The 144,179-nt window shown below is 42.8% G+C and overlaps 1 protein-coding gene across 2 annotated transcripts; it reads left to right on the top strand.

The window, feature by feature from the left end:
* The first annotated feature begins 68,033 nt into the window (after nt 1-68,033).
* LOC139557679 (protein FAM107B-like) lies at nt 68,034-120,865 on the top strand. 2 transcript variants are annotated; one of them, XM_071372773.1, is made up of 5 exons: nt 68,034-68,163; nt 86,521-86,596; nt 108,495-108,723; nt 118,171-118,333; nt 118,441-120,865. In XM_071372773.1, exons 1-5 carry the CDS (start codon nt 68,140-68,142, stop codon nt 118,552-118,554), a joined length of 606 nt encoding a protein of 201 aa, XP_071228874.1. In that variant the 5' UTR covers nt 68,034-68,139; the 3' UTR covers nt 118,555-120,865. The 2 variants fall into 2 exon arrangements, with proteins under 2 accessions (XP_071228874.1, XP_071228881.1); XM_071372780.1 differs by lacking the exons at nt 68,034-68,163; nt 86,521-86,596 and adding an exon at nt 87,954-88,114.
* The last annotated feature ends 23,314 nt before the right edge of the window (nt 120,866-144,179 follow it).

Genomic DNA, 144,179 nt, shown 5'->3' on the forward strand with positions numbered 1-144,179 from the left:
CGGCTCGGGACAGACGGGCGGCTCTGACGGCTCGGGACAGACGGGCGGCTCTGACGGCTCGGGACAGACGGGCGGCTCAGATGGCGCTGGGCAGACGGATGGCTCAGATGGCGCTGGGAAGACGGATGGCTCAGATGGCGCTGGGCAGGCAGGCAGCTCAGATGGCGCTGGGCAGGCAGGCAGCTCAGACGGCGCTGGGCAGGCAGGCAGCTCAGACCTGCTGAGGCGCACAGTAGGCCTGGTGCGTGTTGCCGGAACCGGTGGTACCGGTTTGTAGACACGCACCTCAAGGCTAGTGCGGGGAGCAGGAACAGGGCACACTGGACTCTCGAGGCGCACTATACACCTGGTGCGTGGTACCGGCACTGGTGGTACCGGGCTGAGGGCACGCACCTCAGGGCGAGTGCGGGGAGAAGGAACAGTGCGTACAGGGCTCTGGATACGCACAGTAAGCTTGGTGCGTGGTGCCGGAACTGGTGGTACCGGGCTGGAGACACGCACCACAGGGAGAGTGCGTGGAGGAGGAACAGAGTTCTGGAGACGCACAGGAAGCCTGGTGCGTGGTGTAGGCACTGGTGTTACTGGGCTGGGGCGAGGAGGTGGCGCCGGATATACCGGACCGTGAAGGCGTACAGGAGCTCTTAAGCACCGAGCCTGCCCAACCTTACCTGGTTTAATGCTCCCCGTAGCCAGGCCAGTGCGGCGAGGTGGAATAGCCCGCACTGGGCTGTGCTGGCGAACCGGGGACACCATGCGTAAGGCCGGTGCCATGTACACCGGCCCGAGTAGACGTACTGGAGACCAGATATGTTGAGCCGGCTTCATGGCCCCTGGCTTGATGCCCACTCTAGCCCGGCCGATACGTGGAGCTGGGATGTACCGCACCGGGCTATACACACGTACAGGAGACACCGTGCACCTTTCCGCACAACACGGTGTCTGCCCGTACTCTCGCTCTCCACGGCAAGCCCGGGAAGTTGGCGCAGGTCTCCTACCTGACTACGCCACACTCCCCTTTATCCCCCCCCCCCAAGACATTTTTGGGGTTTCTTCTCGGGCTTCCTGGCCAGCCGTGTTCCCTCATAACACCGGTTCTCCTTCGCGGCTGCTTCCGCTCTCCTAGCTGCCTCCACCTGTTCCCATGGAAGGCGATCCTTACCAGCCAGGATCTCCTCCCATGTGTAACAACCCTTTCCGTCCAACACCTCTTCCCAAGTCCATTCCTCCTGGTACCGCTGCTGCTGCCGCTGCTGCCCGTTGCTACGGTGCTTGGTCCGAGATTGGTGGGTGGTTCTGTAATGGCAGCCTTCCCTCTCTTCACGAGAAGAGAGGGTGTAACAGGGATCAGACCAACACGCAGCGTAGCCAGTGCTCAACATGTTTAATAAAACGATAAACAGTGAACACGATACAAAATAACAAATGTGGCAAACCGATACAGCCCTATCTGGTGCAGAGAAAACACAAAGACAGGAAACAACCACCCACAAACCACAACACAAAACAAGCCACCTATATGATTCCCAATCAGAGACAACACAAAACACCTGCCTCTGATTGAGAACCATATTAGGCCAAACATAGAAACAGACAAACTAGACACACAACATAGAATGCCCACCCAGCTCACGTCCTGACCAACACTAAAACAAGCAAAACACACAAGAACTATGGTCAGAACGTGACAAAAACATTTTTAAAAACTATTTTTTACATGACATAGACTGACCAGGTGAATCCAGGTGAAAGCTATGATTCCTTATTGATGTCACTTGTTAAATCTACTTCAATCAGTGTAGATGAAGGGGAGGAGACAGGATATAGGAGGATTTTTAAGTCTTGAGACAATTGAGACATCTATTGTGTGTGTGTGCCATTCAGAGGGTGAATGGGCAAGACGAAGGATTTAAGTGGTAGTAGGTGCCAGACGCACCGGTTTGTGTCAAGAACTGCAACGCTGCTGGGTTTTTCACACTCAACAGTTTCCCATGTGTATCAAGAATGGTCCACCACCCAAAAGACTTACAGCCAACTTGACACAACTGTGGGAAGCATTGGAGTCAACATGGGCCAGCATCCCTGTGGAACACTTTCAACATCTTGTACAGTCCATACCCCGATGAATTGAGGCTGTTCTGAGGGCAAAACGGGTGTTCAACTCAATATTAGGAAGGTGTTCCTAATGTTTGGTATACTCAGTGTATGTATTAGTACATTGAAACCACCTCTTTGCAGTGGTTATTTTATTCTGTTTTAAATACTGTAACTGTTTAAGAACTTAAGTATCACGGTCATCTTTTGCTTTCCCAGATCCTCTGTAAGTTTTCATGTCCTTGAGTGTATTTTCATCTCAGTTGTAGGAGATCACCAAGGTCATTGTGTAAGAACGGAAAGAACAGAACTTGTACTGTTCATATATGAATGATTCTTTGTGGGTATGTTCAGCTATGTGTGAGTTCTCATCAAACATTGAGAGCATTCTGTCGAGCTGCATGTCTCACCGCCTGGTACGGCAACTGCACCGCCCGCAACCGCAGGGATCTCCAAAGTATGGTGGGTGTTCACCCCACTACCATCTAGAAGGCAGAGACAGTACAGGTGCATCAAAGCTGGGACTGAGAGACTGAAAAACACTTAAATAGTCATCACTTGTCGGCCTCGGCCCGGTACCCTGCCCTGGTCCTTAGAGACTGCTGCCCTATGTACATAGAGTCATTGAACACTGTTCACTTTAATAATGTTTACATACTGTTTTACGTTTTAGGTGAGAAGTAGGCACTTTTAAAAATCTGGTATGTGGTTCTTGGTAGTAGCTTGACGGCTCATGGCGAGAGCCGTCATGTGTTGTGTACCTCCAATCAAGTTGATTTGCGAATTGATTCGCCCCCACAATAATACTGTATTCTAGTCATGGCTCATCCTATATAACTACTGCTGTACACACCTTTTCTATTAATATACTGTCTATACACACCATTTATATATTCCAGACTCTGACATTGCTCATGTCTTTCTTTATTATTTTTATTTTTTGGTTATTGTGTTGCTAGATATTACTGCACTGTTGGAGATAGAACCATATGCATTTTGCTGCACCTGCGATAACATCTGCAAATCTGTATACACGACCAATAAACTTTGATTTGATCAGCACTGGCCCATCTCTGCTAATGATGTCATTGGTGTCTCCACAGGTGTCCCATAACACCCCCTTCACCAGTGGGGTCTTCTCTTCCTATATCTGACTGCTGCTGAGAGGGAAACTAATGTGTATTGTATTCACTTTTGTCGTGTTTATTTATGTAGTGGTGAGATGCTCATTAAAGTGATAGGCTGTAATTAAAGGAGCCAGAGTAAATCTATCTGTGAGGGGATGTTGATTAGGGGCCTCAGTGATCATTCATGGATTTATCTTATCCTACAATAATGTGATTGTGTGGCCATTTGCATATTTCGGTGCTAAGGAAGTGAAGTGAAAGGACGACTCTGCAATTAGCCCTAAACTGCTCCGGAACTCTCTTCTGGGATCGGCTTAGAATAAAGCCTCACCATGAACTTGAGAGAATTGAGTTATCTAACTTTATTGAATGACATTGACTCATGTGAAGTCACATGAAACTCTGTAATTGACGTTGTGGCAAAGTTGTGCCAATTTGTTTTATGCAGTACCAACCTCTTAATTTCCATCCAATAAGGAAAATGAGGAGGGGCATGTTTATTTTTGTGGTTGATTGTATATTGGCATAACTGAATGCACTGATTTACAATCAAAGCTCTGTGGGAAAAGACAAGCCCTTAGATAAATCGCATCCCTCTGATTTGTCATTTGATGGTGCAAGTCTTATACAACTGCAAAGTACCAAGATGCATTCACTAGCCCTCATCTCCAGAAAGTCCTTTTCTTCTCCTCAGCCGCTTGAACTCATCTGGTATTTTTTATGTGGGAGCCTTTTGAGTTTGTATCCCTGGGCAAGCAGCCATAAATAACCCCACAGAGTGATACTTCACAAGATTACAAGCCTAAGAGATGTGAGTCTCAACAAGCCTCTCATCCCCACACGCCAAATAAAAAAGACAGCTGTCCCTAATGATGGCTTTACCACCGTAATCAAGCACTAATAAACGCTGCCTGAAACAGCTACCCAGAGCATTCATATCACATTGGATGCATGTACTCTATCTATTCATTCATTCTCAAATACGTTTACTCATCTTGCCTTGTTTATCTCTCTAATTATTTGTATTCAAGTTTACCAAATTGCGTATCTATCGTGGGAAGCTGATGTGTCATGGGAATTTTGTTGAGGAGGATCCTCCACCTTGCTGACACTTATATCTGTGTTGCGGATATCTCTTTCAAACACAAAAGAAAGAAAATAATAGTCGTTAGATGGTGCCATTTACTCCATGCCCCAGCTCCAAACATGGTTATTTTCCTCTGTCCTTGTTGTCTTCTGCAGAGGTGAGTAAACATGGCTATTTTCTGTCTAGGCCCAGATCTGAGAGGTAGGACAGACTCAGCTCCTTCTGTCTGGACCTAAGCTCTGTTTTTCTCCCTCTACAACCCTTCACTATATAACTTCACTATATAAAGTAAATATTTTATTATACCCACAATGTGTGAGACTTGCAATCCTGTTCAATGAATATTTTCATTGAATTAAAAAATTGCTCTGTTTTATTTATTTCATTAACTTAGTCTGGGTACCAGTCTATTTAGCTCACTCCCCACCTTGCCACTCCTGTCATGCTAAACATATGACATGGAATAAGGAGTGGAAATTTAGCTAAACAGACTGGTACCCAGGCTGTCATTAACTCCCTTTCAAGCATAAGAATGTCATTTTAAGTTGTTTTTGTCATATATAAAATATAATGTGATGACCACTAAGGAGTAAATGTAGAATAGTGTTTATTTTGTGTGGAGTGACAGCCTGTTTGCTTTGCTGCAGGTGTGTCTCTGTGACCACTGGCCCATGTCCAATCAGAAGTGTTTGTTGACTTAAAAAGCATTGAAACACATTAGACGTTCTGGGCAAACAACTGAAGGGGAACTTAGCAGGCACCAGTGAAACAGGACAACAAATTAGATCTTGAAATGCATCTCCAGTTAGGGTTATGAGATACACAATATCCACATACTATACAACATACCACAATACACTTATCACATCCACAGTACAGGACTAGCTCTACCCATGTGGTACAACTACGACAAGGTGAGGGTATACTCTACTGAAGTAGAATATGCATTATGTCTAGGTAGGAATAAGATTGTGTTGTTTCTTCCAAGGAAACTCTGGTGTGATGTTTGCTAGTTGTCTCAAATTGTGGTTAGCCGTTCATAGAGAACAGCATTTAAAAAAATTATTATTCTTGTTTTTTGCACCAATGAAATGTGTTAAAGGGTTTCCTTTTCTCTGCACATTGTTTAAATTTGACTGCTTTAGCTTACACATCAGTGCTCACAGAAGGTTAGAACTGAAAAAGGGATACTTACAGGTGATTATTCACTCGTAAACATCTGCTAAATACAATTACATAAAAACAGTTTTCGGGGAGACCCTCATGCATTAAGATTCATTTAAAAAAAGGTAAAGTACGAAACACAATTTCTCAACTGGCTCTAATATTAACCAGTGAATACATTATTCAGATGTACGATTTTCAGTAGTTTGCTTAGAAGGATGAAAATATCTGAACCATAAAATCATTTCGCTTTTACTTTTCCATTTGAAGACCTTTAATGTGCCCTGCCCGTCACTTTACATACAAATTACTATGACGGGTTCAGATTGCTCTTTCGAATTGCAACATTCTAGTGCCACAATGCAACCCTCTGAATGGTGAAGCTGTATGCCTAGATGTCATTCACAGCAGAAATTCATTAATAAGTGCTCTGATATTTTTCTGATTTAATCAAGTATTACTTTTTTCACAGACACTTAAACTCTGAAGTGCCAAAGCACTTGTGTGGCTTACCTGGGCAGAGTTTACACATTTGAAAATTGTTTTTTAATATTTACAAACAGTTTCCTCCTTTTATAGCACAATCCGTTGCATTAGTACACATTGGGCTTGTCATACCATCGTACCAGATGAGATGTTGTGCCTGCGGATAGTGTTGTTTCTCTTAGTCTTTAGCATCCTGTTACTCTGTATGTTTGCAGGTCTGTGTTCTCTGTAGACTTCACCTCAAAAAGCCTTTACATGGAATCGCTCAACTGCTCCTCACACTATGCTAGACAGATGTAGTGATGCCCCTTGACTCCACAGTTTGGACTAGATCTCTCTCTCTCTCTCTCTCTCTCTCTCTCTCTCTCTCTCTCTCTCTCTCTCTCTCTCTCTCTCTCTCTCTCTCTCTCTCTCTCTCTCTCTCTCTCTCTCTCTCTCTCTCTCTCTCTCTCTCTCTCTCTCTCTCTCTCTCTCTCTCTCTCTCTCTCTCTCTCTCTCTCTCTCTCTCTCTCTCTCTCTCTCTCTCTCTCTCTCTCTCTCTCTCTCTCTCTCTCTCTCTCTCTCTCTCTCTCTCTCTCTCTCTCTCTCTCTCTCTCTCTCTCTCTCTCTCTCTCTCTCTCTCTCTCTGGGCAATGTCACCTCTTTTCCGTCCTCTGGGGTGGAATCCTCAGTCCCAACGCGTCTCTCCTGTCCTACAGTCTAACCAGCTGTTCCAATCAGCCTGATTAACCAAAGGAGGGATCTCAGGGGCACTGAGGGGGACAGGGCACCTTTACATCCCCTATATGCAATGGCTGCTGACGAGTGCAAAAGCTATTCACCGCTCTGTCTGTCTCTACTCAACAAAAACTCCAGCCATCTGATCTGTCAGTGTACCTTCTACACCTTCCATGTGCACATACAAACTCCTCCTACTCTACCTTTAATTTATGTAGCACCTTCTAACAACAAAAATAAATGCTGATAGTGAAGTCATGCTTCAGACAACTGGTCCGGGTTGTCTTTTAGGTACGATCACATTACTCATATTAAACTACTTTGAAAAATACTACAGGACAAGGTTATTATAGTAAATGAAAACTGAAAAAAAACTACATTTGGAAAAATATTTTAAACAATTTTCTTTGAGTGCAAAACTAAAACAAATAGCATAAATTCGGTTTAGTTTGCGTTTTTCTTCTAAACTTTGGGCAAAAATCAAATGGGGTTTTCAAGCTTTTATTCTAATGATTTTTGGAACTTCTGAATCTGGCGGGTATATGCTGCCAGTAGATAGGCCTAGCTTGTGCATCACTATCACTAGCTATCACTAGGTAACAGGAAATAAATCAGAGGGCGAGCACGGAGTGTGACTGGGCCAAGCTAGAAGAGCTTGTGAAGTTGCTGGAGCTGATCGCAATCCACACCGACCAACTTCAAACTGACAGCCAGTCGCTGTCTGATGTGGTGCCGTGCCTTCTCAACCTTGAGGCACACTTGCAGTCAACTACTGTTGCAAAACAGTTGGTTCAGGTCTTCCAGAAGCCACTGTCTGAGCGCGTTTGCATGCGTACTGAATCCTCTGGGAGCCAACTTTGATTCAACCCCTGCAGCATCTTTTCTGATGGACCCAAGTGTGTCTCTGGCAATTTGCTCAATAGAGGTGGAGCAACTGTTCTTCAGCAAATCAGAGAGTACAGCCGTGGAATAGCAGGACCCCAGGAAGATGCACGATGAATCCAGCAAGCATCTCGACCACAGTGCTTCAGAAATATATCTTCCTCGCATCAAAGATTGTGTTTAAGGTCACTGTCCAGCAGCAGGGTCAACCTGGTAGGGCATTAAGTGCCCCGTGTGAGCTGTGGAAATATCTGGAAGCGGTAAAGGGGGGAGTCACCTCTCTAGTTCTGGGAGGCAAGGATGGCTGTTGATCCAAAGCTGTGCTCTATGGCACTGGATTTGTTTTCTACCCCTGCATCCCAAGCATTCATGGAGAAAATATTCTATGTCTGTGGACAACTGTCATTGGGCTTGAGAAACCATCTCGTTGTCATCTCGTCATCTTGTTGTTGCAGCTGTTTTTATTAACCCTATTTGAAGGGGTTAGTCAGTGATACATGATTAATATTACATGACTCTCTTTCTGTCGTTAAAGGCACTTAAAGCATTGGATTGGTGCAGTGTGCTGGGGGGGGTAACATCACTAGGGAGGATGCATCTGGGCTTAACAAAATCATCAAGAAGGCTGGATCTACTATCGGCACCCACCAGTTTTTTTTATATTCATTGATGATGTGCTGCTTTTAGTGTCTGTGTGTCCTTGTTGTGTTTTTATGGCATATTTATTGGTAATGTACTGTATGTATTGGCTGGTGCAATCAATTTTCCCCTCTGTGGGATCAATAAAATACTATCTTATCTTATCTAAACATGGGCAAGAAAGTTTCCTTCCACCATGTGTGACCGACCGCCTCAATTCGCTCTTATGTAGCAAAATTAGTAAAAGTAGAGTCCCAGATCTAGATAATGGTATGTCATACACTGCAATTGAGGAACAATGGGAAAGTAAATCTGCTTTGATAGTTGATAAACTTGTAACCCCACTTTTGAGGAAATGGTCCTTGTATGTTTTGGTACCGCCTACTGGAGAGCTCTTCTTTGTCTACACCCATTCAGTCCCATCCATCTCTTTATGGATTCACCATGTGAGGCCATGTGGTAAACACACGCTATATCATATCAAATCTAAGTTTATTTGTCACATGCAAAGGATACAGAAGGTGTAAACAGTACAGTGATAGTACTTGCATATGTAATGGGTTGAAAACAAAGTCACTAAAAACAGACACCCCTTTATTAGAATTTTTTAAAACCAATTTGTTTATGTATTTTTCTTAATTAATCAAAATTGTACTTTCTACATTAGCATTAGTAGTCCATCAAGCCAATTGATGGCGATGTTGCACTGTGGTAGTAGGAGAAACAGCATGTTCTGACCAAGTGCGTCCACCATTCTTCAGAATAAAGAAAGCACCAGAACTTTGCAGATATAAACCTCTGTCCATTCTTTTTACTATTACAGGTTAGTAACAGAACTTACAAACTTTGTAATATCGAAAGAATATGTAATGACATGTTATTTAACAACTTTGTCAAGGTATTATGTTAGGAAAGGTTTGGTGTTGTTTTTGTGTCTTTTTTATTTCTATTTAACCTTTCTTTAACCTTTATTGTTTTTGTGTTTTTGTAGCCATGAAGTGCTTTGAAAGGTTGGTAATGGCTCACATCAACACCATTATCCCAGAAGCCCTAGACCCACTCCAATTTGCATACCGCCCAAACAGATCCACAGATGATGCAATCTCTATTGCACTCCACACTGCCCTTTCCCACCTGGACAAAAGGAAAACTTACGTGAGAATGATATTCATTGACTACAGATCAGCGTTCAACACCATAGTACCCTCAAAGCTCATCACTAATCTAAGGATCCTGGGACTAAACACCTGCCTCTGCAACTGGATCCTGGACTTCCTGGCGGGCCGCACCCAGGTGGTGAGGGTAGGCAGCAACACATCTGCAATGCTGATCCTCAACACTGGAGCTCCCCAGGGGTGCGTGCTCAGTCCCCTCCTGTACTCCCAGTTCACCCACGACTGCATGGCCAGGCACGACTCCAACACCATCATTAAGTTTGCAGACGACACAACAGTGGTAGGCCTGATCACCGACAACGATGAGACAGCCTATAGGGAGGAAGTCAGAGACCTGGCCGGGTGGTGCCAGAATAACAACCTATCCCTCAACGTAACCAAGACTAAGGAGATCATTGTGGACTACAGGAAAAGGAGGACCGAGCACGCCCCCTTTCTCATCGACGGGGCTGTAGTGGAGCAGGTTGAGAGCTTCAAGTTCCTTGGTGTCCACATCACCAACAAACTAGAATGTTCCAAACACACCAAGACAGTCGTGAAGAGGGCACGACAAAGCCTATTCCCCCTCAGGAAACTAAAAAGATTTGGCATGGGTCCTGAGATCCTCAAAAGGTTCTACAGCTGCAACATTGAGAGCATCCTGACTGGTTGCATCATTGCCTGGTACGGCAACTGCTCAGCCTCCGACCGCAAGGCACTACAGAGGGTAGTGCGTACGGCCCAGTACATCACTGGGGCTAAGCTGCCTGCCATCCAGGACCTCTACTCCAGGCGGTGTCAGAGGAAGGCCCTAAAAATTGTCAAAGACCCCAGCCACCCCAGTCATAGACTGTTATCTCTACTACCGCATGGCAAGCGGTACCGGAGTGCCAAGTCTAGGACAAAAAGGCTTCTCAACAACAACAAAAAAGGCTACCCGGACTATTAGCATTGTGTTCCCCCCCCACCCAACCCCTCCTTTTACGCTGCTGCTACTCTCTGTTTATCATATATGCATAGTCACTTTAACTATACATTCATGTACATTCTACCTCAATTGGGCCGATCAACCAGTACTCCCGCACAGTGGCTAACCGGGCTATCTGCATTGTGTCCCACCCACCACCCACCACCCACCAACCACTCTTTCACGCTACTGCTACTCTCTGTTCATCATATATGCATAATCACTTTAACCATATCTACATGTACATACTACCTCAATCAGCCTGACTAACCGGTGTCTGTGTGTAGCCTCGCTACTTTTATGGCCTCGCTACTGTATATAGCCTGTCTTTTTACTGTTGTTTTATTTCTTTACCTACCTATTGTTCACCTAATACCTTTTTTGCACTATTGGTTAGAGCCTGTAAGTAAGCATTTCACTGTAAGGTCTACACCTGTTGTATTCAGCGCACGTGACAAATAAACTTTGATTTGATTTGAAATGCTAACTAGCTAATATTAGGCTATAACTAGCAATGCAAAATGATTTCTGATTCTAATAATATTACTACATATATCATGCATGTAACGTTAGCTAGCGAGCTAGCGAGCTAACGTTTGCCAGTTAACTAACAGTATGCTTTGACTTACAATAAAAATGACTTTCTGACAAATTTAGAAACATATATCTGGAAAATGTAGCTAGACTCTAACCTGTATACGTGGATGAACACTTGACAGTAGACTGGAACCATTTAACTTTGTTTTATTTTGTAGCCACATCTTGTTTGGCCAGCTTTGTGTCACGTCACTCCGGTTCACACTGACCATGGCGTGTGCAGAAAGTAGCCCATCACATTTTTCCTACTGATCTGTCGATAGTCCCTGCTAAATTCAGGGCATCAATGTAGTTGAGACAAGTAGCAAACTTCTGTAGTTCTCGATGGCTAACGTTATATCTTTCAAAATTGCGTGGTAGAAAGGGTTGTCAACACATACTGAACAGCTCATGTTATAGGCAGAAGCCTGCTACATGGCAGACCAATCGAAACTCATCTCCCGGCATGTACAGCCCATACATTATCTCAGCCAATCATGGCTAGTGGGAAAATTCCTGTTTCATTTGTTGGCTAAACCAACTAGGCTCGTAATTTACATGTTTTATTCATATTTATGGATGGAATACAAGTTTGTTATTAAGGCACATGAAAGTTCACATGTTCCAGAAGGCATTTGCCAAAAAAATGCATTTTGATAAAACATTTGTTTATGTTCAAATGCTGATCCTGTGGTATGCTCCAGCAACATCTTCTCAGGCAATTTACCTGGTAAAAAAAAAAAAATTGTGATGTATGACATACGCCTAGTTTCTTGAAAAAAGTTACATATTTCTTGCACCAGTCTAGGAGCTCATCCTTTAAATCTAAGTCATAGGGTTGATTTATAATTTAAACCTAACCAAACCTGGCCATGGAGTTGTATAGAGTCCTCTAGTGGCCAAAAGCCTGTCTTAGCATAGGCAGCTCTATTGAGGACTTTCACCATTTTGATATAGTCAACTGGGCGGAACTTCCAACTTAATTTGCTGATCCCTCCTGATGACCCGGTTGGAGTCATGACAGCCAGGTCTTCAGGAGTGATCAGCCAATGAATTATACTTGTGAAGAAGAAAATGTACTATTTCAAGATGTAGAAGGCCTCAATGGTGTTGCCCATGCTCTCACAGATGCCATCATGACACAGATACAGAGATGCCTATGGTCCTCATCCATCACCGTATGTACTACTGCCTAGTGGAAAGAAGTGACATCCCCCAAAAAACTGTAGGCTTACAACACATAAATGGCTCCTAGCCTCCCACGTATAGGCTACTTTCTGTCACTAACACTAACACTAAAACTAAAACTAAATCATCTACAAACCAAATAGAAATGTTTTTATCAAACTGAAACTAAATAAAAACTAGTAAATCAAGTCTTAAAACTAACAAACTAAACTGAATTTCAAATAAATTTCTAAAAACTAATAGAAAACCCCCAGGAATATTAGAGGTAGGTGCCCCAAGGCCCCAAATGCGGTAGTCCGGCCCTGTCTAAAATAGGGGTGTCAAACATATGGCTCCAAGAGCCTATTCAATGTACCCCACAGGTGGTTTGAGTAAAACAAATTCTTGATATAGACTGTTATTCTGCTAACAATATGCTTATCCAAATCAATGTGACATCACAGAAGCTACGGAAAAAAACAATGTTAATGCTGTTTTCACTACCTCATTGACTCCAGCTCTCTCCAACCAAAATGCCACGATATTGACCTTGGAGGCCCACGTTGGGATCAGACGGGCTGCAATCGGCTGTAAAAAAACGTTGGCCGACATAGTAGTTCAAGAGAGCCTCACATTTTAACCGCATTTCAATTCCGTAACCTTTTGTTCAAGTGGCCACAGATTGGATCAGTTTCTGGAAGAGATTGCTTCCTGAATTGGAAATGTTGTGCCCGTGTCAAGGGCACATGGCTGCTACTCTCCACTCCTATCGAAGCCTCAAGGTCAACGTTGTTGACACAGCTCTCCATCCTGGACCCAGCACAACAGTTACTGGTTAAAATATGCAAAGTGTTTGTCACAAGTCCCCAAAAACCTCCAATATCTCAAGAGGGGTCATGCTGAGAGCTCAGTCTCAAGTGACACTACTACTGTGTGTTTAATCACAGCAGTTTGGAATCATTATAAAGTGACAAAAGCATAATTGCTTGGATGTGACATTTCATATATCGTGTTATATAACAGCCTGAAACAGTAATCCATCTCCTTAAAGTTCTCATTAGCACCCTTGTGATCTTACAGAGAGCAGAGGTTAAACACCTCTAACACTCATTGATTTCTATCACAAGACAAGTTTTTGAAAAATGTTTCTTGGTGCATCTGTGTCTCTTTCCCAAGTATGCTGCAATCCCATTGTTCAACACTTTGAACTGTGAAAGTGTCACATGCTCAAGTAGGGAAATACTTCATGATTGTGGCCATTATTTGATAACTTGCTGTGTGATATTGTCTTTGTAATCTTACCACATGAAATGAAATGATGGCCATCAATACATGAACCAGAAGGAAGATGGGCCTGTGTATTTGAACCATAAGAAATATGCATACTGTAAATGTGACCAAGCTGACAAACATCAGTTTCATGCATTTCTTTTGGTTGCCTTCAAAGTTTGTAGGCTTTGTATATTCTAAAAATGTTTACTTTGAAGGTTAAAAGCACGTTAACAATGTGGTTGTAATTTCCCCCAAAATTGGGGGAAAAGATCAAAGTTTGCCTAACAACTATCCCTGACCAATATGATACCATCTCCAGAATATTATTCATTTTTCAGTTAGTTTGGTTCAGTCCAAAAAGCACTTTGATTTACAACTTTGGTTCCATCAGTGTCTCTAATGAATGCCATATATCTGTGTCTCTCAGTGCATAGTGGCTTTGATGATTTGAGGGCACCTTTTACTTTGAGCTGTATTCATCCAGCATCAATGGAGTTTAAATCTACCGCTAGCATGCTGTATGTCTCACATGTTAGCTTGATCCAACAATCTATCTCATCTAGGGAAAGTTGTAGAGTGTGCTTTGATCTAACACTGTTCTAAGAAGATAAATAATGGGGATGATGTAAGTGGATGCAGGGGAGCAGTCCGTCAAATGAATACATTCTTTGCAACCATTTTGATATCCATCATGTGCAGGTCTACAGGGCTGACTGTTCATACTGGAGAACCCCAAAGATTATGAACACACTATAGATATAGACTTCCTAAGACTACATAGGATTATAGAGGAAGCTGGCAGACCATTATTATGTGGTGGAGAATGAGGCAACACTGAATAATGAGGTATTCAGTACGGCCTCTCTTCTTTGTGAGGAGAGCAACTTCACTCTGACCCTACAAACAGTGCTGATACAGTAATTAACAGCAGACAGACAGAGCCACTGAGACCCCTTTTCACAGAGAGAGCGGAGCAGCCAGAAAAAGGTTCCCCTGACAAAGTGCAAGTACACTACGGTACAGAAGACAAGCCCTGTGCTCTGCAAATGTAATCGCAAAACGATGCCAACACGCCTCTGAATGAGCCAAAGAGAGGAGGAAGCTTCTAAAACGCTGGCAAGGTACTCAGGAGCTGATGACATCGTGCATATTTTTTCTCCTTTCTCCCTCTATCCGTTGGTGCATGAGAGAAGTATTTGATGTATGAGGGAGGAGGGAGGAAGTGGGAGATGAAAGGGATGTATCAAAAGTGTCAGGGGATGAACTGTGTTTATGCCAAAATCACTGAACTCCACCTGAAACGATCAAACAAGTCAGGGTCTAACCTAACGTAGCAGGCGTAAAATAAATGCTGTCGGGGAGCGGGGGGGGGGGGGGGGGTTCTCACCTGCACTGTTGAACCAATCCAATAAATATGGAGGAGGAGTTAAAATGGAGTGTCGCCTTGTTAACGTACCAAAGCGAAAGTTGCATCAAATGCTCTCTTTCCATTTTCCCTGAAAACCAGATGCATCTGGTTGTTTCCGCCCCGCAGACAGGGGTCAGGGTCAGACCCTGAGAGGGAGGAAGGAATATAGAGAGAAGGGAAGAGAAAGAGAGTGTAAGCTTCTGCATGTGTACACACAAAAATGCAATCCTGTATTTTAAAAAGAACACACAAATAAAGCAAAAGAGAACTGTATTTCATGAGGTGGTTTGATGTCATACTCCTTTATACTTCATTATTAATGGAAATCCAATATTGTGTTTGTTTGCATATCACCTCTACAGTTACCTTTCGTGCTACATTTCATGTAAAAAAACAAGCCAGCAGCCTTCCCAGAGTTATTCTGGCCATCTGTATCTTTACATAAGCTCCAATAACTTTGAAAAAGGTTCAACTACAGGCACTTGAAGACAATCTCTGGATTTGTTGTTTAATATGTGTTGTGTAACAATTTGTTACACAATACATATGGAACAACAAATCTGCATTCTGCAAGATGTAGAAATAGATAACAGACTTAAGGTCATCCAGAAAATGTTTTTGTTGTCATTGTGGATGTATTGTTGCATAAATCAACTATAAAGAAATTATTATTCTGGTGTGTGTGCGTGTGCATGTGTGTGGTTGCAGTATCTGGCCAAGACCCTCATAGCTTTTTAATCTGTGCTGGGATGCTGAGCAGCCCCATGGCATGGGCAGTAATACTCTCATAGGACCTAGACAGAGTGGGGCACTGATGGGATCATCAGATAGCTTTATGTCCCCTTCCCTCCAGGACAGTAGCACTAAGTTTAGGGAGGAGGGAGAGCATTAGAGATACACAACAAGAGTGAGAGATGGAGGTAGGGAGAGAGGGAGAAAGAAAGAAAGAGTGTATCCTGTAAAAAGAAGTGAAAGGGGGAATTGAAAGAAAGTAAAATGTTCTGCTGTATGAGCAATGTCACTATAGTTCGATTGCTTTAATTGCAGAGGCACAGAACTATACTTATTGTAGGTATTTACAATCAAAGAAGATATCAACAGCTTTTCAAAAATTGCTCTACTGTGTAACCAAGATACACAATGAATAAATAATTATTATCAAGTTGTTATCATCTTGTCCTGTTAAGTATTTTTCAAATTCTAGGCTCAGTCCCCTAACTATAATCAACACAGGCTTGTATACAGTGCAAGGACAGTATCTCTTCTTTGTTATTGTGAAATTGAACACTGAGTAGCAAATGAGTAATAATAAGATTGGATTATCACATGCACAGGTTCGCAGATGTAGTTGCAGTTTTATATTTTACCCTCATTTTACCAGGTAAGTTGACTGAGAACACATTCTCATTTACAGCAATGACCTGTGGAATAGTTACAGGGGAGAGGAAGGGGGATAAATGAGCCAATTGGAAACGGGATGATTAGGTGGCCATGACAGTATGAGGGCCAGATTGGGAATTTAGCCAGGACACCAGGGTTAACACCCCTACTCTTACAATAAGTGCCATGGGATCTTTAGTGACCACAGAGAGTCAAGACACCCGTTTAACGTCCAATCCGAAAGACAGAACCCTACACAGGGCAATGTCCCCAATTACTGCCCTGGGGCATTGGGATTTTTTTTTCTCGATCAGAGGAAGGAGTGTGTCCTACTGGCCCTCCAAAACCACTTCCAGCAGTATCTGATATTCCATCTAGGGACCGAACAGGACCAACCCTGCTTAGCTTCAGAGGCAAGCCAGCAGCGGGATGCAGGCTGGTATGCTGCTGGCGTACAGTGAAATACTTCATCGCAGAGCACCAACAGTGCAGGTGTGAATGAAACAATGAAAAATAACAATGATAAAATATATTTACAACTGTAACAATAAATCTAAATGAATGTTTATTGGGGTGCATGCAGGGCAAATGTTGGCCCAAATTTTGCTCCAACTTGATTACATTGTGCATGTTCATTTATAATTATTATTATGTCCTCATTCACACCCTCTTGGTTGATGGCATTCCAACATTCCAATCGTCCTACTACGCCACCATGTCAGTGTCAACTGTTAGTTAAATTGACTATTCTCTCCTCATTAATTTGACTTACATATTTCAGCAATTTTATTTTTTTCTCTATATTTGCCTAATGTTGGTAAGGCATATTACTTTGTTTTAATGTTATCCTTAATCACTCTGATGAATAAAATAGTTTTTCTTTAGTGTACTTTTAACAGAGCTGAGACTGTTGGTTATCAAAACGTCATGACAGGGTAATCCTACACAAAAACACAGCCCTCATTTTAGGTGTTTCTAAAATCACCTATGGGAAATATGTATGGTGGAAAAACAATTTGAACCATTTCCTTGTTTGACCGCTAGGTTTTATGGGTATTATGACACCTCCACTGTGGGGCTTTATAAACTTAGTTTTGATTTTATGTCAACGTGTGTAAAATATGTAAGTTGAGCTACGTTTGGGCCAACACTTCTTTTTTTAGTTCAGGTAACACTTGAAATGATAAGTTGAGTTAACAAAAAAAAAGTCTGTGGAACCAGTTACTTAATAAAAATTACTTGAAACTCAATTTTGTTTAGTGTATATGCTCACACACACACACATGCACGGGCACGCGCAAGCACACACACACACACACACAAAGAAACACACATGGCCTATTCACAGAGCTTTTAACTTTTTCAATTCAAACAGGCTCTTTGCATCACTAAGCATGCAGATATTCATATGAATGTAATAGCAACAGACGATGATGATAACATAAACACTGAAAAACAAACGCAATAAACTGGACTACATTAACCATATCTTGCAATCATGGATCTCTTACTATAAACAATCAGTGTCCATTCTCTCTCCAATGTATTCTCCTCGTCCTGATAAACCCATTAGCTGTTGTCCTTCAGTTTCTGTCCGTTAGACGCTGGGTCTACATCATAGACTGGCAACGTGTGGAAACACATCGCTCTGTGGTGTCTAAGGTGTACCAACAGTGCCACCATTAGACAGGCAGATGTATTTATTCAAAGGGTTTTGAAATTGCAGATTCATTTATCACAGTGAACATAAAGGCAGATTTAATGAGTCTGAATACTAGTTGTGATTTTTTTAAATAGCAAAGACATTTTTGTAAATCAAACATACCTCAACAAACTTTAGGCCTCTGAGCTGTCAGCCTGCGTCTCTTCTCACAGTAATGTGTGTAGCCTACCTCTGACTTAGATTAAAGGAACAATCTCCGATGATTGTGTTATTCTGAGTGGAATTCATTGTCATCCATCTTTCCTCCATCTCCTTATCTTGTAAGTGGAGCATCAGTCAGATTTCATGATTTATTAAATCACGTATTAATTAAATAAATATTCAGTGTGCTAACAAACAGAGATAAGCTTTTGGTGGAGTGTGTTGAAGATGATTTTCTTTATTGATGATGGCAGAAAGACCATGTTGTTGTTGGTTTATACACACCACCCTCCTCCATTGTTTTGCTTTGAGGTGCTGGGATGTGATGGAATTGCTCCAGTGGTGTGCTGAAATGGAACCTCTTCCACCACCCAAGATTAGACGTGGTCACAAAGAAATAATTAAAAATATTGATTGTGCGTACAGTGCGAGGAAGCGATCTCGGACGGGAGAGATAGAGTTCAGCCTTCCAGCCCGAATTGGTTTCTGGGGCTGTGGCAGAGTGAATTACACTGTTGGACTGTGCCTAATGCTGTGCCCCTCAGTTCCACGACAGGGAGGGAGCAGGACCTTGTACAGAAGAGAAGGGGAGAGAGAGAGGGAGAGAGAGAATGAGGGAGGGGGAAAGAGAGCGAAAGGGAGAGAGAGAGAGAGAGAAAGAGGGGGAGAGAGAGAGAGTACATAGTTGTTGTAGGGTGACCTCTGCATTACATTAGAGGGTATTTTCTGTGTGTGTGTGTGTGTGTGTGTGTGTGTGTGTGTGTGTGTGTGTGTGTGTGTGTGTGTGTGTGTGTGTGTGTGTGTGTGTGTGTGTGTGTGTGTGTGTGTGTGTGTGTATGTGTGTGTGTGTGTGTGTGTGTGGTGAGGAAGGGAGGTGGTATAATGTTGTGGTTTATTATGACCATTATGTATGACATGGCAGGAACCAAGACACTCACAGAGCATTCGGAACATCCTAGTCTTTCTACGGAACCAAATGATGTATTAGCTGCATAGAGAATTAGCTTTTACACTTTTGACGTGCAAACCTCGGGACTCCCTCAAATCAAATCAAAATCAAAAATAATTGTATTGGTCACATACACATGTTTAGCAGGTGTTATTGCGGGTGTAGCGAAATGCTTGTGTTTCTAGCTCCAACAGTGCATTAATATCGAACAAGTAATATCTAACAATTTCACAACAGTACACACAATACACACAAATCTAAAGTAAAGGAATGGAATTAAGAGTATATAAATATTTGAACGAGCAATGTCAGAGCAGCATAGACTAAGATACAGTAGAACAGAATAGAATACAGTATATACATACAGTATGAGATGAGTAATGAAAAATATGTAAACATTATTAAAGTGACTAGTGTTCCATTATTAAAGTGGCCAGTGATTTCAAGTCTATGTAAATAGGGCAGCAGCCTCGAATGTGCTAATGATGGCTATTTAACAGTCTGATGGTCTTGAGATAGAAGCTGGTTTTCAGCGTCTCGGTCCAAGCTTTGATGCATCTATACTGACCTCATCTTCTGGATGATAGCGGAGTGAACAGGCAGTGGCTTGGGTGGTTGTTGTCCTTGATGATCTTTTTGTCCTTTCTCTGACATCGGGTGTTGTAGGTGTCCTGGAGGGCAGCTAGTTTGCCCCCGATGATGCTTTGGGCAGACCGCACCACCCTCTGGAGGGCCCTAAGGTTGTGGGTGGTGCAGTTGCCGTACCAGGCGGTGATACAGCCTGACAGGATGCTCTCAATTGTGCATCTGTAAAAGTTTGTGAGGGTTTTAGGTGCCCTTTGTCCATATTGCAGTAATGTCTAATGCTTGCAAATGGCAATACAAGGTCAATATGTGTTCCACAAAGACTACCAATTCAATTGCTTTTTATGTTTATGCCTTAAAAAATATGTTTTCATGCCTTACAATTCTATAGACTACACAGACAGACAGACAGACAGACAGACACACGCACACACAAAGCCGCAGCACTTTTCTATTGCTCGATGGTTTCGTCTGGGTGAACGGCGGGATAGGAGTTGTCCTTCATCTGCAAGGTTTATTTAAAGCAGATTCTACATCTCAGTACCTGTCTGTGTCTGAACAGAATCCCATTGTGATGCGTGAAAATATAAGTAACCTTATATTTCTCCCAAGATCATAGTCTGAAAACTTTATTAACCTGAAATATTGAGGCACAGTTGTTGTTTGTAACATATTGTCGTTATCTGTCTTTATGGTTGTTGTCTGTCTGGCTTTATAAATAAATATGTTTGCCCCTGAAAAATGTGGTGAATTTTCTCAGATGAACACGCCATTGGGGTGGCAGGGTAGCCTAGTGGTTAGAGCGTTGGACTAGTAACTGCAAGTTCAAATCCCTGAGCTGACAAGGTACAAATCTGTCGTTCTGCACCTGAACAGGCAGTTAACCCACTGTTCCTAGGCCGTCATTGAAAACAAGAATTTGTTCTTAACTGACTTGCCTAGTTAAATAAAGGTAAAATAAATTGCAAGCTGTGCTCTCCAGAGGAGGACAATGAAAATGTATACATGCATTGATCCAGATGAAACTCCAAGTGAAAGGACTCTCAGTAGCTAGAAACATGAAGAGGATATAAGTAGCTAAAATAAAAACCAACAAAGTATGGATAAATGTCACACAGACATGCTATTGTCTCGCTCCCCAGACTGCCTCTCAGATGTAATGAAGGCTTCACATTGCTTCTCTCAAACAAAGGCTTTAGGGTCTGCCCCACTGTAGCAGATTCTCTTGATGTCATAGAAAGTGTAAGGACAGAGGACACTCAACTATCAATCTCTTATTACTTCTCTTTATTACTCTTAGTCGGTCTGTATCTCTGTCATTGTCCCAATGTCTCTCGCTCTCTCTATTCATTTCAATTCAATTTCAATGTAAGGGCTTTATTGGCATGGGAAACATATGTTTACATTGTCAAAGCAAGTGAAATAGATAATAAACAAAAGTGAAATAAACAATAAAAAAATGAACAGTAAACATTACACTCACAAAAGTTCCAAATGAATAAAGATATGTCCCACGTCATATTATGTGCAAATAGTTAACTTCTTGCCGCACGGATCCCTTTAGCGGGATAATTTTTTCGTAAACAACCGCTGAATTGCAGAGCGCCAAATTAAAAAATAATATTAAAAATATTTATAATCATGAAATCACAAGTGAAATATACCAAAACACAGCTTAGCTTGTTGTTAACCTCTAATTCCTCCCAAACCCGGATCCGGGAGCACCCCCCACAGTAAAAAAGCTGACTAGCATAGCCTAGCATAGCGTCACAAGTAAATACTAGCATCTAAATATCATTAAATCACAAGTCCAAGACACCAGATGAAAGATACACATCTTGTGAATCCAGCCATCATTTCTGATTTTTAAAATGTTTTTACAGGGAAGACACAATATGTAAATCTATTAGCTAACCACGTTAGCAAAAGACACCACTTTTTTTACTCCACCAGTTTTTTACTCCATCAGTAGCCATCACTAATTCGACCAAATAAAGATATAAATAGCCACTAACCAAGAAACAACTTCATACGATGACAGTCTGATAACATATTTATTGTATAGCATATGTTTTTTTTAGAAAAATTTGCATATTTCAGGTATAAATCACAGTTCTACATTGCAGCTGCAATCTGAAATAGTGCCGAAGCTGCCAGAATAATTACAGAGACCAACGTCAAATACCTAATTACTCATCTTAAAACATTTCTGAAAAATACACAGCGTACAGCAAATGAAAGCCCAACATCTTGTGAATCCAGCCAATATGTCAGATTTTTTAAGTGTTTTACAGCGAAAACACAATATAGCATTATATTAGCTTAGCACAATAGCCAGAAACACAAGCAATTTACCAGCAGCACAGGTTAGCGATCGTAACAATACAGCAAAAGATATATAATTTTTGACTAACCTTGATATACTTCGTCAGATGACAGTCCTGTAACATCATATTACACAATGCATATAGGTTTTGTTCGAAAATGTGCATATTTAGCAGCACAAATTGTTGTTATACAATGTGATCAGTGGCAACAGGTCATGCATTCTGGCCGGCGCCATCTTGGAAAGGCACCTAAGTTTACGATTATTTATCGATTAGATTGACAAAAAAATACAGGTTGGACAGCAAATGAAAGATGGATTAGTTATTAATGCAACCGCTGAGTTAGATTTTTAAAATTAACGTTACTAGACATACAGTGTGCGTTACAGCCAGACTAGTGCCGCAATAATGGCGGACAAATGCGTTTACATTTTTCCACATAAATACGGAATAACATCATAAATAGCTCTTACTTTTGGACGAGCTTCCATCAGAATCTTGGGCAAGGTGTCCTTTGTCCAAAAGAATCGTTGCTTGGTTGTAAAACGTCGTCTTCAACTTCGAATTAGCAGCTAACAATAGCTATGTGGCCACAACATGCCCAAATGTTCAAAAGGCAATACTAAGGAAATTCCGAAAATAGCAATATACTCGCATAAACTGATATAACTCGGTTTAAAATAACTTCGTTATGATGTTTCTAACACCTATATCGAATTAAATTACAGACGGATATAGCTAAGGCCGATAACTGAGCGTTTCAAAATGCCATCTTGAGGTCTTGCTTTGCGCAATGACGAACGACGAAAAGAGAGCTCACTTCGTTCCTTGGCCTTTTATAAGCTCTGAGAACTACGTAGACACTCCATTCCACTTCTCATTGGTTACTGACATCCAGGGGAAGGCGGGTGCAGTTCATGTCGACCCATAGGATACATACAGAGCTTTAAACTGATCTGAGAACAGAGCCTCGTTTTCAGACCTTCGCAGTTCCTGTCATGGATTTCGCTGCAGAAAGAGTTCTGGTTCACCCACAGACATAATTCAAACGGTTTTAGAAACTAGAGATTGTTTTCTATCCAATAGTAATAATAATATGCATATTGTACGAGCAAGAATTGAGTACGAGGCAGTTTAATTTGGGAACGCTAAATGTCCAAGTTGAAACAGCACCCCCTGTAGTGTCAAGAGGTTATTAATCCACCTATCGTGTCAGATTTTGAAAATATGCTTTACAGTGAAAGCAATCCAAGCGTTTGTGAGTTTATCAATCACTAGACAAAACAGTAAGAACAGCTAGCCCCAAATTAGCTTGGTCACGAAAGTCAGAAAAGCAATAAAATTAATCACTTACCTTTGATAATCTTCAGATGTTTGCACTCACGAGACTCCCAGTTACACAATAAATGTTATTATTGTTCGATAAAGATTAGTTTTATAACCAAAAAACGCCATTTGGTTTGCGCGTTATGTTCAGAAAACCACAGGCTCGTTCCGGTCCTGAAAGGCAGACGAAAATTCCAAAAAGTATCCGTAATGTTCGTCGAAACATGTCAAACGTTTTTTTATAATCAATCCTCAGGTTGTTTTTAACATACATAATCGATAATATTTCAACCCGGACGGTAACCTATTCAATACTACAGAGAAAGAAAATGTCGAGCTACATCTCTCGCGCGCTGGAACTAATCAAAGGACACCTGACGCGTTTTGAAAATTCTCACAAATTTTTCAAAATAAAAGCTTGAAACTATGTCTAAAGCCTGGTCACAGCCTGAGGAAGCCATTGGAAAATGAATCTGGTTGATACCCCTTTAAATGGAGGAGGGGCAGGCAACGGAACAGGGATTTTTCCAAATAAAAAGGCACTTCCGGGTTGGATTTCCTCAGGTTTTCGCCTGCAAAATCAGTTCTGTTATACTCACAGACAATATTTTGACAGTTTTGGAAACGCTAGAGTGTTTTCTATCCTAATCTGTCAATTATATTAAGTACAAAAGGGAAAATAAATAAACATAAATATGGGTTGCATTTACAATGGTGTTTGTTCTTTACTGGTTGCCCTTCTCTTGTGGCAACAGGTCACAAATATTGCTGCTGTGATGGCACCCTGTGGTATTTCACCCAACAGATATGGGAGTTTATCAAAATTGTGTTTGTTTTCGAACTCTTTGTGGGTCTGTGTAATCTGAGGGAAATATGTGTCAGACATTTGGCAGGAGGTTAGGAAGTGCATCTCAGTTTCCACCTTATTTTGTGTGCAGTGTGCACATAACCTGTCTTCTCTTGAGAGCCAGGTCTGCCTACGGGGGCCTTTCTCAATAGCAAGGCTATGCACACTGAGTCTGTACATAGTCAAACCTTTCCTTAAATTTCGGTCACTTTTACTCACAGCTTTGTGGAAGTTACCTGTGGCGCTGATGTTTAGGCCGAGGTATGTATAGTTGTTTGTGTGCTCTAGGGCAACGGTGTCTAGATGTAATTTGTATTTGTGGTCCTATCAACTGGACCTTTTTAAGAACACCATTATTTTTGTCATACTGAGATTTACTGTCAGGGCCCAGGTCTGACTGAATCTGTGCAGAATATTTATGTGCTGCTGTAGGCCCTCCTTCGTTGGGTACAGAAGTACCAGATCATCAGCAAATAGTAGACATTTGACTTCAGATTCTAGTAGGGTGAGGCCGGGTGCTACAGACTGTTCTAGTGCCCTTGCCAATTTGTTGATATATATGTTGAAGAGGGTGGGGCTTAACCTGTCTAGGACTGGGGTTCCGCCCCACATTCCACTGAAAAGGCAGCGCGCGAAATTCAAATTTTTTTTGTTGAAATATTTAACTTTCACACATTAACAGGTCCAACACAGCAAATGTGAATCCAGCCAACATGTCCAATTTTTTAAATGTTTTACAGCGAAAACACCACGTATATTTATATTAGCTCACCACCAAATCCAAAAAAGCACAGACATTTCTTTCACAGCACAGGTAGCTTATACAAAACCCACAAATAGAGATAGAATTATTCACTAACTTTGGAAAATCTTCATCAGATGAGTCATATAACATCATGTTACACAATACATTTATGTTTTGTTCGATAATGTGCATATATATATATATAAAAGAAATCTGTTTACATTGGCGCGTTATGTGCAGTAATGTTTTGATTCCAAAACATCTGGTGATTTTGCAGAAATACTCATAATAAACATTGATAAAAGATGCAAGTGTTATTCACATAATTAAAGATAAACTTATCCTCTATGCAACCGATGTGTCAGATTTCAAAATAAACTTTACGGAAAAAGATTAATCTGAGAACGGCGCCCAGAGCCCCAACCAGCCAAAGAAATAGTCACTATTTTGGCGTCAACAAAAGCTACAAAAACACTATAAATATGCACTTACCTTCGAATAACTTCATCAGAAGGCACTCCCAGGATTCCCAAATCGACAATAAATGACTGAAAAGTTCCATAAAGCCCATCATTTAGCCACTTGTTGTTAGCATGTTCAGCCCAGGAATCCATTTTCATGACGCACGAGCAAACCTCCAGGCAAAAACTCAAAAAGTTCCGTTACAGGTCGTAGAAACAGGTCAAATGATGTTTGCAATCCATATTTAGTATGTGTTTTACATTAACCTGTCTAGCCCCGGGGTTCCGCTAGTGGAACTCCTCCCACATTCCACTGAAAAGGCAGAGCGCGAAATTCAAAAAATATTTTTGAGAAATATTTAACTTTCACACATTAACAAGTCCAATACAGCAAATGAAAGATAAACATCTTGTGAATCCAGTCAACATGTCCGATTTTTAAAATGTTTTACAGCGAAAACACCACGTACATTTATGTTAGCTCACCACCAAATACAAAAAAGCACAGACATTTCTTTCACAGCACAGGTAGCTTGCACAAAACCAACCAAACTAACCAAGAACCAACCAAACTAACCAAGAAACAACTTCATCAGATGACAGTCTTATAACATGTTATACAATAAATCTATGTTTTGTTCGAAAAATGTGCATATTTGAGGTATAAATCAGTTTTACATTGCAACTACCATCACAGCTACCATCACAAATAGCACCGAAGCAGCCAGAGTAATTATAGAGACCAACGTGAAATACCTAAATACTCATCATAAAACATTTATGAAAAATACATGGTGTACAGCAAATGAAAGACAAACATCTTGTGAATCCAGCCAATATTTCAGATTTTTTAAGTGTTTTACAGCGAAAACACAATATAGCATTATATTAGCTTACTACAATAGCCTACCACACAACAGCATTGATTCAAGGCAACAGTAGCGATAGCGACAAAACCAGCAAAATATATTAATTATTTCACTAACCTTCATAAACTTCATCCGATGACAGTCCTATAACATCATATTACACAATACATATATGGTTTGTTCGAAAATGTGCATATTTAGAGCTGAAATCCGTGGTTATACATTGTGAAAACGTAGCAAATATTTTCCAGAATCTCCGGATATATTTCTGACACTCACCTATTCTGACCAAATAACTAATCATAAACGTTACTAAAAAATACTTGTTGTACAGCAAATGATAGATACACTAGTTCTTAATGCAATCGCCGTGTTAGAATTCTAAAAATAACTTTAGTACGACATGCAGCTTACGTTATAGCGAGAGAGCGCCCAAAATCTGGGCGGAAACTAATAGTAAACATTTTCAACAGAAATATGAAATAACATCATAAATGGGTCCTACTTTTGTTGAGCTTCCATCAGAATCTTGCACAAGGGGTCCTTTGTCCAGAACAATCGTTGTTTGGTTTTAGAATGTCCTTTTTCCCTCTCGAATTAGCAAGCAAAACTTGCCAAGTGGCGCGAAGCTGTCCATCGTGAACAAACGCAGAGAACGGAACACGCCAAAACTCCCGAAAAAAATTCAATAATCTGATAAAACCATATTGAAAAAACATACTTTACGATGATATTGTCACATTTATCAAATAAAATCAAAGCCGGAGATATTAGCCGTCTATAAGGAAAGCTTTTCAGAAGCAAAAGCTGATGTCCATCCCGCGTCTTCCTGAACAAAGGAAATTGGGGTCCTGTCATTCCAAGACCTCTCTTTTGACCATAGATATGGCTATACACTCCATTTCACCTCTCACAGCCTATTGACATCTAGTGGAAGGCGTATGAAGTGCATGTATAGTCATAAATTTCAAGCAAATTGATAGGGAGGCCCTGGAACAGAGCCTCGATTTCAGATTTTTCACTTTCTGACAGGAAGTTTGCTGCAAAATGAGTTCTGTTTTACTCACAGATATAATTCAAACAGTTTTAGAAACTTCAGAGTGTTTTCTATACAATAGTAATAATAATATGCATGTATTACCTTCTGGGACAGAGTCGGAGGAAATTTCGTTTGGGAACGCAATTTGTTCAAAGTCAAAATGCTGCCCCCTATCCCTATAAGCTGCATCCTTGTCTCACCCCACGGCCCTGTGGAAAGAAATGTGTGTGATTTTTGCCCATTTTAACCACACACTTGTTGTTTGTGTTCATAGATTTTATAATGTTGTATGTTTTTCCCACAACACCACTTTCCATCAATTTGTATAGCAGACCCTCATGCCAAATTGAATCAAAAGCTTTTTTGAAATCAACGAAGCATGAGAAGACTTTTCCTTTGTTTTGGTTTGTTTCTTTGTCAATTAGGATGTGCAGGGTGAATACGTGGTCTGTACGGTAATTTGGTAAAAAGCCAATTTGACATTTGCTCAGTACATTGTTTTCACTGAGGAAATGTACGAGTCTGCGGTAAATGATAATGCAGAGGATTTTCCCAAGATTGCCGTTGACGCATATCCCACAGTATTTATTGGGGTCAAATTTGTCTCCACTTTTGTGGATTGGGGTGATCAGTCCTTGGTTCCAAATATTGGTGAAGATTCCAGAGATAAGGCTTATGTTAAAGAGTTTAAGTATAGCCAATTGGCAACAAACATTTTTTTGTTTTTGAGCTACACTAAACTATATATTCTTAACTGTGATATATTTGGAGCTATGCACACTAATCTGTTTCAAAGTTATGTTTGTGAGTGATACGCACAGCCTATATCTTTTCCTTCACAATGATGTTTTGGAGCTGCTACGCACACACTATATCTGTTTCACGCTGATGTTCTCTGGGCTCACATTGTGCACGGCTCCACTGACCTGAACTCCCATGGCTCGTTTGGCAACGGACAGGTCCATCTGTATTTTATTCTCCCGGCCGTGCACATGCATCTGATTACATCACTGATTCTGCCCCGGTCCTTCCCTCCTCTGTGGCAGAGCACGTCATCGAGGTCTTTAGCTCTGGTAATTACCCAGTGCTCATTGGGTTTGATTAATACATTGTGGCTGCTGGCTGGCCCTAAAATGAGTCACCCTCTGTTCATTATCTCAGTGGCGGCTTCACCCTACCAGGGCACCAGCGGCCATCTTTCACTGGCCTGGTGTCACCTTACTGACAGGCTAGCTAAAGCAGCTGTTATCACAGCCAGTCAAATCAAAGTCCAGGGTAAAACAACTCCATACACTCACTCTAATATGGATATTACATAGGGTTTTCTCCTAGTTGTGTGTTTGAATATTTTCAGATTTCAAACTCCTTTTGGATTCAAGAGCCATTCCACTTCTTACCCTTAATTGATCTGTAGATTAATATATGTTTCCAGAAGAAGTCACTGGTGCCGTATAAGTTTTGTACTACCATGGTTTTGTATGGCAGTTTTCTGTGGTATCGTAATAGTATTGGTACTGTTTTACATTTCAGTACTGTTTCAGTACTGAGCTCTAGTAGTACACTGTCTCCTAAGCCTTGTTTGGTGGCTCTCTAAGCCAAGCAAACACACACACACACACACACACACACACACACACACACACACACACACACACACACACACACACACACACACACACACACACACACACACACACACACACACACACACACACACACACACACACACACACACACACACACACACACACACACACACACACAGACACACACACACACAGAGTTCTTAAATGATCTCTCTGCCCATATCAGCACTCGCTATCTTAATAATGTAACACTTCCTATTTTCCCAATGACACTCGCTCCCATTATTCTCCAGTAAATGTTGGTGCAGGGGAGGGTTTAGGGATGAAAGCTATCTGATGGAAACAATCTCCAGCTATCTCTTTCTGTTGTTGTTATCAGCATGAAATAATATTACGATATTAATCATGGAACAGGATGTGGGGATGAGGATGTTTGGGTTAGTTTGGTCTCTCTCTTCTTGGAAAATGTGACGCGTTTGTACTGATGAGTCTGACATCAGAAAAACCATTAGCAAAAATATGTGTTTTTTTTAGGTGATTTTCCCCTTTCTCTATTCTGTCTTTTATCCTGCAGTATTTGCAATTACTTTTGAGCGCTGTGATTCTCCCATTGTAATTGCTCACTGCATCACTGCACTGCAGAGTATTACTAAGGATACAGGTCGCATATTAAACTGTCTCTTTCCAGTTAATCTAGAGGGTTAAACCCAGTCTGGCCCCATCAAAAGACAATGTATCATATTTATCCACAGCAAAGTGGAAGTGGCAGTGCTACTGTACACCAAGCACAATTGTAATATTAAAAGGCAGTAGTGCTATAATGTACTGATCATTCATTGATGGTATACTGCAATGTAGTTGTCAATTAAAAAGGTAGTAGTACAAGTAGTAATAGTGTAGTAGTAGCATAGTATAGTAGGAGTAATAGAAGTAGTAGTATAGTAGTAGTAATAGTAGTAGAAGTAGTAGTAGTAGTAGTAGTAGTCATTGTCGTAGTAGTAGAAGGAGTAGTACTGTAGTAGTTGTAGTAAGTGTTAATAGTTCAATAACTACAGCAGTAGTGGAGGTAGTATAGTGGTAAAATACATATAATATTGCCCTACTGATAATATCACATAGAGTATTTCTAGAAATAGATGTGTGTCCTCTGAGGTTGCTGGCAATGTGGAATGAATTGAGTGCACTGTGGGGTAGGCAGAAAGGCTCTGGGAGCTTGACCAGTGTCAGCAGGTTAAATCTCAGAGGCCCAAACCACTCTCCCTGTGCCCTTGACCAAGGTTCCCTACCAGGGAGGATATTTGGGAAACTAGGCCGAACAGCGGAGTGGAAGATTTGTTTAGAAATGTCAGATGAAGCCTCTTCCAACCACTTGCAGGGTGATTTTGGTACTTGCTCCAAGAGACGAGTCGAGATGAGAGATGGTTGCAATGTATTTTTGTTTGTCGTGCATTACCAACAACTAGATTTAATTTTCACAGTCAGCAACTGGAGTCACCAATGCCTTCGACCTTCTAATCAGTACAACACTAGATCTGGGCCTGTACATGGCTGCACTCACTAGTTGGTTGACATTTTTTTTCTTTTCTTTTTCTGGTAATGTCTGCTTATCCCACTTTCAGTCCCATCTGAGTAACAAGCAACCCACTGGTGTCACGACTTCCACCGAAGTCGGTTCCTCTCCTTGCTCGGGCAGCGTTCGGCGGTCGGCGTCACCGGTCTTCTAGCCATTGTCGATCCACTTTTCATTTTCCATTTGTTTTGTCTTGTTTTCCTACACACCTGGTTTTCATTTCCCTCATTAATTGTTGTGTATTTAACCCTCTGTTCCCCCCCATGTCTTTGTGTGGAATTGTTTGTTGTAAGTGCTTGTGCACATGTTTACTGGTGAGCGTCGAGTTTTGTACCCATGTTGGTTATTTCTTTATGTCGTTGGTTTTGCAAATAAACTGCTCCGGCTATTACCTAGTTCTGCTCTCCTGCGTCTGACTTCCCTGCCACCAGTTACGCACCCCTTACAACTGGGCACAAACTGAATGAATCAATGTAGTTTCAACCTAATTTACCAACACATTGTGACGTGGATTTTTTTTTGAAAATGGAGACGTAAACTGTTGTTTTGAGGGTGAAATTTCAACCACAGGATTATGTCATCCTGGTAACTAAATTTCAACATAAACAACCTCAGATCTTCAACTTTATATATATTATCAGAAAAACTATAGGCTGTGCAGCACCTTCAAATGTAACGATATGTAGTGATATTGAATTGTGTTTGGTTGTCAACCAAATATAAACATTTGAAGGAGATCAAATGTTTGAAGGAAATCAACCAGAACTTGAAACCCTAGGCCTATTGTATGTCTATATTTAGTTGAATTCTGGGTTGATTTGAAACAATAACTGTTGATTACTTTGAAAATGCTATGTAGGCCTAAACAGCATCCTTGATGACATATGAGTGATAAATTATGGTCACATTAAATTTGCTCTGTTAAGCCTATCCTCTGGACTGACATTTGGGTGACAACTAAACCAAAAATTCAGACATATTTTTTTAATTGGAATTTGGTTATGCTTTTAGATGGCATAGTGGTTGGCTGTCTTTTTGAGTGGGTGAATATAGGTTGTAATCTCATTGACCAACATCTCAACCAAATATTACCCAATTATCCACTTTGAAAAGACATGGTGTGCCTAGTGGGTAGTTCATCCCTCTGGAAGGCACAACACAGCGCTGTTGCCTGATATGTTAATATCTAACAAACATTTTTTCCAGCAACTTCCTCTCTCCCTCTCCAACTCATTAAATGCATCTCTTCTCTCTTTGAGTGCAGGATGATTTCAGCCATGTGTCGCCTATCTCCTCTGCCTCTAGTTTGTAGGCCTTAACATGCTTTGAAATCCCCTAAAGACAGTGGTCATGTCCAAATACCCATACTAGCGTACTACATACTTAAACTGCATACTATGTACTCATCGTTGCATACTATTTAGCATATACCGTTTAGTAAAAAGTAGTATGCCATGGCCGAACGCAGTAGCGGCTCCTGACTGGCTGAGTAGGTCGGGCAGGGCCGAGTGTGGGTGGATTTTTCCAAATTCAACAGACATACATCGATTAACTTCTTATGGCTGCAATCCCATTAACGGGGTGATATGACAACAGCCAGTGAAAGTGCAGGGCGCCAAATTCAAACAACAGAAATCTCATAATAAAAATGCCTCAAACATACATGTATCTTATACCATTTTAAAGGTAATCTTGTTGTTAATCCCACCAAAGTGTCCGATTTCAAACAGGCTTTATAGCGAAAGCACCACAAACAATTATGTTAGGTCACCGCAAAATCACAGAAATACACAACCATTTTTCCAGCCAAAGACAGGAGTCACAAAAAGCAGAAATAGAGATAAAATGAATCATTAACCTTTGATGATCTTCATCAGATGACACTCATAGGACTTCATGTTACACAATACATATATGTTTTGTTCGATAAAGTTCATATTTATATCCAAAAACCTCAGTTTACATTGGCACCATGTTCAGAAATGCCTCCAAAATATCTGGAGAAATTGCAGAGAGCCACGTCAAATAACATAAATACTCATCATAAACTTTGATGAAAGATACATGTTTTACATAGGATTAAAGAAACACTTGTTCTTAACATTGCGTCCCACTTGGCCAATAGCCAGGGAAAATGTAGAGCGCCAAATTAAAAAAATTGATATAAAATCAAACTTTCATTAACCTCTTTGGGCTGCAGGGGCAGTATTGAGTAGCCTGGATAAAAGGTGCCCATTTCAAACGGCCTCGTACTCAATTCTTGCTCGTACAATATGCATATTATTATTACTATTGGATAGAAAACACTCTCTAGTTTCTAAAACCGTTTGAATTATATACATAAAATGGGTCCTACTTTTGATGATCTTCCATCAGAATGTTGTACAAGGGCTCCTTTGTCGGGAACAATCGTTGTTTGGTTTTAGAATGCCCTCTTCTCCAGTCAATTAGCACGGAAAGCTAGCAAAGTGGCGCGAAGCTCTCCTTCGTGAACAAACGCAGACAAAGCAACACGCCTAACGTCCCGAAAAATTTAAATAATCTAATAAAACTATATTGAAAAAACATACTTTACGATGATATTGTCACATTTATCAAATAAAATCAAAGCCGGAGATATTAGTCGTCTATAACGACAGCTTTTCAGAAGGCAATACCAGGTCCCTTCTCGCGCGTTCCAGAAAACAGGAAATTGGGGTCACGTCATGCCAAGAGCTTTTATTCGACCTCAGATCATGTTATACACTCCATTTCTTCTCTCACTGCCTGTTGACATCTAGTGGAAGGCGTATGAAGTGCATGTATACTAATACATATCAAGCACATTTATAGGCAGGCCCTAGAACAGAGCATCGATTTCAGATTTTCCACTTCCTGTCAGGAAGTTTGATGCAAAATGAGTTCTGTTTTACTCACAGATATAATTCAAACGGTTTTAGAAACTAGAGATTGTTTTCTATCCAATAGTAATAATAATATGCATATTGTACGAGCAAGAATTGAGTACGAGGCAGTTTAATTTGGGAACGCTAAATGTCGAAGAAACAGCACCCCCTGTAGTGACAAAAGGTTAAAAATCGGACCTGTTGGCTGGATTCACAAGATGTTTATCTTTCATTTGCTGTATTGGACTTGTTAATGTGTGAAAGTTAAATATTTCTAAAAAATATCTTTTGAATTTCGCGCCCTGCACTTGAAGTGGCTGTTGTCATATTGTGCCCGGCTTCGGGCTTGCAGCCCAAAGAAGTTCATTAAATCACACATATAACACACATACCAAATTAAAGCTACACTCGTTGTGAATCCAGCCAACATGTCAGATTTCAAAAAGGCTTTTCGGCGAAAGCATAAGATGCTATTATCTGATGATAGCACAACAGTAAACAAAGAGAGTGTAGCATATTTCAACCCTGCAGGCGCAACACAAAACGCAGAAATAAAATATAAATCATGCCTTTATGTCCCATAAACATCACAAATGGTCCTTTTGTTCGATTCATTCCGTCCATATATGTCCAAAATGTCCGTTTATTTGGCGCGTTTGATCCAGAAAAAAACAGTTTTCAATTTGCGCAACGTCACTACAAAATATCTAAAAAATTACCTCTAAACTTTGCCAAAACATTTCAAACTACTTTTGTAATACAACTTAAGGTATTTGTAAACGTTAGTAATCGATCAAATTGAAGACGGGTCTATCTGTTTTCAATACAGGATGACAACAAACTAACGATACTTTTCTAGTCTTGCGCAACTCTCAAACAGTACACATAACGTTACACTGATTCCAGATGGCCGTTCTTCTTCATTGCACAAAGGAATAACCTCAACCTATTTCCAAAGACTGGTGACATCCAGTGGAAGCGGTAGGAACTGCAAACAGGTTGATTAGAAATCTAGTATCCCAATGAAAAATCATTGAACAGACGGTGACCTCAATAAAAAATCTGAATGATTAGTCCTCTGGGTTTTGCCTGCTACATAAGTTCTGTGATACTCACAGACATGATTCAAACCGTTTTAGAAACTTCAGAGTGTTTTCTATCCAAATCTAATAAATACTAATAATATGCATATCTTATATTCTGGGGATGAGTAGAAGGAAGTTGAAATTGGGCATGCTATTTATCCAAAAGTGAAAATGCTGCCCCCTATCCTAGAGAAGTTAATGCAACCGCTGTGTCAGATTTCAAAAAGCTTTACGGCAAAAGCACAATATTCAATAATCTGAGAACAGCGTTCAGCCACAAAAGGAAGCCATACAGTTACCCGCCAAATTGTGCAGTCAACAAAACTCATAAATAGTATTATAAATCTTCACTTACCTTTGCTGATCTTCGTCGGAATGCACTCCCAGGACTCCCACTTCCACAAGAAATGTTTGTTTTGTTCGGTAATATCCATCATTTATGTCCAAATAGCTATTTTTGATAGCGTGTTTGGTAAACAAATCCAAAGTCAGGAAGCGCGTTCACTAAAAGCATGTTTATGTTTTTAACATAAATCTTGAATAACGTTCCAACCGGAGAATACCATTGACTTCAGATGTGCGATGGAACAGAGCTCCCTCTCATGTGAACGCGCATGGTCACCTCATGGCAGACCTGATTAATTCATGTCTTCTTCGGCCCCACTTCACAGTCGAGGCATCAGACAAGGTTCTACAGACTGTTGACATCTAGTGGAAGCCGTAGGAAGTGCAAACAGATCCATATCCCACTGTGTATTGAATAGGGGCTGGGTTGAAAATCAACCAACCTCAGATTTCCCATTTCCTGTTTGGATTTCTACTCAGGTTTTTGCCTGCCATATGAGTTCTGTTATACTCACAGACATCATTCAAACAGTTTTAGAAACTTCAGAGTGTTTTCTATCCAATACTAATAATAATATGCATATATTAGCAACTGGGACTGAGGAGCAGGCAGTTTACTATGGGCACCTCTGGGCACCTTTCATCCAAGCTACTCAATACTGCCCCTGCAGCCATAAGAAGTTTTAACCAGCCTGATAATAGCTCATTTCCAATACGATTGATTTCTCTAAACTCTGAATAGAATAGGAATGGAGTTATAGGCCTACTCAGACTGGTTATAGGCAGACTATCACATTCGACCTATACCTGTAGCCCATACAGCCCATCTACCCTATTTAAAAAGGACTTGGTTCCATTTCATCATATTTATTAGTGGAACCAAAGTGCTTTAACATATACTGAACAAAATTATAAAAGCAACATGCAACAATTTCAATGATTTTACTGAGTTCCAGTTCATATAAGTCAATCAGCCAATTCAAATCAATTCATTAGGCCCTAGTCTATGGATTTCGCATGACTGGGAATACAGATATGTTGGTCACAGATACCTTAAAAAAAGGTAGGGGCATGGATCAGAAAACCAGTCAGTATCGGGTGTGACCACCATTTGCCTCACGCATTGCGACACATCTCCTTCGCATAGAGTTGATCAGGCTGTTGATTGTGGCCTGTGGAATGTTGTCCCACTCCTCTTCAATGGCTGTGCGAAGTTGCTGGATATTGGCGGGAACAGATATAGGATCTGAACACGCTGTCGTATACATCAATCCAGAGCATCACAACATGCTCAATGGGTGACATGTCTGGTGAGTATGCAGACCATAGAAGAACAGGGACATTTTAAGGTTCTATGAATTGTGTACAGATCCTTGTGACATGGGATTGTGCATTATTATGGTGAAACATGAGTTGATGGCGGCGGATGAATGGCACGACAATGGGCCTCAGGATCTTGTCATGGTTTCTCTGTGCATTCAAATTGCCATTGGTAAAATACAACTGTGTTCGTTGTTCGTAGCTTATGCTTGGCCATACCATAACCCTACCACCACCATGGGGCACTCTGTTCACAACGTTGACATCAGCAAACCGCTCGCCCACACAACACCACACATGTGGTCTGCAGTTGTGAGGCCGGTTGGACATACTGTCAAATTCATTGTGTTGTGTGACAAAACTGCACATTGTAATTGCGTTTTATTGTACCCAGATCAAGGTGTACCTGTGTCATGCTGTTGAATCAGCTTCTTGATATGACACACCTGTCAGGTGGATGGATTACCTTGGCATATGAGAAATGCTCACTAACAGGGATGTAAACAAATTTGTGCATAACATTTGAGAGAAATAAGCTTTTTGTGCATGTGGAACATTTCTGGGATCTTTAATTTCAGCTCATGAAACATGGGACCAACACTTTACATGTTGTGTTTATATTTTTGTTCAGTGTGTATAAATGAAATCAAATAGCCTAGTACACACCAAAACTTTTCAAATGTTCAAATCAAAAGGCTATTGCACAGAAAAACATGGACAGTTGGGTGCATCGCAAATTCAGAACCGCTGGACAGCAACATAATAAACTAAAGAACTGATCATTGGCAACGAGATCAGAATGACTGCTAAGGCTTCATCCATAAATTAAATAATTAAATTAGGTAGCCTAGCCTACAAAACTAAAACAATCCTTATGTTTAAATCAAAAGCCCTGATTAACATGACATCCGTAACGCAGCCACATCCCGAGTCCCCTGTGCCAGCACATTCAGAAATCAAAAGAGGGTTTAGATTTCATTTAAAAGCTCTGACGAAGGCCAAGAGAACAAGACATTTTCAATGAGAAAACAGAAATTCACTCAGGACAAAAATATATATTTTTATCTGTTTAAAAATAAATGCAGCATACAATGCAATACTCGTGATCATATTAAGTAGCCTAGTTTTGTTGTTTGGCTTCTTGAATAGAACTAGGGCCTATCACTCGCAGTCCACCTTTTCAGTGCATTGTGGTAAAGTGTGCATCAAATTCTACTTCATTCAGAGCCGAAATGAGTATAACATCCTGGCATTTAAACCATACTCGGATTTCGAAAATTCACATAGGCCTACTATAAAACATTATATTTTTGCATACTGAGAACGATAATGCGCGATTGCTTCGTTTCCCGCTATTTGTTGATTTCAGTAGCGCATCCCCATATCTAATTCATCAGCTGTTGTCAAAGCCAAAATGTGTATGACATCCGGGCTTTTAAAGTATGCTAGAATTTCAAAATGTTGCATACTATTAAACTGTATTTTTTTGCATAATCAAACGCCCTACTATTTAGGACGCAAGTATGGGTATTCAAGTATCGTTATTCGGACAAGGCCACTGTCATAAAAAGGTTGTGTTGTCTCAGTACTCCACTTAATTCAAAGAAGCACCCAAAATCTATAGTACAACAATTTGTTCAATGTTTCTTCCTCTCTCGTTCTCTTTATCTCTGTATGTTTGTGTGTGCCTTCCGGTATGACTGTCATCTTGTACCAATTCCACACTTGTCAGTATACTGCTAACTTACACTACTTATATATATGTTAATTTGCCCCTATTCACAAATGTTCAACATCTAAAGAAGCTTGGTGCCATTGTGGGGGAGTTATATCAAAGTCTATAAAACTCTAAATAAAGCATTGAGGATTTATCAAGCCTCTCTAATTGCTGTTTATTCAGTTTCTGGCTGATCTGTTGATCTTGATGATGTCGTTGTTGTTTTGTTATAACTGAGGCGTGGGCAGTGACGGTCCCTGTTCTGGAAGACATGCTGACAGGTCAGGAGCAGCCATATGCTGCATCTTCATTTCCCTGTTGTAAATCAGCAATAGTAGAGAGAGTAATGTGCTTACACCTTGATCACACCAACAGCGGCAATGCACAAAATGGTATGCTACATCATCTGGATATGTGTGCAACAAAAGTTCAACATTCACCATCTACCATTTCTATCAAGCCGTCTACGCAATTTGATAGATCCAACATATGCACCACACAGAACGCACTGCAACTGCCTCTGCAATGCAATGCTGCAAGGCTAACGCAGCGTACCATTGGAAATGAATGTACTTACGGTGTATCAAAACGCAATGTCGCTGTTAATGTGATCGAGGCGTTAGGTTGAAACAAAGGCATGATTGTCTACATTGTATAGGTTGTGTTCTGTGAGCTACAGAAACAGCAGGATGGCTCATCATCTCCTCCTACTGGAGAGTTGATAAACTTCTTATAACAGACCTAATGCGTTACATTTTCACAGAACAGCCTTGAAATAACCCTTCAACTCTTAATCTTCCCCAACCTCGCTCTCCTCATTCAAATCCTCAACCGGAAAATGTTATTTAGAAGAAAAAAGAGGGAACCTTGGTGCAAATGAAGATAATGTCTGAAGATGCGGAGGGAGAACATCTGACAAATCGCACAGCGAGAAAGAAATTAATAGATTACCCAAAGTCAGACTGTGACTATGTGTGAAAAATGTGCTGCCACTGATAAGTATTAATCTTCACTGATTAAGTGGTACTTTTGTTAAAGAAATCGAGCAGCTATGGTAAGAAACTATTGTGTCACATTCAGGAATCATGTCAACAACCGGTCAGGAAACAAATGTCCTGTTTGTGTTTACTTTTTGATATCATTAAGAGCATGTTGATATGACAGAGGTTGTGAGGGGTGTGCTTATGTTGTTATTTTGACTTTCAGGGATAGTAAAAAATATAGATAACTGATTTATCATGTCCAAAGATTTGAAGCTGGAGCAAACAACCAAAGCTCAGCACCTGAACCTAAAAGCTCCTATAAATGTCCAGCACTCGTTGTACAAAAGGATCTCTTCTTCTTCAGTCGCTGGAAAATCACCCAAATGTTTTTACAGTCCAAATATTGGCTGTAAAACTCTGTAAAAGTCGCTCTTTTAGGGCTTTAGAAACTAAAGTGACCTTGAGATCAGAATGCAGTCTTCACTCTAGTAACATGTCACAAGTTGTTAACATCAGCAGGACTCTGGTATTTCCCCAGTAAGCAGAGTAGTATTGATTGGCGGAGCACTCCTTTCACACCGCTGAGTGGGAGAATGGCTGGATGAAGTTGTTTCACAAATGGCTGTGGCTATGTTTGGAAAAAGCTAATGCACACTGGCTGTGCACCTAGCCAGACCACAGCAAAATTGTTTTTCTATGAGCTCAAAAGAGACAATCTACCTGCTGTAGCTCAGAATCAAATCACCTCCAGGCTACCATATCACACACATGTACACATACACAAACCCAGAGAAATAGGAGAGAGAGTAATCAATCCATACTATAATTCCACTACTATTAAGTCATGGTCAGTGTGTCTCTGGCTGTAAGCAGTGGCCTGAGTAGAACATTGAGTGGACTCAACCAACCCAGTATCACAGATTATTGTGAAATAGACACAAATTGCTTATTGGAAATTTGCAACAGGCACACAAAAAATCTTTTTTTCATGTGCAGTACACAATTTTGTATACAGTGCATTTCAATCACAGATATCAACCGTAGGTTACATAAATGATAGGAGGGAGATTGGTCAGGGACGATGAGTGGGTGTATAACGGAAATGTCTATTAACCCAAAGGTTGCGTGATATAATCTCATCATGGACAATTTTAGTATTTTAGCTAAAGGCAACTTTGTAACTACTTACTACTGTTTAGCTACTTTGCAACTACTTAGCATGTTAGCTAACCCTTCCCCTTTAACCTAACCTTAACCATTCAACTACTTAGCTAGCATGTTACCTAAGCCTAACCTTAACACTAATCCCTAAACCTAACCATAACTTTAACCCCTAACCCTAATTCCTGGCCTAGCTAAAGTTAGCCACCTAGCTACCCTAGCTAATGGAATTTGTGTAATATACACAAATGCGTTATGACGAAAGGAAATCGTGTAATACACACAAAAAAAGTGTGCCTGTCATGAATTTTTAATAAGTAATTTATGTCTATTTCAAAATAAGCCGTTATAGTGTGTTTACTCAACAGGGAACCATCCTCAACTCCCCTGCACTTCCTCACAAATAATACAAAATAAAAATAACTCGAAACTGTGTGTCACGACTTCCGCCGAAGTCGGTCCCTCTCCTTGTTCGGGTGGCGTTCGGCAATCGACATCCCCGGCCTTCTAGCCATAGCCGATCCACTTTTCATTTTCCATTTGCTTTGTCTTTGTTTTTCACATCTGGTTTCAATCCCCCAATTACTTGTTCATTATTTAACCCTTTGTTCCCCCATGGGTTTTTGTGAGTGATTGTTTTGTATGTAGTAAGGTCTGTTTATGTGGGCTCTCTTTTGTATTGCATTTGATTTATGTTGAGTAAAGTATGTTTATTTACTCATATCTGCTGTCCTGCGCCTGACTCCTAACCAGCTACACACAGACCTCATTACAGAATCACTCACCCGAAGAATGGAGTCAGCAGGAGCAGACGCCCTCCCGGTTGCAGTGGAGGAGCGCGTTCAGCATCACGCGACCATGTTGCAACGTCTGGGCACCGCTATGGATCGTGTGCTACAGACGATGTATCGTTTGGAGAGAGAAGGAGGTTTCACAGCGCCTCCACCAGCCCCACTACAGCAGGTCCCACTGTCCACCCCTCCTTCACCCGGTCCCAGCGGGATTCGACTCTCGCTCCCGAGGGAGTATGATGGGACGGCTGCCGGATGCCAGGAGTTTCTACTACAGCTGGAGCTCTACCTGGCGACCGTCCATCCGGCTCCTTCGGGGCGTGAAAGAGTGTCCGCCCTCGTCTCCTGCCTCTCAGGCAAAGCCCTGGAGTGGACCAACGCCGTATGGTGTGAAGGAGACGCGGCGTTGGACCATTACACAGAGTTCACCTGCCGCTTTCGGGCAGTGTTCGACCACCCGCCTGAGTCTCTTCCACCTGAGGCCGGGGACGAGGAGCGCGCAGGATTTCGCCTTGGACTTCTGGGACCCTGGCCGCCAGCACGGGATGGAACGGCAGGGCCCTGATCGATCACTAACAGTGCAGTCTGAGCGAGGAAGTCCGTCGGGAGTTAGCCTGCCAAGACACCACCCTCACATTGGACCAGCTGGTGGACCTGTTCATCCGGCTGGACAACCTGCTGACTGCCTGCGGACATCCGGATCGGGGTCTGTCAGTTCCATCCCCCAGCACCTCCGCTCCGACGCCCATGGAACTGGGAGGTGCTGCTCTTAGGGTGACCGGAGGAGGTGCCATTCCCTGCACCATCTGTGGCCGCAGAGGGCACACTGCTGGTCAGTGCTGGGGGGGTTCCTCAGGGAGTCGAGGCAGCAGGCAGGGCACTATCGTGTCACCCCAGGTGAGTCGGCACCAGGCTCACCCAGAGCCCCCTGTTGCTCACATGTATGTGTTTATTTCATTTCCTGAGTTTTCCCCGCATTCCCAGCATAAGGCGCTAGTAGATTCAGGCGCAGCTGGGAATTTTATTGACCGTTCATTTGCCCATAGTTTAGGGATCCCCCTTGTTCCTGTGGATATGCCCTTCCCTGTGCACGCCCTAGATAGTCGACCATTAGGGTCAGGGCTGATTAGGGAGGCCACTGCTCCACTAGACATGGTTACGCAGGAGGGTTACAAGGAGAGAATCAGTCTCTTCCTTATTGATTCTCCTGCGTTTCCCGTGGTGCTGGGCTTACCCTGGTTGGCCTGTCATGACCCCACTATTTTGTGGCAACAGAGGGCTCTCAAGGGGTGGTCACGAAAGTGCTCAAGGAGGTGTGTGAGGGTTTCCAACGTGCACATCCCCTCAGAATATACCGATTTGGCTCTCTCCTTCTGTAAGAAGAGGGCGACTAAATTACCACCTCATCGACATGGGGATTGTGCAATAAAACTCCTGGTGGACGCAGCACTTCCCAGGAGTCACGTGTATCCTCTGTCACAGGAGGAGACGGTGGCTATGGAAACATATGTCTCCGAATCCCTGGGGCAGGGATACATTCGGCCCTCCACTTCACCTGCCTCCTCGAGTTTATTTTTTGTGAAGAAGAAGGATGGGGGACTTCGCCCGTGTATTGACCATCGAGGTATCAATCAGATCACTGTGAGGAACAGCTACCCGCTGCCTCTCATAGCCAGTGCGATCGAGTCAATGCATGGGGCGCGCTTCTTCACAAAATTGGATCTTAGGAGCACTTACAACCTGGTGCGGATCCGGGAGGGGGACGAGTGGAAGACGGCATTTATTACCCCCTCAGGGCACTATGAGTACCTCGTCATGCCGTATGGGTTGATGAATGCTCCATAAGTCTTCCAGGCCTTTGTAGACGAGATTCTCCGGGACCTGCACGGGCAGGGTGTAGTGGTGTATATTGACGACATTCTGATATACTCCGCTACATGCGCCGAGCATGTGTCCCTGGTGCGGAGGGTGCTTGGTCGACTTTTGGAGCATGACCTGTACGTCGAGGCTGAGAAATGTCTGTTCTTCCAACAGTCCGTCTTCTTCCTAGGGTACCGCATTTCCACGTCAGGGGTGGAGATGGAGAGTGACCGCATTTCAGCTGTGCGTAATTGGCCGACTCCCACCACGGTAAAGGAAGTGCCAACTACTACCGGAGGTTTATCCGGGGTTTTGGTCAGGTAGCAGCTCCCATTACCTCACTGCTGAAGGGAGGACCGGTGCGGCTGCAGTGGTCGGCTGAGGCGGACAGGGCTTTTGGTCACCTGAAGGCTCTGTTTACCTCGGGTCCTGTGCTGGCTCATCCGGAACCCTCTTGGCGTTCATAGTGGAAGGGGACGCCTCCGAAGCTGGAATAGGAGCTGTGCTCTCTCAGCGCTCGGGCACGCCACCAAAGCTCGGCCCCTGTGCTTTCTTTTCGAAGAAGCTCAGCCCGGCGGAGCGGAACTATGATGTGGGGGACCGGGAGCTGTTGGCTGTTGTCAAGGCTCTGAAGGCGTGGAGACATTGGCTTGAGGGGGCTAAACACTATTTTCTCATCTGGACTGACCACCGCAATCTGGAGTACATCCGGGCAGCGAGGAGACTGAACCCTCGCCAGGCAAGGTGGGCCATGTTCTTTACCCGTTCTGTTTTCACTCTGTCCTACAGACCAGATTCCCAGAACGCTAAGGCAGACGCACTGTCCCGGATGTATGACACAGAGGAGCGATCCATGGATCACACTCCTATACTTCCGGCCTCTTGCCTGGTGGCACCGGTGGTGTGGGAGATGGACGCGGACATCGAGTGGGCGTTACGCACAGAGCCCACTCCCCCCCAGTGTCCAGCTGGGCGCCTGTACGTTCCGTCTGCTGTCTGCGACCGTTTGATCTATTGGGCCCACACATCACCCTCCTCTGGTCATCCTGGCATCGGGCGGATGGTGCGTTGCCTTAGTGGGAAGTACTGGTGGTCCACCTTGGCCAAGGACATGAGGGTTTATGTTTCCTCCTGCTCGGTGTGCGCCCAGTGCAAGGCTCCCAGGCACTTGCTCAGAGAGACGTTGCAACCCCTACCCGTTCCACAACGGCCGTGGTCGCACCTGTCGGTGAACTTCCTAACAGATCTTCCTCCCTCACAGGGCAACACCACGATCCTGGTCGTTGTGGATCGGTTTTCTAAGTCCTGCCGTCTCCTCCCTTTCCCCGGTCTCTCTACGGCCCTACAGACTGTGGAGGCCCTGTTCACTCACGTCTTCCGGCACTACGGGGTGCTGAGGATATAGTCTCTGATCGGGTCCCCAGTTCATGTCCAGGGTCTGGAGAGCGTTCATGGAGCGTCTGGGGGTCTCGGTCAGCCTCACCTCAGGTTTTCACCCCAAGAGTAACGGGCAGGTGGAGAGAGTAAACCGGGATGTGGGTAAGTTTCTGCGGTCATATTGCCAGGACCGGCCAGGGGAGTGGGCAGAGATGGCCCAAAACTCACTCCGCCACTCCTCCACTAACCTCTCTCCCTTCCAGTGTGTGTTGGGGTATCAGCCGGTTCTGGCACCTTTGCATCAGAGCCAGATCGAAGCGCCTGCGGTGGACGAATGGTTTAAGCACTCGGGGGAGACCTGGGACGCAGCCCATGTGCACCTGCAACGGGCCGTGAGGCGGCAGAAGGCGAGTGCCGACCGTCACCGCAGTGAGGCGGATCGGGTCTGGCTCTCGACCCGAAACCTGCCCCTCCGCCTGCCCTGCCGGAAGCTGGGTCCACGGGATGTGGGGCCATTCAAAGTCCTGAGGAGACTGAACAAGGTATGCTACAGGTTACAGCTTCCCCCAGATTACCGTATTAATACATCATTCCATGTGTCTCTCCTTAGGCCGGTGGTGGCTGGTCCACTCCAGGAATCTGAGGTGCGGGAGGTTCCTCCGACCCCTCTGGACATCGAGGGGGCCCGGGCGTGTGCTGTTCGAGCCATCCTGGACTCGAGGCGTTGGGCGAGGGACCTTCAGTACCTCGTGGAGTGGGAGGGGTACAGTCCGGAGGAGAGATGCTTGGTGCCGGTGGAGGACGTCCTGGACCCTTCGTTGCTGCGGGTCTTCCACCGTCTCCACCCGGATCGCCCTGCGCTTCGTCCTCCGGGTTGTCCCCGAGGTCGAGGTCGGTGCGCTGATGGAGCCGCGCGTCAAGGGGGGGGGTACTGTCACGACTTCCGCCGAAGTTGTTCCCTTTGGTTGTTCGGGCGGCGTTCGGCGGTCGCCGTCACCGGCCTTCTAGCCATCGCCGATCCACTTTTCATTTTCCTTTGCTTTGTCTTTGTTTTTCACACTTGGTTTCAATCCCCCAATTACTTGCTCATTATTTAACCGTCTGTTCCCCGATGGATTTTTGTGAGTGATTGTTTTCTATGTAGTAAGGTCCATTTATGTGGGCTCTCTTTTGTATTGCATTTGATTTATGTTGAGTAAAGTACGTTTATTTACTCATATCTGCTGTCCTGCGCCTGACTCCTAACCAGCTACACACAGACCTCATTACACTGTGAAATATCCTGCAGTTGGAGTTACTTCAGATGAGAAACATTTGCATTTTGGTTGGGACAAAATACTGTTCACATCCACATCCTTCCAAATATTCACAAAGTTTCACAGTATCCTAAAAACACATTGTTGTCTCCCACAGTGTTTCACTTTCACAATAACTAATGAACACATACTGCTTATGGAATCTCAAAGCTAGATAATACATTTCTACTGCTGGTCATTGTGAAAACTAAGACTCTCACACAGTACAGCAGGCAACATTGGATGCTTCATAATGGAGTACTGATTCATACTCTGTACCTGTATACACTCAGTTAAAATCTCTATTTATAAAGCCATCCCAACTTTTCACATAAGCTGCTTTCCTCACCCGCAGTAACCTGATTATGCTGTTTGGTAGGTTTAAGACATAGTGAACATGAGGGGAGAGGTGGAGAAGAAGAGAGGTAGTTGAGACGCAATAAGATGGTGCCACAGTCATGACAAAGTTACAATTCATAGCAAATTACATCATCAACATGTGATAATTGTGGTAAACCAGCATGTGTACAATACAATTGACATTACTGTATAGTTGTGTTCTTAACTCTCTGCCTCAGATCACAGTTATGACTATGAACATAACTCTGGATCAGCATTATAATAATTGTTTTTTATTGAGGAACATAGGATTCTCTAACAAGAGACCTGATTTGAGGAGAGTTTAGTTAAACCCAGTTTAGTTAAACCCCACACCATGCTGGAGGGCTTGTAAAGGTGCATTTAATCAAGGGTTAAAAAGACAGGATGTAGACCTGGTCAACCATTAAAATGTTATACTTGGTGGGCTGAAACATTCCCTAGTCTCCTTTCTAAAGGCCCTTTTTTCACTCTGTACATCTCCACAGCCGTCAGCTAGGTTAATTAGTCCTTCACCCCTGCACTTCAGAAAGGCTGTGTTTTTAACCTTTGGTCTTATATCTATAAATGATACAGTATACATAGTATGGAGACTAATGTGTCCATGCACAAAGGTGTGTGCACGTTCACTATGCATGTCTGTTCTCCATCCATATACACAAACCGAATCTATTTGAAGCCTTTTTCATTTAAAAACATAGTACTGTCTGGTCTCATAGACCTTCTCTCCTACAGAGAGCTCATTTGAGGAGTGAATAGCCAGCCAGAGTTGCAGTGGGTGTTTGACATCCAATGCCCAGAGGGACTCTATTAACTCAACAAATCGTTATGTAGGCCAAGAGCACAGCCCAAATATCCCTGGATCTATCTAGGTCTGCTGAGACCTGCTTTAACATACAACGTCTATAGACTTTTTGTCTTTTAAGACTAAAAACCTTTCCTTGTGTAACTGTTATCCGCTCTGTGTTTTAGCACCTTTTGTGTGTGTGCCATTTAAGGTTCCATCCCTGAAATGAAAAACCCTTTTTTCAGTGTCTTACCAGAGTCATCATGGCAAATCATGGAAAAATATCTGCCATAGTTTTCCCATGTGAATGGTGAGCCTAAACATGTTGTGTTGACTGTGACTATACTGAAATATGCTTCTCGCAGTGTGGTCTTAAAGGCAAATAAACTAAAGGCAAATGAACTTTTAGGCAAATTAAGTTCAAGGCGAGAATCATGCCCTGAGTAACCTTACCTGGGATTTGGAGACATACAGTGGGGAGAACAAGTATTTGATACACTGCCGATTTTGCAGGTTTTCCTACTTACAAAGCATGTAGAGGTCTGTCATTTTTACACAGCCAGGGCAACTAAGGAGTGGCTCCGTAAGAAGCATCTCAAGGTCCTGGAGTGGCCTAGCCAGTCTCCAGACCTGAACCCAATAGAAAATCTTTGGAGGGAGCTGAAAGTCCGTATTGCCCAGCGACAGCCCCGAAACCTGAAGGATCTGGAGAAGGTCTGTATGGAGGAGTGGGCCAAAATCCCTGCTGCAGTGTATGCAAACCAGGTCAAGAACTACAGGAAATGTATGATCTCTGTAATTGCAAACAAAGGTTTCTGTACCAAATATTAAGTTCTGCTTTTCTGATGTATCAAATACTTATGTCATGCAATAAAATGCAAATTAATTACTTAAAAATCATACAATGTGATTTTCTGGATTTTTGTTTTAGATTCCGTCTCACAGTTGAAGTGTACCTATGATAAAAGTTACATGCTTTGTAAGTAGGAAAACCTGCAAAATCGGCAGTGTATCAAATACTTGTTCTCCCCACTGTAAGTGTCAGAGTAATATGTAAATAAATGAGACTATTATAATAACACTGTTTTGAGAGCATGGAACTTTGTTCCGCACAATGAACTAAATCCTTTGAGATGAATAACTGTTTCTGTCATGAGACAGACTTGTGTATTCGGTGACATCACATTTCTTTGAACATGAAATGAGAATTCTAATATATCTGGTCTTGGCAATTAGGAGCTGTTCTTCGGGGTGCTTTCCAAAAGAGGAAGTGCTGAAGTATTTAACCTGATCAAGCTAAGCTATAGATAGACAGACGAGCAGAACCAAAGCAGGTGGAGGGTGTGGTGGTGGTAGGGAAAAGGCTCAGCAGCAACAATGTTTGCCCAAACACTGCTGAAGATCCGATTGAATGGACAAAAAAATACAGTTGAAGACGTAAGTTTACATACACTTAGGTTGAAACTTTTTCAACCACTTCACAAATTTCTTGTTAAACCTCTCTAGGGTACGTGGGGCGGTAGTGTCCCACCTCGTCAACAGTCAGTGAAACTGCAGGGCGCCAAATTCAAAACAACAAAAATCCCATTATTAAAATTCCTCAAACATACATGTATTTTACACCATTTTAAAGATACACTTGTTGTAAATCCAGCCACAGTATCCGATTTCAAAAAGGCTTTACGACGAAAGCAAACCAAACGATTATGTTAGGTGAGTGCCTATTCACAGAATAACACAACCATTTTTCCTGCCAAAGAGACGATTCACAAAGAGCAGAAATATAGATAAAATTAATCCCTAACCTTTGATGATCTTCATCAGATGACACTCGTAGGACTTCATGTTACACAATACATGTTCGGTAAAGTTACAAACAATACATGTTTTGTTCGGTAAAGTTCATATTTATATAAAAAAATGTGAGTTTACATTGGCGCATTACGTTCAGTAGTTCCAAAACATCCGGTGATTTTGCAGAGAGCCAATCAATTTGGATCAATTTACAGAAATACTCATTATAAATGTTGATGAAAATACAAGTGTTATGCATGGAATTTTAGATGCACTTCTCCTTAATGCAACCGCTGTGTCAGATTTTAAAAAAGCTTTACGGAAAAAGCAAACCATGCAATAATCTGAGGTCGGCGCTCAGAGCCCAATCAAGACAAAAATATATCCGCCATATTGTGCAGTCAACAAAAGTCAGAAACAACATTATAAACATTCACTTACCTTTGATGATCTTCATCAGAATGCCCTCCCAGGAATCATAGTTCCACAATAAATGTTTGTTTTGTTCGATAATGTCCATAATTTATGTCCAAATTCCTCCTTGTTGTTCTAGCGTTCAGTACACTTTCCAAACTCACGACAAGTCCAGCGGAAAGGGCAAGTCCAGCGGAAAGTACGGACGAAAAGTTAAAAAAGTTATATTACAGTCCGTAAAAACATGACAAACGAAGTATTGAATCAATCTTTTGGATGTTTTTCACATAATTCTTCAATAATGTTCCAACCAGAGAATTCCTTTGTCTTCAGAAGTGCAATGGAACAGAGCTCGCTCTCACATGAAAGCGTATGGTCAGCGCATGCTCAGCTCATGGTAGACTTTACTCAATCCCCTCTCATTCGGCCCCACATCACAGTAGAAGCATCAGACAAGGCTCTAAAGACTGTTGACATCTAGTGGAAGCCTTAGGAAGTGCAACATGACCAATATCCCACTGTATCTTCAATAGGAGCTGAGTTGAAAATCGACCAACCTCAGATTTCCCACTTCCTGGTTGGATTTTTTCTCAGGTTTTTGCCTGCCATATGAGTTCTGTTATACTCACAGACACCATTCAAACAGTTTTAGAAACTTCAGAGTGTTTTCTACCCAAATCACTAATAATATGCATATTCTAGCTTTTATGGCTGATTAGCAGGCCGTTTACTCTGGGCACGCTTTTCAACCGGACGTGAAAATACTGCCCCCTACCCCAAAGAAGTTATTAACTATAGTTTTGGCAAGTCGGTTAGGACATCTACTTTGTGCATGACAAGTAATTTTTCCAACAATTGTTTACAGACAGATTATTTCACTTATAGTTCATTGTATCACAATTCCAGTGGGTCAGAAGTTTACATACAATAAGTTGATTGGGCCTTTAACTTATCTGCTCTACGGATCCCTTTTACGGGATCATTGTCCTAAACAACTGCTGAATTGCAGGGCGCAAAATATTACAAAAAATATTTATAATCATGCAATCACAAGTGAAATATACCAAAACACAGCTTAGCTTATTGTTAATCCACCTATCATGTCAGATTTTGAAAATATGCTTTACAGAGAAAGAAATCCAAGCTTTTGTGAGTGTATCAATCAATGCTAGAACAGCTAGCCCCAAATTAGCATGGTCATGAAAGTCAGAAAAGCAATACAATTAAACAGCTTGGAAAATTCCAGAAAATTATGTCATGGCTTTAGAAGCTTCTGATAGGCTAATTGACATCATTTTTGTGAATTGGAAGTGTGCCTGTGGATGTATTTCAAGCCTACCTTCAAACTCAGTGCCTCTTTGCTTGACATCATGGGAAAATCAAAAGACATCAGCCAAGACCTCAGAAAAAAATTTGTAGATCTCCACAAGTCTGGTTCATCCTTGGGAGACATTTCCAAATGCCTGAAGCTACCACGCTCATCTGTACAAACAATAGTACTCAAGTATAAACACCATGGGACCACGCAGCTGTCATACCGCTCATGGAAGGAGACACTTTCTGTCTCCTAGAGATGAACGTACTTTGGTGCGAAAAGTGCAAATCAATCCAAGAACAGCAGCAAAGGACATTGTGAAGATGCTGGAGGAAACAGGTACAAAAGTATCTATATCCACAGTAAAACGAGTCCTATATCGACATAACCTGAAAGGCTGCTCAGCAAGGAAGAAGCCACTGCTCCAAAACAACCATAAAAAAAGCCAGACTAGGTTTGCAACTGCACATGGGGACAAAGATTGCACTTTTTGGAGAAATGTCCTCTGGTCTGATGAAACAAAAATAGAACTGTTTGGCCATATTTACCATCGTTATGTTTGGAGGAGAAAGGGCGAGGCTTGCAAGCCGAAGAACACCATCCCAACTGTGAAGCACTTGGGTGGCAGCATCATGTTGTGGGGGTGCTTTGCTGCAGGAGGGACTTGTGCACTTCACAAAACAGATGATATGAGGGACGAAAATGATGTGGATGTATTTTAGCAACATCTCAAGACATCAGTCAGGAAGTTAAAGCTTGGTCACAAATGGGTCTTCCAAATGGACAATGACCCGAAGCATACAGTCATGGCCAAAAAGTTGAGAATGACACAAATATTAATTTCCACAAAGTTTGCTGCTTCAGTGTCTTTAGATATTTTTGTCAGATGTTACTATGGAATAATGAAGTATAATTACAAGCATTTCAAAAGTGTGAAAGGCTTTTATTGACAATTACATTAAGTTGATGCAAAGAGTCAATATTTGAAGTGTTGACCCTTCTTTTTCAAGACCTCAGCAATCCGCCCTGGCATGCTGACAATTAACTTCTGGGCCACATCCTGACTGATGGCAGACCATTCTTGCATAATCAATGCTTGGAGTTTGTCGGAATTATTATTATTTTTTTTTTCAACCGCATTTCTGGATGCCCCAAACAATCGGAAAGGTCATTCATCAGAGAAAATGACTTTACCCCAGTCCTCAGCAGTCCAATCCCTGTACCTTTTGCAGAATATCAGTCTGTCCCTGATGTTTTTCCTAGAGAGAAGTGGCTTCTTTACTGCCCTTCTTGACACCAGGCCATCCTCCAAATGTCTTCGCCTCACTGTGCATGCAGATGCACTCACACCTGTCTGCTGCCATTCCTGAGCAAGCGCTGTACTGGTGGTGCCCCAATCCCGCAGCTGAATCAACTTTAGGAGACGGTCCTGGCGCTTGCTGGACTTTCTTGTGCGCCCTGAAGCCTTCTTCACAACAATTGAACCACTCTCCTTGAAGTTCTTGATGATCCGATAAATGGTTGATTTAGGTGCAATCTTACTGGCAGCAATATCCTTGCCTGTGAAGCCCTTTTTGTGCAAAGCAATGATGACGGCACGTGTTTCCTTGCAGTTAACCATGATTGACAGAGGAAGAACAATGATTCCACGCACCACCCTCCTTTTGAAGCTTCCAGTCTGTTATTCGAACTCAATCAGCATGACAGAGTGATCTCCAGCCTTGTCCTCGTCAACACTCACACCTGTGTTAATGAGAGAATCACTGACATGATGTCAGCTGGTCCTTTTGTGACAGAGCTGAAATGCAGTGGAAATGTTTTGGGGGGATTCAGTTCATTTGCATGGCAAAGAGGGACTTTGCAATTAATTGCAATTGATCTGATCACTCTTCATAACATTCTGGAGTATATGCAAATTTCCATCATACAAACTGAGGCAGCAGACTTTGTGAAAATTAATATTTGTGTCATTCTCAAAACCTTTGGCCACGACTGTACTTCCAAAGTTGTGGCAAAATGGCTTAAGGACAACAACGTCAAGGTATTGGCCATCGCAAAGCCCTGACCTCAATCCCATGGAAAATTTGTGGGTAGAACTGAAAAAGCGTGTGCGAGCAAGGGGGCCTACAAACCTGACTAAGTTACGCCAGCTCTGTCAGGTGGAATGGGCCAAAATTCACCCAACTTATTGTGGGAAGCTTGTGGAAGGCTACCCAAAACGTTTAACTCAAGTTAAACAATTTAAAGGTATTGCTACCAAATACTAATTGAGTGTATTTAAACTTCTGAACCACTGGGAATGTGATGAAAGAAATAAAAGCTGAAATAAATCATTCTCTCTACTATTATTCTGACATTTCACATTCTGAAAATAAACTGGTGATCCTAACTGACCTAAGACAGGGAATTTTTTTACTAGGATTAAATGTCAGGAATTGTGAAAAACTGAGTTTAAATGTATTTGGCTAAGGTGTATGTAAACTTCTGACTTCAACTGTATATTTGTTGTCAAAATGATTGGATGTGAAGCTCAGCTGGAGCTGTCAGCTGACTAATCACGTGACAAGAACCCAGAACCTGTTCCATGCCAGAATCAGTTTACTTCCATTTTTGGCCTCCACAATCACCCGACCTCAACCCAATTGTGATGGTTTGGGATGAGTTGGACCGCAGAGTAAAGGAAAAGCAGCCAACAAGTGCTTAGCATATGTGGGAACTCCTTCAAGACTGTTGGAAAAGCATTCCAAGTGAAGCTGGTTGAGAGAATGCCAAGAGTGTGCAAATCTGTCATCAAGGCAAAGGGTGGCTACTTTAAAGAATCTAAAGTAAAAAAATATTTTGATTTTTTTAACACTTTTTTGGTTACTACATGATTCCATATGTGTTATTTCATAATGTTGATGTCTACACTATTATTCTACAATGATGTAGAAAATAGTAAAAACAAAGAAAACCCTTTGAATGAGTAGGTGTGTCCAAACGTTTGACTGGTACTGTACATGTAGGTATGGGTAAAACATCTGGATAAATAATAAACAGAGGAGCAGCAATGTCTGTGTGTGGCGTCTATATGCATGTGTGTGTTTTTGTGTGTGTGTGTGTGTGTGTGTGTGTTGGAGTGGCAGTGTAGTATGTGTGAGTGTCTGGGTAGAATCTAGTGAGTGTGTATAGAGCCAGTGCAAGAACGTCAGTGCAAAAAATGTATGATAAAAAAAGGGGGTCAATGCAAATAGACTGGATAGCCATTTGATTAACTGTTCAGCAGTCTTATGGCTTGGAGGAAGAAGCTGTTGAGAAGCCTTTTGGTCCCAGACTTGGCTCTCCGGTAGTGTTTGCCGTGTGGTTGCAGAGAGAACAGTCTATGACTTGGATGGATGGAGACTTTGACGATTTTTTAATCTATTAACAACATATAAGGGCTTATTAAATATGAAACGTGTTATTTTAACATGCAATGCCATTAATGTCTAAGCTATAGGCGGAAGCTTTTTAACTGGATAGCCCTGCCATACGTGTTTGGACTTTTCCTGAATCTACCGGTAAGAAGACATTAGACTTTTTCCCCCACAGATACAACAGTAATGTGCCGTTATGAGACTCAAATGTTTTTTCATGTCACCTTGAAGTATTGATGTACAGTGGGGTCAAATTATTGACACCCTTGACAAAGATGAGCAATAATGACTGTATAAAATACATTTTTGGGGGAAACTATATTATACTAATACAATTATTCAGAGAAAGAGATTTTGTTGAACAAGTCATCATTGTTTTCTCAAAAAGGTAGTTGTCAACATTATTGACACAACTAAAGATTGTTATAAATAAAATAGTCAGAAGTGTAGTATTTGGTGTGATATTCCAAGCACACAATGACTGCATAAAGCTTGTGATTCTACAAACTTGTTGGATGCATTTGCAGTTTGTTTTGGTTGTTTTTCAGATAATTTTTCAGATTATAAATAAGCAATGATTATGAGTTTAGGTGAATTTCAATTGTGAGGGAATTACTGTGCTCATTAGTGACAGATTAGGACAGCTGCTTGACACATTGCCGTTACATTCATTTAATTGTTTAATTAAATGTTAATTAAATAACATATTATTGCTGTGATTAATGTGAGTTACTTTCAGCGATGGGAGAGCATCAAAGCACTGAGTATATTGACAAGAAAGAGGATGCCATTTAGTAATGGTTGTGCTATAAACCCCACTGCGTCCCTGAGGGTATGATGATAGGTTGCATGTCACGTTCTGACCTTTATTTCCTTTGTTTTGTCTTTATTTAGTATGGTCAGGGTGTGAGTTGGGGTGGGCAGTCTATGTGTGTTTTTCTATGTTGGGGTTTTGAGTTCGGCCTGGTATGGTTCTCAATCAGAGGCAGCTGTCAATCGTTGTCCCTGATTGAGAATCATACTTAGGTAGCCTGGGTTTCACTTTTGAGGTGTGGGTGTTTGTCTTCCGTGTCAGTGTTTGTTGCCACACGGTACTGTTTCGGTTTCGTTCGTTTCACGTTTATTGTTTTGTATTTTGTAGTGTTCAGTTTATGTCTTTAAATAAACATTATGGACACTTACCACGCTGCATATTGGTCCTCCGATCCTTCTCGCTTCTCCTCGTCAGAAGAGGAGGACGACAGCCGTTACAGAAACACCCACCAAAACCGGACCAAGCAGCGTGGTAAAGGACAGCAGCATCAGCGGCAAAGAACACAGGACTCCTGGACATGGGAGGAGATTTTAAACGGAGAAGGAACCTGGGCACAGGCTGGGGAATATCGCCGCCCCAAAGCAGAACTGGAGGCAGCGAAAGCTGAGTGGCGGCGATATGAGGAGGCAGCGCGGCAGCGCGACAGGTACGAGAGGCAGCCCCCCCCAAAATTGGGGGGGGGGGGGCACACGGGGTGTGTGGCTAAGCCAGGTAGCAGACCTGAGCTCACTCCTCGTGCTTATTATAAGCAGCGCGTTACTGGTCAGGCACCGTGTTATGCGGTTAAGCGCACGGTGTCGCCAGTTCGTGCGCTATAGGGCAGCCCCCCGAAAGTGTCATGCGAGTGTGGGCATCCAGCCAGGGCGTATGGTGCCTGCTCAGCGTGTCTGGTCTCCGGTACGCAGATTCGGTCCAGGGTATCCTGCGCCGGCTCTGCGTGCTGTGTCTCCGGGGCGCTGGGAGGGTGCAGTGCGTCCTATGCCTGCGCTCCGCTCGTGCCGGGCAAATGTGGGAGTGGAGCCTAAGGGAGAGGTGCGCGTAGTAGGCACTAGATCTCCAGTGCTTACCCACAGCCTGGTTCAACCTGTGCCTGCACTCTGGAGGGTCCGAGCTAGAGTAGTTATCCAGCCTGGGGGAGTGGTGCCAAGGCTGCGCACCAGAGCTCCAGTGCTCCCCCACAGCCCGGTCCTTCAGGTGCCTCCTCCTAACACCAAGCCTCCTGTAGGTCTCCCCAGCCTGGTGGGTCCTGTGGCAGCCCCACGCACCAGGCTGTCTCTCCGTCTCCTCCATACAGGTGCGCCCGTCTGTCCAGCGCCGCCTGAGCTGCCCGTCTGTCCAGCGCCGCCTGAGCTGCCCTTCTGTCCAACGCCGCCTGAGCTGCCCGTCTGTCCAGCGCCGCCTGAGCCGCCCGTCTGTCCAGCGCCGCCTGAGCCGCCCGTCTGTCCAGCGCCGCCTGAGCCGCCCGTCTGTCCAGCGCCGCCTGAGCCGCCCTTCTGTCCAGCGCCGCCTGAGCCGCCCGCCTGTCCAGCGTCGCCTGAGCCGCCCGCCAGCCCGGAGCCGCCAGAGCCGTCAGTCAGCCAGGAGCCGCCAGGAGCCGCCAGAGCCGTCAGTCACCCAGGAGCCGTCAGAGCCGTCAGTCACTCAGGAGCCGCCAGAGCCGTCAGTCAGCCAGGAGCCACCAGAGCCGTCAGTCAGCCAGGAGCCGCCAGAGCTGCCTGTCACGCCGGCGATGCCGGAGTCGCCCTTCACTCCAGAGCTGCCGGAGTCTCCCGCCTGTCCGGCGCTGCCGGAATCTCCCGTCCATTCGGGACCCATGGCTAGGGTCCCCAGTCGGAGGTCGGCGGTGAGAGGCCACAGGGGGCGGTTAAAGAGGCGGACAAAAACTATGGTGAAGTGGGGTCCACGTCCCGCGCCAGATCCGCCACCGCGGACAGACGCCCACCCAGACCCTCCCCTATAGGTTCAGGTTTTGCGGCCGGAGTCCGCACCTTTGGGTTAATTGTTAATTAAATAACAAATTATTGCTGTGATTAATGTGAGTTACTTTCAGCGATGGGAGGGCATCAAAGCACTGAGTATATTGACAAGAAAGAGGATGCCATTTAGTAATGGTTGTGCTATCGACCTCCGACTGGGGACCCTAGCCATGGTTTTTGCATTACTGGAAAACCAGTGAAAAATGGTAAATAAAGGACAACTTAAAGCAACAATCTCAGTTTAATTAACTATTTGAATCATTAATTAAAAGTGAAATTGTTCCAGTAGTATATCATTAGAAGGTTTTAATCTCATCATTCTAATTTCTTTCCGAAAATGTCTGGTTAATCAAATTCATTAGTGTCTGTATTGTAGGTGTCGTACTTCCTTGCGTTTGATTGAGTTTGTTCACTCTTCAATAAGCCTAAATTTTTTTAATACAGCAGACAAGAAGAAACATATTGTTGACCATGCTATGTTCCTCTAAATTTGCATTTGAAACTAAAATGAGTCTAATAAAATAATCCTGTACCCAAAAACTTTGGAATGGCTTTGGTCTATGGCTGTACAATGGAGGGCTTGGACCAGATGAAGCACAGAAAAAGGAGTGTGGCCAGCAGCACCCTAACATACACAGCTTCTGTCAACACTGGGAGACATCAGGAATGATCAACACATAGATGAAACAATATCTGGCTGCATGTCAGGGGTTAAAATGGGATTTTGTTGATGGTAGATTCTGGGCATTCAATGCAGATTCCTTATATGTGGAGTAAAACTCTTCCATTCACCCTGTCTGCTGAATGGCTAAATACATTATGTACAGGTGTGTAGCCACATACCACAGACATTAGTACTGGTGCATCTCACCTTTTAACCTCATCTTGACTGTTTGGTCGCTTGCGAATGTTCTGTTCTGACCGAGGGATCGAAAGAACACATTAGGATGAATGTACGATAGATAGATAAACTACAGGCTGTCAAAATATGCCCTAACTTCTTTAACACACCAGAAAATACCACAATTCTGAAACTGCCCTCTTAAACTGCCATCATGCACAGCCTAATCCTAATCACAGTTAAAAGCGCTCTGCAGCAATTCATGAATCTAAATTTCCCATATGACGTATAGTAACTCTCATTACTTTGCTTATCAATTACACAGCTGTACAGTAAGTGAATGGATTGTAATGCAATGATTACATTTTAGACAACTGGACAAAGGCTTATTTACCTGGCCAGAGGGGATGGTTTTCCAGTGCAGTCTGCCTGAAACTGAAGCCTTATCCACAGTCCTATCCAAGCTCAATTATGGTAAGTGAAACAGGATGTATACTACTGTGCCCACATGCCACACCCCAATAACAGAGAGTCAGCTAAGCTATGTCCACAACTCATACTGCCCCAAAGGACTTTTGATGGAGATATGGCAGTTGTTGTTTCACTAGGAGTTTATGCATATTAAGAGAGTTGCTTCAACTCCATACATAGCTTCCCCGAGACCGTCTTTGAATATACTACCTCTAGAGGTGTGATACTGCTACCTGTTGAACTTGTACTACCTGTATGAGCTGGTGGTCAAAGGGACAGTAGGTGACCGGTATATCATGGTACCAGTGAGATGTGTGTATACATCTAACAGCACCCTCGTTTTTTATGGGCAAAATGGAAGTAAACTGATTCTGGCATGGAACAGGTTCTGGGTTCTTGTCACGTGATTAGTCAGCTGACAGCTCCAGCTGAGCTTCACATCCAATCATTTTGACAACAAATATACAGTTGAAGTCAGAAGTTTACATACACCTTAGCCAAATATATTTAAACTCAGTTTTTCACAATTCCTGACATTTAATCCTAGTAAAAAAATTCCCTGTCTTAGGTCAGTTAGGATCACCAGTTTATTTTCAGAATGTGAAATGTCAGAATAATAGTAGAGAGAATGATTTATTTCAGCTTTTATTTCTTTCATCACATTCCCAGTGGTTCAGAAGTTTAAATACACTCAATTAGTATTTGGTAGCAATACCTTTAAATTGTTTAACTTGAGTTAAACGTTTTGGGTAGCCTTCCACAAGCTTCCCACAATAAGTTGGGTGAATTTTGGCCCATTCCACCTGACAGAGCTGGCGTAACTTAGTCAGGTTTGTAGGCCCCCTTGCTCGCACACGCTTTTTCAGTTCTACCCACAAATTTTCCATGGGATTGAGGTCAGGGCTTTGCGATGGCCAATACCTTGACGTTGTTGTCCTTAAGCCATTTTGCCACCACTTTGGAAGTACAGTCGTGGCCAAAGGTTTTGAGAATGACACAAATATTAATTTTCACAAAGTCTGCTGCCTCAGTTTGTATGATGGAAATTTGCATATACTCCAGAATGTTATGAAGAGTGATCAGATCAATTGCAATTAATTGCAAAGTCCCTCTTTGCCATGCAAATGAACTGAATCCCCCCAAAACATTTCCACTGCATTTCAGCTCTGTCACAAAAGGACCTGCTGACATCATGTCAGTGATTATCTCATTAACACAGGTGTGAGTGTTGACGAGGACAAGGCTGGAGATCACTCTGTCATGCTGATTGAGTTCGAATAACAGACTGGAAGCTTCAAAAGGAGGGTGGTGCGTGGAATCATTGTTCTTCCTCTGTCAATCATGGTTAACTGCAAGGAAACACGTGCCGTCATCATTGCTTTGCACAAAAAGGGCTTCACAGGCAAGGATATTACTGCCAGTAAGATTGCACCTAAATCAACCATTTATCGGATCATCAAGAACTTCAAGGAGAGTAGTTCAATTGTTGTGAAGAAGGCTTCAGGGCGCACAAGAAAGTCCAGCAAGCGCCAGGACCGTCTCCTAAAGTTGATTCAGCTGCGGGATCGGGGCACCACCAGTACAGAGCTTGCTCAGGAATGGCAGCAGGCAGGTGTGAGTGCATCTGCATGCACAGTGAGGCAAAGACATTTGGAGGATGGCCTGGTGTCAAGAAGGGCAGTAAAGAAGCCACTTCTCTCTAGGAAAAACATCAGGGACAGACTGATATTCTGCAAAAGGTACAGGGATTGGACTGCTGAGGATTGGGTAAAGTAATTTTCTCTGATGAATGACCTTTCCGATTGTTTGGGGCATCCAGAAAAAAGCTTGTCCGGAGAAGACAAGGTGAGCGCTACCATACACAACCTGGAGGTGTGTTGGGTCATTGTCCTGTTGAAAAACAAATTATAGTTCCACTAAGCTCAAACCATAAGGAATGGTGTATCGCTGCAGAAGCCATGCTGGTTAAGTGTGCCTTGAATTCTAAATAAATCACAGATAGCATCACCAGCAAAGCACCCCCACACCATCACACCATCTCCTCCATGCTTCATGGTGGGAACCACACATGCAGAGATCATCCGTTCCTCTACTCTGCGTCTCACAAAGACACAGCGGTTGGAACCAAAAATCGCAAATTTGGGCTCATCAGTCTAAAGGACAGATTTCCACCTGTCTAATGTCCATTGCTCATGTTTTTTGGTTCAAGCAAGTCTCTTCTTATTGGTGTCCTTTAGTAATGGTTTCTTTGCAGCAATTCGACCATGAAGGCCTGATTCACGCAATCTCCTCTGTACAGTTGATGTTGAGATGTGTCTGTTACTTGAACTCTGTGAAGCATTTATTTGGGCTGCAATCTGAGGTGCAGTTAACTATAATGAATTGATCCTCTGCAGCAGAGGTAACTCTGGGTCTTCCTTTCCTGTGGCGGTCCTCATGGGAGCCAGTTTCATCATAGTGCTTGATGGTTTTTGCGACTGCACTTGAAGAAACTTTAAAAGTTCTTGAAATTTTCCGGATTGACTGACCTTCATGTCTTAAAGTAATGATGGATTATTGTTTCTCTTTACTTATTTGAGTTGTTCTTGCCATAATATGGACTTGGTCTTTTACCAAATAGGGCTATCTTCTGTATACCACCCCTACCTTGTCACAACACAACTGATTGGCTCAAATGCATTAAGAAGGAAATACATTTCACAAATGAACTTTTAACAAGGAACACCTGTTAATTGAAATGCATTCCAGGTAAATACCTCATGAATCTGTTTTCCAAGATGGCGTAGCAGTCAGACGTGTGTTTGTCTTTGTCTTATCCTGTGTAAATAGCTTGTTTTTTTCATATATATTTTAATCTCACTTTCTATCTACGAACTAAATATACTTTCCTGCAATGTATCTGCTATTTTTATTCCTTATAACCGGAACCTCCACCAGGAGCTAGCCAGCTAACTAGCTACTAGTCTTTGTTAGACACGGCTAGCGGTCTTCACCTTTAGCTCGGACCAGCCAGCCTTAGTCCGGACAATACCTGCCAGTCTGCACAGCGCGATATCAACCCAGATATTCTCTCTACCACATCACCGGATTCTTGCCGCTCTGGATCACTACACCGGATCATCGCAGCTAGCTAGCTGCAAATGTTAGCTAACACCTCTGTTGCGAAGCAAGCACCAGTTAGCCTTGAGCTAGCCTCGAGCTAGGCCCATATACCAGCTAATTCTAGGGCTACAATACCTCTTTTGCCAATTGGCCTGGACCCTTTATTGTTGACACGGAGCCCCGCCGTCTGCCGACGTAATCGCCCGATGTGGTCTCACAAGACTATTCCTTTACGATGTCGCCGAAGAACAATCTGTTAGCCCCGGCACGCTAGCTTTCTGAATGCCGTGTCCCCCGCTCGCCTAGCGTAGTAGTGACTACCGAACGGCCCCCTGACTCACCTATTGCTGTTCATTGAACCCTATGATCACTCGGCTACACAGCTGATGCCCCCTGGACTGCTTCAATAACACGGTACCTAATTTTGTTTATCTGTCAGCCCCAGCCTTGAACTCAGGCCTTGTATGTACCTAACTGACCCAATCTGCCCATTCACCCATTGTTGTCTTAGCTCTCCCGATCAACACCTGTGATTGTTTTATGCCTCTCTAATGTCAATATGCCTTGTCTACTGCTGTCTCGGCTAGTTCTTATTGTTTTATTTCACTTTAGAGCCCTCAGACCCGCTCAACATGCTTTAGATAGCTCTTTTGTCCCACCCCACACACATGCGTAGACTTCAACTGGTGCCGCCAAAGACGAAAACTCTCTCATTGTCACTCAACACCTAGGTTTAATTCCATTGTACACACATCCTACCATACCCTTGTCTGTACATTATGCCCTGAATCTATTCTACCACACCCAGAAATCTGCTCCATTTATTCTCTGTTCCCAAAGCACTAGACAACCAGTTCTTATAGCCTTTAGCCATACTCTTATCCTACTCCTCCTCTGTTCCTCTGTTCCTCATTTTCCGCCAAGATAGAACTGCCAAAGGGGGCAAAGTTGCAATCTACTGGAGAGATAGTCTGCAGAGTTCTGTCATGCTATCCAGGTCTGTGTCCAAACAGTTTGAGTTTCTACTTCTAAAAATCCACCTTTCCAGAAATAAGTCTCTCACTGTTGCCGCTCGTTATAGACCCCCCTCAGCCCCCAGCTGTGCCCTGGACACCATATGTGAATTGATTGCCCCCCATCTATCTTCAGAGTTTGTACTGTTAGGTGACCTAAACTGGGATATGCTTAACACCCCGGCCATCCTACAATCTAAGCTAGATGCCCTCAATTTCACACAAATTATCAAGGAGCCTACCAGGTACAACCCTAAATCCGTGGACACGTGCACCCTCATAGATATTATCCTGAACAACCTGCCCTCTAAATACACTTCTGCTGTCTTCCACCAGGATCTCAGCGATCACTGCCTCATTGCCTGCGTCAGTAATTGGTCCGTGGTCAAACGACCACCCCTCATGACTGTCAAACGCTCCTTAAAACACTTCAGGCGAGCAGGCCTTTCTAATCAACCTGGCCCGGGTATCCTGGAAGGATATTGAACTCATCCCGTCAGTAGAGGATGCCTGGTTATTATTTAAAAGTGCTTTCCTCAAAATCTTAAATAAGCATGCCCCATACAAAAAAATGTAGAACTAAGAACAGATATAGCCCTTGGTTCACTCCAGACTTGACTGCCCTTGACCAGCACAAAAACATATTGTGGCATACTGCATTAGCCACGAATAGCCCCCGCAATATGCAACTTTTCAGGGAAGTTAGGAACCAACATACACAGTCAGTTAGGAAAGCAAAGGCTAGCTTTTTCAAACAGAAATTTGCCTCCTGTAGCACAAACTCCCAAAAGTTGTGGGACACTGTAAAGTCCATGGAGAATAAGAGCACCTCCTCCCAGCTGCCCACTGCACTGAGGCTAGGAAACACTGTCACCACCAATAAATCTACGATAATTTCAATAAGCATTTCTCTACGGCTGGACATGCTTTCCTCCTGGCTACCCCAACCCCAACCCACAGCAACTTGCCCAAGCCTGTCCCTCTTCTCCTTCACCCAAATCCAGATAGCTGATGTTCTGAAAGAGCTGAAAAATCTGGACCCCTATAAAATCAGCTGGGCTAGACAAGCTGGACCCTCTCTTTCTAAAATTATCCGCCGCAATTGTTGCAACCCCTATTACTAGCCTATTCAACCTCTCTTTCTTTTGTCTGAGATCCCTAAAGATTGGAAAGCTGCAGCAGTCATCCCCCTATTCAAAGGGGGAGACACTCTAGACCCAAACTCTTACAGACCTATATCTATCCTGCCCTGCCTTTCTAAAGTCTTCTTAAGCAAAGTTAACAAACATCACTGACCATTTCGAATCCCACCGTACCTTCTCCGCTATGCAATCTGGTTTCCGAGCTTGTCATGGGTGCACCTTAGCCATGCTCAGGGTCCTAAACAATATCAAAACCGCCATTGATAAAAGACAGTAGTGTGCAGCTGTCTTCATCGACCTGGCCAAGGCTTTCGACTCTGTCAATCACAGCATTCTTATCGGCAGACTCAACAGCCTTGGTTTCTCAAATGACTGCCTCGCCTGATTCACCAACTACTTATCAGAGTTCAGTGTGTCAAATCGGAGGGCCTGTTGTCCGGACCTCTGGCAGTCTCTATTGGGGTGCCACAGGGTTCAATCCTCGGGACGACTCTGTTCTCTGTATATATCAATGTCGTTCTTGCTGCTGGTGATTTTCTGATCCACCTCTATGCAGACGACATCATTCTGTATACATCTGGCCCTTCTTTGGACACTGTGTTAACCAACCTCAAAACAAGCTTTGATGCCATCAACACTCCTTCCGTGGCCTCCAACTGCTCTTAAATGCAAGTAAAACTAAATGCATGCTCTTCAAACGATCGCTGCTCACACCCGCCCGCCTGACTAGCATCACTACTCTGGACGGTTGTGACTTAGAATATGTGGACAACTACAAATACCTGGGTGTCTGGTTAGACTGTGAACTCTCCTTCTAGACTCACATTAAGCATCTCCAATCCAAAATTAAATCTAGAATAGGCCTCCTATTTCGCAACAACGCCTCCTTCACTTACGCTGCTAAACCCTCGTAAAACTGACTATCCTATCGATCCTTGACTTCGGCAATGTCATTTAAATATTGCCTCCAACACTCTACTCAGCAAATTGGATGTAGTCTATCACAGTGCCATCCGTTTTGTCACCAAAGACCCACCACTGTGACCTGTATGCTCTTGTTGGCTGACCCTCGCTTTATATTCGTCAACAAACCCACTGGCTCCAGGTCATTTATAAATCTTTGCTAGGTAAAGCTGGGCCTTATCTCAGCTCACTGGCCACCATAGCAACACCCACCCGTAGCACGCGCGCAAGCAGGTACAGTTGAAGTCGGAAGTTGACATACACCTTAGACAAAAAAAATTAAACTCAGTTTTTCACAATTCCTGACATTTAATCCATGTAAAAATTCCCTGTCTTAGGTTAGTTAGGATCACCACTTTATTTTCAGAATGTGAAATGTCAGAATAATAGAGAGAATGATTTATTTCAGCTTTTATTTATTTCATCACATTACCAGTGGGTCAGAAGTTTACATACACTCAATTAGTACTTGGTAGCATTGCCTTTAAATTGTTTAACTTGGGTCAAATGTTTCGGGTAGCCTTCCACAAGCTTCCCACAATAAGTTGGGTGAATTTTGGCCCATTCCTCCCGACAGAGCTGGTGTAACTGAGTCAGGTTTGTAGCCCTCCTTGCTCGCACACGCTTTTTCAGGTCTGTCCACAAATTTTCTATGGGATTGAGGTCAGGGCTTTGTGATGGCCACTTTGTTGTCCTTAAGCCATTTTGCCACAACTTTGAAAGTATGCTTGGGGTCATTGTGCATTTGGAAGACCCATTTGCGACCAAGCTTTAACTTCCTGACTGATGTCTTGAGATGTTGCTTCAATATATCCACATCATTTTCCTCCCTCATGATGACATCTATTTTGTGAAGTGCACCAGTCCCTCCTGCAGCAAAGCACCCCCACAACATGATGCTGCCACCCCCATGCTTCACAGTTGGGAAGGTGTTCTTCGACTTGCAAGCCTCCCCCTTTCTCCTCCAAACATAACGATGGTCATTATGGCCAAACAGTTCTATTTTTGTTTCATCAGACCAGAGGACAATTCTCCAAAAAGTATGATCTTTGTCCCCATGTGCAGTTGCAAACCGTAGTCTGGCTTTTTATGGCGGTTTTGGAGCAGTGGCTTCTTCCTTGCTGAGCGGCCTTTCAGGTTATGTCGATATAGGACTCGTTTTACTGTGGATTTGCACCTGTTTCCTCCATCTCTTTAAGGATTCACATTTGAGGCCATGTGGTAAACACACCATATATCAAATAAAATCTATGTTTATTTGTGACATGCACAGGATACAGAAGGTGTAAACTGTACAGTGAAGTGGTTACTTGCATAGTAGCAATATCAAAAAAAGAAAATGTCCAGATAAAAATATTATAAACATTTTTTTCATTATTAGATGATAGTGCCTGCTAAATTCAGGGCATCAATGTTGTTGAGAAAAATAGCAAAAAGTTTGTAGTTCTCGATGGCTAATGTTATATCTTTCAAAAACGGCGCGGTAGAAAGGACTGTCAACACATACTGAATAGCTCACATTATAGACAAAAGCATGCTACATGGCAGACCAATCCAAACCCATCTCCCGGCATGTCCAGCCCATCCATTATCACAGCCAATCAAGGCTAGCGGGAAGGTTCCTGCCTTTGCTTTGTCTTTATGGACGGGATACAAGTTTGTTATTAAGGCACTTGAAAGTTCACATGTTCCAGAAGGCATTTCTGCCCTAAAGAAATTGATTAAAAAATGTATGTTTACGTTCAAATGCCACTCCTGTGAAGTATTTGACGTACGACATACGCCTAGTTTCCTGAAACGACTCACAATTTAACTGCAGTGTCTGTGAAAGAGCTGAATTGAGCACACAGCCTACAGATGGCAGTAGAAACTCACTATGTGACATTGTTGCCCAGTCTGTTGCACTGAGATAGCAGAGATTACTACAATTGAATAGAAAGTCTAAATGTGTATAAGTGGCTGTGCCCTAACAGTCTTAACAGTCTTAACTAGCTGACTTTTCTTGCCTCTCATTCTGCATGACTTCTAATCTGAAAATGAATGAAACAATCAAATATAATTCAAGGTCAAGGCCACTCACCCATTCCATAAGGGAGCAGCACAGGGAAAGAATATTACAGTATTCCAAAGTATTGGGACACAGTCTGGAAATGTATACTGTACAGTTTGAAACAGTGTGTAATAGTGCAATGTGACACATTTTATTCATTTTAGCAGCACGAGTAGCGTTTACAACAATATCATGGTCGAGCTGAATATTGTCCTTGTGAATGGTGGGTTTCATTATAGAAGCCCTTCTGTGTAATAGAAAAGGCATACACTTTGAAGACACTTAAAGGCACTTTGACAACTTTTGAATAGTTTTTCAGTAAGTTAATTCAAATTGTTTGTATCTTTCAAGGTGAAAGTGGGGAGATTGAAAAGATTGATTCCGTCAACATGTATTCTGAAAGTAAGTGCCTCTGGTCTCTGCATATAAACAGGAATTCAACATAATAAAAAATACAATGTAACTTCCTGGTACTATTTTGGTGCATCCTAAAGAAATAAGCTTTAGGTAATTAACATTTTACATTGCAATTCGTAGGTACCTGGTAAATAGTGTACTGTAAAACCATGCATAAAAAATGCTTCCTGCATTTAGGTGAGGACTCATTGGTGTTTCCTGAGGAAGATCAAACTCCAAACAATTGTTCTGGTGGCCTCAGATGATCCAGCGAATTGACTTAATTGATAAGAAATTGATCCCAACCCTGCACAGTAACTCCAACTCTGGATTGGGAAAGACTAAAATGACTTTTCTGACCAGCATCACATTAACAACCCAATTAGACAAAATCTAAAACTGTCTGATGCTGTCTCTCAGGATGACTGATGCGATCAGGGAGACGTTTGTCAGTTTGGGGAGCACTGGGGCGATGTCACTGGAGACCAGGGATGGCTGGGTCTTTGTCGGAGCAGGTGATATGAATGGACAGAGCCCCTTTGAGAAGGTACAGTAAGAATGTACTTTTCATTTCTAGGTTATAAAGTTGAAAAAAAGCAAATTGTATGCACCTTGTGTAAGTTAATCATACATTTTCTTATTCGTTGGTGTACATCCTCCATATAGGTTGTGAAGAACAATGTTGAGACAAATGTGTATGATGGATGGCCAGGTGTGGTGGAGGTGGGAGGCTGCATGCCGAGGAGGAGCAGAGAGTAAGGAATATGATGGTTGCACGGAAGAGTTCCTTTACAGAGCTGTTCTCATTATTCGATATGTAAAATATTACTTGTTGATGTCTAGTTCTAGCATATCAACTCTATCAGTTTATTTATCCTTTCAGAATTGATGTATGATTTTAGAATACTTGTGTAGAATAAATCTATTGATTGATCTATAATCTTTGATAGATAATGTACAAAGGGACTTCTCTTTCTCCACTTGTCTTACCCTAGAGGCTGTTAAGCAAATGGTAGAAGCAAAGTTGGGAGTTAAAGTTTCAGAGCTACATGTAAACTTAGGAACGCAAGTAAGATGGAGCGAGAGAATGAGAACAAGAACAAAGACATTGTGTGTACAGTAGGAGTGAACCAAACCAAAGGTGGCCTTTGAACTCTGTGGGCTGCCTTAGCTGTGCCTCCAGAGCTAGCCCTCTGTGATGTCATAAGCTTGCCCGATCTGTGGCATCTGCTTCTAGTGGCCAAATTCCCAAACAGGGAAAGGGAAGACACTCAGAACCCAGGGCTGTATTTCATTCAGTGAACAAGGGACAAGGGAGTTAACAAGAGCATAAGCGATGGAGCAACTTTCTGGAATGAAATGCAGCCCTAGCAGAGCCTGAGAAGGTGAGAAGACAAAAAGACCATAACAAACAGCTAGAAACTCACACACACACACACCTAGGCATAGTCCGTCCAGCCCAGTGCTGTCCAGCGCCTGGAAGTAGCCAGGGTGGTGACTGGTGACAGTGACAGCCATGACACAGTGTGCTCTCTTCCTGGCTTCCTGCTCTGTCAGGCCCAATTACCATAATCCCCCCTTCTGTCCTTAAGTCCGCTAAGAGTGGGGAGTCAGCCAGCAACAGGTGGCTGAGAAGGGTCAGCTCTTCTACACTGGCCATGCTCAGAAGTCCTTCCCCTCACTCAGACACATACAGTACACACACTCCTCTCTCTCTCTCTCTCTCTCTCTCTCTCTCTCTCTCTCTCTCTCTCTCTCTCTCTCTCTCTCTCTCTCTCTCTCACACACACACACACTACCCAGCCTTCTTTCTCTCCCTCTCTTTATACAATCTGACTCATATGACCTTGCAATAGTTGAGGTTTGATTTGTGGCGTTATGGATCCCTCCTCAACCAGCCAGGACAGCCAGTCTAGTCTTAAGGAACACCTTGTAAACTAGTATTGTCTGGAGTACAGTACAGCACCCCTGTCTGTTGTTGTCACGGTGCCAGAGGGAGAGCTAGGAGGCTCCTCTTCGCCCCCGTCCGTTTGCCCCCTCCCTGGAGCATGCAGGAAGGGTGGACAGAGCAGAGCTGAGCTGAGGGAGAGCCTGGAGCCTGGCCCTGCCTAGAGGAGTGGAGGGACTTAGAGGAGCTACACCTGACCAGGCATACGGAGTAGAGCGAACTGCACATCCAGCAGTATGGGGGCATCTTATTCAAAGAAGGTAAGTCGGCTTCCTATTCTAAGACGGGTTGTTGCTGTTCAACACTGTTCATTTGTCATACTATACTGCCCCAATACATCTTGTTAACCATATATATGTTTGTTTGCTTATTTATTTAATTACCTGTTGGTGGTGTAGTTTAGGTATAAGGGGGAGTCACATGAGTGGGCCTTTGTGCTAGACTGCAACATATAACTAAGCTGTTATCTAATTTGCTGAATACTTAGGATTTATTTGAAGACTCATAAAGAATCAAGAACACCTTTTGGCTTAAAATAGACAGAGACACCTGTGTCTGTTTACAATAATACTATATTCAGTGTATGGTAACTGTGGACATTACAGACTAACAACATAACTTAATCACTTGGTTAAACTTCACACAGAACATAACAACTTGTATTACTCTGTCTTGACACTTGTCATATTAGCGGTTTGAATGGCAGGATTACCAACCTTGACCTTCCCATTGTTTCCCATCACGCAGCCATGCATGAATGTAACTGCATAATGCTGGGTATGAAGGCATTTATAGAGAATGTAAATTCTGCAAATACTCCAGAGGTTTCTCATGATCCAGGGAACCTCATTGTTGGCTGTTGAGCAGGCAGATCATGTCCAATAGAGTATGCACACTGTTGCATTCACAAATATTTGAGCTATGGGGTGGGACACGCCTGTTTAAGGGTGTGGATCGGGGTGTGTTGACACCATGGAGCCACCGAATGTGAGCTGACAGCTGGGGTTCCCAGAGGGTTACTAGGGCATTATGGGATGCATGCATGTTTATTCTCATCAGGGGTCTTGTGTCATATCTGAGGGGAATTTATGACAGTCAGATTAATGGGAGTATATCTATCTCTGATTCATACAATATATATTTCTGTGCTATGGTGAAGCCAGCCTGGAGTCAACAAGTGTTCATTTGAATGAGCTGTGAAGTTAGGAATTTTGTTAAAAGAGAACACATTACAATATCACCTACCTGCAGGTGCTTTTCCCTCATTGATATAGATTCACTGCAGTTTGCTGCAGATTTCTTTGCATTGCTTTGTTTACAATGCCATTGTCGCCAAGTAAGGGAGAACGGTGCACACACAACACATAAAAATCTTATACTGTTATGAAATACAACCATCATGACACTCACGGATCTCAACACAGTGTGACTGTATCTTCAGGTATCTCTTGTCATTTTCACCAATGAAATGACTCAACCTTTCCCAACACCACCACCACCATTTCAACTCCAAAGTCCAAACCAGAATTACCCCCATGGGTAAATATGAGGAGGAGGCATATGCTTGATCTCTTTTTGCCCCACACATCCATTAGTTGAGGGGAGGATGGAGAGATAGAGGGAAAGAGCACTGAGTGATCAAGGGAGAGGGGGAAAGAGCACTAGGCTCTCAGAACAGTGAAAATGTCACTGCACGACCAGGCTGTAATTTCATCCCCTCTGCCAGTTTCCGGGCCCCGCTTGGCACCATGTGAATACCCGGTCGGCCTGGACCTCACAAAACAGCGCCGGTACCAGCCATCAGCCCTACCAGCACAACACAACACTCCCTTTCACTGCGACTAGCACAGAGACCGGAGGGGAATGGAGGAGGAAACTATTTGGCTGGTGCTTCCCGTCTTCTTGTGTTGCTGGGATGGGTGGGTGTTTGGGTGGTATGGCATAAATGTAGCAAGCATAAACAACGTAAGAAGTGAGGCGTTAAGAATCATTCTCACATGCTTCGCTACACCAGCTAAAGGAGGCTGTAATTATAATGAGGAAATTTTGCTCTGATTAATTTTCAAAACAATTTCTGGTTATTTAATGTAATAGAATATTATGTAATAGAAAACAGTTCATTAGACAACTAGCTGTAACATGAGAAAGTATTTTGTTTTCATCTCTCCCATTGGATGGCTGGCTTAGTTTTATAAATCTATAACCTATAAGAAAACCTGTCTCAGGTACCATAACAAATTCCTCTTAATCACAGAGGGGAAGAGATGGATGGAACACCATGGGGAAGAGATTGATGTAACACCAGGATATTTGATTTGGCTGCACCCATGATGAGAGAGCAGCATAGTTATGGCGCTCTGTCTGCACTGATAATACTGTGATTGCTCTACTGCTATCTGGGACATCAAGTAGAGTTAAATCCGTCTTGTGCCAAAGACCCACTGAGGCAGATTAAGGCAATCAGAGAAAATCCCTGTCTACATTACCCAACGGACAGGCTAAAAATACTGGTTACCTCTTGGAAAGAGTTTTACTGTGAAGTACCTGGTGTTATGGTCTCAGGCATGCAGAGAAACAATACAGTATCAGTGATTTGTTTCCTCAAGGATCTAAAGTTATCCTAAATCTTGCCATCTTCTTTTCAGACTTAATTGCAAAGTAATGTATGTGATATAACAGCACTATAAAAATGCTGAATAACAACCATTCCTCTGTTACATTTCCGACTACACAACCAGAAGAATAGGTAATGTGTAGGTATTTGTTACATAACTGTTTAATTAGACTTCCAGACATAAGAACAGACCCATGCAGCTATTTGGAATGCTTTTCTATTCAACTGTCTGGCTCATCAAAGGGGTTATTTAGTCACTATTGTCTGTGGCCACCAACACTGTCTAAATCATTGAGGGAGAGAGATGTTTGAGGGAGATGCGACTAGAAGGTGGTTAGTAGCCTACAGGTCCTTAAAGTGCTGGGTCATGGCTAAGTACATGTGTGTATGTGCTAAGAGTGTTTTTTAAAAAGGTTAGTGTAGTGTCATAGCTCTTATTAGTTATTTATACAATAAGAAAGACTCTGAATACAAGGAATTGAAATGGAGCTTCACATTTACTAAAACGAGTTAGTACCAGAATAACATAGAACAACACTGCGCATGACCAAGGGTGCTCCATTCTTAAAGGGGACATCAGTAATTAACAGAACATAACAGAAAGTATTCTGAATCCCCAAACAGTTGACAGTCAATGAACAATTGAACTGGAGTACACAGGGTACAAAAGAAAACATTAACAGTTAACATTAACACTATTTTGAAATGTACTCACTACTCTTAATGTTTTTTTCCATAAGTACCATCAGATCAGTTGAGGAGTTTATGTAAATAGTCACACCCTTCTGATTGAGAGCTTTGGGAGTAAATCAGGGTATGGTTGAGGTGAGGCACGGTATGTTTAATATCTGTATTGATCTGGCTGTAGTGAGAAAGCGAGGGGTAGGTTATCGTATGCAGATGGCTACACCGACTTAGGAAACATCCATTAGTTAAGTTTGGCAAACCAGATGTACTGCTTACGTATTACTCACACAGAGATGGTAATGACGCTAGGACTAAACCCCTCAAGACCAACAATAACCTCAGAATCTGTAATACAGGGGTTTATTGTAACACCATTCAATGTTCAAGACGCTCAGAAGACCAAGCTCTGGGCAGGACAAATTCCATGCTTGAAAACCAACATTGTCACATGAGCTATATGTTGAAAACTGAGACAGGAGACTAGTACTTACTACTTCAACTGAACACAAGCAATTCTCAAGATGAAGGTTAAAGAGTAAGCCACACACTAACCTTTCCCTGAACCATGACCCTTTGTTATACAGTGAGAAAGAAACATGAGAAGGCATGTGTGTGTTCAGCCCTCTTTAGGGCATGTAAAATACACAGCCCCCTTGAGGGATTTGCACATGGTGTTGAGTGTGTCCTGTTGGATGTGTTGTGGTGAGGGAGGAAAGGGTTGAGAGCACCTCAGACACAGCTTGCCCTGGCAGTGTCCGTAAGACTTCATTAAACAGGAGGAATTTAGGATCAGTCTCAGTGAGCTACAGAGATATCTGTGGATAATGGGTTTAAATATCTCCAAAACAGTAGGTTGTGTCCCTGTGAATTTCCTTATAAGGCAACTTGGAAAATATAATAATACACAGAAGTAGACACTTGTCAAAAGTGAATGAGGAGAATTGGGGGTATCTGTATCTGTTGTTGTTGTTAGGGGTCACTGAATGTTTAAAAAGGAAGAGTTGATCTTTGCCCTCTGGGTCCTGAAGTTTGACCAAATGCTTTTGATCCATGTTGAGTTCTAACCAACCCAGGGCACCCAATCACCAGTCACTCCCTCAACCCTGACGCCAACAGTGTCTGGTATTGTATAAGACTCAAAGCAGGAGACTCATAGCCTTCATAATATTTATCACAGGGAGAGACAACAGAGAGAACCATACAATGTAGCTGAGAGTGACTGGACTGAACTGGGCTGAACAGCTTGTGCCCTATCTGTGCTTTGCCTTTATATCTTGTAAAGCTGCAGAGGGTAATGGAACAAAATCTCATCTAACTACTTCTTCAATAAACTATAATTACTGTTATTGTTATCAAGCAGACTGAAATCGTCCATTTCAGTCTGTTTTTGCAACAAACTAAATGGCACTCTGCCTTATGTTATGGTAACAGTAATCATTACTGTGCTGACTAAACTTTTTTTTTCACCTTTATTTAACCAGGTAGGCTATTTGAGAACAAGTTCTCATTTACAACTGCGACCTGGCCAAGATAAAGCAAAGCAGTGTGACACAGACAACAACACAGAGTTACACATGGAATAAACAATAAACAATAAACAAGCCAATAACACAATAAACAAGTCAATGACACAGTAGAAAAAAATATAGTCTATATACAGTGTGTGCAAAAGGCATGAGGTAGGCAATACATAGGTTAGAGTGGCGAATAATTACAATTTAGCAGATTAACACTGGAATGATAAATGAGCAGATGATGATGTGCAAGTAGAGATACTGGTGTGCAAAAGAGCAGAAAAGTAAATAAAAACAGTATGGGGATGAGGTAGGTAGATTGGGTGGGCTATTTACAGATGGACTATGTACAGCTGCAGCGATCGGTTAGCTGCTCAGAAAGCTGATGTTTAAAGTTGGTGAGGGAAATAAAAGTCTCCAACTTCAGCGATTTTTGCAACTCGTTCCAGTAACTGGCAGCAGAAAACTGGAAGGAAAGGCGGCCAAATGAGGTGGTGGCTTTGGGGATGATCAGTGAGATATACCTGCTGGAACGTGTGCTACGGGTGGGTGTTGTTATCGTGACCAGTGAGCTGAGATAATGCGGAGTTTAACCTAGTATAGATTTATAGATAACCTGGAGCCAGTGGGTCTGGCGACGAATATGTAGCGAGGGCCAGCCGACTAGAGCATACAGGTCGCAGTGGTGGGTGGTATAAGGTGATTTGGTAACAAAACGGATGGCACTGTGATAGACTGCATCCAGTTTGCTGAGTAGAGTATTGGAAGCTATTTTGTAGATGACATCGCCGAAGTCGAGGATCGGTAGGATAGTCAGTTTTACTAGGGTAAGTTTGGCGGCGTGAGTGGAGGAGGCTTTCACATGACATGAGAACATTACAATGACTGTCTGTCCTTGAGATCATTGGAGTCGTCTAGAATAGGCACCAACAACCGGGGAGAATGATGTCTGTATCATGGCAATAGTGAAAAGATATAAAACGTGGAGTACCCACAAATTCCAATAGATGCGGTAAAGAGGTCAATGGAATACAGACCGTGGGGGATAGAAGGACGCCGGATTGGTGCACATTCAACAAATCTGATCTAACAAAGTAGATAATTATCAAATCCGTCATGATTAATGTATTGTAACAGGCCTACAATGTGGTTACTAAGTCCAATTTGGATATATTTGTCTGTTTTCTCTACATAACATTTACAAGTGAGTGCTAAATGCTAACTCTCGTTAGTATAAGCTGGTAGCATCGCTGGCATACAGAAATCGGTGGTGGTAGTCAAAGTCGTTTTTTAATTGATTGGTGACGATGACATGTGTTTAGGTTGACATTCATACAAGCATTATGCTCAGATTTTACCTCAACATAGTGTGAAATACACATATAAACAATAGCCTAAATGTGGGTTAGTTTTGCTGGGGGGCAATGAGAAGATTTAGGATCTTTCTCCCATGGCATATTCCCCCCACACGTTTCCATGGCATTTCTATTGTTTGGGTCGAGTTCCATTGACCTATTTACCACATTGAGCCCAACCCTGATGGACAGGCAATTGATAAGAGGCTGACAGAGCAGCAAACCCAGACCTGGCCTGACAGCAAGGACGGATGACACAGGACAGGTTGTAGTTCCATCACAGGCTGCACTGACACCAGCTTTAGCCTGGCATGGTCTGGGATCAAAGTGAGTGACCTGGCCTGTACCAGCCAGGCCAGGTCACTCACCTTTCACCTGTGGGTCACACTTTGATCCCAGACCATGCCATGCTGAGGCTGGTGTCAGTGCAGCCTGTGATGGAACTACAACCTGTCCTGTGTCATCCGTCCTTGCTGTCACACATCTGTCCCTGGCATGTGACCCAGTGTTGTAGTACTCGAGACCGGTCTCACTGAGACACTCAATACGGAGGCTGGGAATGTAAATACAATCAAACTTGGATGGGCAATGATCACAAGCCAGTCATAATGTGGCTAATAGGCTATCCTATCTATTTATGTAGCAAGCTAAAAACACAGAGACTAACATTAGCTAGCTAGCTAGCTGTTAGAAGGATTTCATACCATTGGAGGAGTGGGTAAGTGACTGACTTTTTCCCCTCATATCGTTTTCAGTGTCTGGGGTTCTATGTTGTCCTTGTTTTGTATTTCTGTGTGTTTGGCCTGGTATGGTTCTCAATCAGAGGCAGCTGTCTATCGTTGTCTCTGATTGAGAATCATACTTAGGTAGCCTGTTCCCACCTGTGTTTGTGGGTGGTTGTTTTCTGTTTAGTGTGTCACCTTGCAGAACTGTTCGTTTATCGTTTTTGTTGTTTTGTTCTGGTATTCATATTCATGAAAAGGAATTATGAATACTTACCACGCTGCACCTTGGTCTTCTCCTTCTCCTCTATACGACGATCGTTACACTCTGGTTATCTACTCCAATCTCAGAGCACTTTCGTCGGAGTGTGCCAGAGAGCAGAGGAGCTGATGAATTTACAAACGTGCAAAACCCAGTTGAATATGACCGGTGTCAGTAAACGTATGCAAAATAAGTAATAGTTAGTCAAGAACTCTCTAGATGACATGTAAACAGACTAACCAGCTCTGCTACAGTGAGTAAAATGGTCAGTGAGGTCTCGTTTGTGTCTGGAAGAAGCTATCTAGCAAGCTAGCCAACTTTAGCCAGTTAGCTTGGGTGCTTGGTTGGGACAAGCATGCATTAGCAGACAAGCTGCAGAAGGACGGGGAGGCTACAATTCCCCATTGTTTATCAGTGCAATTTTGACAGCCAACTAGCTGAAAAAAGTTTGAGAATTTATCTAATGTTCCTTTGTTAGATTTTAGCTCATCTTGCTTTGGCTAGCATTAGTTGTTTAACTTGTTGTTGATGTGCATAACTGAGGGAGAGAGAGCCTACCTTTTCATGGTTGTTTCCTCAATAGGACTGTAAAGAGGACTTCCATGTTGTTTTCATAAATGCAGAAATCCATTCAGGTGAATTTTGTGTATTTTGGTGAATGCGTTCTAATGATCTAAAGTTGCGCTGTTGCAACTGCTTGTAAACACACAGTCCAGTTCAAAGTGAATTATGGAAGGCCCAGTGGCAAATGGCTTGTTTGTATAAAGCCCTACTGTAGCTCTGATTGGCTATAGCGCACCGGTCTGTGTAGACTCCGGTTTTATTTCCTGCAGTGTCTATTAATTGTCGAAACGCACGGCCACTTTCCCACTCTATATTGCTATAGAATTTTCACAAATGCCCTAGTACAGGTATTCCCCCAGGGGTACGCGCAATGCCGTTGGGGGTACGCCAAATTTTCAAACAGTACATTTATTTTTTCCAACAGGGCTATGCGTTTGGGTGAGTTTTTTTTCTCACCTGAGTAGCATCGTTTCACTGCCAAAAATAAAATTAAACCATCTAGTGTTCAGCGAAATAACAACACAATGTCAAACACAGGTAGCCTAGTCAAATAATTTACATCCAGTCACATTAACCGTTACTTTCTCGTGGGAAACCTTCACTCTTGCGCGGGAAACCTTCACTCTTGCACAGACAGTTAGAAACAAAACATGACAATTTGAAAAATAAGCCACGCAATTCAATTGATGAAAGAACGAGATTATGCTCTAAAAATAGCCCTAAAATCTAAATTAGAGCATGACAGACGTAGGTTTACCATGTTGAGAAATAAGGTGATGAAAGAAATCAGACAGGCCAAGGCAAACTTTTTTATTAACATAATTGGTGAAGCAAAGGGAAATTCTAAATTGATATGGGAGAATCTAAAAAAGTTAACAGGGAAAGACCATAGTAACACTGCAAAAAGACTAGAAATCATGGTGAATAACAATCTAACACAGGATGCAGTCGAAATAGCAATAGACTTCAATTCCTACTTTATTGACTCTGTCAGGGTACTGACACAGAACCCCTCCACTGGTTTCTTGGGCTCAGTGCTAGTGAATGACACTCAACCTGTCTTCATCATAAGGGAGGTTTCTGAGTCAAAGGTGAACAAGGTGATTAGCTCACTGAAGAACTCTAAAGCTAAAGATGTGTTTGGGATGGACTCTACCTTTCTTAAAAACTACAAAGAGTCACTCATTGGCCCCATTACTAAGGTCACCAACACATCTATTGGTCTCGGTGTGTTTCCAAGGGTATGGAAGTCGGCCATAATAACGGCCATCTTTAAATCAGGCGACCCTGCTGACGTGAGTAACTACAGGCCCATTAGTATACTACCTGTGGTGTCAAAGGTTGTTGAAAAGTGTGTACCAGAACAACTGATTGCCCACCTCAACAACAGCCCCTTCACATTACACTCCATGCAGTTTGGCATCAGAGCGAAACACTCCACAGAAACGGCCAACTGCTTTCTTCTGGATGTGAAGTCCAAGATGGACAAAGGGGGTGCTGTTGGGGCTGTGTTTCTGGACCTAAGGAAGGCTTTTGATACTGTTAACCATGAGATTCTCATCACAAAATTGTCCAAGTTCAACTTTTCCCCTGATGCCTTGAGATGGATGAAATCATACCTTGAAGGCAGAACTCAGTGTGTCAGAGTGAGCAATGAGCTGTCGCCCACTCTTAGCTATGATGTGGGCGTGCCCCAAGGGTCAATACTGGGGCCCCTCCTGTTCAGCCTGTACATTAATGATCTGCCTTCTGTCTGTACTGGGTCTGAAGTTCAAATGTATGCAGATGATACAGTGATATATGTGCATGCAAAGAGCAAACAACAAGCTGCACAAGAACTCACTACTGTAATGGTCCAGGTTACAAAGTGGCTCAGTGACTCGTGTTTGCATCTCAATGTGAAAAAAACTGTTTGCATGTTCTTCACAAAGAGGGCAACAGATGCTACTGAGCCAGATGTCTATGTGTCAGGGGAGAAGCTCCAGGTGGTATCCGATTTTAAGTACCTTGGCATCATACTTGATTCCAACCTCTCTTTTAAAAAGCATGTGAAAAAGGTAATTCAAATAACCAAATTCAACCTAGCTAATTTCCGATTTATACGAAATTGTTTGACTACAGAGGTAGCAAAACTGTACTTCAAATCTATGATACTCCCCCACTTAACATACTGCTTGACTAGTTGGGCCCAAGCTTGCTGTACAACATTAAAACCTATTCAGTCTGTCTACAAACAGGCTTTCAAAGTGCTTGATAGGAAGCCCAATAGCCATCATCATTGTCACATCCTCAGAAAGCATGAGCTCTTGAGTTGGGAAAATCTTGTGCAATACACCGACGCATGTCTTGTATTCAAGATCCTTAATGGCCTGGCTCCCCCTCCACTCAATATTTTTGTTAAACAGAAAACCCAGACATATGGCAGCAGATCCACAAGGTCTGCCATGAGAGGTGACTGTATAGTTCCCCTAAGGAAAAGCACCTTTAGTAAATCTGCATTCTCTGTGAGAGCTTCCCATGTCTGGAATACACTGCCATCAGACACACATAACTGCACCACATATCACACTTTCACAAAATGCTTGAAGACATGGCTAAAGGTCAATCAGATTTGTGAACATGGTCCCTAGCTGTGTGTTGCCGCTTTCCATGTCTGTTGTCTGTAACTTGTAAGGTGTGGAAACACTTTGTTGCTTTTATGAATTTTGTCTTGCTGCTTTTTTTTCTATGTTGCTCTGTCTGTATGCTACGTCTTGCTTGTCCTATGTTGCTCTGTCTTTCTTGTTCTATGTTGCTATTGTCTATATTGTAATTGTTTTTAATAACCTGCCCAGGGACTGCGACTGAAACGTTGATTAATGTGCACTGTCCCTGTAAAAATAAAAATAAACTCAAATAAACTCAAACTCAAGTTGAGCCACGCAAGTTTGAGCGAGAATAAAGACGACTTTCGAGTAGTAAGACATGTATAAAAGCAACAGATACTATTAATAAGAAGGGGCTAGAAGTGTCTTATATGGTGAGCTACCGTGCGGCTAGGACAGGCAAGCCCCATACAATTGTGAAGGACTTAATTCTTCCTGCTGCCGTGGATATGGTGGGAAATGGTGGATATGGGGGGACAATGCTGGGGAAAAAGGCCCAAAAAAACTATACAGACAGTGCCTTCATCAAACAACACTGTTTTATGACGCATCAGTGACATGGCAGGAGATGTTTTGAAACAATTATTGCTTCGCATACAAGCCTGTGAATTATATGTGTTACAGCTGGATGAGTCAACAGATGTGGCGGGCCTGGCACAGCTCCTGGTATATGTCAGTTACATTTATGGGGGGGTCAATTAAGGAAGAGGATATTTCTATACATGAGAGGATATTTTTTAAGTACTGTACAGCTTTGTGACATCAAATGGACTTGTGGTCGTCAAAATGTGATGGTGTCTGTACTGATGGCGCAAAAGCCATGACAGGGAGACATAGTGGAGTGGTAACGCACGTAAAAGCAGTTGCCCCCGACACCACTTGGGTACACTGCAGCATCCACCGAGAGGCTCTTGGTGCCAAGTGAATGCCTGACAGCTTGAAAGATGTTTTGGACACTACAGTGAAAATGGTTAACTTTCTTAAAGCAAGGTCCCTGAACTCTCGTGTATTTTCTGCATTATGCAATGATATGGGCAGCGACCATGTAACGCTTTTACAACATACAGAAGTGCGCTGGTTATCAAGGGGCAAAGTATTAACACGTTTTTTGAATTGAGAGACGAGCTTAAAGTGTTCTTTACTGACCATAATTCTCACTTGTCTGACCGCTTGCATGATGACAAGTTTCTCACACGACTGGCCTATCTGGGTGATGTTTTTTCTTTCCTGAATGATCTGAATCTAGGATTACAGGGACTCACTGCAACTATATTCGATGTGCGGGACAAAATTGAGGCTATGATTAAGAAGTTGGAGCTCTTCTCTGTCCGCATTAACAAGGACAACACACAGGTCTTTCCATCATTGTATGATTTTTGTGTGTGCAAATGAACTAAAGATTACAGACAATGTCAAATGTGATATAGCGAAGCACCTGAGTGAGCTGGGTGCGCAATTACGTTGGTACATTCCCGAAACGGACGACACAAACAACTGGATTCATTATCCCTTTCATGCCCTGCCTCCAGTCCCCTTACCGATATCTGAACAAGAGAGCCTCATCGAAATTGCAACACGCGGTTCTGTGAAATTTTTATTTAATCAGAAGCCACTGACAGATTTCTGGATAGGGCTGCGCTCAGAGTTTCTTGCCTTGGCAAATCGCGCTGCTAAGACACTGATGCCCTTTGCAACCACGAACCTATGTGAGAGTGAATTCTCAGCCCTCACTAGCATGAAAACTAAATACAGGCACAGACTGTGTGTGGAAAGACTCTCTCCAATACAACCCAACATTGCAGAGTTATGTGCATCCTTTCAAGCAAACCCTTCTCATTAACCTGTGGTGATTTATTCACAATTTTTGATGAACAAATAAGGTTTCATATGTAAGGTGGCTAAATAAAGAGCAAAATTATTGATTATTGTTATATTATTATTTGTGCCCTGGTCCTATAAGAACTCTTTGTCACTTCCCACGACCCGGGTTGTGACAAAAACTCACACTCATTCTTCTGTTTAATAAATGTATTGTATAGTGTGTGTGTGGCAGGCTTACAATGATGGCAAAAAACAACATTTGAGAGTGCGCTGACCCTGGTACTAGAGGGGGTACGCAGCTGGAGGTTGAACGTTTGAAGGGGTACGGGACTATAAAAAGTTTGGGAACCATTGCCTTAGTATACATAATTCCCAAACATTCTAAGAATTTATGAAATCTTGAAAATGACCATATGTGACCGAGCTCCTCGATTTGGTCTTATCTAGAATAATTTGAAATTGTGTTTTTTTACATTGGATAAAAGTAGAGACTCGGGGCTAGAAAATGGTATGTCATACACTGCATTTGAGGAACAATAGGAAAGTAATTCTGCTTTGAAATTTGATAAACTTCTAACTCCACTTTTGAGAAAATGGCCTTTAAATGTAATGGTACACGTACTGGAGAGCTCTTCTTTGTCTACACCCATTCAGCATCGTTCACACCCTCTTAAGCCTTAGCCCCACCCATGTCTTTAAAGATTCACCTGAGGCCATGTGGTAAACACACGCTACATGAAGTTTATTTGTCACATGCACAGGATACAGAAGGTATAAATGGTACACTGAAATGGTTACTTGTATAGTAGCAATATCAAAAACAGAAACTGTCCAGATAAAAATATTTTATTATATGATGCTTGAAGGAAATGCTATAACCATCCCCCAGCCACATCTAGCTGTGTATGGGTCACTATTGTCTAGACATTTACGTTCAAATGCCGCTCCTGTGAAGTAGTGATGTGCAATATACGCCTAGTTTCCTGAAACCAGTCACATCTTAGTGGTCGGTTGTCAGAAAATGTTTTAAAAAGTGTCATATTCTTCCTTGTGGTGTAAATGAAAAGATTTTAATGAGATTTCAAGTTGCTAAAATGCTGTCAGTTCCACTTTAAATGCTACAATGTTTCTCGCACATGAGTTATTTCAAAGAGATGGCGAACAACAGTAAGCACGCTGCAATAAAAAACACAGTTTCACTCACCAGATGTCGATCATTTGAAACATAACTTCTTGTTGAAAGTTATTATTGAAAAGGGAGTTGCTAACAAATTTGCAACAATATCCTCTTTGATAACACCTGCTGCAGCCGCTGCAAACTAGCCAACAACAAAAGCTAGCTAGAAGTTTCCATATGTTTTTGTAAAAGCAATCCCACCCATTAAGTCAAAATGTGATTGGTTGATTCCACTGTCACTCCAAAATGTTGCCCTAATATAGTTGAATGGCAGATGTCTTTATATAGCTAGCCAATGGCTGACATTGCTAGCTCGATTTATCTCCCCAGAGACCAGCAAAGAAAATCCTGATTGGATCTTGTTTTCTCTTCAGTGTTAACGCTTTCCAACAAAAACTGAAGAGATTAAATCAGATCATTGAAAAATAATAATATAATTATAAAAAGTATTGTATAAATCCTTAACCCTTCTCTGAAGGCATAGTAGGCCCATTGTGTTTGGGTTAGTAATAATTTGTAGAGTCGCTCTATTTTCCCTCAGCATACATGTTTCACTATTCTGAATGTCTAAAGAATCCATACATTGTTCTGAAATATGAACACAGAAATATTGGTGCATGTTGAACTCTGTTATAAGGTGGTGATTTGACAAAATTACAATCATGGTCTTGAATTGGACTCTCATTTTTCTGGTCTCGGTCTTGCCTCGGTCTCGAACCCCTTGTCCCCCTCCTGGTCTCGGTCTATAATCGGTCTCGAACCCCTTGTCCCCCTCCTGGTCTCGGTCTTGAATCGGTCTTGCTTTAGGTGGTCTCGAAAACAACACTGATGTGACCTACAGGGGCCCAGCTGCAGATGTATAGGACCAGATGGTGTTTCTGTTTATCTGCATGGCCCTGTCCTCATTAAGAGCTCTTCTGGCTCCACCATATAGAACATTATACTGAAAACAGTTAAAATCCCTCAGATATCTGTTTGTTCACTGAAGCATATGGTTAGTGCTCGACAATTACATGACCTGAAATGGTACTGTAGCTGTAATGAGCTTAGTTATCTTTAGCGTGCCTAGCTCTGAAGTTAATTACTGCCACCACAATCTGTAGAGAGCAGAGAAGTATACCTGTTTCTCCACTAGGTGGCAGACTCAACTCAATCTGATCATGTAAGAATCTGAATCAGTAACATTGGTTGTATTGTGTGTTGTTATTGAGTGTGTGTGTGTGTGCATGTGCGTGCGTGCGTGTGTGTCTGTGTGTGTGTGTGTGTGTGTGTGTGTGTGTGTGTGTGTGTGTGTGTGTGTGTGTGTGTGTGTGTGTGTGTGTGTGTGTGTGTGTGTGTGTGTGTGTGTGTGTGTGTGTGTGTGTGTGTGTGTGTGTGTGTGTGTGTGTGTGTGTGTGTATCGTGCATGTTAAAGCCTGTTGCAGGAAAGGGAACGTTTTGTAGTTTACAAGGCCTCCCAGATCTGAGCGTTACATCTTTGAACCATCTGTAAAACATTGTGTCCTGCCTAAGTACATTACTTTTCCTTCCTGGAGGGTAGCTGGCATAGCGGAACATGGTTCATGTTGAGCTGTGATGACCTGTGGTGCAGAATCTGCCTTCCTGAGATTAAAGACAGGGGGAGGTGAGAGTGACTAATGTACTGGCCTGAGGTGGGCACTGTCCCTAAGAACTGATCTTGGATCCGCTTCATGGCGTGGTTCCCATCTTTGTTGTGCTGTGACCATCGAAGGCTGGGATTCAATCCGACCGGCAGTAGATCTGGGGCAGCAGGTAGCCTAGTGGATAGAGAGTTGGGCCAGTAACTGAAAGGTTGCTAGATCAAATCCCTGAGCTGATAAGGTAAAAATCTGTCGTTCTGCCCCTGAACAAGGCAGTTAACCCACTGTTCCTAGGCCGTCATTGTAAATAAGAATTTGTTCTTAACTGACTTGTCTAGTAAAATAAAAAAAATACAAATCTGCGTTACAGAGCACTTAGCATTTAACGGTAATTTCCAATTGAGCCGACATATGCAGCATTTAATGTGATTACAGTCTCCGTGAATATGGGAACATTGCTTATAGACTTATTTAGGAAAAGATAAGGACAGAGGGGGGCATGGAAAAGTGTATTTAGTAGCACAGACACATGCTGGTGACGGGCCCTTCAATAGTGTACAACATGGTCAGTGTTTCAGTTTGCCCACTGATTACTCCAGTTAGGATTTGGAAAAGCTATGTTAGTTCCTTGGTAAGTCAGGATCTACATGAGGTTTGTTTTGGGTTGCTAACTGGGTCTTTATTGACAGGGTCCTGACTGTTTTGTTTAATGAAAACTTGGGGTGGGATTCAAACCGATCGCGCTTTACACAACAATGCACTTTTTATGGTGAGTGAGCGTTCCTTTTCAATGTCTTACTACAGGTGTCAGGTTCTAAATGTGCAATTGGAGAGTATGTCAAGCCAACAATCTCTGGGGCAGTAGTTCCCTCTGTCTCATCTAATGGCAGTGTCCTGAATGCCACTGACAAGCTCTCTGCTTTTACTGCTCTTTCATCTCACTAGGAGAGCACTACGTTAAGGGGCTCATATGGCTCAGGGGGCCGAAAAACAAAAAAGGTTGGTGAAGTCTGTCGCCGAAATGTGTCTGTTTGCTCTGACCTCTGCTGCTAAAAAAACATATTGAAACTTAAAGAATATTTCAGTGAGTGTGGGTTTTACTTTCTCATTGGGGACAATAAAACATCAAAATCCCTTAGGTAGGGAACACAGTGTACTGTACTGAGGCAGTGTCAGCTACAAGACTTGATTTTGTAATTAGAGAAATATATATTTAAATGTATTTATTTATATCCATGGTTGAAATTACTCGTGTTGACACAGTGTCCAATATTCAAATATTCAGTAAGACTCTATTCAAAGGGATAATCCAAACATAATCATAACTTTGTGTAATTATCATGATATACTCACATTTTGTGTGGGTGCATGTGTGCGTGCATACATGTTTGCGTATGTGTAACTGAGTGCTTAACTGGGCCTGAGCGGGTCATCAGGCAATATCAAGGTTATGGTTAAGGTGCGGGTTCAAGTTAGAGTTAGTAGTTGGAAGGTGCATTGCTTGTGTACTTTTCTAGCAACCCTACTCTCCTGTCCAGGGCCTCTGCTAACAGCATGTGTCGCTTGGGTAACCTGACTACCCTGAGGGGTGAAACCAGAGCACCAGATCACCGGATCAGGGTCCAAATTGATTTGACAAAAAAAGGTCAAACCTCTTTGTCTCACCCCTTATTATAGGGTTAGAGGTATAGAATCACTTTCTGAGTCTGTTTAATAAAACATGAGGGAAATCAAACAGGACTCTGATTGGAAAGGTCAAATGACCACTGATGGTAATGAGACACTGGGCCAGGGAAAAACACAACACAACAAACACAATCTAAACCCAGGTCAGCCAGCCTGCACAGTAGGGACTAGGTTCAGTGCTTCCAGAACGTATTTAGACCAGGAATCCTCCAACTGGGATTTCTGGAAAGTTACCAGAATTGTGCAGCCCTACTGAGACCTGTTTGGATTTAATTGTCCACTTACAGAGGCAAGCCACGAACCTTGATACACTCCTGGGGCAGGAAAATGAAGAGGATAAAGTTATGGACACTCATAATCACTGGAGATCAATACGGAGCTTACTGTTCTTTATTCACACAGCTCATAGACGTTGTGAGGTGACTCATCAATGAGAGAGGGGTTTATGCAGTGTGGCTGTAAATATGGAGTTTTTATTCCCTCTAAGCTCATTTAAAACTTGACTCAAGTGTTATTAGAACAGGCTTTGCTTCTTATATCTTCTTAGTGCACCCCTGGTAATCATAATACTGCTTAGAGCAACTCTGTTGTACTTTAAAGCAACGAGAGAGAGCATGAATATTAGGAGCAATGTGTTGTAGAAAAAATCTATTATTTCCATTATTACTATTACATTTTACACAACATAAATGTATTCCATTTACCAATTTAAAAAACTAGTCTCTAGACATGATCATGACTGAAGCCTCTATTTTGATCATGTCAGAAAAAATAACATGCATAATAGTACATGATACAATCAACAGAGTTTAGGTATTTTCCATGTGAGGTCATGTATTATTCATGTTTGTTGCTGTTTGTCATATTTACAGAGCATTTTTAGAGTACATGAGGAACACCCTGTCCCAACACAGTGACAGAGACACATTTAGGAGAAAGAGATCATTCATTAAAACACTGCCCTCCCCAAACCTCCATTCCCCCAAACTCTCCATTTCCATGCACGACACAGAATTTACCCTATACCCCACCAGTGGATTAACAGAAATGCCCCCACCCCCAGTAATGCCAGGGAGGTAGGGGATGGGGGGGGACTCAAGACAGTAAGGGCCTTGTCACCAAACCAAGCCTGAGAAAGCCTCTCCTAGCAACCGTAGACGGCAACACAATATCCTTTCACACAGCCGAGAGGGCGTCCAAAAGGCCCTTTGAATGGAGCTCAGCTCACCCCTGTGAAGAGGCTGTGCTGCAAGGCTTCAGTATGGACAACCAGGCCTCTGGGGCCCTGTCAGAGAGAGAGGGATAAGGAGGATGGGAGGGGAGGGAGAGAGAGAGAGAGAGAGAGAGAGAGAGAGAGAGAGAGAGAGAGAGAGAGAGAGAGAGAGAGAGAGAGAGAGAGAGAGAGAGAGAGAGAGAGAGAGAGAGAGAGAGAGAGAGAGAGAGAGAGAGAGAGAGAGAGTGGGAGTGAGAGTGGGAGTGAGAGTGAGAGATAGGGAGAGAGAGAGAGAAAGAGAAAGAGAGAGGGAGGAGAAGGATGAATAGGAAGGGATGTGGGGAGCAGAAGGAAAAGGGGAGGAGCAGAAACAGAAGGGGTGTAGAGGTATGGGGAAGAGGAAGGATACATGTGAGGAGGAGAAGGGAGAGAGAAGGGAGGAGGAGGATGATGAGAGGAATGGATAGAAGTAAAAGGAGTAAGAGGAGTAGAAGTGAGAGAGATGGAGGAAGAATGGAAGGATGAGAGCCAGTTTAATGCCTGCTGTCACTGTGTGCCAGTGGCCTTTAGCTGTTTATAGCCCCCAGACCGGTAATGTCCATTTAAAATCAATGAGGAGACACTAATGACATCACAAGCATGCTGGGCGGATGTGAGAAATGGCAATGATCAGGGTCTGATGTATCGTCTGAACCCATCTCTATTTCTCTCCCATCCCACCCATCTCTCTCTATTCTTCTTTCCCTCTCTCTACAGAAGACGTATAACATCAACCAACAGCAGCAGCAGCAGCAGCAGTGTGTGAAAAACGGAAAGCACAGGAATGGCAGAGGTACGTCTGGCCCTCTCCGGTTACTGTCTCATGGAACAATAACATGCCTGGGAAGTAAAGCCAAGCAACTCTGAGTTACCATCTTGTGTTATCACTGCCTCTCATTGTACACAGCGGAGTAATGGACCTGGCCCTCCAATCACTGTGACCATACCTGCCAGCCAGGTAGAGGTACTTCCGCACACTTGGCACGTTTGGCTGTTCACGGGTCTGGTTACACTGTTTGTGTTATGTATGAAAATGTTTTTTAAAGGGCTCAAAGCATCCAGTAAGTACCTTAAGAGTCTTAAAAGAGTCTTACAATCTAGTGCCTGTGCTAACATGATAAACTCTGAGTACGTTGATTTTGTGAAATACAAGGGATTTCGTGGTACTCGACATAAACTAAAGTGTCCAACTTTGAGATCAACATGTCTTGGAGAGTTTTCATCAGAGTGCTGAAGAGGTTTACATTTCTTCCTAATCCCATGTCTTACTTTGTTGACAAATTTTGGATATTTTTTATCAAAAGTATTATTTATAACTAACAAATAAGTCAGTGAACACCTTGTCACTTAGTTATTTTCTATAGTGGTAAGTGAACCTCTCTTTGTCAGGAAAAAAATATCACATTGATACTGCCATCCCTCTGACTAATTGCAGGCTAGCTCATAATCTCTATCTAGCTAACACTGTATACATTCTACATCCCCTTAAAGCAGAGGCATTGGGAAAGTCATGTGTAGATGAACAGCCCAGTGTGCTCTCTCCCAGTACTGCCAGCCTGGCTACTGTACTACACTGCTGAGTATGAAAGCACCCAGATGACTTATGGTTAATATGAGCATTAGGAGAGAACTTAAGCCTTCTGCTAATCCTACCAGCTACAGACCACTGAGGATCAGAGAGAGGGAGAGAGAGAGGAGTGAGAGTGTGAGTGAGAGAGAGGGGATAGAGTGGAAGATTGAGAGAGAAATGAGAGGGAAGGAAGGAAAGAAAGAAAGAATGGAGGAGAGAACTAGAGAGATTGAGAGTAGTGGAGAGAGGGAAAGTGAGAGCATAGAGGAAAAGACAAAAAGACAAAAGAAAGAGAGGGAGAGAGAGAGAGAGTATCTAACAGCAGGCTAGAGACGGAGGGGAGAGGCAATAGATAGAGTAATACTATTAGAGAGAGAGAGAGAGAGAGAGAGAGAGAGAGAGAGAGAGAGAGAGAGAGAGAGAGAGAGAGAGAGAGAGAGAGAGAGAGAGAGAGAGAGAGAGAGAGAGAGAGAGAGAGGGGGGGGGGGGGGTGAGAGAGGGAGGGGCGGGCAGTGGAATGCCCGGGGGTCATGTGACTGTTTACTCTAGCCTGGGCAGAGAAGCATGCTTAAAGGAGTGCTGCAGCAGGACACACACAGATACACCCGGACACAGAGAGAGAGAGGGAGGGAGACAGACAGACAGACACCAAGAGAGGCATGGCACAGAGAGTCACCCACAGTCACAGCCTGTTTCCTTCTGGCCAGGCTGGGAGGACCAGGGATGTACTGGTCAAGTCAGGTAAGACCCATGCAGAGCTATGCTCCACTCTGTCACTATGACAGAACAGCAGGGCTGACACAGAGACTTCAGCAGAAGCCAGATTTTGCAGGACAGTGTTTTAGATGTTATAGGCTCTGTTTATTTATGGGAAAGGGAAATTGTGCAAGTAGAGATAAGGTAGTGAGATCTGTACAGTAAAACAACATGGTTTTGCGAGGATCCTGGAATGTATTACTGAGGTTAACAGGAGGGAACTTTGTAGATACTAGATGTTGTTATCTGTTACAATTGTCTCTACTTATGGGGGAGAAGGTATTTTAGACAAATTTAGGAGGGCTCATTGTTTGGGCCTGGAACAGACAAACATGAAGTGAAATGTACTGTACATGTATGTGTACTTGAGACACAGAGAGAGCATCAGATCAGTTTCATAGCAAAATCCACTGAGGACAGCTAGCTATGTCTATAACTTATGCATTGGTACAGCAGCACAGATTGTCATGTTAACAGTTTGGGAACGATGTGCTGGACACACCAGGCACAATGACTTCACATAGCAAGATTCATTCAGATAATGTAATTATAATGCTTAAGCAGGATTTTCTTGTTTCGTAGTCTTGAGTCTTGGGACATTACATGTTATTTGTGTAGAAGAGCCCTCTGTCCATCAATAGGACAATACAGGACCACTTACAGTTGAAGTCAGAAGTTTACATACACCTTAGCCAAATACATTTAAACTCAGTTTTTCACAATTCCTGACATTTAATCCTAGTAAAAAATCCCTGTCTTAGGTCAGTTAGGATCACCAATTTATTTAAGAATGTGAAATGTCAGAATAATAGTAGAGAGAATGATTTATTTCAGCTTTTATTTCTTTCATCATATTTCCACTGGGTCAGAAGTTTACATAAACTCAATTAGTATTTGGTAGCATTGCCTTTAAATTGTTTAATTTGGGTCAAACATTTCGGGTAGCCTCCCACAAGCTTCCCTCAATAAGTTAGGTGAATTTTGGCCCATTCCTCCTGACAGAGCTGGTGTAACTGATTCAAATTTGTTGTCTCCTTGCTCGCACACGCTTTTTCAGTTCCGCCGACAAATTTTCTATGGGATTGAGGTCAGGGCTTTGTGATGGACACTCCAATACCTTGACTTTGTTGTCCTTAAGCCATTTGCCACAACTTTGGAAGTATGCTTGGGGTCATTGTCCATTTGGAAGACCCATTTGTGAGCAAGCTTTAACTTCCTAACTGATGTCAGGGGTGGCAGGGTAGGCTAGTAGTTAGAGCATTAGACTAGTAACCGAAAGGTTGCAAGATCGAATGCCCGAGCTGACAAGGTAAAAATCTGTTGTTCTGCCCCTGAACAAGACAGTTAGCCCACTGTTCCTAGGCCATCATTGAAAATAAGAATTTGTTCTTAACTGAGTTGCCCAGTTAAATAAAGAAAAATGCCTTGATATGTTGCTTCAATATAGCCTCATGATGCCATCTATTTTGTGAAGTGCACCAGTCCCTCCTGCAGCAAAGCACCCCCACAACATGATGCTGCCACCCCCGTGCTTCACGGTTGGGATGGTGTTCTTTGGCTTGCAAGCCTCCCTCTTTCTCCTCCAAACATAACGATTGTCATTATGGCCAAACAGTTCTATTTTTGTTTCATTAGACCAGAGGACAATTCTCCAAAAAGTACGATCTTTGTCCCCATGTGCAGTTACAAACTGTAGTCTGGCTTTTTAATGGTGGTTTTGGAGCAGTGGCTTCTTCCTTGCTGAGCGGCCTTTCAGGTTATGTCGATATAGGACTCGTTTTACTGTGGATAAAGATACTTTTGTACCTGTTTCCTCCAGCATCTTCACAAGGTCCTTTGCTGTTGTTCTGGGATTGATTTGCACTTTCTGCACCAAAGTACATTCATCTCTAGGAGATAGAATGCGTCTCCTTCCTGAGCGGAATGACAGCTACGTGGTCCCATTGTGTTTATACTTGCGTACTATTGTTTGTACAGATAAACGTGGTACCTTCAGGCATTTGGAAATTGCTCCCAAGGATGAACCAGACTTGTGGAGGTCTACAATTTATTTTCTGCGATCTTGGCTGATTTCTTTTGATTTTACCATGATGTCAAGCAAAGAGGCACTGAGTTTGAAGGTATGCCTTGAAATACATCTACAGGTACACCTCCAATTGACTCAAATTATGTCAATTTGCCTATCAGAAGCTTCTAAAGCCATGATATTATTTTCTGGAATTTTCCAAGCTGTTTAAAGGCACAGTCAATTTAGTGTATGTAAACTTCTGACCCACTGTAATTGTGATACAGTGAATTATAAGTGAAATAATCTGTCTGGAAACAATTGTTGGAAAAAATACTTGTGTCATGCACGAAGTAGATGTCCTAACACACTTGTCAAAACTATAGTTTGTTAACAAGAAATTTGTGGAGTTGTTGAAAAACGATTTTTAATGACTCCAACCTAAGTGTATGTAAACTTCCGACTTCAACTGTATGTGCACTTTAAACTGATCAATGACAGCTCTGTTGTCATATGTCTCAAACTTATTGAGCCACATTTCGCAAATTATGTGTGTTCACTTGCAGTATCTGGATGTCTTGTTTATTTAAATAGTATAACACCGGGGTCACCTCTGTGGTATGGCTGAGTTGTGATCAAGTCAAATAAACTGTGCTGCCTGCCGGACTTGTTTGAACAGTTATTAGGGGATTGTGACTGACTGTCCTGAGTACAGAAACAGTAAAATACTGTACTTAAACAAGCACACAATGTACTGGGGTCCCTTATTCAAGCAGCATGTCTGTACTGTTCTGTATGTATAACGAAGTCATTCAATTCCATGAAGTTTACTGTATGTTCTGTATGATTCTGATGGCATGTCTGGTTAGTGGCCATACATGCGTCCTCGTTGGCTTCTGCTGTTATGTTAGACCCTTGCCTATTTTAATGATAATGACTTCATGGAGCCTCAGTCTGAATTTCATGGTGTGTCAACAATCTGTATTCACAGTGTATTCTGGGAAAACAACTCCCCCGCCCTGTCCCTTTGGAGACTGCGTGCTTTGGTCATTTTAGGGGCTAAGCCTGCGTTGCCACGACGACAACCAGTGTTCTGTTTGTATACAATCTGAGAACCCTTTCACTCTCAGATTTTTCCTCCCAAGGCGCATAGCGTCATAAAATGAGACAGGAATTAAATAATTTCCCTACCCATCTGCATCTACCTGTTGAAGTAACAGTGAAGAAAATATCACATAAAAAATGTGAATGTGCTTTGGCGAAAGTCAAAAGGAAATAGTTGGTTGACAGACCCAGCTATTTCACCATCATTTCCCATACTCATTTATAATCAAATAATGTGTAGCCTGCTTTGACTCCAATAACCACTTACTCAGAATATGCAAACAGAACCTAATAGTGACATTATAAAGCATTTCAAAGAACAAACAGCGACTCAAATGGCATATTACCGTAAAATGGTTTACTGCAAAGATTGTGGGATAATGAAGATTGAAAAGGCTCCTGTTTTTCTAGCCACTGTGTTGTAGCCTGAGCCTCATCCCCTGTCATAGACACCCAGGGGAAAATATGATTTGCCATACTCCTCCAGGGTTATAAGAGATCCATCTAAATGCATTGTGCCAATGTAACTGGATGATGGACTCAGTGCACAGAGATGTTACTAATTTACCCAGGGTGCATTGAGATGACATCTAGCATGTCCTAAATGTCAAATCAATACAACCACAGCCGGGATTATATGACTCAAGAACTACCAAATTATCGTACATGTCTGTCTCTTATGTGACTAGGGTTGCAAAGGGAGGGTATTTTACTGGAAATAAACTTTCTAAATTTACCAGTAAACTACCAGAAATGTGTAAATGTTCAAGGATTTTATGTAATCTATCACATCTAGTGGCCCTTTTGGGAACTTCAGATTTTTACAGTTGTTTGTAATTATCTTTGGTCCTCTAAGAAATAATTCAATAAGATTAGAAAAAAACTAATAGAATTACAAAACTGTAAAACATTATCCTAAGTATAAACCATGAACTTAGTGAATACCATTGGTATTTAATATGAGTCTTTCAGCATGAAATATAAAAAAATGTACACAATTTTATTTATTTTTGTAAGAACAGACGCTGGGAGACGAGAAGCAAGTACAGGGAGGGAACATTTAATAAATAACCAACATGAAACAAACAAGGACACATCTTGACGGGAAACATAATGACAATAATGCTGACACGGGGATCAAACTGAGGAACAGACAGATATAGGAGGGGCAAAGTAATGGAGTCCAGGTCAGTCCAAAGATGCGCTGGTGCGCGTAACGATGGTGACAGGTGTGTGTAATAATGGGCAGCCTAGTGCCCTCGAGCGCCAGGGAGGGGAGGAGGAGCAGGCGTGACAGTATCCCGCCCCTAGTGGCACCACCCTGGGTGAGCCTGATGGGCTTGCCGAGACATGAGAGTTGGCTGAGGCGTGGATGCCCGATGAGCCGGTTGAGGCGTGGGAACCCGATGAGTCGGCTGAGAGCCTGTGTGACTAAATAGTTAAAGATCATTACTATAGCTTCTGTCTTGAGCCAATGAGTTTAATTTAGTAAATGCCGGATCTCTATGGCAAGATGCATCATTCACTCAAGTTTAGTAAAAATCGGCCCAGCACTGTCTGAGATATCGCGTGTTACTAACAAAGAAATGGACGAACGAATGGACGGAGACAGATTTAAAAGTTATTCAAGTATGAATTACCAAATTTACGATAGATTGTCATCGATTTCTGTTAATTACCAAAATGACTGAAGAGTCCGGTAACATTGGTAAACTACAGGTAGCTTTGCAACTCTATATGTGACACTCTGCATGTCTGTCCTGATCTTTTGAGGGAGTCTTGTCTATTTTTATGAAGGATAAGCAAACATTCCACACAGAAGATTGTGGACTTACATTGCATAACAAATGATGCAACCGGCCTTCCTTTTTTGTTTGTTGCCAGCCTGGTCTCATAGACTAGTCGTAACATAGTAAATGTGAATCCGGGACCCTCAAATTAGTATGATATGTGATATGTGATATGATATGATATTCTTATCGGCAGACTCAGTAGCCTCGGTTTTTCTAATGACTGCCTTGCCTGGTTCACCAACTACTTTGCAGACAGAGTTCAGTGTGTCAAATCGGAGGGCATGTTGTCCGGTCCTCTGGCAGTCTCTATGGGGGTACCACAGGGTTCAATTCTCGGGCCGACTCTTTTCTCTGTATACATCAATGATGTTGCTCTTGCTGCGGGCAATTCCCTGATCCACCTCTACGCAGACGACACCATTCTATATACTTCCGGCCCTTCCTTGGACACTGTGCTATCTAACCTCCAAACGAGCTTCAATGCCATACAACACTCCTTCCGTGGCCTCCAACTGCTCTTAAACGCTAGTAAAACCAAATGCATGCTTTTCAACCGTTCGCTGCCTGCACCCGCACGCCCGACTAGCATCACCACCCTGGACGGTTCCGACCTAGAATATGTGGACATCTATAAGTACCTAGGTGTCTGGCTAGACTGCAAACTCTCCTTCCAGACTCATATCAAACATCTCCAATCCAAAATCAAATCAAGAATCGGCTTTCTATTCCGCAACAAAGCCTCCTTCACTCACGCCGCCAAACTTACCCTAGTAAAACTGACTATCCTACCGATCCTCGACTTCGGCGATGTCATCTACAAAATAGCTTCCAACACTCTACTCAGCAAACTGGATGCAGTTTATCACAGTGCCATTCGTTTTGTTACTAAAGCACCTTATACGACCCACCACTGCGACCTGTATGCCCTAGTCGGCTGGCCCTCGCTACATGTTCGTCGTCAGACCCACTGGCTCCAGGTCATCTACAAGGCTATGCTAGGTAAAGTGCCGCCTTATCTCAGTTCACTGGTCACGATGGCTACACCCACCCGCAGCACGCGCTCCAGCAGGTGTATCTCACTGATCATCCCTAAAGCTAAAACCTCATTTGGACGCCTTTCCTTCCAGTTCTCTGCTGCCTGCGACTGGAACGAATTGCAAAAATCTCTGAAGTTGGAGACTTTTATCTCCCTCAACAACTTTAAAAATCTGCTATCCGAGCAGCTAACCGATCGCTGCAGCTGTACATAGTCCATCTGTAAACTACCCACCCAATTTACCTACCTCACCCCCCATACTGCTTTTATTTATTTACTTTTCTGCTCTTTTGCACACCAGTATCTCTTCTTGCACATGATCATCTGATGATTTATCACTCCAGTGTTAATCTGCTAAATTGTAATTATTCGATTTATTGCCTACCTCATGCCTTTTGCACACATTGTATATAGATTCTCTTTTTTTCTACCATGTTATTGACTTGTTTATTGTTTACTCCATGTGTAACTCTGTGTTGTCTGTTCACACTGCTATGCTTTTTCTTGGCCAGGTCGCAGTTGCAAATGAGAACTTGTTCTCAACTAGCCTACCTGGTTAAATAAAGGTGAAATAAAAAAAATAAAATAAAAATAAATGTAACGTTTGGTATGGTTACATAAGAGAGATGGTTACTTAAGGCAAAAACTGAAGTTGGGTGAGAGTATAAAGCGAATGCCTAGCAACCCGAAGGTTGAGTTTTAATCTCATCACGGACAACGTTAGCATTGGTCAATAAAGAAGTGGTCAGATGACGCAGATGCTAATATACAGGACTGTTTTGCTAGCACAGACTGGAATATGTTACGGAATTCTTCCGATGGCATTGAGTACACCACATCAGTCACTGGCTTCATAAATAAGTGCATCGATGACGTCATCCCCACAGTGACTGTATGTACATACCCCAACCAGAAGCCATGGACTACAGGCAACATCCGCACCTAGCTAAAGGGTAGCGCTGTCGATTTCAAGGACCGCTCCTTGAAATCGACAGCGCTACCCTTTAGCTAGGGGCTAGGAGTTTGAAAGAAATCCCGCTACGCCCTCCGACAAACCATCAATACAGGATTAAGATTGATTCGTACTACACCGGCTCCAAATCTCGTCGGATGTGGCAGGGCAAGCAAACTATTACTGACTACAAAGAGAAGCACAGCCACGCACTGCCCAGTGACACAAGCCTACCAGACAAACTAAATTACTTCAATGCTCGCTTCGAGGCAAATAACACTGAAGCATGCATGAGAGCATCAGCTGTCCCAGACGACAGTGTGATCACACTCTCCATAAGCGATGTGAGTAAGACCTTTAAACAGGTCAACATTCACAAGGCCACAGGACCAGACGGATTACCAGGACGTGTACTCCGAGCATGCGCTGACCAACTTGCAAGTGTCTTCACTGACATTTTCAACCTGTCCGTGACTGAGTCTGTAATACCAACACGTTTCAAACAGACCAGCATAGTTCCTGTGCCCAAGAACACTAAGGTAACCTGCCTAAATGACTACCGAGCCGTAGGACTCACGTCTGTAGCCACAAAGTGCTTTGAAAGGCTGGTCATGGCTCACATCAACACCATTATCCCAGAAACCCTAGACCCAATTTCTATTGCACTCCACATTGCCCTTTCCCACCTGGACAAAAGGAACACCTATGTGAGAATGCTATTCATTGACTACAGCTCAGCGTTCAACACCATAGTGCCCTCAAAGCTCATCTCTAAGCTAAGGACCCTGGGACTAAACACCTCCCTCTGCAACTGGATCCTGGACTTCCTGACAGACCGCCCCCTGGTGGTAAGGGTAGATAATAACACATCTGCCATGCTGATCCTCAACACGGGGGCCCCTCAGGGGTGTGTGCTCAGTCCCCTCCTGTACTCCCTGTTCACTCATGACTGCGTGGCCAGGCACGACTCCAACACCATCATTAAGTTTGCAGATGACACAACAGTAGTAGGCCTGATCACCAACAACAATGAGACAGCCTATAGGGAGGAGGTCAGAGATCTGGCCATGTGCTGCCAGGATAACAACCGTTCCCTCAAAATGATCAAGACAAAGGAGGTGATTGTGGACTACAGGAAAAGGAGGACCGAGCATGCCCCCATTGTCATCAACAGGGCTGTAGTGGAGCAGGTTGAGAGCTTCAAGTTCCTTTGTATCCACATCACCAACAAACTATCATGGTCCAAACACACCAAGACAGTCATGAAGAGGCAAAGCCTATTTCAGGAGCCTTTTCAGGAGACTGAAAAGATTTGGCATGAGTCCTCAGATCCTCAAAAAGTTATACAGCTGCACCATCGAGAGCATCCTGACTGGTTGCATCATTGCCTGGTATGGCAACTGCTCGGCCTCCGAACGCAAGGCACTACAGAGGGTAGTGTGTACGGCCCAGTATTTCACTGGAGCCAAGCTTTGCTGCCATCCAGGACCTCTATACCAGGAGGTGTCAGAGGAAGGCTCTAAAAACTGTTAAAAACTCCAGCCAACCTAGTCGTAGACTGTTCTCTCTGCTACCACAATTCAAGCGGTACCGGAGCGCCACGTCAAGGTCCAAAAGGCTTAACAGAATCTACCCCCAAGCCATAAGACTCCTGAACAGCGATTCAAATTGCTACCCAATCTATTTGCATTGTCTCCCCCTTTTACGCTGCTGCTACTCTCTGTTAATTATCTATGTATAGTCACTTTAACTCTACCTACATGTACAGTACTGTTCAAAAGTTTGGGGTCACTTAGAAATGTCCTTGTTTTTGAAAGAATAGCACATTTATGGTCCATTAAAATAACATCAAATTGATCAGAAATACAGCGTAGACATTGTTAATGTTGTAAATGTATTTCTTTCTTTTTTTTATTTCACCTTTATTTAACCAGGTAGGCCAGGTGAGAACAAGTTCTCATTTACAACTGTGACCTGGCCAAGATAAAGCAAAGCAATGTGACAAAAACAACCACACAGAGTTACACATAAACAAACGTAGAGTCAATACCACAATAGAAAAATCAATGTACAGTGTGTGCAAATGTAGAAGATTAGGGAGGTAAGGCAATAAATAAGCCAAAGAGGCGAAATAATTACAATATAGCATTAACACTGGAGTGATAGATGTGCAGATGATGATGTGCAAGTAGTGAAACTGGTGTGCAAAAGAGCAAAAAGATAAATAACAATATGGGAATGAGGTAGTTGCGTGTGCTATTTACAGATTGGCTGTGTACCGGTACAGTACATACAAATCATTAAAATCCTGACGGAAAATATTTACACAAGAAGCAACCTAATATCACACAGTCAAACTCTCAGTAATTTAGTAAGTTCACCATTCTGCGATTCTCACGGTTAAACATCACACGGTGTTTCAACACAACGGCTTTTTATGTCATCATTTATGTCATCATCAGCTCTGACAGCTGATGCTTAAAGTTAGTGAGGGGGATATAAGTCTCCAGCTTCAGTGATTTTTGCAATTCGTTCCAGTCATTGGCAGCAGAGAACTGGAAGGAAAGGCGGTCAAACGTGGAGTTGGCTTTGGGGATGACCAGTGAAATATACCTGCTGGACCGCGTGCTACGGGTGGGTGTTGCTATGGTGACCAGTGAGCTGAGATAAGGTGGGGCTTTACCTAGCAAAGACTTGTAGATGACCAGGATCCAGTGGGTTTGACGACGAATATGTATGGATGGCCAGCCAACGAGAGTATACAGGTCGCAGTGGTGGGTAGCATATGGGGCTTTGGTGACAAAACGGATTGCACTGTGATAGACTACATCCAGTTTGCTGAGTAGAGTGTTGGAGGCAATATTTTGTAAATGACATCGCCAAAGACAAGGATCAGTAGGGTAGTCAGTTTTACGAGGGTATGTTTGGCAGTATGAGTGTAGGACGCTTTGTTGCGAAATAGGAAGCCAATTCTAGATGAAACTTTGGATTGAAGATGCTTAATGTGAATCTGGAAGGATAGTTTACAGTCTAACCAGACACCTAGGTATTTGTAGATGTCCACATATTCTAAGTCAGAACCGTCCAGAGTAGTGATGCTGGATGGGCGGGCAGGTGCTAGTAGCGATCGGTTGAAGAGCATGCATTTAGTTTTACTTGCATTTAAGAGCAGTTGGAGGCCATGGAAGGAGAGTTGTATGGCATTGAAGCTCATCTGGAGATTAGTTAACACGGTGTCCAAAGAAGGGCCAGATGTATACAGAAGGGTGTCGTCCGCGTAGAGGTGGATCAGAGAATCACTAGCAGCAAGAGCAACATTATTGATATATACAGAGAACAGAGTCGGCCTGAGAATTGAACCCTGTGGCACACCCATAGAGACTGCCAGAGGTTCGGACAACAAGCCATCCGATTTGACACACTGAACTCTATCTGAGAAGTAGTTGGTGAACCAGGCGAGGCAGTCATTTGAGAAACCACGGCTATTGAGTCTGCCAATAAGAATGCAGTGATTGACAGAGTCGAAAGCCTTGGAAAGGTCAATGAAGACGGCTGCACAGTACTGTCTTTTTTTGATGGCGGTTATGATATCATTTAGGACCCTGAGCGTGGCTGATGCGCACCCTTGACTAGCTCGGAAACCAGACTGCATTGTGGAGAAGGTACGGTGGGATTCGAAATGGTCGGTGATCTGTTTGTTAATTTGGCTTAAGAATATTTTAGAAAGTCAGAGCAGGATGGATATAGGTCTATAACAGTTTGAAGAGGGGGATGACAGCGGTAGCATTTCAATCTTTGGGGATCTCAGACGATATGAAAGAGAGGTTGAACAGGCTAGTAATAGGGGTTGCAACAATGTTGGCAGATAATTTTAGAAAGACAGGGTCCAGATTGTTTAGCCCAGCTAATTTGTAGGGATCCAGATTTTGCAGCTCTTTCAGAACATCAGCTGTCTGGATTTGGGTGAAGGAGAAGCGAGAGGGGCTTGGGCAAGTTGCTGCAGGGGGTACAGAGCTGTTGGCCGGGGTAGGGGTAGCCAAGTGGAAAGCATGGCCAGCCGTAGAAAAATGCTTATTGAAATTATCGATTATCATAGATTTATCGGTGGTGACAGTGTTTCCTAGCCTCAGTGCAGTGGGCAGCTGGGAGGAGGTGCTCTTATTCTCCATGAACTTTACAGTGTACCAAAACCTTTTGGAATTAGTGCTACAGGATGCAAATTTCTGTTTGAAAAAGCTAGCCTTAGCTTTCCTAACTGACTGTGTATATTGGTTCCTGACTTCCCTGAAAAGTTGCATATCACAGGGGCTATTCGATGCTAATGCAGAATGCCACAGGATGTTTTTGTGCTGGTCAAGGGCAGTCAAGTCTGGGGTGAACCAAGGGCTATATCTGTTCTTAGTTCTACGTTTTTTGAATGGGGCATGCTTATTTATGATGGTGAGGAAAGCACTTTTAAAGAGCAACCAGGTATCCTCTACTGACGGGATGAGGTCAATATCCTTCCAGGATACCCGGGCCAGGTCGATTAGAAAGGCCTGCTCGCTGAAGTGTTTTAATTTGTGTGAGATTGAGGGCATCTAGCTTAGATTGTAGGACAGCCGGGGTGTTAAGCATATCCCAGTTTAGGTCACCTAACAGTACGAACTGATAAATGACTATTGTAGCTGAAAACAGCAGATTTTTTATGGAATGTCTACATAGGCATACAGAGGCCCATTATCAACAACCATCACTCCTGTGTTCCAATGGTATATTGTGTTAGCTAATCCAAATTTATAATTTTAAAAGGCTAAAAGGCTAACCCTTTTGCAATTATGTTAGCACAGCTGAAAACTATTGTCCTGATTAAAGAAGCAATAAAACTGGCCTTCTTTAGACTAGTTGAGTACTTTCTTCTGAAACTCGTCAGTCTATTCTTGTTCTGATAAATGATGGCTACTCCATGCGAGAAATTGCCAAGAAAGTCCTCAACTGGCAGCTTCATTAAATTGTACCCGCAAAACACCAGTCTCAACGTCAACAGTGAAGAGGCGACTCCGGGATGCTGGCCTTCTAGGCAGAGTTCCTCTGTCCAGTATCTGTGTTCTTTTGCCCATCTTTATCTTTTCTTTTTATTGGCCAGTCTGAGATATGTCTTTTTCTTTGCAACTCTGCCTAGAAGGCCTGCATCCCGGAGTCGCCTCTTCACTGTTGACGTTGAGACTGGTGTTCTGCGGGTACTATTTAATGAAGCTGCCAGTTGAGGACTTGTGAGGCGTCTGTTTCTTAAACTAGACAGTTGTGCATTGGGGCCTCCCACTCCTCTTTCTTTTCTGGTTAGAGCCGGTTTGCGCTGTTCTGTGAAGGGAGTAGTACACAGCGTTGCACGAGATCTTCAGTTTCTTGGTAATTTCTCGCATGGAATAGCCTTATTTTCTCAGAACAAGAATAGACTAACAAAAAAGTGCTTTGTTTCTGGCCATTTTTAGCCTGTAATCGAACCCACAAATTCTGATGCTCCAGATACTCGACTCATCTAAAGAAGGCCAGTTTTATTGCTTCTTTAATCAGGACAACAGTTTTCAGCTGTGCTAACATAATTGCAAAAGGGTTTTCTAATGATCAATTAGCCTTTTAAAATGATAAACTTGGCTTAGCTAACACAACGTGCCATTGGAACACAGGAGTAATGGTTGCTGATTATGGACCTCTGTACGCCTATGTAGGTATTCCATAACAAATCAGCCGTTTCCAGCAACAATAGTAATTTACAACATTAACAATGTCTACACTGTATTTCTTATCAATTTGATGTCATTTCTATGGACAAAAAAATAGCTTTTCTTTCAGAAACAAGGACATTTCTAAGTGACCCCAAACTTTGAACGGTAGTGTACATATTGTAACGACCCGGTATTGTGTTCTGTGTTTGTGGGTGTGTTATGGTTCTCATGGCTACTAGCAGGGGTTAAATATGTCAGGACAGATGGAAAGGTTGGGGGGGTATGATGGGTAATACCGCGGGATTTGGAAATGCATAAATAGGGATTACTGTCTCATTGTTCTCTCTCTTCTGTTCGTGCCTTGATCTGTTCCTATGAGAGTGACTCTTGACCCGACAGGGTAACATTGTGTACGTTCGGCATTTAGCGGCGTGGGTTGTGGCCGGAACAATAGCCCAGTTTATGAATAAACCTGTGTTCTGACCTGCACACCTAGAGTCCGTCTCTTTTCCCTTTATGACCCAGCCGGGTCATTACATTGGTGTCAGAAGTGCTTTCGAACTACGGGATCGTGACTAGGCGAGTTAGCTGTTCAGTATAGGCCGGGTTGGCTTTAGCGTGACTCGCATCTACGGTCATGTCGCTTGGGGCGAGGCGGAAAATTAAGGAAGAGTCGGACAAAGTGTCCGTTGTGGGCTCGGGGGTACCCGGTCGGGAGGGTCAGGCGGCGACTGCCGTAGGGAAGCTGGAGAGCCACATGGCGGGAGTTAAATTGTCAGTCAGCAAGATGGCAGAACTGGCGGGTTTTCCTTCACACCGCTCGAGAGCTGACGTCACGGCGACGGGGATATCGACGTCACCGGGTGCGGAAATGGCTGGGCCTGCTAAGGTAAACAGAGATGGCGGCGACCTATTGCCATTAGCCACGGTAGCGGCTAAACTACCAAAGTTCAATGGACAAGGTAAATGGGAAGTTTTTTTCACTCAATTCGAGTTGTTGGCTAGAGCCGGGAGGTGGTCTGACGAGACGAAAGCGTTACAGCTTGCCCTGAGCCTGGCAGAGGAGGCGTCGGAATGCCTGCTAACGCTAGCCCCGGACGAAAGGGACGACTATGGTGCGCTAGTGGAGGCATTGGGGGGCCGTTTCGGCAGCGACGCGCAGCCCAACATGCTGCGGATTGAACTGTGTAACAAAATGAGACTTCAGGGGGAATCATTAAAGGCGTTGGCAAGTGGTATTCTGAGCCTGACCAGGCGGGCTTATGCAACTATGCCGATTGGGGTGCAAGACGAGCTGGCACGGGACAGTTTTATTAGAGCGCTCTCTTCCACCGAACTGGGTAAGCATGTTCAGATGGCGGACCCACCATCTCTGCGGGCTGCAGTGGAGATAGCCAGGAAGAGGGAGCTGATCTGGGGTGAGGGAGTGAGAGTGGAAGTCGCCAGTCAACCAGAGGTGAGAGCAGCGGTGGCTGGGGTGCCAGGGGTCACAAAACCGGAGTGGGTTGACGAGTTGGGCGGGCTAGTCAAGACTGCTTCGCTTGTCATGGAGAGGGGCTCCAGGCAACGTCGCAGTGTCAGCTCAGCTCCTATTGTCTGCTGGGGTTGTGGCCAGCCTGGCCACATTCAGCGAGAGTGTGACAGATTCCCCCGTCACCAGGGAAACGACAGCGGGTTCGCGCGCAGGGGGCTGCGTGGGCCCACCCCCCCGCCCCCGAACCCACTGTAAGCAAAGAAGGTACCCAGCAGCGCAGACAAGAGGGTGGGGACCTGCTCCCCCAGGGTGTAGCTGCCGCCGGGTTTCCTAGTCCTGTAGTTGTGGTGGGACGTACCACCGTTGGGGACTTCTGCAATGTCATCGTCAAGGTAGAGGGGGTGGAATGTTTGGCCCTGGTCGACACGGGCTCTACAGTAACCCTGGTGAGACCAGACATACTACCTGTTGGGGTGCGGGTGGAGCCGACCCTTGTCCAGCTACGGACTGTCACGGGGGAGCTAGCCCCCATGTTAGGGAAGTGTCAGCTATCTGTGACCGTGGGGGGGAGAACTGTGGGGTGTCCGGTGTGGGTAGCAGCGGTGCAGGACCCCTGTATACTGGGAATGGACTTTTTGAAAAACTGTGGGGCTCAGTTGGACTTAGCGTCGGGCACTTTGAGGCTGTCGGGGGGGCCCACAGTGGGAATGTCGCCTTCGGGAGGGCCAGCAGGGGGCAGGGCTGTCCCTCCGTCTTCCTCCAAGCTTGCAGAGACTCCACCGGTCATCCCGGCTGCTCCCTTGGTCGTTGTGCCATCCCAGCAGCTGTCTCCGGCGGCGACGGCCTTCACTCCCCATCATGGTGCAAGCACAGGCAGCCCAGTAGCCCAAAATACACTGGTTCCTTCACCCCATCAGCCCGACGGGGGGAAGGAGGAAGCTATCGACGCCGTCGAGGCTGTGTGGCTGAAGAACTGTCAGGGTCTGGATGAGGGACAACAGAGACAGTTAAAGCAGCTGCTGTTGGACTTTAAAGATAGCTTCGCTTGGGGGGAAGATGAGGTAGGACAAACGCACCTAGTCCAGCACGAAATAGACACTGGGGACGCCCGACCCATTAAAATTCGGCCCCGTCGTATTCCCCTTGCCAGGAGGGAAGCAGCAGACACAGCTATTGTAGACATGTTGCGGGCTGATTTCATTGAGCCATCAGATAGCCCATGGTCCGCGCCGGTCGTCATGGTGCCTAAGAAAGGGGGTAAACTTAGGTTTTGTGTTGACTACAGGGGCCTAAATTCTGTCACCACCAAAGACTCTTATCCCCTACCGAGGATTGATGAGTCGCTAGACCACGTGAGAGGGTCCTCGTGGTTCTCCTCCCTTGATCTGCGCAGTGGCTACTGGCAGGTGCCCCTCTCGCCAGGGGCACGTGAAAAAACGGCCTTCTCCACGGATAGGGGCCATTGGCAGTTCAAGGTGCTGTGCTTCGGGCTCTGTAATGCTCCTGCCACCTTTGAGAGGCTCATGGACAGAGTGCTGGCGGGGGTTCCGAGAGACGAGTGTGTTGTGTACCTAGACGACATATTGGTGCACGGCACATCGTTTGAGGGGGCACTGGGGGCAATTAGGCGAGTGTTGGAGAGGATCTCGGGGGCGGGGCTAAAATTACACCCGGGAAAGTGCCATTTCATGCAAAGGGAGGTGGCGTTCCTGGGGCATCAGCTGGGTGGTGAGGGCATCAGCACGATGCCAGACAAAGTAGAGGCTGTGAGGGGGTGGCCAGTTCCAGGGGGGAAAAAAGAGGTTAAGAGCTTCCTGGGGCTGGCATCCTACTATCGTAGGTTTGTGAAGGGGTTTGCGGGGGTAGCGGCTCCTTTGAACCACCTTCTCAAGGAGGACACTGTTTTTCAGTGGACCGAAGAGCACCAGCGGGCGTTTGAGGCCCTCAAACGTGCCCTGATGGAGGCCCCTGTCCTGGCCTCACCAGACCCGAACCGTCCGTTCATCCTGGACACCGACGCAAGCAATGAGGGTTTGGGGGCTGTGCTGGCTCAGCGTGGCCCTGATGGGGAACACGTAGTAGCTTATTACAGCAGAACTTTTGATAAGGCTGAAAAACGCTACTGCGTGACAAGGAGAGAGCTTTTGGCTGTCGTGGCAGCAGTACGCCATTTCAAGTACTACCTGGGGGGCCTGCCGTTTGTGGTCCGGACGGATCACTCCGCCCTGCAGTGGCTTCTCTCCTTCAAGGAGCCAGAGGGTCAGATTGCCCGCTGGCTGGAGGAGCTGCAACCCTACGACTTCCAGGTGGAGCACAGAGCCGGCCTTCGCCACAGCAATGCAGACGCCTTGTCCCGCCGCCCGTGTGCTGAGGATGGCTGTGGGTACTGCGCCAAACGGGTGGAGCGAGAGAGAGAACTGTGCAGGGAGGAGGGAGTCACCGCCACGGTGAGTCAGCTGAGTGTGACAGAGTGCCGGGAGCTTGAGGCTGTGGACGTTGGGGAGTGGAGGCGTCGCCAGGAGGAGGACGCAGAGCTGCGTCCTGTGCTGCGGTGGGTGGAAGAGAGAAGACGACCGCCGTGGGGGGAAGTAGCCCCTCTATCACCAGTCACCAAAGGACTGTGGGCTAAATTCACAGTCCTTAGAGTGGCTGAGGGAGTGCTCCAGAGGGGGTGGAAAAAGCCAGCGACTGGAGAAATTACGTGGCAGGTAGTGGTGCCCAAAAGGCTGCAGGGGAGCGTGTTACAGCAGCTTCATGGGGGAGTAGGCGCAGGGCATTTTGGGGTCTCCAAAACGTTAAAGCGCATGCGTAAAGGCTTCTATTGGGCAAGGCACAGGAGGGATGTTGAGGACTTTTGTAGGCAGTGCGACGAGTGTGCTGCTAAAAAAGGACCTCCAGGTCAGTCACACGCCCTCCTACAACAATTCCCAGTAGGGGAGCCCATGGAGAGACTGGGGGTAGACATAGTAGGGCCGTTTCCAACCACAGACAGCGGTAACAGGTGGATTCTAACCGCCATGGACTACTTCACCAAGTGGCCGGAGGCTTACGCTCTCCCAGACCAGGAGGCGGGGACAATAGCTGATGCGTTGGTGGGGGGAATAATCAGTCGGTTTGGGGTGCCACAGTCTATTCACAGCGACCAGGGAAGAAACTTCGAGTCACGGGTGTTCTCAGAGTTGTGTAGACGGTTAGGCGCGGAGAAGACGCGCACTACTCCGCTTCACCCGCAGAGTGATGGGCTGGTGGAAAGATTTAACAGAACATTAGCACAGCAGCTGGCCATCGTTACCTCAAAACACCAGAGAGATTGGGACACCCACTTACCGTTTATTCTTATGGCGTGTAGGTCGGCTGTTCAAGAATCGACTGCGTGCTCCCCAGCACTACTAATGTTAGGTCGTGAGTTGCGCACCCCAGCCGAACTGACGTTTGGCCACCCTCCTGATAATGACGACGGGGTTTTGCCTGGCCCGAACTATGTGTGTCGTCTGCAGAACCGGTTAGAAGCGGCTCACACCTTCGCAAGAGAGCAACTCGAAAACGCAGGGGTGCGCCAAAAGCGCCACTACGACTCGCGCGCTAGGGGGAGGCACTTTGGAGCGGGAGAATGTGTGTGGCTTCACAACCCCACGCGCAAGAAGGGGCGGTGCCCAAAGCTGGACAGTGCATGGGTGGGGCCGTGTCTGGTGATAGAGAGAGTGGGGGAGGTGACGTACCGGGTGGAGGTTCCCCCACGGAGCAGGAAGGTGGTGGTCCACCGGGATCGATTGGCACCCTACAGAGGGAGGAAAACGGTAGGGAATGGGAGTGAGGGCTCTGATGTGAGCCCACGGGAACAGTCTAACGAGGAGACTCTAGCACAACCTGAGCCTGGGGAGGGGGCTGCTTCTTCGGAGGGCGCTGGAAATGACATTGGGGCAGAGGAGCGTTCTGGGGGGCCACCGCTGAGAGTCACGGGGAGGCCCAAGAGACTGATGCGACCTCCGGGTCGTTTTAAGGATTTTGTTGTGTAACCCTAGGGGCTAGGGTTTAGAAAGGGAGGGGCTATGTAACGACCCGGTATTGTGTTCTGTGTTTGTGGGTGTGTTATGGTTCTCATGGCTACTAGCAGGGGTTAAATATGTCAGGACAGATGGAAAGGTTGGGGGGGTATGATGGGTAATACCGCGGGATTTGGAAATGCATAAATAGGGATTACTGTCTCATTGTTCTCTCTCTTCTGTTCGTGCCTTGATCTGTTCCTATGAGAGTGACTCTTGACCCGACAGGGTAACATTGTGTACGTTCGGCATTTAGCGGCGTGGGTTGTGGCCGGATCAATAGCCCAGTTTATGAATAAACCTGTGTTCTGACCTGCACACCTAGAGTCCGTCTCTTTTCCCTTTATGACCCAGCCGGGTCATTACAATATTAACTCAATTACCTCGACTAACCTGTGCCCCCGTTCATTGACTCTGTACTGGTACCCCTTGTATGTAGCCTCGCTACTGTTATTTTACTGCTGCTCTATAATTACTATTATTTTAAACTTTTTACTTAACACTTATTTTTCTTAAAACTGCATTGTTGGTTCACAGTTTATAAGTAAGCATCTCACTGTAAGGCTAATACAACACCTGTTGTGTAGGGATCCAGCAGAGAGCTGGAGCACAGTAAGCTGCTTTAGACATCGCTACTGCTTTAGAAACCTCTCCCTCCATTTACCTCCAAGGCATTAGAAGGCAGTCTGCATTGCTGGACCAGCGCTCATAAAAAAACAATTACCCTGGGCTTCTCTTTCTCTCTCTCTCCCGTTCTATTTCTTTCTATGTATCCCTCCCTTTCTGTGTTGCTCACTTTCTTTTTAGGACTTTTTATCCTGTCTCTCTCCGTTCCCCTGTCTCTTTCATTGTAATACTTCTGTTATCTCCAGCGCTCTCTGTATTGCTCTCTTTCTTTTGATTACTTTCTCTTTCATTTCCTCCTCTGTATTGCTTTCTCTCTTTCTATTACTTTCTATCTTTCCCTCTCTATGAATTGCGTTCTCCCTGTGCTCTCCCTAATGCCCTATTAATCCTCAGAAAAATGACACAGCCTGGATCACATGTTTCTGCTGTTGTTCCTTCAGAGTCACTGCAAGTTACTGCACTGTACATGGCTAAAAAAGCAATAATTTTACTGTAGTTGTCAATCTGCTGTTAGTGGCATTCTGTCAGAATGAGAATGAGGCAGATAAAGAAAATGGCCCAACTAGCATTTCAAGCAATGGCCTGAATTCAATTACCTGTATTTGCTAACGCAACACAAGAACCAGATTTATTTTCCCATCTAAAATGTGTTGATGTGTTTGTTACTGTTTCCAATGCACAAATCATCTCCTGTTGGCTCCAGCCCATCAACAACCTGTCACTAGCCCTGATTGGGAAGAGCTGGGACAAGACAACCACAGCTCATTTCATTTTTCTGAAATATTAAGTAGCAGAGATGGTGTCTGGTTGCACTTGAGAAAGAGTCATTGTTCTGAGCTGGCCTGCTTGCGTATGACATCTGATCTCTCTCCAGAAACACTCTAGCACAGATCAGGTGCCTCTTAATCTGTCTGTTCTGATGGAACAAAACCCACTAAAATATGTGGAAAATACAGTGGGCTGGGACATTTGGTACAGACATTACGAAACCATGTCTATGCTTGAATGTATCTTTGTATGTTCTGATGGGACCATTCACATCCTAACGACGGAATCAACATTCTATGAATGATCCTATCACTTCCATTGAGAGTGCTGCGGATTGACTAAATCCCATGCATGTCACAGATGTCACTGAGGGAATGAGTGGTAGTTGCCCCACCTTTATGGAGTACCTAATAATTGACTCAGAATGTTAAAGCTTGTTGTACATGACATTCTCAAAGGGGGTTGCTTGCATGTATGGTTTACAGTGAGCAAAGAAGGTGTAACCTAGTGTGTCAGCATCTCAACCCACAGCAGAGTGGGGAAAGGGGATATGGAATTTCCTCTAGCTCTAAAGAACGCAAACGGAGCCAAGTGCCTGGCGGCTCACCTGTCCTTGCTCAGCTGCTGCCCGGCTAATGTGTGAAAATGAGCAGGAATGTTTCCTCATCTCCTGAGGATCCAGAGATTTCCCCATGATGGGACTTTGGAACCTCTGCTATGGACACCTTCCTGTTACCTTCAGTCACGCCTCAATTTCTAGTATACTTTTCCACAGTTTTTTTTCTTAATCACTAACACTGGTGTCTTTCTCTGTCCATTTCTCCGGTCCCACCCTCTCTCCTCCTCTCTGTCATTCAGCGTCAGCCTATGCGGACCTGCAGTGGGAGCAGCAGCCCAGGCAGGATGGGAGCCACCCACCTCAGGACTACCCTCACAGGGACCAGCCCCCCGTGGCTGGCTATGTCCCCCAGCCAGATTATGTGGAGGGAGATGATGATCTCATCAAGCCCAAAAAGCTCCTTAATCCAGTGAAAGCCTCCAAAAGCCACCAGGAGCTCCACCGAGAGCTGCTCATGAGTCAGAAACGGTACAACTCCCACCCAACAGAGTCCCATACAAGATCTAGAACTAACAGCTGATTTAGCTTATTATCCAGCAATCTAGCTATTGGTATGATTTCAGCACTTACACTGTACTTGTTTGCATGTTTATGCATCTGTGTGCGCACACAGACAGTCAACCTGACAAGTAATTCAGAATTCTCAGCCAAGCCCTCTGTAATGTTTTGCCTCACATATACTTATATTATATCACAGAGGATGGATATTTCCGACCGTAATTCCCCATTATAGATTCATATGATATGATATTTTAGGCACATACCCATATCATGGCATTACGTAAATGAAGAAATACAGGATTTCTAGTGATCACTGTACATGCCTCAACATGTATGGATTTACATAAAAGGAGAAGTACATACTAAAACATAGACAATAGTCACGAAATGTCAGATGACAAAGGTGTAATCTCACTTGTCATTTATATAAACCAAAGGTACTGTATTGTAACAACATAACAAACAGAAAGGATAGTGTCACGTTCGTCGTAATGTGGAAGAGAGGAGGACCAAGGCGCAGCGTGAAGTGAATACATTCTTCTATTTATTTAAGAAGAAAACACTAACCAAACTAATACAAAACAACAAAATGAACGTGACGCTATATATAACAGTGCAGACACAGGCAACTAACACATAGACAATCACCCACACCCCACAATGACAAAACAGGCTACCTAAATATGGTTCCCAATCAGAGACAACGACTAACACCTGCCTCTGATTGAGAACCATATCAGGCCAAACACAGAAACAGACAAACTAGACATACAACATAGAATGCCCACTCAGATCACACCCTGACCAAACAAAACATATAAACATACAAAGCAAACTATGGTCAGGGCGTGACAGATAGGTTTAAAAAGGGTCATAATGATCTAAACAAAGTCTGATCGTAGGCAGCATTCCCATTTACCCTCTCTCTTACACTGCCCCTCTAAAATGCTTTCTGAAAGTGGTATTGGTCATCCACTCACAACATAGGCTAGTAAGTACACTTAAAAGTTCCAGAAATATTTAGCTAGCAACTGCAGCACTGGAGGTAAGAGGACTGTTTAAAGCAGCAGATGCCTCCCATTCAACTAAGGAAGCAGGATATTTTCAGCATGCCAGGTTTGGGTATGGGGGATGGAAGGGAAAAACACCCCCTATTTAAAATGTCTCAAATAGGAATTCTTAAATGGGCTACAAAGAATCAGCTCTGTTTGGAGTTTGGTATGAAGAAAAACATGCCAGCATTTAGGGAAAATGTGCAAGTTCATCACAAGTCCAGCTGTGATTGCAATAGTGGTGGGGTGAACAGAAAAGTGTGGTTCAACTTTACACTGCTGCTAAGCTATGGCAAAACAAGCCAGTGTTCATATACAGTTCATATTTGTGTTAACACCCAAAGTTTTAACCAATCCTAGACTCAGTTGTTATTCTTTTACCCCTACGAATGTGAAAAAAATGCCATTCTAAATAAATACTGCACAGACAGTGTATGGCATATCAAATAGCAACTACCCAAACAGAGCAGTTCTTTCTCTCCATTGAAGCCTGTCGTCTGTCGCTCTTGATCAACATCTCTTTAATTAGCAGGACCATTAGAAGCCAGTTGTTGCTAGGTGACAGCCCACCACGATCCTGTCCCTATCGCTGAGTTGTTGGGATCTGGGCAAATCCCCATGACTCCAGCACTCCAACCCTCCATGAGGTGACAGTGGGAACTCAGACCCTTAAGAGAGTGGGCAACAGAGGACTGTTTATGCCCCTCCAGCCCTGCTGTTTCACTGCCATTGAAGAGTAGGCCCATAGAAAACCAGGCTCTGGAAGTAAAAATGACATTCTTCTAGTGTTCTTCTTGTTTGTGTCATTATGCAGTTCTCCAAAACGCAAGAAAAATGTCATTGTAGAATGCCGTAGAATGCCACAGAATGTCAAAGATTGCCATAGCGCGGAAACCCAATTTCCAGGAATATGGAATGCAGTATACAACAGGCAAATATCTCCCTTATCTGCTCTGAACTTCCCTTTCTGTAATCTCTCTACAGTACGATAATTTCCCAACTTATCTGTTTGGTGTGTCTGACCTGTATCTGAACTTGTTTACTCTGTAGCATTGGTCAGTTAATCATTCAGGCGCTAAATAGGTTATAATAACAATATCCTGCAGGAGAGTCAGACCAATCAGTCATAACCCACTAGTCTACTAATAAATAATTATTTGTGAAGCAAATCTGGTAGAAAAGGACATGCATGTCTGCTGTCTGTCTATCTTCTAGTAATTTGACTCTTATAGAATATATCCACATCCTAGTATTGATCTGACAGAGAGAAAGACACAGTACACTAAAACCTGGAGTGTAATTAGTGTGAGAAATGGGAAGAATATAAAACATAAATGTTAATAGATAAATATAGCAGAACATTCAAGTCTAATTTACAGTATCCAATATCTTTCCACATAACAAATACTACAGTTTACTATAGAATACTATAGTACTAAATTTAGAATTCTATAGAATTCTGTAGTAAAACTGTAGTACACCGTAGAATCCTATACTCCACACTGTAGTATCCCTCAAACATGTAGTGCATACTACAGACTTTTGTAGTATACTGTAGTGTACTATACTACACACTCTAGTATCCCTCGATCATGTAGTGCTGCTTACTTTAGAATTTTGTAGTATACTGTAGAATACTTTATTACACGCTGTAGTATCCCTCGATTGTGTGGTGCTTACTATAGAATTTAGTAGTATACTGGAGAATACTATACACTGTAGTATCCCTATACTACATTGTAGTATCCCCCTCGATTGTGTAGTGCTTAATATAGAATGTTTTAGTATACTGTAGAATACTATACTACACACTGTGGTATCCCTTGATCACGTAGTGCTTACTTTAGAATGTTTTGATCGATTGGACTGCTAGCCAGCTTTACTGCTAGCTGCTAGCCAGAGGTGGTTACATGTACTTAAGTACATTCTTGGAGGATCTAGTACTTTTCTAGTTACTCTCTGTGGGCTGCATTTGCACTCTTACTCAAGTAATTTCTGAAGGAAGTAATTTACTTTTTACTCCGTTACATTTTACCAAATCACTTCCGTTATATAGATATAGTCGCTGTTGGATGAAAACCTCCTAATTTCAAAGTTGGTGATTTACATTAATATTATTTTTTACATTAATGGATACTATTGGTTCCCCTTTATGTCTTTATGAACGTTTCACGACCCCTTGACCAATGAAATGTATTCAAAATAGTCCATTGGCTTTCGAAGTTGTCTGTCAAACCACGTATCTCAACCACGGCTCTTGAAGTGAAGTGCACGTCTTCACTCTTGAGGAGATTTTTGTTCGTAGGTTCTTAGCCAGACACGATCAGAGGTAAGTTGCACTTTATTACCTTCGCCTTTGTAATATTATATATCTTTGGAGAAACATCAATATTTCTCAAATACACTGAAGAAAAATATAAACACAACTTGAAACAATTTCTAAGATTTTACTCAGTTACACTTCATATAAGTAAATAAGAGATTTTAAATAAATTAGGCGCTAATCTATGGATTTCACATGACTGGGAATACAGATATGTTGGTCACAGATACCTTAAAAAAAAGGTAGGGGCATGGATCAGAAAAGCAGTCAGTAGCTGGTGTGAAAACCATTTGCCTCATGCAGCGCGACACATCTACTTTAAAAACGATTTGATCAGGCTGTTGATTGTGGCCTGTGGAATGTTGTCCCGTGGAATGTTGTCCCATTCCTCTTCAGTGGCTGTGCGAAGTTGCTAGATATTGGCGGGAACACGCTGTCATACACATCGATCCAGAGCATTCCAAACATGCTCAATGGGTGAAATGTCTGAGTTTGCAAGCCATGGAAGAACTGGGACATTTTCAGCTTCCAGGAATTGTATACTGATCCTTGTGACATGGGGCAGTGCAAACATGAGGAGATGGTGGCGGATGAATGGCACGGAAATGGTCCTCAGGATCTCGTCACGGTATCTCTGTGCATTCAAATTGCCATCGATAAAATGCAATTGTGTTCGTTGTCCGTAGCTTTTGCCTGCCCATACCATAACCCCACTGCCACCATGGGGCACTCTGTTCACAAGGTTGATATCAGCAAACTGCTCGCCTACACGAAGCCATACACACTATCTGCCATCTGCCCGGTACAGTTGAAACCGTGATTCATCCATGAAGAGCACACTTTACTTGACCACTGAAGTCAGTTACGACGCCAAACTGCAGTCAGGTCAAGACCCTGGTGAGGACGACAAGCATGCAGATGAGCTTCCCTGAGACCGTTCCTGACAGTTTGTGCAGAAATTCTTCAGTTGTGCAAACCCACAGTTTCATCAGCTGTCCGGGTGGCTGGTCAAACAATCCCGCAGGTGAAGAAGCCGGATGTGGAGGTCCTGGGCTGGCGTGGTTACACGTGGTCTGTAGTTGTGAGGCCGGTTGGACATACTGCCAAATATTGATTATTTATTTATTACTTACATGATTCTTATCGGAATACCTACCTTGATGTTTATTCCATGCTGAAAGGTGTCTGATTTGCATACTAGTAACATGATTGATAGTGACATTTCAATATTGTTATTTGACTGTTTTATCACTTACCTGATCCTCTTGATATTTCCTTCTGAGTTAAAAAATAATTAATCACACTTGGTGTAAATCTTTTTAGTATGCATTCACCATAACATGTACTTGAAATTATAGCGAAATTAATTTTCATTAATGTCATTCATTTACCTTTTTATGAAATTGAGCACATTGATAGATATTAAGTCAACATTGAATAGGACCGTAGTTTAAACTGTACAGCCTACACACACGCATTCACTTCTGCTTTTCTACAGGCAGGCAGGCAGATACTCAGAGGTAAGCTGGCAGGGTGTCATGCTTTCAATTAAGAATCTACATGTATCTGCTGGGCTTGGGTTGGCACTGCTACTAGTGCTAAGAGGGGTATGGCTATGAGAGTCAAAGCCCAGAACAGGCAATCTGTGTTGGGCACCATGACAGAGAGAGAGACCTTACAGCACTGGGAGATCAGCCACACCACTGTGATGGGAGTGCAGGTCATCAACTTGAACAGTCTTTCTCTCTCTTACTGAGTGGTCTCCATTTTCTCTGATTGCTGTTTCGCTACCTCTCTCGTTCACTCTCTCACTCTAGATGCATATTTTTTGTGTCATTGAGCATTGATGTCTGGATAGATGTAAGATGAAAGAGGGGAAAAAAGCATACACAGAAAAAAACATGTTTTGTTTCAAATGTCAATGCCGTTCACAATGCTGTGTAGTAAGAAAGGACTGTCTATTGATTTTAGAGCAGTGAGAAGGTATAGAGGAGTCAGAGGTCCCAGAGTAGGTCATGAATAGGCCTATGGATGACAGCAACCAGAAAGTAATATAGTGGACTCAAATATCAGCCCTTTCACTGTGCTATTCTTGTCCTGTGCTTGGCGATCAAACTATACCTTCTACAGATTTTTGGGGAATAGGGATTGTAGTCTATTGGTAGTGTGTTACTTTCATAAACTATCTACAGTACACAGGCTACTGCTATAAACTGTGTGTGTGTGTGTGTGTGTGTGTGTGTGTGTGTGTGTGTGTGTGTGTGTGTGTGTGTGTGTGTGTGTGTGTGTGTGTGTGTGTGTGTGTGTGTGTGTGTGTGTGTGTGTGTGTGTGTGTGTGTGTGTGTGTGTGTGTGTGTGTGTGTGTGTACACTGCTCTGACTTATTTGATGAGCAGAGACAAAATTAACAAAAACACTAATCACACCTCAATAGCAGCCCTCCCTCTCTCTACCACCCAAAAAAAATGGTGACTGCATCTCCCTAAGGGGGCCAAAGGCACTACATGAATTGAATTAGCAGTCTCAAAGAGGAGAGGTGAGAGGAGAGTTACAAAGAGAGCTCAACACTTTCTATCTTATCCTGAGTATAATGGCATTTCACTCTGAAGAGGTCTGATGTGAGATATTGGGGGGAGATATTGAATGAATTCTTGATGAGTTTTAGAGGCCATATGCTATGATTGAATAAACTCAAAGTTGATTAACAATTGAGAAGGATGGTTTTCTTCCTTTCTGATAAAACAAAACAAGGGTCCCACCACCAAACCTCAGTGGTGTGCTTCCTGCGGTCTATTTCTGTCTAATAAGAAAACAGACTCCTAATTAATCTGGCATCACCATAGAGATTCAGAGACAAACACCGGTCTGTGGATCACAAGTCCCGTAGCCCTTGTTAGGACTACAGGAGAATTTATGAGCAGGGAAAAAAGCTTTACTTCTATGCCATTGTTATTTGCAAAAATGCAACATAATCCTTTCACATTTTATTTTTGTCATATTAATGTAATTGAATCATGAAGAAAAAAACTATGGGTGAGCAGTGGTGTATATTTATGGATGTCAAGGGGAGCCAGGATTCCCCAAAAATTGGACCAAGAAAAAAATATTTAAAACAACAAACACAATAATTTATTTAATCTCTGAGTTTGATAAATGTCCTTCAAATCGCAAGAGGCTGAATATACAGTATCTCACCGGAGAAAGCATCCGAACTAACAAAACAGCGCCCCCTCTGTCTCAGTATGTGTAGCCCATCTCGCTGACGCTGTCAGGTCAGAATGGTTATGACACTGTTGTCAGCAAGCATTTGGCCTGCCTTGATAAAACATATATAAAATATAGCCAATCAGCGTTGAGCTAAACTGAGCGAGCTCAGCTGTGAATAGTCCTGGCACACCAAAAAAAAAGGGAAGCCAGTTTGGATTTGGCTTCACACCAATCACATTACATCTGAAGCCAAACGTCATTGACAGAATTTTTTTTGAATTGTTGAGTCTCGTTGTGTTGCTGTCCTCAGGTGGCTAGCTAGCTAGCTAAAATCGGCCTTTTCTTAAATTAGCCAGGAATATATATAGGGATTTGGACTTGTGGTTTTACCTAATTCTCCATACTAGCCAATGATTTATAACGCAGATTCTGATCAAACCATAAATTCATACATTGTGCCCCTGGCCAGATAGGATGGAAGTGCAACATGTGGTTAGATGTAGTAGGCTAATGTTACGTAGCTGGGCTGGCGCATCGTTGCCCATGAAAGGCAGTTAGGCTAGCGAGCAAGCATAGGAAAACAAAAACTAAAAGTGTATAATGTGTGACAGAGTTATAGACCGTTTAGCAGTGATGTAAAGTACTTAAGTTAAAATACTTTAAAGTACCACTTAAGTAGTTTTTTGGGGTATCTGTACTTTACTTTAATATTTATATTTTTGACCATTTTTACTTTTACTTCAATACATTTCTAAATAAAATAATGTACTTTTACTCCATTCAATTTCCCTGACACTCAAAAGAACTCGTTACATTCTCAATGCTTGGTAGGACAGGAAAATGGTCAAATTCACGCACTTATCAAGAGCACATCCCTGGTCATTCATATTGCCTCTGATCTGGCGTACTCACTAAACACAAATGCTTAGTTTGTAAATGATGTCTGAGTGTTGGAGTGTTCCCCTGGCTATCTGTAAATAAATACAAAAATAAGAAAATGGTGCCGTCTAGTTTGCTTAACATAAGGAATTTGTAATGATTTATACTTTTACATTGAATTTGACACTTATTTTAGCAATTACATTTACTTTTGATACTTAAGTATATTTAAAACCAAATACTTTTAGACTTTTACTCAAGTAGTATTTTACTTTGTGACTTTCACTTTTACTTGAGTCATTTTCTATTAAGATATCTTTACTTTTACTCATAATACTTAACTGTATTAGACTAAGCATAGATGATTAGATGATGTTAAAATGTTGTAATGGTGCTGGAAGAGTGGCGGCAGCGCCTGTTTTCTTTGCAACTTGCGGTAACTCTCTGTGGTTATAAATCAATAGTTATTTAGTAGTCCGAAAATGTCATAAACATTAACTTGCTCGACCATGCTGTATGTCACGTAACTGTTTATGGACTTCACCGGACATATGTTGCTCTCCGGTTTTGTGATGAAACAAAAGTGTGGATGAATTTATTCTGCTCACTGTGTCTTCTTATTGTCTCAGCCTTAGGCCTATACAGTTGAAGTCGGAAGTTAACATACACATATGTTGGAGTCATTAAAACTTGTTTTTCAACCACTCCACAAATTTCTTGTTAACAAACTACAGTTTTGGCAAGTCGGTTGGGCATCTACTTTGTGCATGACACAAGTAATTTTTCCAACAATTGTTTACAGACAGATTATTTCACTTATAATGCACTGTATCACAATTCCAGTGGGTAAGTTTACATACACTAAGTTGACTGTGCCTTTAAACAGCTTAGAAAACTCCAGAAAATGATGTCATGGCTTTAGAAGCTTCTGATAGGCTAGTTGACATCATTTGAGTCAATTGCAGGTGTACCTGTGGATGTATTTCAAGGCCTATTTGCTTGACATCATGAGAAAATTTAAAGAAATCAGCCAAGACCTCAGCACTTCACAAAATAGATGGCATCATGAGGGAGGAAAATTAGGTGGATATATTGAAGCAACATCTCAAGACACCAGTCAGGAAGTTAAAGCTTGGTCGCAAATGGGTCTTCCAAATGGACAATGACCCCAAATATATTTCCAAAGTTGTGGCAAAATGGCTTAAGGACAACAAAGTCAAGGTATTGGAGTGGCCATCACAAAGCCCCGACCTTAATCCCATAGAAAATGTGTGGGTAGAACTGAAAAAGCGTGTGCGAGCAAGGAGGCCTACAAACCTGATCGAGTTACGCCTGCTCTGTCAAGAGGAATGGGCCAAAATTCACCCAAATTATTGTGGGAAGCTTGTGGAAGGCTACCCGAAACTTTTGACCCAGGTTAAACTATTTAAAGGCATTGCTACCAAATACTAATTGAGTGTATGTAAACTTCTTACCCACTGGGAATGTGATGAAAGAAATAAAAGCTGAAATAAATAATTCTCTCTACTATTTTTCTGACATTTCACATTCTTAAAATAAATTGGTCATCCTAACTTACCTAAAATAGGGGATTTTTACTAGGATTAAATGTCAGGAATTGTGAAAAACGGAGTTTAAATGTATTTGGCTAATGTATCCGACTTCAACTGTATATCAGGTTGTCAAGCAATATGAACTAACAGGATACAGCAAACAACGCACTTATCACAACACATAGGTTATAATAAGACTTTTTTTCCTGACTTGTCTTCCCCAGTGATTTTACCCACACACCACTGCTTTGGGTGAGGAAAGGATATTGTATGAGAGCAAAATCAGAACATAGCATTTAGCATGATTAGAGTTCCCTCTGCTGGAGACAAGAGGAAAACATTGAAGTTAAATTAAAATGCAGATGACCTTAGTAAATACCTTCTCTCGCTCGGTCTCTTAGGAGTGGCGGTGTTGGGATGGAGTCTAAGCCGGAGCTGCAGCGTGTCTTGGATGCCAGGAAGAGGGAACAGATCATCAAGCAGAGGAAGGAGGAAGATGAGGCCAGAAAGAAGATCTCCCCTCTGGAACAAGAGCTCCTCAAGAGGAAGGAGAAGCTAGAAGAGGTAGGAGAGATCATCAATCGGTCAATACAATTATATTGCTATAGAGCTTTTTACAATTTAATCTAATCGAAATTGATTGAATAAACTCCCTTTTGTTTCTGATTCAGCTGGAGAAGGAGCAGGAAAAAAAACAAGAGACCGTGAGAGCCCCAGAGTTTGTCAAGGTCAAGGAGAACTTGAGACGGACGTCCTTTCACAATAATGGAGAGAAAGAGGTGTAGGGACAAACCGGTCCAAGGATACCGTTGAGTTAGAATCTGCTGGAGTTTGTACACTTGTGTGTATTATGCGCGTGAGTGGACACAGAACAGCTGTGTTGTGTTGCTCTGACTGCACAACTCAAGACAACAGCAAGGAACTTCTACCTACAAGGACTGGTTGGCAAGCCATGACACAATGCCTTCACTAACCCACTCAGAGCAGAGACACAGCGGGAGAGACAGAGAGAGACAGAGAAGGAAGGTTGACTCTGCAATGGGCTACTGTTACAGGGATAGGTCGAACTGTGTCTGTGATATCTCAATCCAGAGTAACTGACATGAGAGTGTTAGGGTCAAAAAGGACAACATGGACTCGGGGGTAGACGTAACATAGTAAACGTAATTCCGGGGCACTACAAATAGTATGATATGTTACGTTTCGTATGGTATGAATTAATTTGTGGATGTCCATCATCCATTTCGTATGATTATTACGAATGACAATTCATACGATATGTTACAGATTGCAATTTGTACAATATGCTAAGAATTTGCTAAACATATGACATGATACGAATTCCAATTTGTTGTCGCTAACGTTAGCTAGGTGGCTAGCGTTAACTAGACTAACGGTTAGGGTTAGGGGTTAAGGATAAGCTTAGGAGTTAGGGTAAAGGGTTAGGGGAAGGGTTAGCTAACATGCTAAGTAGTTGCAAAGTAGCTAAAAAGTAGTAAATAGTTGCAAAGTTGTTCATTAGCTAAAATGCTAAATGTTGCCCGTGATGAGATTTGAATACACAACCTTTGGGTTGCTAGACATTCGTGTTATAGGCCTACTCATGCATCCCGACCAACCACCCTACTTTTGTTTTTACCTTAAGTAACCTTCTGTCTTATGTAACCATACCAAACATAACATATCATACTAGTGTCAAATTTACGTTTACTATGTTACTTTTAGTCTATAAGACCAGGCTGAAGAAGAGGGGAGAAGCTATTCACTAGTGGATGTAGTGTTCCGTACTGCAATGACTCTAGAAACAAGGACACGTAAGATGTTAAGAGACAAATCCAAAGTTGGTTGTTTATCTCAAGTGTGTCACAAAGCAGTGGTTACTTTTCATCTTAGGCTGTGTATATCCAATAGCAATTCTCTAGGTTACAGTATAAGAAGCACACTGTACCTGCACACACAATCAGTACAGATTGTTAATAACAGTAAACAATCAAATGTTCCTCCTACTAATGGCATTTATCTGCAATTCAAGGTCACATGTCTCAATGTGAAATCTCTCACTGAGAAAGCACCTATCCCTAACAGTGCCTTCCTAGCTCTAGCTGCATGTCATCCTAATCAAAAAGTTCAAACCAAGGAACGCTATCTTTATGAAATAGTGGTGCGTGTAACGCTTATACCAACGGTATACTATCAAACCACATGATCTGAGGAATCAGATAGAGTATTTGTACAGTATGTAGGTGAGTGTGAGTGGTTGTGTGAATGCATGTTGCAGACACAAGAGACTGACACAGAAATCGCGGTCTTTTGTAGCTCAGTTGGTAGAGTATGGCGCTTGTAACACCAGGGTAGTTTGATTCCTGGGACCACCCATACATAAAACGTATGTGCGTGTGAGATTGTATAAAAGCATCTGCTATCTGTAGCATACGTTATATTATAGATATAGATTTTTCTCTAACCCCATTTCACAATTTTTTTGTAACATATACATGTTTTGAAAAGGGATATTTATGTTTTGTGCTTAAGGTCTGAGACCAGGTAGATATTCTCACATTTGTAATTGTATCACAGCGCTTTTTAAATAGTATTATGTAGCGATACAAAATAAAATGCAATCATTTGAATGTTATTTCAATAAGGCACTTTAGAACATTGAAATTATGTATCTGAACATTTATTTTACCGATCAATTATGCATTTGTCATTTTTTAAATGTCTTTAATATGTTTTTATCCTGATTGCATATAGATGGCCATTTGTATTTTGGTGTTTTTTCACCAAATATTGTTCTACTTGTATGAAATATCTGCCTTTACTGACTCCTGCAGCCACTTAAGATGTTTAATATTATAAAACTGTACATGTTATAAACATGAATACATTCTTTCTCATTTCTATTTCAGTCTCTTCATTGCATAGAAGCATGAATATATTAATGTATGAATATTTCAATAGCTTTCACAATGACAGAATGATTGTTATGAATAACAAAGGTTTGTACTTCAAATTACTATGGTACATGTTTGAGAAGAGAGGTTCAAATTGTATTGTATTCCTTTCTAAGAAAATAAATAAAGGACAAACACTGCATTGATAGTTGCACTGTGACCTTTCATTTGGTCTGATAATGTCTGGATCATTCCACAAAAATAGTGGCTTTCCTGTCGCCCGCCTTAACCACCTGGAAAATCACTTAAAAAGGTCAGATAATAACACAAAATATATGTTTTTGTTTTAATTTAAGTGTATTATTGTTAATAAAACATATGTAAGACAGTTAAATTGCAAAATATTATTGTATACATCGTAGAACAGGGTTTCCCAAGCTCGGTCCTGGGCCCCGCCTGGGTGTACGTCTGTTTTGGTTTTTGCCCCAGCACTACACAGCTGATTAAAATAATCTAAGCTTGATAATTCGTTGGTTATATGAATCAGCCATGTAGTGATAGGGCAAAACCAAAACGTACACCCTGGTGGGGCCCCAGGACAGAGTTTGAGAAACCCTGTCGTAGAACACGGTCAGTATCATGAAAATGGCTTGTCCCTCGGGTCATGAGTCGTGGTTTAGTGACATATTATTGAGTTAAAATAAATTGTTTTATGTCATAATACAAAGGAAAGTATTACAGTTATTTAGTAGATTACCTGAAAAACGAAAAGATCAACTAAATATTGTAAATCATTTACAGGGAATACCTGTCCCTCAATTTCATGCCACTGGTGTTACCCCCATTATAAAAACAGCCATTTAAAAAAAAAATGTAACATCCTTTCCAACTAATTCCTGGGTCAAAGGTTAATTGAAGGTGGGGCTGTTATGAAAAGTACATGGTGAGTCTGCACTCTCTCTTCATATGTTAGCAACTTGATTATTAATTTGGTAATTCCATGCGAAGCATTAAGATGTGTCACTGGTGTTACACAGTTTATACTAAAGGGAACAGGAAATTTGATTAAAATATATTATCAAATCACATGATTAAGTCATTTATTTACAATTTAAGAAGTGCGGTTTGAACAACTGTGGCCGCCATCTTAGATATTCTATATTTTCTGCAGATTTGTCACTGGTGTTACCATCACTGGTGTTACTGTTCCTGCTGGATGTAATAGAATAGTCTGAAGATACTGTCAATGGTGCTATTATAGAAAAATGTGTTTTGTTTAAAGTAAATTATTACTAATTTAAAAAAAATCTCAATATTATCAATTACTTTTTCTGTCTTAATTATATATGCAAAGTAAATAGTCAAATTACTTTCTGGAAAGCCTGAATTGTCATTAAAATATACAGTAGGTAACACAAGGCAACACAATCATTTTTAAAATGTAATGTAGTAAAAATATAAAAATACATTAAGATTTAATTTATGTTGATTAAGGGGCTAATTATTATCTAAGTCAAAATAAATCAATAATAATAGAACAACCCGTCTAGAATCATCGATTGTTTATTGAATGATGTTGGACAGGAGATGAATAATATTATTTGGTGAGCTAAGTTACAGAGACAAACACACAAAGTTCTAGAAAGTTTTAGCAAACAACGTTCCATCAGTATGCATCATCAGTGAGTTTGCAACAGTGTATTGAGTTTAGCGTCCCTATTGGGTCCATTTAGGGAGAGCCAGGGAGCTGTCTCTTTTGCCAAACAACCTGAACACAGTGCACTCATTCCACTTCCTATATAATGTTACAAACCAGAAAATGAGACGTGAGCAGCATTGTCACCAAAATTCCATAAACGTGTCTGTCGGTGACATTTTTTGGGGGGGGAGTTGTGCCTTCAGTTTAATATCCCAACTTTGACCAACTTGCAAATTCTCCAAGGTATCCAATGGAATGATTTCATGGGAGTAGGATAGTCAACTGCACAATATAATGATTCAGACTCAGACCCTGACCTAAGAATAATTGATTGCTATGAGTAAAACAGAGAGAATATCTTGTTTGAATATCTTGCTCAGGCAGAAGAGACAATTGCAGAAAGCTTTTGTTAAGCATTGGGAGACACCATTAGACATAGTTCTCTGTGCCCTCACTAACTTCTTTGGCCACTTAATTATTGGGGTAGAGTAACGTGACACTCTGCATCACAAGAAGACTCTTTGTCCTCAAACCACTATCACCCTCCTGTGTGCTTAATCCTAAAGAATCTTCAGGATACGATTTGTACTACTCCGCTACACAGGAGCCAAATTGTTTCAACTAGCCTTGGTGACAACCTGGTCTCAGAGCATTTCATATTATTCTGTACGTAAATCCAAGACACTCCATTTAGTATGTTATGTATTAATGTGTGAATGTCCATCACCGATTTTGTATGATAACTTGCTCTTCTCTACAGCAGTGGAAGTAACCTATTTTATATTAGACTGTAGAAACCAATAACTAACGACAAGCTAAGCCAGATTTGCAAGTTAAAATGCAAAGACAGAAATGTGTTACTTACAACTAGCCTATAGCATAACTGTTATGATGATGAAGATATGAATACACACCATGTTACATTCCTGTCTGCACTTCAGTTTGTCTATTGAAGTATTGTGTGATTTTCTATAATTTTTTCCTTATTGAAAAAAATCAAATCACTTATACAAAGTGATATGAAGCTGCACATGGCGCATTCACAGGTTTTTCATGTTTTGTACACTCAGTGTATATGTGTGTTTGTCTGTGTGGGTGTGTGCATGACTGAGTGCATGTGTGCTAAGGTGTGGAGAATCAACAAGAGGAACAGGGCCAAAGAGGGTGCTCTATTTCTAAGCACTGTCCTCCATTTATCCATTCCTAATATTGAGTTGCACCCCCCTATTGCCCATTCACCCTCTGAATAGCACACATACACAATCAATGTCTCAATTGTCTCAAGGCTTAAAAATCTTTCGTTAACCTGTCTCCTATCATTCATCTACATTGAGGTGGATTTAACAAGTGACATCAATAAGGGATCATAGCTTTCACCTGGATTCACCTGGTCAGTCTATGTCATAGAAAGAGGTGCTCTTAATGCTTTGTACACTCAGCATAGATTCATGCTACACACACAACACAACTGATCCTACCAGACTCTTATTATACTGCTCAATTTATACACCCCCCCCCCTCCTTCCCCAATACACATGTAAATATTGGACTATAAATAGTGCCTTCCTGTATTATACTTATGCTAAAATGTTTATTTTATTCTACTGCCATTTACATTATGTTCATATTCATATTTTTTAAATATCTTAATGTTGTTGCATTGTCGAGAAGGAACCTGCAAGTAAGCATTTTGTTGGACAATGTATACTACATAGTGCATTCGGAAAGTATTCAGACCTCTTGACTTTTTCCACATTTTGTTACGTTACAGCGTTATTCTAAAATGGATAAATAAAACAATTTCCTCATCAATCTACACACAATGCCACATAATGACAAGGTTTTTAGAAATGTTTGGAAATTTATATTAAAAAATACCTCATTTACATAAGAACTCAGACGCTTTGCTATATGCTGTTTCCATTGATCGTTGAGAGGTTTTTACAACTTGATTGGAGTCCACCTGTGGTCAATTAAATTGATTGGACATGATTTGGAAAGGCACACACCTGTCTATATAAGCTCCCACAGTTGACAGTGCATGTTAGAGCAAAACCAAGCCATGAGGTCGAAGGAATTGTCCATAGAGCTCCGAGACAGGATTGTGTCGAGGCACAGATCTGGGGAAGGGTACCAAAGAAAATTCTGCAGCATTGAAGTTCCCCAAGAACACAGTGGACTCCATCATTTTTAGATGGAAGAAGTTTGGAACCCCCAAGACTCTTCCTAAATCTGGCCAATTGGCCAAACTGAGCAATCAGGGGAGAAAGGCCTTGGTAAGGGAGGTAACCAAGAAACCAAAGCTCACTCTGTGGAGATGGGAGAACCTTCAAAGAACGACAACCATCTCTGCAGCCCTCCGCCAATCAGGCCTTTATGATAGCGTGGCCAGACGGAAGCCACTCCTCAGTAAAAGGCCGCTTGGAGTTTGCCAAAAGGCAGCTAAAGGGATCTCAGACCATGAGAGAGAGAGACTTTTGAAAAAAGCTGTGGAGTAAAATCGATACAATTTTACTTAGTTCTATCACTATCAATAGTGGACTTGTTATTTGTTGTCATCGGATAATACATTTGACATTTGATAGTTAAGTAACTTAATACATTATTCCTACATAAACTCAGCAAAAAAAGAAACGTCCCTTTATCAGGACCCTGTCTTTCAAAGATAATTTGTAAAAATCCAAATAACTTCACAAATCTTCATTGTAAAGCGTTTAAACACTGTTTCCCATGCTTGTTCAATGAGCCATAAACAATTAACGAACATGCACCTGTGGAACGGTCGTTAAGACACTAAAAGCTTGCAGACGGTAGGCAATTAAGGTCACAGTTAGGACACTAAAGAAGCCTTTCTACTGACTCTGAAAAACACCAAAAGAAAGATGCCCAGGGTCTCTGCTCATCTGCGTGAACGTGCCTTAGGCATGCTGCAAGGAGGCATGAGAACTGCAGATGTGGCCAGGGCAATAAATTGCAATGTCCGTAATGTGAGACGCCTAAGACAGCGCTACAGGGAGACAGGACGGACAGCTGATTGTCCTCGCAGTGGCAGACCACATGTAACAACACCTGCACAGGGTCGATACATCCGAACATCACACCTGCGCGAAAGTTACAGGATGGCAACAACAACTGCCCGAGTTACACCAGGAACACACAATGCCCCCATTGTGGTTTTGTCTCACCAGGGGTGATGGTCGGATTCACATTTATCGTCGAAGGAGTGAGCGTTACACCAAGGCCTGTACTCTGGAGCAGGATCGATTTGGAGGTGGAGGGTCCGTCATGGTCTGGGTCGGACAACAGAATCATCGGACTGAGCTTGTTGTCATTGCAGGCAATCTCAACGCTGTGTGTTACAGGGATGACATCCTCCTCCCTCATGTGGTACCCTTCCTGCAGGCTCATCCTGACATGAACCTCCAGCATGACAATGCCACCAGCCATAATGCTCGTTCTGTGCGTGATTTCCTGCAAGACAGAAATGTCAGTGTTCTGCCATGGTCAGCGAAAAGCCTGAATCTCAATCTCATTGAGCACATCTGGAACCTGTTGGATCGGAGAGTGAGGGCTAGGGCCCCCCAGAAATGTCTGGGAATTTGCAGGTGCCTTGGTGGAAGAGTGGGGTAACATCTCACAGCAAGAACTGGCAAATCTGGTGCAGTCCATGAGGAGGAGATGCACTGCAGTGCTTAATGCAGCTGGTGGCCACACCAGATACTGACTGTTACTTTTGATTTTGACCCCCCTTTGTTCAGGGACACATTATTCAATTTCAGTTAGTCACATGTCTGTGGAACTTGTTCAGTTTATGTCTCAGTTGTTGAATCTTATGTTCATACAAATATTTACACATGTTAAGTTTTCTGAAAATAAACGCAGTTGACAGTGAGAGGACGTTTCTTTTTTTGCTGAGTTTATATTAAGTACTGTGATATTGCAAATATTCCTCTGTGTTTTTCTTTTTGTTAGCTCTGCTGAGGAAATCCACAGCTGCTGACTTCCTGAGACCAGTGAGAGAAAAGTGTTTTGCAGGGTGTTTCCCTGCACGCTACAGTATGGAGGACAGTGAGGCTGAGGAGCTAGTGGAGGCCAACTTCGTGAGTTCAGGCTGGCAGACACACGTTGAAGTATAGACAGTACATATGGGTCACTCAATATCATAGTATTACTCAAATTACAAAATACTGCACCTGAGACCAGCATGCTATGGTGTTCCTCCTTTTAGAATGGCTTAGTTAAAGCTAGAACTAATCAAATCTGTTTCAGCTAACTGGGTCTCTCCTGAAAAATAGATGTTTATCTCTGTAACTATATTGGCCATAAACACTGCAACGTGGACTCAGGTAAAATCAAGGACACACAAATGAGCGTAATATGTTACATTTGGTATAGTATGTATTAATTTGTGGATATCCATCATCCATTTTTTTATTATTTTTATTTAACCTTTATTTAACTAGGCATGTCAGTTAAGAACAAATTCTTATTTACAATGACGGCCTACCCCAGCCAAACCCTAACCCAGACAATGCTGGGCCAATTGTGTGGTGCCTTATGGGACTCCCAATCAAGGCCGGTTGTGATATAGCCTAGAATCGAACCAGGGTCTGTAGTGACGCCTCTAGCACTGAGGTGCAGTGCCTTAGACTGCTGTGCCACTCGAGAGCACAATCCATATGATATGTTACGGATTACAATATGTTCCAAATTTGCAATTTGTTGTGGCTAATGTTAGCTAGATGGCTAACGCTAGCTGGTTGGCTAACATTAGTTAGACTAGGGGTAAGGGTTAGGGTTAGGAGTTAGGTTAAATGTCTAGAGTTAAGGGAAGGGTTAGCTAACATGCTAAGTAGTTGCAAAGTAACAAAAAAAGTAGTAAGTAGTTGCAAAGTTGCTAATTAGCTAAAATGCTAAAGTTGTACGTGAAGAGATTTGATCACGCAACCTTTGGGTTACTAGCAGTTTGCATTATAGCCCACCCATCCACACCAACCAACTACCCTACCTCCTTTTGTTTTTGCGTTAAGTAACCTTCTGTCTTATGTAACCACACCTAACATAACATATCATACTAATTTGAGTGTACCGGATTTTCGTTTACTATGGTATGTCTAGTCTATGATGTCAAGCTAGACTGACAAACATTGCTCTGTAAGTTGATCCTCCAGGGCAGTGGTGCAGCTCCCACTACCATGCTCTGACATACAGGGGAACAAAACAGCTCAGGACATTGACCCTGACATTGTTACAATCTGTTTCATTTGCACCAGCCTCAAATATCACATTTGATTTCTAGTATGAGAATTGTTACTAGTCCTGAACTTGAACAACTGTGGCTAACTCAACAGACAGTAGTAATATGGAGTACTTCATATTCTGTAATACAGTAAAGCCTGCTATGTGTAACACAATTTGTGAGGATTACATTACTTTTTCAATTCACAGGAGGACAGTTCAAAGATGCTGTTGAATGGCGATACTGTGGCATTGGTGAAATCGCTAAGTTCCAAGTTTTACAAACTTTTGATCGAAAAGAAGGTGCCAATCTGTGTCTTTTTTTCAGAGCCCTAGCAGTGGGGCTATGCTGGAAGGCTTGGAGATGTAGCCCTGGGGTGTAATGTAGCATCAGGCCAGGCCAAGGCCAGGAGAGCTGGAGCGGAGAGAGAGAGGAGAAGCATGGGTCTTATCTATAACGAATGATACAATGCAAGGCCAAATATTCCACTTTATTCATCATTATCTCTTGGGGTGGGAGGAATCATTAAACAAAAATATTTTTCTCTTTGAAAGTTAAGTGGTAAAACGTGATCTACGAGAGGCAACTTGAAGTGCAATAATAATATTATGTGGTGCAATGGAAAATGTTGTTTTTGCAAAACATTTTTTGAAGAGTAATGTTTTGGAATGAGCCAACTCCCAAGTAAAATTGTTTACTTATGGGAATTTATAATGTACAATTAAATTCACCCTAGGCCGTATTACCTGTACTTAAATATCCAGCTTACTGATTTAGAAATAAATAGGCAGGCCTACCTTGATATGTCTGTGTCAGTATCTCAATAAATGAATATTTTAACCAATTGTTGTCATTTGTATGTGGTGTCTAAGATAATTAGTTATGTAGATTGGGGGAATGCTATTAAGTGTAAGGCAATATTATTTCACATGAAGAGAGCAATGGAAAGAGCTATGTAAGCTTGTAAAGAGGAAAACACAATATCTGCAATATAGAATGAAACATCAGTACCTCGGAAGGCAAATTGCCTTTTTGAGAAATCAGTAAATCAGAAAAATATGTGTAAATCTAAACTCTGCTGCCATCATCAGGCAAAATATGAAACCATTCTTAGAACCATGACCCAGAAATGAACCTCCCAGATTTCTGAAAAGATAGAATAACCACCCTAAACAATACATAATTCATTCTCACTGGAAATTCCTTTTCCTACCAGGAGAGAGAAACCACATGTGAATCTACCCTACCTGCATCTGTCCATTGTTGTCCCCAGCTCAGTGAATGAGATTATGTACATTATGTATGTTATTTGTTTTGTTTCCTGTTTGGACCCCAGGAAGAGTAGCCAGCAGCTAATTGAGGATCCCAATAAAATACTAAATACAAAAAATACTAAAGCATGTTGACAGGGGGGCTTGCAGGTCCAGACAAGGATATCAGGGAGAACTACAGTATAGACACCTGACACTGTGTTCTGACAATGTTCCTACCTGTTGCTGGTGAGATGTTTCTAGGAGAACCCAGCCAGGAAAGTATGGAGGCTTGTCAGCTATACCGTGGGAGAAGAAACGCTCTAGAGAGCTGGGAAAGGGACCAAGTCTGGAGTTGGGCTGGGCTGGGAATGGGAGAGGAGTTTTAAGGATGGAGGTCTGAGCAGTGGAGGTTCTAGACCATTTCAACTGGGGGGGCCAAGCTGGGGCCAGTTCTACTGTTAGAGGGGCCAGTTACATTAGACGTTATTGTTGTCATATCGTTTTCTTTACTGCATTGCAGGCATTAGCAGGCAAAAGACCATGTTCATAATCATCATCGTTGCCACTGTCTAATAACGGATGTAAAAAAAGAACGATAGCAAAAATGAGTTATGTAAAAATTATTTCATACTCCACATTTAGGGGGGCCACAAGGGGGTCCACAATTGTTGTCACAGGGGCACTGGCCCCCCCTGCCCCCCAAGAACCGCTAGTGGGTCTGAGAAATAGGAACACCACAAAAACAAACAGGAAGCACAAAAGGTACTTTGATTTTCTAGAATGTAAACTGCTGGCGCCATTGTTAGCCCTCTGTTTTATTGAGTTAGGGTGTTAGTCCCATGAGATAAACATGTAAAACAGTACTATGGACCAGAGCACTCAAAGGGATGTTGTACATTCATGTTCATTTTATCCAATTATTCTGCAGGAAGTCTTTTCATGCTCAGTGCCATAAAGGATTAGCAAACTTTCTTTCTGTTATTGCTCCAGAAAAACCAATGGATCAATGTGACCGACTGGGTCCAAACCAAGGTCTCCTACATACCTGTATTAGACCGCTGAGCAAATGTTAAGGTGTATCTGTCCGTCCGTCTGTCGGTTGGAAAAAACATATAACACGGTTGGCTGCCGCTGACTATCTACTACGCTACTGCCACAAGAGGGCAGAAACGCGCTGTAAGTATTTGCCGCTATAATTGCTCTCAACTCTCAAATTATGTGTTTATAGATGTTGCTGTCTAGTAATGGAACAGTGAAGTGTAGGGTTGAATTCCTGCCAGACTAGATGTGCACGCATTGTATTGTATGTATGGAACGCCGTTTGTGCTCTTGTGTGTCAAAAAAGATACGACGCGTCAAATAACACTATTCTATTATATAATGTTGTGTATGCTGAATTTGCACGTGCAAGCGCCACCACTATGATCACTGTCAAATATGTACAATACTGTGGTTGGTAATAAAGTATTTGTTCGACCGAATGGGAAAACGTCTGTGTGAGCATTTGAAAATAGATCAAGATTAGAGGTCGACCGATTAATCGGAATGGCCGATAAATTAGGGCCGATTTCAAGTTTCATAACAATCGGAAATTGGTAATTATGGACGCCGATTTTGCCGATTTTATTTGTAATTTTTTACACCTTTATTTAACTAGGCAAGTCAGTTAAGAACACATTCTTATTTTCAATGACGGCCTAGGAACGGTGGGTTTAACTGCCTTGTTCAGTGGCAGAAAGACAGATTTTTACCTTGTCAGCTCAGGGATTCAATCTTGCAACCTTACAGTTAACTAGTCCAACGCTCTAACCACCTGCCTCACGAGGAGCCCGCCTGTTACCCGAATGCAGTAAGAAGCCAAGGTAAGTTGCTAGCTAGCATTAAACTTATCTTATAAAAAACAATCAATCAATTAATCATAATCACTAGTTATAACTACACATGGTTGATAATATTACTAGTTTATCTAGCGTGTCCTGCGTTGCATATAATCGATGCAGTGCGCATTCGCGAAAAAGGACTGTCGTTGCTCCAACTTGTACCTAACCATAAACATCAATGCCTTTCTTAAAAATTTTAAACCTGCATATTTAGCTAAAAGACATCCAGGTTAGCAGGCAATATTAACCAGGTGAAATTGTGTCACTTCTCTTGCGTTCATTGCGTGCAGAGTCAGGGTATATGCAACAGTTTGGGCCGCCTGGCTCATTGCAAACTAATTTGCCAGAATTTTACGTAATTATGACATAACATTGAAGGTTGTGCAATGTAACCGGAATATTTAGACTGATGGATGCCACCCGTTAGATAAAATATGGAACGGTTCCGTATTTCACTGAAAGAATAAATGTTTTGTTTTCGAGATGATAGTTTCCGGATTTAACCATATTAATGACCTAGGGCTCGTATTTCTGTGTGTTATTATGTTATAATTAAGTCTATGATTTGATAGAGCAGTCTGACTGAGCGATGGTGGGCACCAGCATGCTCGTAAGCATTCATTCAAACAGCACTTTTGTGCGTTTTGCCAGCAGCTCTGCTGTTTTTGAATTAAAGCCTATCAACTCCCGAGATTAGGCTGGTGTAACCGATGTGAAATGGCTAGCTAGTTAGCGGGGTGCGCGCTAATAGCGTTTCAAACGTCACTTGCTCTGAGACTTGGAGTAGTTGTTCCCCTTGCTCTGCATGGGTAACGCTGCTTCGAGGGTGGCTGTTGTCGATGTGTTCCTGGTTCGAGCCCAGGTAGCGGCGAGGAGAGGGATGGAAGCTATACTGTTACACTGGCAATACTAAAGTGCCTATAAGAACATCCAATAGTCAAAGGTATATGAAATACAAATCGTATAGAGAGAAATAGTCCTATAATTCCCATAATAACTACAACCTAAAACTTCTTACCTGGGAATATTGAAGACTCATGTTAAAAGGAACCACCAGCTTTCATATGTTCTCATGTTCTGAGCAAGGAACTTAAACGTTAGCTTTCTTACATGGCACATATTGCACTTTTACTTTCTTCTCCAACACTTTGTTTTTGCATTATTTAAACCAAATTGAACATGTTTCATTATTTATTTGAGGCTAAATTTATTTTATTGATGTATTATATTAAGTTAAAATAAGTGTTCATTCAGTATTGTTGTAATTGTCATTATTACAAATAAATAAATAAAAAATCGGCCGATTAACCTTTCACGAGCCTCTACCCCGGGTCCGGGATCACCCCCCACCCCCCCCCACACACTGATTAGCATAGCTAGCATAGCTTCACAAGTAGATAGTAGCATCTAAATATCATTAAATCACAAGTCCAAGACACCAGATGAAAGATACAGATCTTGTGAATAAAGCCACCATTTCAGATTTTTAAAATGTTTTACAGGGAAGACACAATATGTAAATCTATTAGCTAAACACGTTAGCAAAATACACAATTTCTTTGTCCACCATTTTTTCTCTCCACCAGTAGCTATCACCAATTCGGCTAAACTAAGATATTGATAGCCAATAACCAATAAAAAACCTCATCAGATGACAGTCTGATAACATATTTATGGTATAGGATAGGTTTTGTTAGAAAAAAGTGCATATTTCAGGTAGAAATCACAGTTTACAATTGCACCGACCATCACAACTCGACTAGAATTACTATAGAGAGCAACGTGTATGACCAATTTACTCATCATAAAACATTTCATAAGAATAGACAAAGCATAGCAATGGAAAGACCCAGATCTTGTGATTTCAGACAATATTTCAGATTTTCTAAGCGTTTTACAGCGAAAACACAATAAATCGATAAGTTAGCATACCACATGTGCAAACGTTACCAGAGCATCGATTCAAGCCAAAGAGAGCTATAACGTAATCATCGCCAAAATATATTAATTTTTTCACTAACCTTCTCAGAATTCTTCCGATGACACTCCTGTAACATCATTTTACAACATACATATAGAGTTTGTTCGAAAATGTGCATATTTAGCCATACAAAACCGTGGTTATACAATGAAAATACTAGCAAATCAAGCCTCAAAATGTCGGACGTCATCTTTCAGAGTGATCTAGTTTAATCGAAAGCTAATCATATACTTGACTAAAAAATACAGGGTTGACAGGAATCGAAAGACAAATTAGTTCTTAATGCAACCGCTGATTTACATTTCTAAAATTATCCTTACTGTGCAATACAGGGTTCGCCAAGTGAAGCGATAACAAACAAAATGGCGGATTATGCGTTTAAAATATTTCGACAGAACAACGATTTATCATATTAAATATTTCTTACTATGAGGTGATTTTCCATCAGATTCTTGGGCAATGTATCCTTTCTTGGGTCTAATCTTCTTTTGGTCGATAGATGTCCTCTGTCCTTCGAAATGTCCACTAACATCGACCGAGACCCCGAAACGTGACCAAAGCTTCAAAGTGCACGACAAAGAAATTCTTCAAAATCGCACTAAACGGATATAAATTGCTATAAAACGGTTCAAATTAACTACATTATGATGTTTTTAACAACTATAACGACTAAAAACATGACCGGAGAAATATCACTGGCTAAACAACCATTTGGAAGGAGGCAAGTCCGATGTCCATCTTGCGTAAGACGCGCGAAGGGAAAGGACGGTACTTCCACGTTTTGTTGTTTTATAGTGGCTCTGATTGTGCAATCGACTCCATTCAAAGCGTGATGACGTACTGACACCCAGAGGAAGACGTAGGCAGTGTCGGTTTCTCCATAGCATTTACAGGCACCTTAAAACCGACCCCAGATCAGGGGTCAAAATGTCTGAAATCTGACTCCCTGTCAGGAAAAGTGCTGTAGAAGTAGTTCTGTACCACTCAGAGACAAAATTCCAACGGCTATAGAAACTAGAAAGTGTTTTCTATCCAATAATAACAATAATATGCATATTGTACGATCAAGAATTGAGCACGAGGCAGTTTAATTTGGAGACCAAAAAATGCTAATGCGGAACAGCACCCCCTATAGTTGCAATAAGTTTTAATCGGTATCGGCTTTTTTTGGTCCTCCAATAATCGGTGTCGGTATCGGCATTGAAAAATCATAATCGGTCGACCTCTAATCAGGATCAAACATTTTTGATACATATGTTATTAGCAACTTCTGGGTTAGCTAGCTAGTTTTAGCGTGGTACCTAGCTAGCACCAATGCAACCAGTCTGAAAACAATGACCAGTAAAAACTGCAGTAATTTTCAATATTCTTAGCACTGGTTTAGGAATCCATGTGAGTACGTAATAGCTAGGTAGCCACTTGTTGTTCTCCTATTGAAATAACTAGCTATGCCATCTACTTAACCCTATTGCCCAAAACTAACGTTATAAACAGCCAGCTAGCTTCATCTGGCTAGTATGGTTGACCGGGCCGGGTTATGTGTTGTGAAACTAGCCACAATAGTGGAATTAGCGTTTCGCCTTCAAAGTAAAAGCCCATATTTAAAGTGATGCCGTATGTTACAATTGGGGAAATCATGCCATATTTAGACTAGATATTCTTAAACAAGTATGAGTCTACTCGGTGACGCCCGGTCACTGTTCCCCGGGCTCCGAAGACGTAGATGTCGATTATGGCAGCCCCCCGCACCTCTGATTCAGAAGGGTTGGGTTAAATGCGGAAGACACATTTCAGTTGAATGCATTCAGTTGTACAACTGACTAGGTATCCCCCTTTCCCCACGCACAGAACACAACTGTGAAGAGTTTACGCACATATTAGCGTCATAGTAGCTTTGACTGTGGCAAATCACCTCCCCAGTCAGCCTATTGTTTGTATTGACATTTATATTGCACTGGACAGCCTTACCCCATTTCATTGATCCCCAATCCTTAGGTATCAGTCTACTCAGTACCCAAGTGCTTTTTTCCCCAAAGTCCTACGCAAGAGTTATCAGGTTCCCAAACATCCAGGTTGTATTGTTTTTCCTCTGGAATAGTGTTCAATACCCATAGTAGGTTGACTGGTACAATCAATGTGGCTCAATTCACAGTGGTTTCAGAGTCCCGCAATAAGAGCTACGACACTAATGTCCTCTGGGTGTCACTGAGTAGACTGATACCCCATCCACAATCCATAGGTAAGGCTGTACAGTGAAATAAAGTATGTCCCCAATGCAATTCTAAAATCTAATACATCCAGTGTGATTAACAGATTTTTTTCATATTAACAAATTATTGTGTTTTGTTGAATTTATAGAAGAACATTCCAACCTCGTTTAGCATGATTTATTCCATTCTCCATTATGGCATGATTCCACTATTTGTATTCATTTGCATCACTTTCAATGAGACTTATTTTGAAGGTGAACCGCAAATTCCACTATTATGGATACTCCTTATTGTGGCTAGCTTCACATAGGTGGGTCTGACCACTATTAATCAAATAAGGACTGTCTTATAAAGTAAGGGTATTTTAGATGATGACGCCTAGCTAGATAGTTAGCTAGCTAGCTAACTATAGCTACTGAAAGAGATTGTCGTTTTGCTATGTTTTTGGGGAAGAACATTGTTTGCATCCATCAACTAGCTAGTTTATTTATAACCAGCACTGTCCAGAGCTTTGGGATGTGTTTGCATGAAATACGAGTGATGGTATAATCAATATGTAATATTACGTAAAAAATTAATGGACGTGTTAAATTATTACGTGAATTGCAGTCATATTCAGGTCCTGATTGGTCAACAAGCTTATTTGACGGGTCAAATAGTGTTATTTGACGGGTCAAATGGTGATATTTGACGGGTCAAATAGTGATATTTGACTTGTATATTTTTTGACATGCAAAGACTCAAACGGTGTTCCATATGTATCAACCAAAGGTTGCGTACCACGTCATCAAATTGCTATACACCTATCCTGCCATTATGAGATCTGGAAAGCGTCTGCAATATTTTCGGGCCACTGGCATACCACTCACCCCACAGACCCGGCAAGGGTCCATGGGCTCCAAAGCCCCTGGACGTAGGTTTACCTCAATTCAAACTCAAAAGTTGTTAACCTGCTCAGACATTGCATGCATTAACCAATGGTTGTGTGACATATCATTGACTGTGCCGTCGGGCACCAGATTGCTATAACGTACTGTATGATGTGGTTAGCTGATGCATAAAATACCTATTCAGGTGTTGTAAAATCTGGCACGCGTCAGCAACATCTGAGCAGAGGAACACAACCAAAAATGCCATGTGACATTATTGACAGCCAATGACCTAACCTGTTGGCCTAGGCCTAGACAACACCATCCACATAAATATAAATTTGCTGAATCTAAATAAAATATATGTTTTACACTAGGCTAGACTACTCACCAAGAAAGGAGAGATTTGAACTTTTATTTTAGTGGCTCCATAAAATGCTACTGTTGACAACTTGACACTCTATAGCAGTGTCTCCCAACTCCAGTCCGAAAGTACCAACAGCACACGTTTTTGTTGTAGTCCCGGTGGTTTGGAGTTGGGAAACACTGCACTAAAGCACTGGTATTTAAATCTTACCCTGAAGAGCCGAAGTAACTTACTCCTGGTTTTCTGTTTTACCTGATAATTAATTGCACCCATCTGTTGTCAGGTCTAAATCAGTCCTAAATTAAAGCAGAAAAAAAGCAGTGGAACTGGCTTTGAGGTCCAGATTTTAATTTGAGAGTACTTTAGCCTGAAATATGCCAAGGGCTAGGTTAGATAGTCCTACAGTACATATTAGGTTACGTAGGCTTAATAAACCTTACATGGACATAGGGCTAATAAACCTCACCTTAAAGGGATAGTGCAGGAGTCTCATAAAATGTGTCCAGTTGCAGGGGGTCAGAATTGAATTTAGAAAATGCTCAGTTATTAAAATAATACTTTTTTGTAGAAAGATGTCACTTCCTGACCTTAGAGATCCTTTTTATGTCTCTGTTTTGGTTGGTCAGGGCGTGAGTTTGGGTGGGCATTCTATGTCTGGTGTTCTATGTTGTCCTTGTGTTGTATTTCTGTGTGTTTGGCCTGATATGGTTCTCAATCAAAGGCAGCTGTCTATCATTGTCTCTGATTGAGAATCATATTTAGGTAGCCTGTTCCCACCTGTGTTTGTGGGTGGTTGTTTCCGGTTTAGTGTTTGTCACCTTTCAGGACTGTGCGTTTGTCGTGTTTGTTGTTTTTGTTTAGTGTTGCATATTTTATTAAATGATATGAACACTTACCACGCTGCGCTTGGTCCTCACCTCATTCCAACGACGAGCGTTACAGAACCACCCACCACCAAAGGACCAAGCAGCGTGGTAGAATGGACTCCTGGACATGGGAGGAAATCTTGGACGGCAAAGGACCATGGGCACAGCCGGGAGAGTATCGCCGTCCGAAAGAGGACCTGGAGGCAGCTAAAGCGGAGCGGCGACCCTATGAGGAATTGGCGCGAGGTCAGGTAGGAGACCTGAGCCAACTCCTCGTGCTTACCGTGGCGAGAGAGTGACTGGGCAGGCACCGTGCTTGCCGGGCTACAGGGGGGATCCAGCCAGGACAGTGGTGCTAGCTCTGCGCTCGAGACCGCCACTGCGCCTCCACGGTCCAGTGCACCCGGTGCCTCGGTCAAGGACAAGGCCTCCTGCATGTCTCCCCAGCCTGGTGAGTTCTGTGCCTGTGCTAAGCACTAACCCTCCTGCAAGTCTCCCCAGCCTGGTGAGTCCTGTGCCTTCTCCCAGAGCCAGGCCTCCTGTGTGTCTCTCCACTCCAGTGACAATCCATGGCAAGAAGCCTCCAGTGATAATCCATGGCACGAAGCCTCCAGTGATAATCCATGGCAAGAAGGCTCCAGTGAAGATCAATTGCACGAAGCCTCCAGTGATGATCCATGGCAAGAAGCCTCCAGTGATAATCCATGGCACGAAGCCTCCAGTGATGATCCATGGCAAGAAGCCTCCAGTGGTGATCCATGGCACGAAGCCTCCAGTGATAATCCATGGCAAGAAGTCTCCAGTGATAATCCATGGCACGAAGCCTCCAGTGATGATCAATGGCACGAAGCCTCCAGTGATGATCCATGGCAAGAAGCCTCCAGTGATAATCCATGGCTTGAAGCCTCCAGTGATGATCCATCGCAAGAAGCCTCCAGTGGTGATCCATGGCACGAAGCCTCCAGTGATGATCCATGGCAAGAAGCCTCCAGTGATGATCCATGGCACGAACCCTCCAGTGAGGATCCAGGGCACAAAGCCTCCGGTGAGGATCCATGGCATGAGGCCTCCAACGAAGGACGTTAGTTAGATGACAGCTCCCTCCTGTCCGGAGCAGCCGGAGTCTCCCTCCTGTCCGGAGCAGCCGGAGTCTCCCTCCTGTCCGGAACAGCCGGAGTCTCCCTCCTGTCCGGAGCAGCCGGAGCCGTCCATCAGTCAGGAGCTGCCGGAAACGGCCGGAGTCCGCACCTTGGGGGGGGGGGGGGGGGTACTGTCACGTCCTGTCCTTAGAGATCCTTTTATGTCTCTGTTTTGGTTGGTCAGGGCGTGAGTTTGGGTGGGCATTCTATGTCTGGTGTTCTATGTTGTCCTTGTGTTGTATTTCTGTGTGTTTGGCCTGATATGGTTCTCAATCAGAGGCAGCTGTCTATCATTGTCATATTTAGGTAGCCTGTTCCCACCTGTGTTTGTGGGTGGTTGTTTCCGGTTTAGTGTTTGTCACCTTTCAGGACTGTGCGTTTGTCGTGTTTGTTGTTTTTGTTTAGTGTTGCATATTTTATTAAATGATATGAACACTTACCACGCTGCACCTTGGTCCTCTTCTTCTCCTCCAGACGACAAGCGTTACAAAAGAGGAGGAAGGGAAGCGCTACTAAGGTACACAATAGTACATTTTGGTAGACAGAAGGTGCTCTTTGGTAAAACGGGTGAATTGGTCATCAAAAAGAAAGGAGGACCAAGGCACTCTTCATATAATTAATTAAAATGCCTTTATTTGTATGGCATGTTCAATAGAAACAAAGTTTTAATAATCCGATGCATTTCGGATGCATGGCCTTCTTCAGGGAGTACAAAGAAATAATACAATGTCCTCTTTTGAACAGCTTACCAGTTATCCCTAATTTGAAGAGGGAGTGGTTGCAAAATTCATTGGACACACCTAGTAAGCAATACTATACACATTAAGAAGTGAAAAGTATGTTATCAAAAAATTCAACTCCACGCTAGAAGTATCAGAAAGCCTACAAAGGTAGTTCTAACCTTAAATATGAAGTGAAGTGTCAAGAATAAGAAAGCAATATATTCCGTAGTACTCTAGAAGACAGCAAACATGGACAAAAACAGTCTAAACATAGCTGAGGGCAATTGAGCAAAATGTCCACTAGATGACAGCAAATGGACTTATCACAACCCTACATGAAGGGTGAAAAATCCATATCTTAATTTAAATCAAGGTACTTAGTGGCCTGTAGTTTGTAAAACCAAAAACTTTCCCTTTAGTTTAACTGTTTAAGACGGTCCCCTTTTCTAATTGAGGCCGGAACATGATCAATACCCATAGCATGTAGGGAGGCAGGGTTGCCATGGTGTAAGGACTTGTAGTGCCTGGCCATGGGGTAGTCTTCATTGCCTACCCGTATGGCGTACTTGTATTCCTCTAAGCGGTCGTCAAGGCGTCTCTTTGTCCGTCCAATGTAGAACACCTTGCACTGTGGACATTCCAATCTGTAGATGGCATGAGTGGTTTTGCAGTTAATGAAATGCTTGACGTAATACTCCATTTTAGAAGCTGTGTCAACAAAATATTTTTTTGCTCCATGCAGTAGTCCAACAATGTCTGAGAGAGATGTCTGTTATCATGACATGCAGCACTTTGGAGTGGACACTCAATGAGAAAAGACTTGAAACAGATAAGATGGCAGTGTACACTTTGTTGGATTACTTCATGGAGCAAAAACGTTTTTATTTTCTTAACGGAGCATTTTTTACATTTAAGCAGACCCCCTTCAACTGGACACAGACATTTTGAGACTCCTGTTTCCACGATTTGAGGATGAAGACAGCATCGCCAAGCTAAGGTTGTTAGAAAATTCCCTGTGCTACACCAAACAGTACCTATCCTGTAACTCTTTTTATATTTTTTATTTTATTTAACTAGGCAAGTCAATTAAAACCTCTCTGGGATATGTGGGACGCTAGCGTCCCAACTGGCCAACAACCAGTGAAAATGCAGAGCGCCAAATTCAAATAAATTACTATAAAATTTTAACTTTCTTGAAATCACACATTCAATATACCAAATCACTAGTTGTGAATCCAGCCAACGTGTCAGATTTCAAAAATGCTTTACGGCGAGAGCAAATTATGTTATTATCTGAGGATAGCACCCAAGCAAACAAACACATACCATCATATTTCAACCCTCCAGGCGCGACACAAAACGCAGAAATAAAGATATAATTCATGCCTTACCTTTGACGAGCTTCTTCTGTTGGCACTCCAGTATGTCCCATAAACATCACAAATGGTCCTTTTGTTCGATTTAATTCCGTCGATATATATCCAAAATGTCCATTTATTTGGCGCATTTGATCCAGAAAAACAACGGTTCCAACTCGCGCAACATGACTGCAAAAGTTACCTGTAAGCTTTGTCCAAACATTTCAAACTACTTTTGTAATACAACTTTAGTTATTTTTTAACGTAAATAATCGATAAAATTGAAGACGGGATGATCTGTGTTCGATACCGGAGGAAAACAACATGTAGCTAGCTTTCAGGTCACGCGCCTCTAACAAAGAGTACGCTTCCCTCGAGCCTCATTCTGAACATGGCTACTTCTTAATTTCTCAAAGGAAAAACCTCAACCAATTTCTAAAGTCTGTTGACCCACTTTCAGTAACATGCACTTGACTTTCTGGTGGGCTTATTTTATTTTTCTTCAATTAAAACACATTGTATTTTATGTTTTAGATGGTATTGTTTTACTCTTTACTTTTTAATTCATGGTTACCTTTTTTTTGTCCTGGAAAAACAATCCTTCATGCGTTTTAATTTCTGCACCTTTCTGCACCTTTTATTATTATTTATAGGAACTGCAAGAAGGTCTCTTAGAAATCTGGATTCCCAATGAAACCAATTGAAAGAGAGTGACCTCAACAACAACAAAACATCTGAATGGTTTGTCCTCTGGGTTTTGCCTGCCAAATAAGTTTTGTTATAGTCACAGACATGATTCAAACAGTTTTAGAAACTTCAGAGTGTTTTCTATCCAAATATAGTAATAATATGTATATCTTAGCTTCTGGGCATGAGTAGCAGGCAGTTTAATTTGGGCACGCTTTTCATCCAAAATTCCGAATGCTGCCCCCTATCCCAGAGAAGAACAAATTCTTATTTACAATGATGGCCTACCAAAAGGCAAAAGGCCTCCTGTGGGGACGGGGGCTGGGGGCTTGGTGACACAATGTAAATAGTCCTGGTAGCCATTTGATTACCTGTTCAGGAGTCTTATGGCTTGGTGGTAAAAGCTGTTGAGAAACCTTTTGGTCCTAGACTTGGCGGTCCGGTACCGCTTGCCATGCACTAGCAGAGAGAACAGTCTATGACTGGGGTAGTTGGGGTCTTAGACAATTTTTAGGGCCATTCTCTGACATCGCCTGGTGTAGAGGTCCTGGATGGCAGGCAATTTAGCCCCAGTGATGTACTGGGCCGTACGCACTACCTCTGTAGTGCCTTGCGGTCAGAGGCCGAGCAGTTGCCGTAGCAGGCAGTAATGCAACCAGTCAGGATGCTCTCGATGTTGCAGCTGTAGAACATTTTGAGGATCTGAGGACCCATGCCAAATCTTTTAAGTCTCCTGAGGGGGAATAGATTTGTCGTGCCCTCTTCACAACTGTCTTGGTGTGTTTGGACAATTCTAGTTTGTTGGTGATTGGAAGGATATTGAAGCTCTCAACCTGCTCCACTACAGCCCCATCGATGAGAATGGGGGTGTGCTCGGTCATCCTGTTCCTGTAGTCCACAATCATCTCCTTTGTCTTGATTACGTTGAGGGATAGCTTGTTAATCTGGAACCACCCGGCCAGGTCTCTGACCTCCTCCCTATAAGCTGTCTCGTCGTGATCGGTGATCAGGCCTACCACTGTTGTGTCTTCTGCAAACTTAATGATGGTGTTGGAGTCGTGCCTGGCCATGCAGTCATGGGTGAACAGGGAGTACAGGAGGGGACTGAGCACGCACCCCTGAGGGGCTCCAGTGTTAAGGATCAGCGTGGCAGATGTGTTGCTACCTACCCTCACCCCCAGGGGGCGGCCCGTCAGGAAATCCAGGATCCAGTTGCAGAGGGAGGTGTTTAGTCCCAGGATCCTTAGCTTAGTGATGAGCTTTGAAGGCACTATGGTGTTGAACGCTGAGCTGTAGTCAATGAATAGCATTCTCACGTAGGTGTTCCTTTTGTCCAGGTGGGAAAGGGCAGTGTGGAGTGCAATAGAGGTTGCATCATCTGTGGATCTGTTTGAGCGGTATGCAAATTGGAGTGGGTCTAGGGTTTCTGGGATAATGGTGTAAGTCGCTCTGGATAAGAGCGTCTGCTAAATGACTTAAATGTAATGTAAATGTTAATGTGAGCCAATACCAGCCTTTCAAAGCACTTCATGGCTATGGACGTGAGTGCTACGGGTCGGTAGTCATTTAGGCAGGATACATTAGTGTTCTTGGGCACAGGGACTAAGGTGGTCTGTTTGAAGCATGCTGGTATTAGACTCAATAAGGGACATGTTGAAAATGTCAGTGAAGTCCCTTGCCAGTTGGTCAGCACATGCCCGGAGCACACGTCCTGGTAATCCATCTGGCCCAGCGTCCTTGTGAATGTTGACCTTTCTAATTAAAGGTCTTACTCACGTCTCCTACGGAGAGCGTGATCACACAGTCTTCTGGAACAGCTGATGTTCTCATGCATGCCTCAGTGTTTCTTGTCTCGAAGCGAGCATAGAAGTGATTTAGCTCGTCTGGTAGGTTCGTGTCACTGGGCAGCTCGCGGCAGTGCTTCCCTTTGTAGTCTGTAATAGTTTGCAGGCCCTGCCACATCCGACGAGCGGTTTCCTGTTTGCTTATTTCCTTATACAGCTGACTGAGTGCGGTCTTAGTGCCAGCATCCGTCTGTGGCAGTAAATAAACAGCCAAGAATTTTTTTTATAAACTCTCTTGGCAAATAGTGTGGTCTACAGCTTATAATGAGATACTCTACTTCAGGCAAGCAAAATCTAGAGACTTCCTTAGATTTCGTGCACCAGCTCTGTTGTTTACAAATATACACAGACCGACCCCCCCCACCCCCCCTCCTTGTCTTACCGGAGTGTGCTGTTCTATCTAGCCAGTGCAGCGTATATCCCGCCAGCTGAATGTTTTCCATGTCGCCATTCAGCCATGATTCGGTGAAACATAACATATTACAGTTTTTGATGTCCTGTTGGTAGGATATTCATGATCGTACCTCGTCTAATTTATTGTCCAATGATTGTACTTTGGCAAGTAATATTGAAGTTTGGGCAGATGTCCCACTCGCCGTCGGCGGATCCTCAAAAACGGCTGCCATTTCTTCTAAAGCCATTATTGGGCACAGACAGCAGCACAAAGGGCAAGAAGTTAGACACAACAATACATCATGCAAAGCAGCCACAACTGTCAGTAAGAGTGTCCATGATTGAGTCTTTGAATGAAGAGACTGAGATAAAATTGTCCAGTTTGAGTTTTTGTTGCAGCTCGTTCCAGTCGCTAGCTGCAGCTGCAGCAAACTGAAAAGAGGAGCAACCCAGGGATGTGTGTGCTTTGGGGACCTTGAACAGAATGTGACTGGCAGAACGGGTGTTGTATGTGGAGGATGAGGGCCGCAGTAAATATCTCAGATAGGGTGGAGTGATGCCGCAGAGGGTTTTATAAATAAGCTAAACCAGTGGGTGGATACCAAAAAACCCGAGTAACGGATACCAAAAATGATCTGTTGTAACAATCTGTAGCTACAGTTCTTTGCACTTTACTACACCTGAGACACACTCGGACACACTGAACTGTACAACACTATTCATACCGTCTTTTTGTTGCATGTTACTTTTACCATATAACATTCTTGTTGAATAGCCAGTTCTCTTTTTGAGTTAGCATTAAATATTGTACAGTCCCCTGTTTTTTTTATTTTGACAAATTAACATTATTTGGATATATCTGAATGTCTAACATATGTTTGATGCTACAGAGCCCTGTACATGTTATATAAATATCTTCTGTGAATCCATAAAGGCAGACACATTTCAAACATTTCAAAGATTGATCGAAAATATCCATATTTATTTTATGGTCCTTTTGTCCGCCTTT

The sequence above is a fragment of the Salvelinus alpinus genome, chromosome 2 (assembly GCF_045679555.1).
Source record: "Salvelinus alpinus chromosome 2, SLU_Salpinus.1, whole genome shotgun sequence".
Taxonomy (NCBI): Eukaryota; Metazoa; Chordata; class Actinopteri; order Salmoniformes; family Salmonidae; genus Salvelinus; species Salvelinus alpinus.

Bases quoted from the DNA above. Each gene is read 5' to 3' on its own strand.
- LOC139557679 (XM_071372773.1), top strand. From the start codon at position 68,140: ATGGGGGCATCTTATTCAAAGAAG. The intron at 68,164-86,520 runs GTAAGTCGGCTT...CTCTCTCTACAG, and splicing joins GGGCATCTTATTCAAAGAAG to AAGACGTATAACATCAACCA. The intron at 86,597-108,494 runs GTACGTCTGGCC...TCTGTCATTCAG, and splicing joins AAAGCACAGGAATGGCAGAG to CGTCAGCCTATGCGGACCTG.